Genomic DNA, 142851 nt, shown 5'->3' with positions numbered 1-142851 from the left:
ACAATGTAAAAGCCACAAGAACAAACTGTTTCTGTCAAGATTTTTATTTGTCATATACAATTTGTAGTGAAATGTTAGTCTGGTACATTCCAAGACTGTGCAAAAGAGAAAGAAATGTATTTAAAATGTAGAAATGTAGAATAAATACAACAAAAATATACATCAAATAAAAATAATATGACAATAAAATAAAATGTAAAATATATGTATGTACAATGTAAACAGGTAAAAATGTAAATTTAAATTGTAAATTTTTAAATAAAAAAGTTTTAAAAACAACCCAAAAACCAAAAACTAACAAAATGATAGGAAGCAAACCAGCAACAACCACACAACAAAGCCAAAGCTTATATTTCTTAAGAAAGCTAGGAAAATTTGTCACGACAACCAAAATCCTCAACAACTTTTACAGATGTACAATTAAAACTGTGGCATTTTAGCGGGCATAAATAGGTTACCTGATTTTTTTCATAGATAACTAACATGATACATTTTAGTAAGTGGTCTGCTTAGCATTCAACACTCCTTCTGATGTCCATTCATGCTGATTTCAGCTATGATCATCAGCTGTTTTAAACAATCATAGATAACTTCTTTTATCAGCTGATACCAATTATTGGATATTTTGGTGAATTCCTACATACAAATAGCCAGACTTGGACCCTCATATGAACCACATGCATCACAGGCTCGCCTTCTGTTTGTTGTTGAAAGACAAGTTGTGCAATAAGTAGATGTATCTCACCATTCAACCATGAGTGGTAACTTCTCTTCAACTGAGCGCGTGGAATCGATCTCTATAGGGTAGTAGTGATCCAGAAGACTCTTCAGCTGCAAAAAAAAAAATCCTTAATCCTTAAGAAGACTGTCCTGGTCATTAAATAGAAATCCATACAGTGCTAAGTTGAAGTAACACATGTCTCTAAAACAGTTTGGAACTGCATGGAATTTCTGCTTCAGAAAAGAAGTTTACACAAATAAAGCAAACAAAGTAACATTAGTATGATCTGTAGTTTTCATATGTTTGGTATGGCTAGCATAAAAAAAACACATTGTTAAGTTACTGTGAATATAACATCAAACACATTTGTTTAGTTTATAGTTGCACAGAGAGTTCTAAGCTTAAATATTAATTAGAGAAAACATTTGCTTTCTCACCTTGGCTTTGCAGTCTTCACTGATCAGTTTGCTATTGTCCAGAATATCTGAAAGCAAACAATTTATTACTCATTTTAACAAAATCCACACAAGATAAACTATTTTAGCACCAATTAATTTTCTGTTGGTTATTTACAGTTTTCAGTGTTTACAGCATTTTAGATTATGTTTACATATGTATGTTAACAGAGAAACTATTAATGTGGACCTTAAGGGTTAGTTCACCCCAAAATGAAAATTCTGTCATAATTACTAACCCTCACTGTCATTCCAAACCCATAAAACAATTCATCTAGCTCAAATCTAGTTTTTAGATGCTACTATATATATATATTTCTGCAAGTTATGCCCCCCACCCCCCCATTAGTGACTGTTGTACTTACTATGGGATGTTGGGCAGCGTTTGCCATTGTGGGAGAACCTGGTAAGAGTCATATCAAAATCTGAGATTACCTACAACATAAACAACAAAAATCGATCAAATAGGCCAACCCATTTCATGAGAAATCACGTGCCTGCTACATGCCATGTGTTTTTTTTACCCTCTCTGTTCTTCTGCACTTTCACTTCTTAGCTACTAGTCATTTGTTCCTGTCACCTGTGAATCTTCATCAGTGTTGACGTCACCCATTCTACAGTCTTCAATCGGTCAAGACCTCCACAGATAAAAGAGCACGCCAGACCACCTATAAGCCCCCCCATTTTGTTGCTGTTCGTGCTCGCTACTTGCTTTGCTATCCTTGTGTATTGTATTCATTTTGGTGTGTCACTTGCCCACTGTGTGTGTGGCCTTTTCGTTCCCTTTTCCCCTCACACTGTAAAACATCCGGGGAGAAGGTCACGTGACATACACTTCAACAGGTAGGATTCTGCCATTGTATAATACATTAGGTTAGGGGCAAGTGCCACCCCATGTATTCTTGTTTTGGCTAAGTGAATGTAGTTTAGTTAGGGTGTCTTTTCATATTTTTGTTTCTAGACGGCTTAGGGGAAGCTAAGTAGCTGGAGGCTGTTTTGATTTGTCATTTTCAGTTATAGTGGCTCACTCTCTAGGCATTGAATCAGTTCATTTGGCTTCAATCTTGCTAAAAAAATTAGACACACTGTGGAGGTTTTTCTTTGGTCTAAATAAAAATGTAAAACCAGAATGGAGAGCTTTGTATAAACCGCCTTTAGCAATAAAGGTGACAATTTACAATGGAGAATACTTCTTGGGATTTTGGCTGTCAATTAATTTGTCTCGGTTTTAAATGTGGAAAATCAAGGATGATTTCGTACCTTTGCACAGTGTTCAAGATTAGCAATTTTGTTTGATGTTGTAAAAATATTTTTGGATTGTTTTAATGAACCTTTCTCTGAAAAGATTATGCTGATGTCTGGAGAAAAATGACTAATTTGTGGCATGGCTCATGCACCCTTGAGCTGCAGGTGTGGCCGATCAGCCTGTGATGATTGCGTGCAGGTGTTCCTTGGTTGGTTCGCGATCGGACAAAAGACATACAAGAGCCAATTGTATTTCACAACCAAGGCTGATGTAAGGCTTCTTCTGGCGGCATTTTTTAAATTTGTGCACAGAGACTGCAAACAGGTAGAGCTTTACGGCGGACGGAGTAGACGATAGAGTCTATTCTTCTCACACATCAATCTTTTTGCATCTGAAAACTTTATTTATTCAAAAATGATTCATATTCAATGATTATAGATGTATCTGCCTGTTATATCTTGTGTTTTATTGACAAATGGTAGGTTTAGAGTGAGGGGTTGGGTTACGTGTTCATCAATGTGTAAATAATGTAATATAAATAAAACTTCTGTGACGGTTTACAATGAAAAGAAACAAAAAAAAAACAAACCCCAACACATACGCAATAATGACAATATCATTACACAATATATAATTTCATTTATCATATATATTGACAAAGGTAAGCATTTTTGCTTATATACTTAGTTTGTGTCGTTTGCCAGTCTGCCTTAAAATCTTAAAATCTGCTCCTCCAAATTTAGAGAATTAAAAAGAAGAAGGTTTTTAATTTCAAAAGAAATAACTGTGTGCACATCTGTTTTACCGTTATGGATAGCCTAAATTGAAACTGGATGGTGTAGGCAGAAATATTTTGCATGCAATGTAGTAGTGTAGTGTTGTTGTATGTGTCTGAAACTGTGTCTGTGTCCGAATACATGCTGGATGATGAATGTATGAGAAAGAAAGAAATTCTGTATTGTGTGGGTAAAAGCTACGCACACCTCTTGAAGCTGAGGTTCGACTATTGGATGAATTCTTCTCTCCAGTACCCTGGGAGGCTGAGGAGTGTGACCCCCCTATAGTTGGAGCACACCCTTCGGTCCCCCTTCTTAAAAAGAGGAACCACCACCCCCACCTGCCTGTTTAGAGGTACTGTCCCCTGCGTCCACGCAATGCTTCAGAGGTGTGTCAGCCCCTCCTAACATCGCCATCTTAACGTGGTGGAGGGGTTTGAGTTACTGAATGACCCTAGGAGCTAGGTTGTCTGGGGTTATATGCCCCTGGTAGGGTCTCCCAAGGCAAACAGGTCTTAGGTGACAAGCCAGACAAAGAGCAGTCCACCCCCATGTTCTATGGAAAAAAACAAAAAATAGAGCTGCGATGTCACCCGGTACGGCGCAGCTGGGGCCCCACCATGGAGACAGGCCTGGGGCCGGAATGTGAGCTTGGGCTCTGGAACCCATCTCCTCGAAAGGGGCTTTACTACAATGGTGTTGCCCGCAGTGAGAGGTGGCGGGCTGGTGTGGGCTTGCTCATAGCCCCCCAGCTTAGCCGTCAGGTGTTGGAGTTTACCCTGGTGAACGAGAGGGTCGCCTCCCTGCGCCTTCAGGTTGGGCCTATGGGCCGAATGGCAGTGTAGAGTACCCAGCGTTCTTGGAGTCCTTGGGAGGGGTGCTGGAAAGTGCTCAGACTCGTTCTGCTCAGGGACTTCAACGCTCACGTTGCTAGCGACACCTGGAGGGGTGTGATTGGGAGGATTCATCAGAGACCAGAACACCTAGATGCGCCCCGTGGACAGATCACCGGATCCTGATGCACCTCCACAGACACACTAAGTCATTTACACTATCTGACACAGCTGCGGTTAAAACTGAACTGGAGGTTAAGTGCTGGGCGTCCCGTCAGAGGAGAACTGGACCCAACTGAGTCTGGTTTCTCCCAAGGTATTTTTTTTCTCCATTCTGTATGCATGGGGTTTTGGTTCCTTGCCGCTTTTGCCTCTGGCTTGCTTTGTTGGGGACACTTAACTTCTAGCAATTATTGTCAAATTGATTAAAGAGACCGTCTCTGCATTTAATAACAAATTGTTCAATCTCATCACAAGCATTAGTTTCTCACACAGCACCACGAAGTGTGGAGGAGTTTATTCTGGCCTTCGGCAATGTCGTTGGCCATGAATGTATTTTAACAGCATCTAGAATGAATAACGCAATTGTTTTGTTCTTGTATGCAGTTAAGAAAGCGAACTAGGTTGTGGAGATATGAATGGTAATTAGTGGGTTATTGACTCCAGTTCTTCCCCTTTCTACATCTGCAAAGAAAGTCAAGTTGCCTAATGTTCCACCACTCAAAAAATCTAATCAAAGAATTGTCAAGTTTTGGAAAGGTAGTCAGTCCAATGAAAAAAATTGCTTTCGGAAGTAAGTCAGACTTGATTAAACATGTAGTATCTTTCAGAAAATTTGTTTATATGATCCTGAGAGATAACTGAACTCAGGCCTCTTGCTTTTAAGCCATAAATCTTCATTTATTTGCTAATAGTTTTACTCCCTGTTCTATTGAGGTGGAAGAGGTTGTAAAAGGCCAACCCTACAGTTAAAAAGAATGGTGTTTTTACATGTTTTTGCTGAAACTTTAGAAAAATGTGATGGTGAAGAGCATTTATTTTTAGGTAGAGATTTTTACTGTGTGAAAAATAATATATGTGGAATCACGTTCAACCACGTATGCCTTCCCTTAAAAAAAAAAACTTAGATGATTGAAGCAAATACAAGAAGGTATGGAAGACAGTAAACAAAAAGGGCATTCATTGCTATCATTAGGATTTAAAACAGAAATAAAAGCATTAACAGCAACAATACCATGCAGAATTATCAAGTTTATTTGTACAGCCTATTCCATACACAGTACTAATTCAAAGTGCACTGTAAAAAAAATCTAGTCCTTCCAAGTCAGAAATCTAGTGACTCGTTGCATTTACATTTTCCATTGGCACAACTGAATTTATTGTTGTTGTTTTTTAATTGTGGCAACAGTTGTCCCCATAGAACATTGTGCAGGGCAGTGCAGAAATTCAATTGGGCCAATGAAAAAATTGTGATGCAATGAGTCAATACAAAATATTGACTTGGGAGGTTAGAATATTTTTTGTGAAAGGAAGTAAAAAGTCATTATAATAATAAATCACAACAATACTAAAATGATAATATATATATATATATATATATATATATATATATATATATATATATATATATATATATATATATATATATATATATATATATATATATATATATATATATATACATACATTATACACACCACTTTGCACTTTCCAGAAAAAAAGATGTGTTCACCACTCAGACCAGTTAAAATTATTGAAAAAAAAGTGGGAAGTTTCAATTTAAGGTGCTGTACATTCTTAACTTTTAAGCTAAAAGAATCAATAAGAAGAACTGCAGAGTTTGCAAAAATGCTTGGCGTTAAAGATATAGCCTCCACAGACCTAGATTCAGTGATCAATATATCAAAGAAAATACAGAAGTGATCAGATGCGAGATGTGCTAATCCTCAACAATAAGTCAGGCTGACTGAAATAAACTTGGCTTATCTGATAAACTTGTTAAAACAGGCCCCTGTTTGGCAAGTGTGTGTGTTTTAGTTGTTTAAAACGACAATTAACTGTCTGGTTCTCCCAACTTGCAAAAAAACCTGCCTTTATCTTGAAAGAAAAAAAACTGCAGAAGATAAAGTAAAAATGTATTAGCATCATTTCGATAATATTTATCATTATTACTGGTTTATAATTTTGATGAATGTGACAACTGGATATTTCATTTGTCATACTGCCATCTAGTGGTTAATCAGTTCATCTATGGTCCATCATATCCGTATTTTTCTTTTTTTCCCCAATTCCTTTTTTCCCCCTGAGATACTGTTTCTCTGTAAGCAATATACTTTTCACTTAAAGTACACTTTTATTCATAAATGCATGCCTTCAAATGATATCTTATTTATGATCACAGTTATGTAAATTGCATTTATGTATGCTTTTATATATTTTTGCAAAATGAACAAAAAAGAAAAGAAAAAAAACCTTCCTTTAAATTAAAAGAAATAAAATCGATGCATTTAATTAGAGACCCGTATCCAGTTATGTTTGCAGATAATCACATTAAGAAAACCCAGCAAAACTTTCAGAGGTGGGCAGTATGGATTGGATTTGTCCAAGGCCAGATTTCCAGTCCAGCTCTGATATTCACATTTTAATATACAACACTGCATAACGACTATCGCAGGTTTGTGTTTTGCTGGTTGATGTCTTCCCACCCTCATCTCATCAAATTTTCTGCTACTTTAAATACCTAAGATTTGAAAAAGTCTCAAATGGGTGTGAATGACCAGTGCTAAAACAGGCTTACCTGTAGTGTGCTAGGTCCAGCATTTCTCATGGATGTTAATATCTCCTCCACCCTCTTGGGGTCCCTCATGTACACTGAACTTTTTGATAACACGGGAATCTGAGAAAACCAAACCAAAAAAACCCCAGCTGTGTTAAACAAGTGTTTTATAAGTGCATAGTTGAGCCGTTTTATTGTTGTTAATAAAAAATAAAATAAAAAATTATTTATATATATATATATATATATATATATATATATATATATATATATATATATATATATATATATATATATAATCTGACATATCACACTAATGCCATATTAAAGTATAAACATATTAAAGTAGGCCTATATCCAATTCACTAATTTTATGATATGTTAAAATGTAAACATTTTAAAACAAATAACAGCACCGCCTCTTTTGTACGTGGTCTAGTTGATATTCTGTATTGCATGGTGCTGTGAGAATTGAAATACAGACTGAACGGCAGCTCCAAACATCTGAGCGCTGCATGAGCATATGATACGCAAACTACAGCTGTCGGCTGGATAAAGCAAGCCAAGGTGGTAAGGTTTTGATAGATGACCATTGTAATCAAGGAAAAGACGATTACAGTGACATACAAGAGTCGCATATCCGTTGTTGTTTGATGCGCAACCGAACAGAGTACCGTGTAGTGCATATGCGCTCTCGGTCACTAAAACACAGCGGTCAAAATTAATGTACAGCGAGTGTTTTATAATGAATGCCACAGTAATAACAGAATCAATGAAACACTTCAGGTGGTCAGTCACATAATAAACTTTCAGATATTCTTTTCAGAAGGCTTTAGTGAATACAGGCAAACAGCAAAGCAGCACGACTGCTGTAAACGAAGTTACTAATGCAGTTAATGACCGAGCAGGTTATGACTTACACCGTTTCTCCAGTAAATAGTGACTTAAGTCATTTAGCAGACACTTAGAGTGTCAAATATTTGTGGTTGATAAAACAGTGTAAACTGTAGCGTCAGTAATGACGTAATAACTTACCATGTTGCGACAAGTCATCTTGATTGTAAATATAAAAAGATCATATAAAATGTAATCTCTTAAAATTACTAAAACAGCATTCGTTATTGTACGTGCCCCGTCTTCCTCTTCTTCTTCTTCTGTGGATTTATTGGCATTCGCATACCAGCTTTTTAGGTGCATATCGCCATCTCTTGTGCTGGAGTCTGAAGTGTATATTGTGAGGTCTACAGGTGCATCTCAGTAAATTAGAATGTCGTGGAAAAGTGGATTTATTTCAGTAATTCAAATCAAATTATGAAACTTGTGTATTGAACAAATTCAATGCACACAGAATGAAGTAGTTTAAGTCTTTGGTTCTTTTAATTGTGATGATTTTGGCTCACATTTAACAAAAACCCACCAACTCACTATCTCACAAATTAGAATATGGTGACATGACAGTCAGAATCAAGATCCAGTCCTGAATTTTAGATACAGTGTATTTAACATTTTCCCTCTCTTTCACATTGCTCCATCATCAGCATGTAATGCTGTAGAAATTCGTTCAAACACATCATTAAACATTATTTTAAATAATATAGGACTTATAGCGCTTCCCTGAGGAGTTCTGTTTTCTACTTTCACCACCTTGACTTAAATTGTTCAAACAAATAGATTATAAAATCTTTCTACTAATCAGATTCTTTGAAAAATTATCAAATTTGTTTGGCAGATCTGCCAGGTTCTACCACCACCCAATCACAGCAACCTGTGGTGGGTGCTCCTAGGAACTCCTTTGTCTTCTCTGTGCACCTAACTCCTGCGAAAGAAAAGAACTGTGCTCTGTATTGTTGTGATTCCAATCAAGGACTTTCTAAATACAATATACTGACCCGGTTCCTCTGCAATAGACTGTCCTTGTTCATCTGTGCAAATAAACCATGTCATAATTTTACCTACTTCCTGTGTGAGTCTGCTTCGGTTACAAGTTGTAGATATTAATATTGTCCTGAGCTCCCTATATGCTTTATTTCTATCTTCGAGCTTTTGTGCACTCTTCATTCCACCAAGAAACACTCCTTAGCCACACTTTACCTTCTTGATTTAGGAAAGGATTCTTCTGCTGCATCTATAATAATTGAAGTTGAATGTCTGGTAAAACTGTCAGTTGATATACAAATCTTTTAAACTCTTGGCCATTTGCAATCAAACTTCGAGCATTCCATTGTAGTATTTTCATTTCATGTTATTACTTCTTTGACTTTCCTGAAGGATCGCATCATTGTGGTTCCCTCAGTTTGTCCAAGTAGTGTCTAAATCTGTTTAACTGAGATATCCACAGCAGTTCAACACTTGAGGATTACTGATATTAGGATGTAACTTTTCAGTTCTTTTCATTGTTTCAGTGAAGCAATTAATATGTAATAATGCTACAAAATGTTTTGTTCACTACAAGATTGTCTATTGCATGAAAACATTTATGACTGCATGTGTTTTTAAACTGAGATGTATTGTTTTCCTTCAGATTTCCATTAACATCTTGCACCTGCTTAACTGTTTGAGCATACAAATATGTTGTACTGCTTTTTATTTCAATGCTTCTCTAGCTAGTTTTTTGACTTTACAACCTAGAAATGATGCATTGTGAGGACCTGCACAATTACAACATTTAGGCTTAGTACCCTCACCACATGCCCATATTCATGATCTCCGCCACATTTGCAACATCTTCTCCCTTTGCAAACTGCTACCACATGTCCCAGTCCTTGACATTTAAAACATCTCAGTGCTGGTTTTACAAATGGGCATGCTACATACCAATTTTTATTTTTTTTAATATTTGTTCCGGCAGGTTTTTGCATTCGAACATTAATACCACAGTGGTACTATCTCCTTTCCTACCATTTTTACTCGACTGAAAACGCTTTACTTCTGTCACCATTTCATTCTTTATCTGTCTCTTTAATTCTTCTACAGTTAAGGACACCGGCACCCCTAAGATTATCATGTTCCCCCGAAACATGGAATTTGAGTGCTACACCAGCCAGTTTAAGATGCAAATCAGGAAGAACAACTAGATGGTTGACTGGATGGTTAAAATGCTTCCTTTCACTGAAAATGTGAGCCGCTCTTAATTCTCCCATCAATTACAGAACAAAGTCAGAGCCTGTTAGATGCTTAAGACCGAAGGGAAGTACACCTAAGATTTAATAACAAGTGTAAATGTAGAAAGAAACGGAGTACGACAAATAAAATGTGAACATCGTCATCAGCTATTTTGAACAAGGGGACTAAATCTAGTGACAAGAGGCAGGAAGTAATTCATAATTCAAAGGTTACAAAAATATACCCTAATCATCACAAGTGGGTTTTGTTTGTATTTCGCAGTGGTTTGGTGTCTTGAGATACATAGGGTTTTTGTTCTTACACAGAAAAAAATTATTAAAAAAAACTTTGCTTCAACCGTTTGTCATATTTATATGGAGATGAATAATTTCCCAAAAAGTCATTCCAATTTAATCAAACACTAGAGACTGGTGAGCAATTTTCTGACCTTTATTTGATTTCTATAAACACTGAATGGCTCTCAGAAAGGAGGCATCACCTAAAGACCTATAGGTAAGCATTGACAATAAGGTTTATCCCATAATTTTTCTATATGCCAGTCAAAAATAACAATAACCTAAGAAACTGTACTAAACAGTTGAGTCAAGCTCAGCCGATACAACTCTTGAACACTGTGTTGGATGGTGAAAAATCCTCATTCTGTAGCATTACAGAAGCCCTTAAAGGTCAGGAAACCACAATACTTAAATTAAACATGATGAATACGTGTTCTCTTTGTTCAGTTAAGACGTTTCTCCTAGACCCCTACATTGGAAATCAAAAATAAGAGCAAATAATTAAGAACTTTAAACATTACTATTGTAGGTTTAACTGCAATCAGAAAGAACTCATCCCATGACAATTATGCAGAAACAAAACAAACTTGATTACTTCTAGTGGAAAAATGGCATTTACTAATCAGCATGAGCACGCGTGCGCTGGGAACGGGGTTGACCATCCCCAGCTGTCAAGCAGTTCACACAGACTCACCTATTGCAGTAGTTTCATTCATATATATATATAAACAAACCTTCATGTAAAAAAGGCCTTACAAATCCATCCAAAACATTTTACTATAAAATGCAATTAAGTGTTTTAGCAGGGTATAAAAGTGTACTTCACCTTATTTATTCTTTTTTGCAGCAACCATGCATTTTCCAATGTACACAAATTTACAATGCCAAAAGGTTTTAGAAGATATTGGGTTATATTCTGCTTCTGTAACTTCCTAAAAGTAATCGTAAACTTATTTAATTGTAATATCAAATCTAAGACTCCCATTATTCACATTTCCTTTAAAGAGACGATATAGCATCAAACAATATTCTTTAGAAATTATACTTTAAAGAAATTCTACATTGGTATACAGGTGCCCATTTTCAATGTTTAAATGTTATATACACCTATTATTCCAAATTAGACATTTGTTTGGAGAAAATTGTTTATAGATGAACAACCAAGATAGTGTAACAGATGTAGACTCACACAGGAGGTAAAACTTGCACAGATGAGCATGGGAAGTCTATGGCAGAGGAATCAGGTCAGTGTATAGTCCTTCAAAGCCTTTAGCTGGAATCACAACAATACTAAGCAGTTCTTATTCTTTCCAGGAACCAGGGGTACAGAAGAGACAAAGGAGACCCTTTGAACACACCACAAAAAATGCTGACAGAGACACTGGAACTTAAAAGAGACCCACAAGAAGTAAACCAATACTTCACACACATGCACACAAGTCCAGACACTGACTGCACTGTGGTGTGTGCTTATGTAGTGCTCTTGGTGACTGTGCTGATGAGGTGCAGGTGTGGCTGGTTAGTGCTCAGGCGAGAGGTGTAGTGGCACAACCTGACAGATCCGTGACAGATAAAAGCACCTGCCTATGAAAATTACTTAATCTAACTGGAATCTGACTAATTTCAAAATTACATTGCAAAAGATGAGGAAGCCCATCTATTTTTTCAAAGATCAGACTAGGAATTAAATACCAACTGAAAGTAATGCTTAATCCATATATACTTTCAAATAGTTTTTGAAGTGCTGAAAGCAAGCACATTTAAGCCTCCATTACTAACTGAATTAGTTAGGGTACATTCATTAATGTAAATAAATCTGTTTCTCCAAATAAAGTGATTGCAGCGACCGATGAAACTACTACGAGAGCGTTTAATAGCGGATGGTTCCGTAAACTCTCCATATGATCTTGTGGTACTTTGATATCACACACCAATCAAAGACACCAAGGCTCTGTATTGTTGCAACATCGGTCCCTTCAAAGAATAAGACAAATAATTAAGATTAGTTGGGTTAAAAGTGGGTTACACATAGCCACACTATATGCACATGCTGATATTGCTGAGTTCTATGTGTTTCTATGTCAACATATTTTCTTGACCCTGGAACAACATTTTAATACAAACATTTTATTTTGACCATTTTTCTACACCTAAACCTAACCTTACCCATTAGTAATGCCTAAAATCAGAGGAAATGATAGATGAATGACCTCTAGCCTAAACTTACTATAAAATGGTTAATCACAATGTTATCCCAGGGTCAAAGTCAGGTTCTGGCAGACTATATTGGGTCTATAGGGGGCATTCAACCAATCACAGTCTTCAAAAGACGGTCATATCTAGCAACGGGGTCAACCCCTTCTTCGCTAAAAATAAAAGGGCCCGGATCTAATGCAATCTTTATTCAGACCTCTTTGTTCTTAACACGTCTGTGTTCTCATTACATTTAATAATCTATCTTTATCCTATTACCAAACATCATTAGCGCAATCATCTGCAGGTGACCGGAGTGTATATAATTCAAAAAGAGAAAATCTTTTATTTTATTAATGTGAATTGAACGAAGCAAAGTCATAATAATCAGATAGAAACTGTAACGATATAGTTACGTAAGCGTTTGAAAATGATGAACGCCCGGGTAGTTAAGAAAGAGGACGCTGTGCCGCGACAGCAGCTGTTTAACTGCGGTTACATTGATTGCGGCGCTACATTCACTCGTCAGTGGCGTCTGCTGGAGCACGAGACCGTGCATACCGGTGCAGTAAGTATTATTATTATTATTATTATTATTATTATTATTATTATTATTATTAACGCTCTTATGCTCTTTTTTTGCGTTTGGTCAGCCTATTTATTTATTTATTTTTCAGCGGCCTCACAAGTGTGTTGTAGGAGGATGTGGACGCAGTTTCACCCGTAAATCGCACCTGAGCCGACATGTTTTGATACACAGCGGAGTGAAAAACTTTAAGTAATGTCATTCGAAACGGCTAGTTTTTTTTTCTAATAGTGAGGTTTGCATATGCTTTTTAGATACATGTGACCAACTTGGCTTAACACAATATACTTAAGTTTAGTTATGGGGTAGCATTAATTGAGGTGGCGCGCGAACTGGCATGGTGGCAAAGGTAAAAGTGGCCCGTTTAGAAAATGTTCTACACTTGTGAATGGATGCTTTTCCTCCTCTCTGTGCGTCTGAGCATGTGCTTGTCGTTGAGCAGGTGCAGTGCCGCTGCTTGTGGCAAAAGCTTCTTCACCGCTGATAAACTTAAAAGGCACATGCGCTACGCTCACAGCGAAAAACGCGAACATTTCAAGGTTGGACTGCTATTTTCCTCCCCCCACCACACAATTATTGCCCACATTTTGCTGCTCGCTTAAACGCACTTTATGCTAATAATCAACATGGAGTCCGCTTTTCTCAGTGTAAAGATCCACAGTGCGCAAAGACGTTTAGGAAACGTCGAGCGTTAAAACTGCATCTGGCGACTCACGGTACACCCAGTTTCAGGTGGGTCTTTACATTGCGTTTTAATAACCAATGCTGTGTAACCCCTAAACGTAAAATCCCTTTTTTTTCGTTTTAAGATGCTTGAAAGGCGGATGTGGAATGAGGTTTAAATCTCACATTGCGCGAAAAGCGCATGATCGGAGACATTCAGGTGAGGATTCATTGCTTTCACCTGAACTTTAACCCATCAATTGATCACTATGTTTAAGCACATTAACTGTTATCTGTTCGCATGTTAAGGTTAATCCCAAGTCTCTTTACTGGTTCAGATTCTGCTGAATGACAGTGTGGATACTGCCTTGTTTTTTTGGTTTTTTTCTTTTCTTCAGGTTACCGCTGTCTTCATGCTGAATGCCCTGTCAGTGCGCTCACCTGGAGGAATTTGCAAAGACACATGGCAAGTCACCCAGGTAAACCAGGGAAAGTTTGTTTGCTTAGATGTACAGTGCTCGTTTGGTAAGTGGTTTGGTTTTTGTGTCTGTGTTGTGGGGTTTTGTCACAACAGATCTAAAGACAATTTTTTCCTTTCAACAGTATCATTTACCTGTGTGGTATGTAAAAAAGCCTTCAGGAAGCGTGATGCTTTAAGGAGACACAAGCGAACGCATGCATTACAGAAGCCGGTTTTGCTCTGTCCTAGTCAGGGCTGCCAGGCTTACTTCTCCACCACCTTCAACCTGCAGCATCATATTCGAAAGATCCATCTACAGCTGCTTTCACACCGCTGTTCCTTTCCTGGCTGCTGCAAGAGTTTTGCTATGCGTGTGAGTACATTTTGTGGAACATGGATCAGATGGTTGAGTGGTGTGTGTGTGTGTGTGTGGGTTTTTTTTTTTTTTTTTTTTTAACTGAAGTACTGTTTGTAACCCCTGCCTCTCCTGTGACGTTTCAACAGGAAAGCCTCATCCGCCACATGTTACGCCATGAACCTGATGTTGCCAAACTCAAGGTAGTTCTGTCCCTCACAGTACACTAGTCGACATCAAAAGAGGCTCAATTTTTTTTTTTAAAGTTAAGAATGTTGGTTTCTTGCTTTAACTGCATTGTGTGCTTTATTACACTTTAAGTGAAGTTGTTTATTGAATCATAAGTGTAATTAATACTGTGGTTATTTGTACCAAGCGCCCACATAAGCGGAGCAGCAAGAGTTGGCAGAAACGCTTGGAAGGGCAAAACCGCCATCCTCTGGTTGAAGACCTTCGCTCTCTATTTTCATTACGCATGAAGATCTCTCCAAGGGCCAAACTAGAAGCTGATCTGACAGGCCTCTTTAATGAGCGTAAAATTCCACACCATGTTGATCCTGAAGTAAACCTCCGAGACCTGTTCAGTATCCGTCCAGCTAAGGTGGCTGTTAAGTAGTGTGGGTTTTTTTTTTTCTTTTTCCTTTTTGCATATACATGAGTGTCATGCTGACATGCATTTAGTTTGAAAGATTTCAAGTGTTTGTACTTGAGGTACAGAAGTTTGTATTGCTATTTTGTTTTGAGAAACAACTGAGATTTAAGTTGTGTATATTTGAAAAAATAAAGTATTTAGTTTTGTCAGTCGGCCTTCTATCCATTTCTATAGTAACTGGGGCTGAGAGCTGGATATTTTGGTTCAAAACAATGTACATTGTACAGCAAGACCCGAAACCACTACCTCAAGTGTTACACTGAAAGTTCAGATTGCGTGGCTATGGTTTACAGAAACCCTTCCAGTGACGTGAAGAGTGTTGCTAGGTATAGCTAATAACTACTAACTGGCCTAGTTTAATGCTCAATTTCGTTTAAAACATTTACACCGATCGGGCTTAGACAATTCTCCTCTTGCCAATAAAATGCAAAATGGAACAAAGGAGAGGCGCAGCCCCCCCCAAATTTAATTTTTTTCTAATTTTGGTGAATGCAAACCCCAGTTTATCTAAGAATAAATTTCTAAATTGTGAAACTGCTTTACCAGGACAATATATTAGTGTCATAAATTCTCTGTACCAATTCGGTGTAAAGTGCATTTATTATGAAGAGTTGATTTGAGAAATTGCTCTACAGAAAACTGTGGCCTACAGGATGAAGAAGGGCCTCTGGTGATTGCTCAAGCTTTGTAGTAGGCTGGGCTTTCTCCAGTCAGATAGTGATCAGCACCCGCTCCACACAGCTGCCTTAAAGACCATCCATGGGGAGTTATTAACATCTTGTTTATTTTTTTTTTTTTTACACATGAAATATCAGTAACCTATTTAATCTTGTTTCATGTGAATATCAGCATTTGTGAAATTTAGTCACTCTAAACCGTTTTATGAGGTTAATTGTCTTATTGTATGAACCCTTGGTTTCATAGATGAGGCTTCAGCTAGTCTTAGGCTAAAGTGTATGTTTGAGCTGTCTCAACTGAAAATATCTTGCTCTGATGTATCTTTAAGCAAAAATGTCGTAGAAAACATTACAGGTGTGCACCTTGACACAGAACAATAATACTTGCATATTTTAAATATATTATTTAAACCAATGCCTAGTCCTGGCCTAATCTAAGCCGCATTTGTGAAACAGCCTATAAATTTTCTTTTAATTTAATTAAATGGTGATCTTTTAACTGGGAGTTTTGATTGACTTGTTTTGAAACCCCCAACAACAGGAAAGAGGACAGGATGACATCTTCTGTTTCAAGTTTTTTTTAATTTTTTTTTTAACCTTTTTAAGGTCCTCGGGAACGTTTACACCTGCACCTGGATTAGAAATTGAAATCGCATATACAACATCCATTATAAACTTATAAGTGAATGTTCTTTAAACATTTAAAATGTGCATATTTTCCACGTTGAATACATTCTATCATCTTGAAAATGTTATGTTTCTATAACGCTCACATAAACCAAGTAAAAACGTTCCTAATACATAGGGAAAATCAAATTTGAATCAATCATTCAATATTAACATTTTTAAATGTTCTTCTCGAACGAAGAGACCACTGACATGTCAGCTGCTTGTACTGACATCAGTTGTGGGTCCAACATCAAGCTTTTTAATAAGTAAAAGTGTAAAAGTACTGGTTTCAAAACTACTATAAAAAGTTGTATATTAGTAAAAGTAATGTAAGAGAAAAAATGCCATTAAGAACAAAAGCTTAGGCCACATTACAGGGGCGTATTGTGATAACAAAAAAGTTAGTATAGCCTACTTGACACAATCAGTTGCGTTGTCGATCACAAATGCTAATTAATTCAAATGTCTCTGAACTACCTACTGTAGCTTCATTTGCAGAGGATGAAGAGAAAGCACCCATGTGATAAATGAGCAAGAATTATTAAAATATTACAATTTTAAGAAATCTTTTTTGAGTAATGAATGACGCCAACACTGGCTATGCCCTTGCTGGAGTGTGACATGATTTCTGTCATGGACAGGTATGATGAACTCAGTACAAACCGATAGGGTGTTGGAATGGTATATGTTTATACTATGATTAATTCATGATTAATTAGTAATGTTAATTTCAAAATAAGAAGATTGCATTTTACAGACGTGGACAAAATTGTTGGTACCCTTTGGTCAATGAAAGAAAAACTCACAATGGTCACAGAAATAACTTTAATCTGACAAAAGTAATAATAAATAAAATTCTATAAATGTTAACCAATGAAAGTCAGACATTGTTTTTCAACCATGCTTCAACAGAATTATTTAAAAAAAATAAACTCATGAAACAGACCTGGACAAAAATGATGGTACCCTAACTTAATATTTTGTTGCGCAACCTTTTGAGGCAATCACTGCAATCAAACGCTTCCTGTAACTGTCAATGAGACTTCTGCACCTCTCAGCAGGTATTTTGGCCCACTCTCATGAGCAAACTGCTCCAGTTGTGTCCGGTTTGAAGGGTGCCTTTTCCAGACTGCATGTTTCAGCTCCTTCCAAAGATGCTCAATAGGATTGAGGTCAGGGCTCATAGAAAGCCACTTTACAATAGTCCAATTTTTTTCCTCTTAGCCATTCTTGGGTGTTTTTAGCGGTGTGTTTTGGGTCATTGTCCTGTTGCAAGACCCATGACCTGCGACTGAGACCAAGCTTTCTGACACTGGCTAGTACATTTCTCTCTAGAATTCCTTGATAGTCTTGAGATTTCATTGTACCCTGCACAGATTCAAGACACCCTGTGCCAGACGCAGCAAAGCAGCCCCAGAACATAACAGAGCCTCCTCCATGTTTCACAGTAGGGACAGTGTTCTTTTCTTGATATGCTTCATTTTTTCGTCTGTGAACATACAGCTGATGTGCCTTGGCAAAAACTTCGATTTTTGTCTCATCTGTCCACAGGACATTCTCCCAGAAGCTTTGTGGCTTGTCAACATGTAGTTTGGCATATTCCAGTCTTGCTTTTTATGATTCGTTTTCAACAATGGTGTCCTCCTTGGTCGTCTCCCATGTAGTCCACTTTGGCTCAAACAACGACGGATGGTGCGATCTGACACTGATGTTCCTTGAGCATGAAGTTCACCTTAAATCTCTTTAGAAGTCTTTCTAGGCTCTTTTGTTACCATTCGGATTATCCGTCTCTTAGATTTGTCATCAATTTTCCTCCTGCGGCCACGTCCAGGAGGTTGGCTACAGTCCCATGGATCTTAAACTTCTGAATAATATGTGCAACTGTAGTCACAGGAACATCTAGTTGCTTGGAGATGGTCTTATAGCCTTTACCTTTAACATGCTTGTCTATAATTTTCTTTCTGATCTCTTGAGACAACTCTTTCCTTTGCTTCCTCTGGTCCATGTCGAGTGTGGTACACACCATATCACCAAACAACACAGTGATTACCTGGAGCCATATATATAGGCCCAATGGCTGATTACAAGGTTGTAGACACCTGTGATGCTAATTAGTGGACACACCTTGAATTAACATGTCCCTTTGGTCACATTATTTTCAGTGTTTTCTAGGGGTACCATCATTTTTGTCCATGCCTGTTTCGTGAGTTTATTTTTTTAAATAATTCTGTTGAAGCATGGTTGAAAAACAATGTCTGACTTTCATTGGTTAACATTTATAGAATTTTTATTTATTATTACTTTTGTCAGATAACAGTTATTTCTGTGACCATTGTGACTTTTTCTTTCATTGACCAAAGGGTACCAACAATTTTGTCCACGTCTGTAGGTGTTCATGCTCCATCCACATCTTTGAATGGACGCTGTAGAGGAGAGCATTTTTCAGAAATAAAATAATAAAATAAATATAATGTTTTGGACAAAGATACATTTTTTTCTGTTGACTCACAAGTGTGGTCAATCAGAACCAGGTGGTATTTTGCACAAATGTAGAACAACATAAATTGTACACTGTAATTGTGACGGGGTCAACAATAGAAACAGTTTTTCTTTTTTTTTGGTTACTCTTGATTAAATACATCTGACTATGACCTTGTTAATATGTAAGAGCATATTTTGTTCTTTATCTTTGCAAAAAAAATAACATTTTAAATGATATTTTAAAATATCATTTATTTTTTTATCAAATGTTTCAAAAGCAACCCAACAGTACAAATTTAAATTGACATTGCAAATAAAAATACATATTCTAAACAATCAATCTTTATAAAACATTATTTTAACAGTAGGCTATGGGTTGCAGAATGTGCTGTCATAGCTTGGAATGCAAATATAATCAAATATAATAAATACTTTCGCCTCGGCTCCCTTCTACCGTATTCTTCAACTTTAGGTATATGTCTATGTTGACGGGCTTCTAAAATTACATTTCAAAACTAGTTAGGGCTAGAAATGTGTCTTAATATTTAGAAGTAAATGTGCTAAAATTGTAATGAGTATATATTACAAAAATGTTATTGATGATGCCTTATATTACTGCGTTAAAGCAAAAAGGAATATATTGCTGTAATTACGTTACTTTTGTAATGCGTTCCTCTCAACACACCATTTACTTTTGAGTCACCATTGAAAGTAAACTTTCTACAAAATATCTTTATTTGTGTGTGGCCGAACAAAGAATTTCATACAGATTCAGAACAACTGGAAAATGTTCATTTTAGAGTGAACTATTAATTTAAACATTGTATCTACAAAGAACCTAATATGTCTTCTAAATAATGAGTAATACCTCAATTTGTTACGTTTTAAGGACTAGTTTGTTTCAGGTAAAACATCTGCTGTATGACAGAGATAATAACTAAAATAAAATGTCAATAAATAATGTTCTCATGAGGACATCTTACTGCACTCTACCGTTTCGTCATCTCTGAAATCTGCCCTACTTTAGTGTACTGATTACTAAATACACACACATACACGCATGATGTCTGCCAGAATGAGGGCAGGCAAAAATAGATGTACAGCAGCGATAGTGTAAAATAGGTTGTAGTCTATTTTCATTGGTTTATATGAAATTAAGGCCACTTTTGAAATCAAAGTCACACTTTTATGTAAGGCAAGTAGGTGCATGATCTGAAAAAAATGTCAGTGTGGGGTTCCATTAATATTTATTTGTTTTGCTAAGCAAGTCATGTTTTATAATCATATCTTATAAAATAGCAACTCATAAAACTGAATCTTCCACCATTAAAAGATTTTAAATCGTGTACAGTATATTGCTTGGAACATAGTTTTCTTTCCTAAGTGTGTGAACACATACCCCTTTTAAAAAAATCTCATTTTATGCTCGTATATTCTTTCATAGCTTTCTTACAGGAAAGTAACTGTACTTATTGTACAGACACACAAACAAGATTACAGTATCAAGCACAAAAAGAGTGTGTGTTTTATAGAATTTTTATTTCTTACTTTACTTTTCTTTAGAAGGTGTATGTGTTCATTATAAATTCCTAAAATATAGATATTGTGAAAGTTTGTGTTTAATGGATAAGAACAAAACTGTTACTTGCCCAGTTCATAATATTCATTTCTTATCATTTCCATTCATTAAAAACATCATTAATGTATTCATTGTTAGAATTTAATGGAAATTGTATAGTTTTTGAAACAGCAGAGTATTTTTTTTGAGATTAACCCCCTAATGTTCTCCAGGAGTTGTTAAATTTCTATTCTACTGCACTAGGAATTATACATGACAACAACATAACACATTGCCTGAATAACAGGAAAAAACACTTTTTTTTCCCAAAAAACAAATAAAAGCATCAATCATGAGGATCCAATCAGATTGAAAAAAAGTTCTTCAAGGGTCTCATGGCATTAAAAAATATGAGTTTCCCCTAGTAACTGTACACTCACATGGATTGATGGATGATCTGACAGGATCTATGAGGTGAGATCTCACGTGCATAGTAGGTACAAAACCATGTCTATCTAGTCGTGATGAAGATGTATGCATTTCAGTGTCATCAGGCAACAAATTTTACAGCTATGTTATTATTCCAGCTAACATCACTGGTCACTAACAACTAGTCACTAGTCATGAGATGCAATTAAACTTTAAGCGTGCACATAACAACAAAAGACAATACTTTATTGAACCTATTCTGATAGGAATAGCAAACTCAAGTATTTTTGACAATCATTTCTGTCCAGTCCACTCGTTTTATAGTGTTTTACCACAGCTTTTTTGTCAGGCAGTAAAATCGGGCATACAATCTATTTCTAATTTGAGGCTGTATTACGTAGATTCTGGCACCCAACATCACAAGAAGGTGATATTTTAGTTTCCTTATATATCCAAATATGTGTTTTTTTGAAAGAGCCACATTAGTCTACCTTTTCATTTGTATTTGGTGACATATTTGTGATGTTGTTACATTTGATTGGCCTGGTCGTGCATCACTCAAAAAAAAGCCAATCAGAAGAGAGGCTAATAAATACTTAATAAATACTCTTGTTACTTATACCACAAATATATATTCTTAATCTCCTAAAATAAAACTCCAAAAATATGTATGACATGGGACCTTTAATGCAGCTAATATTATGCATTTGACATAATACAAAAGGTTTCTGTGATAAATTATATTTCCTCCAGTGAATCAGTCGGGACCAGACCTCTCTTCTTACCACTGCTTAGCTTTAGAAAGCCATCAGCTTCTTCATTTTTACCGACACAAATCTATGACAAAAAGAAATGTGGTTTCAAGGTGAAAGAGAACAAGAGTAAAATAAACTGAAGCCTTTACCTTAGATATATGCTCACATGTTTCATTTTCCTACTATTTATTTCACTAAAAACAAAGTCATTGAATCATATAATCTTTTCATCTCTGAGATGCATTTCATCTGATCAGTAATAAAAATAAAAGGTGCCATAGAATAGAAAACTGTATTCATCTTGGTGTAGTTGAACAAAAACATGGAAATGACATACCCTGGGCCTCAAACAACATTGTTTCATCCTTCTTATGTAAATCTTGTGACTAAAAAAAGACCACTGAAAAATGTGAATATAACACAGACTGTGACGTAACTGTGCCCCCAGCTGCGGCATAAAGTATACCCGCCCATGTTCTAGGCCAGCCAACAACCATGTTGGTTTTTCATGTTGCAACAAATAAATTAGCAAATATTTCCATATTCACTTCCCTCACTGAAACAGTGATGCAGTTATTTTTGCTGTAGACTGAAAACATTTGGTTTTGATGAATATCAGACAAGAGATTAAAATGACAGCTTTTATTTCCAGGTATTTGCATCTGGATCTGACAAACAACGTTTGTTTGAACCCACACATTTTTCATGTGAGCAAATGTATTGGAGCATGGGAGTGATAAGTGTACTTTGTTGCCCAGGTGTGTCCTATCACAATGATTATTCAAACAATAATTAGCACTGAATGTCTATGCTCAGTTTCAGATTTGGGTTTTGCCGGTTGAAACTGCATTTATAGTTAACAGGTGTAACCAACATGAAAACCAGAGAGTGATGTATGGTTGAAAAAAGCATTTGTGCATCTGAGAGAAGAAGGAAAATTAATCATAGTCAATGAACAATCATTTAGACCCATTTTTAACCATTTGAAACATCCTGAAGAAGAAAGAAGCCACTGGTGTACTAAGTAACAGACCTTAAACAGGTAGACCAAAGAAAGACCTCATGATCACAAGCACAGAGGCTATACCAAAAGATGCAATCCACTCATTAGCAAGAAGAATAGGAAGAACAGGCTGGAATTTGCCAAAAAGTACAGAGATGAGCCTCAAAAATTCTAGGACAAAGTTTTATGGATGGAGGAGACAAAGATAAACCTTTACCAAAGTCACGAAAAGGCTAAAGTATGGAGAAAGAAAGAATCTGTTCATGATCCCAATACATACAAGCCCATCTGTGAAACACAGTGGAGGTAATGTCACGGCTAGGGCTTCTTCTTGCATGAGCTCATTAATTTTCACTAATGATGTAACATCTGATGGCAGCAGCAAAATGAACTAAGAATTTAAAGAAAGATGCTAAACGTATTGGGAGATCCTTCATCATGCAGATCTCCAGACTTAAACCCTATAGAGCAGGGGTCTTCAACTAAAATGGCTTGAAGTCCAGTAATGAACCCTCTCACTGTCACACGTGGACTCCTTTGTGTTATTGTTTTTGTCGTGTGCCATGTGTTCTGTGTGACCTACTTTATTATTAGTTAATTGTCTTAGCGTTTTTACCTGTGTCTTATTTATTAAGTATTTACGTTGTGTATTTAAGTCCTGTGGTTTCAGTTCTGTTTATCTCGTCTATGTTTTATGTGGGTTTAGTTTATCTGGCCGTTTGGTACCTGCCCAAGGTACTTATCCTGTATATGTGTATGATTAAACTCATTTATTTCACGCTAAACCACACTGTGATACTCACCAGTCAAATTATATATATAAAAAATTATTTTTGTAAAAAGCATGATTTACAGATGCAGGTTTTCACAAAAACTATCAAGTATTATATTCATTAAATAAAATAGAAGTATACTTTACTGCCTTAATTGTTTACATTTTTATAACATATTATCTTTACATTTTAATAATAAGAATTAATAAAATCAGCATGAAACAAGCTCCTGTCGCTATGAATGGTTTATGAATATATTTTCTGGGTCATTGAATCTGAAAATGATTGATTCAGTGTTGCTTTGAAATGCGCGACTGCTGTGATCTTTGTTTGGAACTAGTTTTTATGTGCTAACCAAAATAGAGCAGAAATGGTAGAACGTGTTCAGCTACTTTCAGTAATTTCAAATTTTCTCAGTGTTTTGTTTTTTGAACTTACTGTTTTAAAATATTTACCTTGACTGAAAAGTTTAGAGTAGATAGTTTAATAAATTTTATAAAAAAAAAAAAACAGCTTTTAATTTTAAGATATTATTTTTCTTATACTGTACTGATTCAAATTAGTAATCAGTAAATATATTATTTTACCGCTTTGCTCTCGCGCATGAACAGGTTGTAGCATTTCTGTCTCTGTCAGCATCCTCTCATACGCAATCGTACTTCGAAGAAAACTGGCACCACGGTCCTGACCGTCTTTACCTGGTGTTTTTATGGAATATTTGCATTTATTCACATGCGATTGAATTAGCTATTCATATGGTGGACTGTCATGATTTTGACTAATGCAGGATCTGATTGAGTGACTCATGCCTTTTACATGCTAAAGTAGAGACTGAAGGGAGTAATTCCCCAAAACAAACAACAACTGAAATTGGCTGCACTGAAAGCCTAGAAAAGCATCACAAAAGAAGAATGCAAAAGTTTGATGATGTCAGTGGGTCACAGGCTTGATGCAGTTATAGAAAGCAAAGGATTTGCAACTAATTAATAAGTATTATTCACTGTAATCTGTTAATTATCCAGAAAAATAACCTAAAAATAAAAGCTAGCATGGAAATCTCTTCTCTGATATTCATCTTTTAATGTCGAACCCAAATGTTTTCAGTCTACAGCTAAAATAAAGGATTTAGCCTCACTGTCTCAATACATTTGCAGGGGAGTGTACATTATATGTATATTATTTGTGGGCCATAAATGGAAAGATGCCATAACACTGCCTGGTAAAATTTGATCACAAAGGCCATTAATCGGCTGCCAGTTAATATATCAAACCAGTGATCGAAGACTATAGATTTAGCCTGGGACTATATGATTTTTTTAGGATCTATATTTTCAAATCATGGCCAAAACATAAAGTGTGAGCTAGGCTTTAGTCTGTCAGTTTGTTCTGTTTCTTCATGTCGTCCCAGACAGACTGGATGATAATCAGATCAGATCTCTATGTGGAGCACTCACTGTTGTCAGACTCCTTGTGCAAGCAAAAATCTCACAGAATTATTACAATTAATGGCAATTAAATGGCTGTTTACCAGTGGTTATAAATACAAACGAATGCCTTCTTCTGCATCATCATATTTTAGATCCTTTAATTACACTCCATACCTCAGCTTAAGAACTTACTAACTATCTTACTAACTATTAATAAGCAGTATGTGTGTGTTACCTGAGCCTCTTTAACAGTCAGGTGGCCCAGGTCTTTGCTGCCATGGACACTTTGTGTCACCTTCCAGACACGTTCACCTGGACGCACTCGCTGAACAAAGTTAGATGGAAATAATCCAACTCTATCACCACATTTTCCCTGTACGCAAACACAGACACAAACACAATGATTACATAACGTGGATGGAACAGAGACAGAGAAATCTTGCTTTATACAGTATTCAGACATTAACAATAGTTTTAATTTTGCAGATATTGTACAATTAATGTAATGTAATTGCATGTAATCTTGCAAAGTTAGCAGGAGGCATGGCATAATTTGTTAATAGATAGGTGCCGTAAAAGTCAAAGTATACTTCAGCCATCCGCATCTGTGCACCATCCACATTATTTTTGTCATCAGGAGGGTTTGAGGACAGCCGCGCACCTCGTTCTCGTGCAGGCAAGAAGAATGCTGAAAGAGCACAAGTCAAGTAAAGCCTGATGTATACTCGATGCGGGTTTGTGCGCCAAATACTAGGCCATCGCGGTGTTAGCGGAAGTTTGGTTTGGGTGAACGCAACTTCATTTCGCGTAACGATGTGCACAACATTTTTTGTGACTCGAGTAAACTGTTTGCACGGCAACGCTTCCAAAGATGCACGAATACAAGATGACTCTCGCCAAACAGGCACATGCCGGCATCAGTCCCTGATTAATGAAATTCTAAAATATTATTTAATTGTTGTTTAATTTAGCATTATTAGTTATAAATATCATCATTATCTATTCTCAGAGCAGCTGGAATAATTAAATGTCAAATTATTTTGATTGTGGATTGTAATCCAGAAAACATTAAACACAACCAGTTTGAAGGAAGCATAGTTGCTTTTTGGGTTAAAATAATTTCTTAATATGAAGTTTGAATGTTATGACAATTAGAGATAAGACTGTACAGAAATTGAAATTTACATGCTAATACACACTGTACTCATAGTCATGCAATGCTGATGTTGTCAAAATTAATCATTTAAGAATAAAGCATTATAATAATAATTTGCAGGGTCTGATATGCACACCTGTACCTCATTATCATGCAACAGTATAAAAGCGCACACAACGGATCCCCCAGTGTCTATTCTCCTTAAAAGCGAAGTGGACCTATGCTTAGACATATTGAGTTAAAGCCTGAATATACCTACCTTGTACTTACCTCTTGTGTTCTCCTTCAGATCCTGTTGTCTCCTGTGCTTCCTCAGTCAAGGTCTGTCCAAGTGCTCCTACACCCTCCAGCTTCCACACTACTGACATCAGAATCACCTGTCAACAATCCACCAAACACTTCTTCAGCGACATCGCTTTCCAGTTCCATTGCCCGACCGGCACCCTACTCTGGCAAGGCAAATGAGTGCAATGGATTTCTCTTGCAATGTTCTTTAGAATTTGAAATGCAGCCTCAACTGTATCTAGCCGATCAAACTAAAATTGTTTTTATCACTTATCATTATCATTATCATTATTGTTTTTATCATACTTATCATTATTATCAGGCGCAGAATTACAGTGGGCTGAAATGATCTGGGCTCAAGCTGGACTTGCAACTTTCATTACTCTTTTCAAGGAAGTTTTTTGATGAACACATTGGAATGCATCTGCAGGAGAAAAGCTTTATCACCTCACTCAAGGTACCATGACAATTCAAGAATATTCACTTAAGTTTCGCACTTTGGCAGTGGATGAAAGTGGATGAAATAAACAGTCACTGATTACCAACAACTGGTAAGGGTTAGAGGCCAGACTCCAACTACAGCTTGCTTCCTACAGTGATTCCTATGGATTGGAGAGATTCATTCAGTTATTGATCTGCTGTTCTGCACAAATACATTCTTTCTATAAGAATGACAAAACCTGCATCTTTGTACTCTTCTACCGGCCAGAGATTACCAGCCCTCTAGAACTAGAACCCATGTTGATCGACTTCTTAAGACAGCTGAAACTGTCTTCAGCTGAGTTGCAAAGAAAGGCTGACCTGGGTTCTGTGCCTCTATTGCAGAGCTTGTGGCCTTTACGTATTACATGTCCCCCTTCGTCCTCCACACATCCTGGTGAGTGTCATCAAACCAGTCCCTGAAAAGATGCATCTACTTACCACTTGTGTTATGCTTACTGCCTCAGCAAACTTCTGCTGCCAGCACAACTTACAAAACTCTGCCTCTGAGACAATCTACCAGATCCACTCCATAACGAGGGAGGCCCTTTGCAAGAAACACATAACATATCTAGTTTGTCCCAGTCGTCTACAGATAGGTCAACTACATGTGGAGGACATTGAATTGCTGGTTCTGGAGGGTTCCACCCTGGTTCCACAACCAGCTTTTCAAGCATCTCTGCTCAAACGTTTCTATGCACTTGAATATACCTACCTTGTACTTTGTTTGTTAGAGAACATTAGTGAACAACCAGCATCATAAAGTCCAAGGAACACACCATACATCTCAGGGATAAAGTTGTGGAGAAATTTAAAACAGGTTTAGGTTATGAAAAAATATCCTAAGCTTCTCATGGAGCACTGTCAAATCCATCATTCAAAAATGGAAAGAATATGGCACAACTGCAAACCTTACAAGACATAGCCGACAACCAAAATTGAGGCAAGAAGAGCATTAATCAGAGAAGCGGCAAAGAGGCCCATGGTAACTCTGGAGGAGCTGCAGAGATCAACAGCTCAGGTGGAAAAATCTGTCCACAGTACAACTATTAGTCGTGCACTCCACAAGTCTTTTATGGAAGAGTGCCAAGAAGAAAGCCATTATTGAAAGAAAGCCAAAAGAAGTCCCATTTGTAGTTTGCCACACATCATGTGGCGAACACAGTAAACATTTGTAGAATGTGTAGAGGAACACTACCCCCACTGTAAAACATGGCGGTGAGAGCATTGTGAGGATGCTTTTCTTCAATAAGGACAGGGAAGCTGGTCAGAGTTGATGGGAAGATGGATGTAGCCAAATACAGGACAATCTTAGAGGAAAACCTGTTAGAGTGTGCAAAAGACTTGAAACTGGGACAGAGGTTCACCCTCCAGCAGTACAACAACCCTAAACATACTGCCAGAGCTACAATGGAATGGATTAGGTCAAAGCATACTCATACCCATACTCCATTGCACAGATTAGTTTCACCTGCCTTTAATTACACAGATGCATCCACTGAAACACATGCTACATAAACCTTGGACTTTCTCTCAGTCACCGCCGAGGATAGTACAGTACTTATCACTGTTCTCTGTATAGCTACTCTACGCAGCCAATCCGTTTCCTAGCTTTATCCTAGTCTAGTTTTGCCTAGTCTGTTTATTGTGTTCTGACCCAGCCTGTGTACTTTGGATTTACCCCATTGTCTTGCCTCTCTGGTATTGTTTGCCCATTGGATTACTTGTTTGCCTGGATTACCCCTTTCTTTCTTTGCCTCATTGGAGTATTTTTTCCATCAACTGACACTCCCTTGTTCCCTTTACTATTCTTGTGTTTTTTGCCTGTGCCATACCTGTTTGCTGTTGCTCAACCCTGCCAGTACTACTGACCATGTCTTGAGATAAAAGCATTGCTGATGGATCCGCACGCCTCTTGTTCCTTCACTCACGTTACAGCATGCTCAGCCACTCAAGGATCCAGCAGCTTTTTGGACAAACATTGGCCAGGTAAGGAGATTGCTAGAGACTGCTCTTAGCCCTCGAGGACTATGTTCAGAAGTTTTTGAGCATTGCTCCCTACTCAGATGTACCGGACTGTTTATTAATTGAATTTTTCTGTGAAGGAATTCAGCACCCACTGAAGACTAAAATTAGACACGTGGGTCTACGTTCATCACTAGCTGAATTTATAGACTATGCTTTGTTGTGCATGGGCTCCTCATTCACGGATTGGTGTTGCAGATAAGGAACACAATATCATGTCTGTGCAAGTAATGGCAGCTGCTGCATTTAGTCAACCACATCTCTGGGACATATAAGTATATTGATTGCAATGTATACATTGTATACATTGATTGGCTTCCAGCTTCACTACTGTTCAGCTGAAGTGTGTTTATCAAGCGTGTAGAACAACCACCCAATAAAGCATTACAATAATCTAAACTCTGGGTCATAAACGCATTAATTAACATTTCTACATTTGACATTGAGAGCATAGATCGTAATTTGGGTATATTTTTGAGATGGAAAAACGCATGGTTTTCAAAAACATGGTTTTTAGGTCCAATAATTAGCACCTCCATTTTTTCGAATTTAGCATTAAGAAGTTCCTTTTCCAGTTTTTTATATCGACTGCATTCTGTTAGTTTCTCAGTTTTGTGTGTATCCCCGAGCTGCAACAGAATAAAAAAGCAGAGACGTTATCCTGTGGCCACCAAACCAGACCCCCTCTGTCCCACGGCTGTGCCTAGAAATCCTGTACATAAAAATAATGAACAGGACAGGTGATAAAGGGCAGCCCTGCCAGAGTCCAACATGCACTGGGAACAAGTCTGACTTACTGCCGGCAATGCAAAAGAAGAACCACCACCCCAGTCTGCCAGTCCAGAGGTACTTTCTCTTGCCTCCATGCGATGCTGCAGAGGGGTGTCAGCCAAGACAGCCCCACAACATCCAGAGACCTGAGGTACTTGGGGTGGATCTCATCCACCCCTGGTGCTCTGCCACAGAGGAGCTGCTTAAAAATTTATATGTCCTTGAGCACCACAATACAAAATAGTTAGCCTTTTCTGCCGCTCAGCAGGAGTAAGTCAATTCGTATCCACACACATTGGTTCTGGTCGGTGGAGGATAGGTGTTGCTGAAGAAGAGATCTCTACTAGACAGTACTGCATTCAGGTAGAGCAACGAATAGACAGTTGAATGAATTTCTCCAGACTGATAGAGTTCCTGAAAGAGTTCCTCGATTTGTTCCTGGAAGGAATCCAGTTGGCTAATTGGTGTCATCTGTATAGTTCCTGTCTTCTGCAACAGAAAGGCTTAGCAACAGGTAAGTAAAATGTCTTTAGTTTAGTTAGCTTTAGCAGTGCAACTGTAGAGAGTCTTCGTACATATGAATCTGGACAAAGACTGAGGTTGAGGTGTGTGTGCTTAAGTACAGTTGGCTGATGGATGATTGGATGAGCTCAAAACTCAAGTGATTATGATGGTGGAGCCTGGCCGATCCATAACAATGCCATTTTCTTTTCATAATACTTCCATAAAATGACTAATAAAATAATGTTTATGAGTAAAGAACTGCTTTGTATTGCTGTATAACGTTTATTAAATAACAAAAATATTTAAAGTACCTGAAGTATGCTTGCAATAGTATCACTTTAGGACAATAAAATACACTTCATTATATATTTAGTTGCACCTCAGTATTACTTCCGCACATTAAGCAGTACAGTTTAGTATATACCAAATATACAAATGCAATGTATTTTTATTAAAAACATAAATTTATTTCAAATACATTTTTGCTTTTTTTTTACTAAAATAGACTAAATATATAGTATGTTTTTCACTAGTTGATCTCCCCCACTTTTTTACCTGTCTGTAGTTTTCAGGTATGATCTATTGAAAATGTATGTTGTGAGAATATAAAGCTCTTTAAAAATAAAAACCCACCTTCCACCATTCTTCATTAGAGTCATCAATCACCATAACTCTGTCACCAGGACTGAGATTAAAACAGAGAGAAAGGTCAAATGTGATGTTTCTAAATCATCTGTGTACTAAATATGTGAATTTGTAAATACATTTTAACACAGAGACACATATTCTCTTACACCAACACTGTTACTTACTGTAATTCTAAGTCATTTTGCTCCTGAGGGAGGAACTTGTAAAGTGCCACGTAGGTGTGAATTGGGTGAACTTTAGGAACCTTAAGTGAAAACACAAATCAATATCTAATCAGTTTATTGCTCTATATTTTTTTTCATTATAGGTAGTACTTTATTTTACAGTATGTGTACCTGCCTAATAGATACATAGTAAATATATTGTACATACAGGCTAATTAGTGATAATACAAGGTACATACAAGTTTATTGGAACAAATAAGTAACACTGCTGTAGTAGATACATAGCAGTTTACAAAAAAATAGACTACAGCCAGTAAAGGCCCCGATATACTTTAAACAAATTTGAAGAATATGATCGAAGTTTAAACTAAATGAATGAACAAGATGTTATTTTAATAAAATAAAGCAACAGGTGTGTCTTTAAATGACTCCAATTCTTTTATTGTTTGTGAGCTGCTGCTAAACATTATTCTTTTGCCTATATTATTCTGACTATCGCTACCCATCTCACACCTAGATACACCACTGTTGTTGTGTTTAGGGGATATGCATGAGTGCTGCAACATTTTTATGTGTTTATATTCATCTACACCGCGGTTCCAGCAACGCGGGTGTATCAGAACGTTCAAAAACAGCCTTTTTCAACTTCTTTTTGTCCCTAAACAACAAACTTCATTTGATCTATATCACGGCCTTAATTCTACTCTGAAATGTGCATTTCGGGGAGATTCCTGGCCGGAATTGCAGTACCAATCTCAACCACTATCTGACAATATTACATACTGCATCTTTAATCTGCATGATCCTGCCCACTGCTGTCAGAAAACACAACATATTGCTGTCAAGGAATCATTTTATGTTTATATAGCTTTTTCTAAAATGAAAAAATATTTCCGTTTCATTGTCCAACTCCTATACATGCATGGTAAATAGTTTGCACATTTAGACAAGTGTGGATAAGAATGGTCACTAACAGGTAGTACCCATACAGTAAATAGTGACTAATTAGATACTTTATTAAATAGTATAAGCTCACTACCAGTTACAGAAGACACTAACAGTCTTGTCATAATTACAGTTTCATTTTTCAGCAGTTAATTTCTTAAATTATCCTTTGACTATGTTTTGGCCCACCATGTAGTGGTGAAAATTTTTTTAACCCGATGCCAAACTTACTTGCTGACCCCTAGTACCTAATTAGATACCATGTACGAACACTACCTGTAAGTGACCGTTCTTATCCACACATGTCTGTATGTACAAACTAATTACCATGCATGTACGACTCTTAAGTCCATAATTTTTTTCCTATTTGTTACCATGTACATACACTCTTGATAAGTACCTTGAGTTACCACTCATTTGTCTGTAGGTACAATATATTTACCATGCATGTCCCAGGGAAGCACACTTACTGCAAAATAAAGTACTACACAAATATTAGCTGTGGTACATTGCTGTTCTACTAACAGCAGTTTTTAAAATAACCAAGTAATTTCAACAAAAACCTTTTTTTGTTTGTTTGTTGAAAACACAGTGATAAAAATTAGAGAACAATGACAATTTTTGGAGGGTTATAGCCGTCAAAACCTCTGAGAAAATTCACACAGCCTGACATTGTGCTGTTGTAGCCTAAAGCAGCCTGACTTCTTATAAAACAAAGTGAAAATTAGAGCAATGCTGCCAGTTGAACTGGGTTGTCATGTCATATAATTAAGAATATTAGGACTAGGTAGCAGATTAACATCAATAATTCGAAGGTATATGTAAGTGTTTTTACAAACCTGATTCCAAAAAATTTGGGACACTGTAAAAATTGTGAATAAAACCAGAATGCAATGATGTGGAAGTTTCAAATTTAAATATTTTATTCAGAATACAACACAGATGACATATCAAATGTTTAAACTGAGAAAATGTATCATGTATCATTTTTAAAGGAAAAATAAGTTAAAAATTTCACGGCATCAACACATCTCAAAAAAGTTGGGACAAGGCAATGTTTATCACTGTGTGGAATCCCCTCTTCTTTTTATATCGGTCCTCAAATGTCTGGGGACTGAGGAGACAAGTTGCACAAGTTTAGGAATAGGAATGTTGTCCCATTCTTGTATAATACAGACTTCTAGTTGTTCAACTGTCTTAGGTCTTCTTTGTCATATCTTGCTCTTTAAGACGAATCTAATGTTTTCTATGGGTGAAAGATCTGAAATGCAGGCTGGCCATTTCAGTACCCGGATCCCTCTTCTATGCAGCCATTATGTTCTAATGCAGTTCTAATGCAGTATGTGGTCTGGCATTGTCATGTTGGAAATTGCAAGGTTTTCCCTGAAAGTTTCCCTGTGTTCACGACAATGTTTTGTGGAAACATTCTTGAGCCCATGTTGTGATTTCCATAGAATTCCTGTATGTGATGCAGTGCTGTCTAAGGGCCCGAAGATCATGGGCATCCAGTATGGTTTTCCGGCCTTGACCCTTACACACAGAGATTGTTCCAGATTCTTTAAATCTTTGGATGATATTATGCATTGTAGATGATGATAACTTCAAAATCTTTGTAATTTTTCTCTGAGAAACTCCTTTCTTATATTGCTCCACAATTTTGCCACAACATTGGGGGAATTGGTGATCCTCTGCCCATCTTGACTTCTGGAGAGACACTGCCACTCTGAAAGGCTCTTTTTATATACAATAATGTTAACAATTGACCTGATAGGTTGAAAATTGGTCCCCCAGCTGTTCCTTATATGTACATTTAACTTTTCTGGTCTCCTATTGCTACCTGTCCCAACTTTCTAGCAATGTGTAGCCCCCATGAAATCCAAAATGAGCCAATATTTGGCATGACATTTCAAAATTTCACACTTTCAGCATTTGATATGTTATCTATGTTCTATTGTGAATAAAATATAAGTTTATGAGATTTGTAAATTATTGCATTCCTTTTTTATTCACAATTTGTACAGTGTCCCAACTTTTTTGTAATCGGATTTTTTTTTTTTTTTAAGAATATTTCATTTAAAGTGTTTTTTTTTATTTTCCTTTAGAATACAATTACTTTATGAAATATATTTTAAAAACTGTCCTTCTACTCCTGTTAGGACAAGTTCTAAGCAGTGAAATGTCGGAGTTTGAGTTTTATGAAATTGATCTCTTTTTTGATCTCTGCAAAACAAAAACCGTCACAAATATACAGAAATGTCACTATACCTTGGAGATCTCATCCATTTCAGAGTTATTGTTCTCAGAAAGTGAAACATCTGTATCTGTAACAGAAAGTAGTGGAATGATGTATAACTATGTTGTTATCAGTCAACAGTGAACATTGTAAGTTTAATAATGCCTAATCAGTTTCTCTACAACACTAAGAATCTGTCAGGATTTAAGTAAAAATATTAGAACTATTTGTATTGTTTAGAGGCAGTGGTTCTCATCTGGCAGTTGCAACCCAACATTTTGGGTTCTATTTACTGACAACAGGGTAGGTAACGTATTTCAGCAACATTACATCACCAAAACATATATTAGACGGCAATCAGAAGTTATTACAAACACTCAATGGTGGTAAAAGTGAGTTTTGAGAAAAGGTGGAATATAAATTGTATTTATGTTGCATGACTGGTCAGAATACCATTTTTTAACTTTGAAGCTTTGGTAGTAATCAACACCGAATATTCAAAACTTCAGAGAAAGGACTGAGCATATTTTTCTCTCTAATAAAAAGAAGAGTCTCTGTGTGTCTGTCTGTTTGCATTTTATTATGTGAAGAAATGTTTGTCCAATCGATATCATGCATTGGCGGGAATGTTGCTGTAGTCCCACACATCTGTTACGACATTGGCTCCAGCTTTTGTTTACACTGAGCTCATTCCGGGACTGAACCTGGCAATGTTACTAGGTTCCCAACCCGGGATTGATGTCGGAATCAATCCTGGGATGTTTAAATTTGCACAAAAAGCAATTTTCAACTAAACTGTAAACTGTAAAAATCCCTTAACAAAGTGGAGTAAGGGACCCAGCATGTGATTTGAGAAGGGAGAGGACCAGTCAGTGATTGAAAGCATGCATCAGTTGCTTTTAAAGGGTTTGTATGGTCATGAAAAACCTGGAAGAGCTATGACATTTTAAAACAACACGTTTTGCAAAAGTAATGGATCTCTGTATTATTTAATCAGTTCCTGAATGTGCATGTATAGGCTATCACGCTCATTACCGCAGCTTTTAAGTTTATAATTCAGGAAATTTCTGCAAACATTTATTAAATATAGCATGTAGGTTAGATAAGTAAATAAATCCACACAATTATCAGATTAAATCAGTCATTTGAAATCAGCATAAGTGATTGAGCTGTACTGCTTGTTTTCTCTCAGTTCACATTGGCACATCTCGTCTGCACAACAAGAGCTACTGCGCGCTGATCCGAGACTTTTGCTCATGTCTCGAGACATTTAAAAGTAGACCGACGTTCCTGAATACATGTTGGAAAAGGGTTTCAGCTATTTCCAGGGCAGTAGGTAATCCCCGTAGTGGGATAAATTTGCAGGAATTAGAGAACTGGTGAAAAACTAGTATAGTCGTAAATCCATTCAAAAAAGGAAGATCGGTGGCAAAGTCTACTCCCACGTGGGACTAGTCGCGGAGATAGCACAGACCAAACATCCCTTGACGTCGTGAGCGAAATTCAAAGAGAGGATTTAATCGTCAAGTTTCCAATGGATAGGAGCAATGAAGACTGAAGGTGGTAGGATGGGCTCTGGTTCTTCTGGGGTTGGATCAGGCTGATGTAGGCGGATGATTGCTCCTGCCTGCTGAGAGGTTGTATGTTTGTAGCTCCATGTAGCTTTGCTCTTCTGATTATCTCTCCCTGTTGTCTAAAGTGATCAAATATAACAAAATTTCCTTTATATTTCTAATATCTATTAAATTAATCTGATTAATTCAACTGTTGATCGTTTACTTTTAATCTAGCACTGTGTAACGCAGCTGTAGTGCATTCAGCATTTATTAGCCAGTCCGCTTATCACTCTCATTCCTGCTCGTGTTTATATTTCGCACCTATAGTTGTTTTCCTTTTCAACTCCATTTAATTTCTCCTTGCACTCGTTTACTTGGTTTTCATCAAACAGCGGTAAGTAAATCATCTGTCACATGGTGAATAAATGGCTTCTTCCTGCATTGTCACATACACACCCTTCCACATGTATAGATCACTCTCTGTCGGCGACCAGGTATTTGCACGTGATAAATGCAGGGAAATAGAGACATGCATTCAAACTTTAATTGAAGACAGTAAGAATATGGGGGCCTTAGATACTGCTTTGAATGCGACTAGTTCAGTAAATGATGTACATTGTTCGGTTCTGGCATTAGAGCCAGTGCAGCAGGGCAACTGGGTGACTGTGAGGCACACTAGTCGTGGGTCAAAACACCGTTCCTACCCAATCAGAAAAACTGGACACTCCTGTCATAGACAATTGAATCAATTTTCGGGGACAGACCTGACCTGTTGAAAAGAGATGGTCCTCATCTCTCCTGGGCTGGTGCCGCTCTTCTCTGTACAAATATGGCACATAGTCAAGTTTGAGCTCTAAGACTAACTAGGGCCCAGGTCAGGAAGCAGACAGACTAACAAAACCAACCGTCTGCTAGCTGCCTCACATCACAGAAGGCAATTAATTCTCAGCACACAGATACTCTTTCACCTATACTCTTTACTATAGAGACTGTGTCTGTTCCCTCAAATTAGATAACACAGAAAATGTCCAAACCAAATTAAAAGCAACAATTTAATTGATGTTCAACAAATAAACACTGTTTATAATGTAGAGGAGCTTGGCGTACTGAATATCAGATCCCTTTCTCTGAAAGCAGTTCATATAAATAATTTGATTAATGATCAGAATCTAGATTTGCTTTGTTTGACAGAAACCTGTCTAAAACCAGACATATACTTTACTTTAAATTAGTCAACACCCAAAAATTGCTGTTATATACAATAGTACTTCTCAGAGGCCAGGCTTTACGTATAACTCATTTGAAGTTATGGTGCTGCATATAACATTATCTAGAGAAACATGCTAGTGATAAATCAGTAATGTTTGTACTGGTTACTGTATACAGGCCACCAGGGCACAGCACAGACTTAATTAAAAATGTGTTGATTTTCTAACTAAATTAGTACTGGCCGCAGATAAAGTCTTAATTGTTGCATTCCTATCAGCATTCCTAGCCATTCTGAACTCTTTTGGGGTTAAACAACACATATCAGGATCTACTCATTGTTGAAATCATACTCTAGATTTAATACTGTCAAATGGAATTAATGTCAATGGTGTTGAAATTCTGCAGCAAAGTGATGATATTTCAGATCTTTGTCTAATCTTGTGGTAATGCCATTCAGCTAAAACTAACTGTAAATTCTGCACATCATTACAACTATGGTAGAACCACTACTTCCATTAAAAAAATAATGCTTTGTAAGTACCAGATTTTTCTCAATTTATTAGCGTATCCAACACTGCAGGAAAACTTGATGATGTAACAAACTATGTACTCTCTTTTTTCTAGCACTTTAGATACTTTACACTTAAGGAAGTTGAAAGAAAACAATCTGATTGTGTGGTATAATGAGCATCCTAAAGAGAGCACCCCGGACAATGGAGCACAGATGGAGAAAAACAAAATTAGAAGTATTTCTTATAGCCTGGTGGGGAAAGTACTCCATCATACAGAAAAGCATTAAAAACTGCTAGATTTTACTATTTTTCGCTTCTTTTAGAAGAAAACAAAAATAACCCCCAGTATTTATTTAATACACTGAAAGAAACTAAAAAAAAATAAAGTGTCAATAGCTGCTGATATTCTCCAAGATTACAGCAGTAATGATTTTATGAACTACTTTACTTCCAAAGATTGATACTATCAAAGATAAAATTGTAACCATGCAGTTGTCAGCTACGGTATCACATCAGATAGTGCACTATAGATCCCCTGAGGAGATTCTACTCATTCTCTATCATAGGAGAGGAACAATTGTACAAATAAACCAACAACATGCATGCTAGACCCTATTCCATCTAAACTATTAAAAGAGCTCTTTCCGAAGTCATAGATCCTATTTTGACGATTATTAATTCATCATTGTCATTAGGATATGTCCTCAAAAACTTAAAATTGGCTGTTGTTAAGCCTTTTATTAAAAGAAAAACACATCTTAACCCAAAGACCGATCTTGAATCTCCTTTTTCTGTCAAAAACACTAGAAAAGGTAGAAAAATGGTATCTGTGAGAACTTCCAATCAGGATATAAACCACATCATAGAATTGAGTTTGCTCTCATTTGTATCTCGTATTAGTACTATTGGTTCGACATGATCGACCACAACATTAGACTAGAAAACTATGTATTTCTTAATGCTAAATTTAGAAAAAACCGAAGTGCTAATTATTGGACCTAAAAACCCCACATTTAATAACCTAGAACACTAAACAACTGAGATAGTCACGGCTGCGCTTTCGCGAGACTGAGTGCACGAGACGTAAAATAAACTTAAACTGATTTAATTCCAAAATGGCAAAATAAAAAGATACAAAGGCAGGCAGGTAGGACAAACACAGGTATGGACATCGGGTATGGACCTTGACAATCGGACAAACGGAACTGAAAACACCGGGCTTAAATACACAGGGTAATTGACGAGACACAGCTGCAGACAATAATACAATTAACACAGAGGGAAGGCAGGGCACAGGGAGCACATGGCATGAGACGAAAACAAACAAAGAGTGTCCAGAGATGTGACATTACACCCCCCTCCCGGAAGGTGCGTCCTCGCACCTAAAGAGGAACAACAAAAACAAAACGACTGGGAACTGGGGGTACAGGATCTTGGGAGGAGGTTCCGATGGAGGACGGCCCCCAGCAGGGGGCAGACAGACAGGAGTCCAGGGAAGAACAGACGGAGGGAGGAGCCAGGGAGGAGACAGGAGGAGTCCGGAGCAGGAGGAGATCCAGAGCCCAGCTATGGTGGTTCACGGTGGAGCGGACGGAGGGAGGAGCCATGGAGGAGGAACAGCAATCGACTCCATGACGCCGACCGGCGGCGGCGGAGCAGGTGGCGGAGGAGACTGAAGCGGAGGCGGAGAGCCGAAGAGCCAAGGTGACGTCGAGGCGCTGGAGGTCCTAGGGACGATGGAGCCTGGTGGAGCTGGTGGACTGATGGACCACAGTGGAGAGGAGGGAGCTAGGAGCCCAGGGGGAGCCGACGGGTCTACGAGGAGGAGTCCGGGACTCGGAGGCGGGACGGTGAGGCGAGGGATCGTCCACCCTTGACGGCAATGGGGACTGGCAGACCCGTGGCGAGCTCGTGATGGAAAGCTGAGGATGAGCGCAGGGGCTGCTGGGATCCATCGTCGTTGTGTGACAAGGGTGGGAGGGTGGGAAAACTTGAGGCGGCACTGGAGGGAGCGCACGGGGCGTGGGCACTGGAGGGAGCGCACTGGGCGCGGGCACTGGAGGGAGCACACGGGGCGCGGGCACTGGAGGGAGCGCACGGGGCGCGGGCACTGGAGGGAGCGCACGGGGCGCGGGCACTGGAGGGAGCGCACGGGGAACAGTCTCTTGGGTGCGCCCTAGAGGCAGGCATACGGGACGGCTGGGCGGAACCAGCGGGCTAACGGGACGGCTGGGCGGAACCAGCGGGCTAACGGGACGGCTGGGCGGAACCAGCGGGCTAACGGGACGGCTGGGCGGAACCAGCGGGCTAACGGGACGGCCGAACGGGAACAGGAACTCAGGATACAGGGGAGGTGCCCAGTCTAAGTCCAAGTCCACATCATCCAGCTTCTCTTGTAGATCCAGCAGCCCTAGGTGGATGATCAGCTCATCTTCAGCCGATGTGCAGTGGGTGGAGCTCCAATCCGCGCTCTCATTGCTGTCGGCTGTCTTCCACGCGGCGAGCTCGGTTGCCGGCTCACGCACCTGGTCTGTCGTAGTCTGCTCGGGTCCAGTGGCGCTCCACGGCTCTGTCGCTCTTCTCGGCGAGGGTTCCTTTGGTAGTCCCAGACTCAGCGACATCGGTGGGCTCAGACGTGAACTCCGCAACGCGGGGAGATGATGGGCTGGGTTCTGGATCTGCAGTGGGGCTGGTGTCGTTATCCTCCAGCGCAACCGTCATTGGCGAGTTGCAGGACACCAGCACCCACTAGATGTAAGCGGCGATGCTCTCTCGAGGGCCGTCTCCGGACAGCTTCGCTCGCGGGGAGTAATCGAGTCCTCGGTAATAAAGCGAGCAGAGGAAGCTGTCCGGGTAGTGCGAGTCGTTCGCGAGGGCGAGGAAGTCCATTGTGTAACCCTCGAGAGAGCGTTCCTCCTGCTCCAGCAGGAGGATGAGGAAGTTGGGGTCGTCGTAAGGGGAATCCATGGTAAACAAAAAAAAGGAAAATACGCTGCTATTTACTTTTGTGGTCCGATCGTACTGTCACGGCTGCGCTTTCGCGAGACTGAGTACACGAGACGTAAAATAAACTTAAACTGATTTAATTCCAAAATGGCAAAATAAAGATACAAAGGCAGGCAGGTAGAACGGGCAGGCAGGACAAACACAGGTATGGACATCGGGTATGGACCTTGACAATCGGACAAACGGAACTGAAAACACTGGGCTTAAATACACAGGGTAATTGACGAGACACAGCTGCAGACAATAATACAATTAACACAGAGGGAAGGCAGGGCACAGGGAGCACATGGCATGAGACGAAAACAAACAAAGAGTGTCCAGAGATGTGACAGATATACAGTGGTATGCGAGTTTGTGCACCCCTGTAAATTTTCATGATTTTCCTTTATAAATCATTAGTTGTCTGGATAAGAAATTTCAGTTAAATATATCATATAGGAGATAAACACAGTGATTTTTGAGAAGTGAAATAAACTTGATATGATTTATGGAAAGTGTGTGAGAATTATTTAAACCAAATTAGCCATGTGCATATATTTAGGCACTTATTAAATGCTTCCAATTAGAGTCTGGGTTCTAACAGAAGGTATTTTGGACCATTCGTCTTTACAAAACATGTCCAGTTCAGTCAGGTTTGATGGTTTCCATGCATGGACAGCCCACTTTAAAATCACACCACAAATTTTCAATAATATTTAGGTCTGGGGACTGAGATGGCCATTCCAGAACGTTGTACTTGTTCCTCTGCATGAATGCCTTAGTAGATTTTGAGCAGTGTTTAGGGTTGTTGTCTTGTTGAAAGATCCAGCCTCTGCGCAACCTCAACTTTGTCACTGATTCCTGGACATTGTTCTGCAGAATCTGCTGATATTGAGTGGAATCTATGCGACCCTCAACGTTAACAAGATTCCCAGTCCCTGCACTGGCCACACAGCCCCACAGCATGATGGAACTGCCACCAAATTTTACTGTAGGTAGCAAGTGTTCTTCTTGGAATGCTGTGTTGTTTTTCCGCCATGCATAACGCCCCTTGTTTTGCCCAAATAAGTTTCATCAGTCCACAGCACCTTATTCTAAAGCTGGCTTGTCCAAATGTGCTTTAGCATACCTCAAGCCACACTGTTTGTGGCGTGTGCAGAGAAAAGGCTTTTTCCGCATTACTTGCATTACCACATCCAGCATCTCCTTGTGTAAAGTGCGCTGAATAGTTGAACGATGCACATTGACACCATCTGCAGCAAGATGATGTTGTAGGTCTTTGGAGCTGGTCTATTGTTTGACTGTGACTGTTCTCACCATCCTGCGCCTCTGCTTATCTGAGATTTTCCTTGGTCTGCCACTTTGGGCCTTAACTAGAACTGTGCCTCTGGTCTTCCAATTAATCACAGTTGAAACTGAGAGCACAGTTGAAGCTGTCTGAGGTATTGAAATCAATAAAATGACAAGGGAGCCTAAATTTATGCACATGGCTAATTTGGTTAAATAATTCTTGCACACTTTCCATAAATCATATCAAGTTTATTTCACTTCTCAAATATCACTGTGTTTGTCTCTTATATGATATATTTAACTGAAATTTCTTAAATCATGAAAATTTACAGGGGTGCCCAAATTTTTATATATATACACACACATACCAATGTTCTCAACATATGCAAAAATGTTATTTCATGCATTTATGACATTGAGGTCAGACTATTGTAATTCTTGGGTGGTAATTGGGTGGTTGTTCTGCATGCTTGATAAACAAACTTCAGCTTGGTGCAAAACGCAGCAGCTAGAGTCCTTACGAGAGCCAGGAAGTATGGCCATATTATTATTATGGCCCGGTTCTATCAACACTGCACTGGCTCCCTATCAAACATCAGATAGATTTTAAAATCTTGTTAATTACTTATAAAGCCGTGAATGGTTTAGCTCCTCAATACTTTTCCTATTTAGCACCCAAACTTTGGAACACACACACCCAATGAGTTCTTTGCACAATCTGACATTAAAAATTGAACTGGAAATTAAATGCTGGGCGTCTGACAAGAGGACAACTAGCCCCAACTGAGCCTGTTTTTTTAATCTCCATTCTGCCACGGATGGGGTTTTGCTTCCTTGCCACTGTCACCTCTGGCATGTTTAGTTGGGGACACTTAATTTCTAGTGGCTATCGTCAATTTCATTACAGAGATATCTCTGCATTTAATTTTTTTTAAAAAAGTGATAATCTCATCATTAATCTCATCTCTATTCTTCTATTTGATACTGTTCAGTGCTTTGATACAATCTGTATTGTTAAAAGTGCTATATAAATAAAGTGATTTATAGCATATCCACTTTGACATTCTTTCTCCCAGGACAGTAATTAACCCCAAAGTGAAAGCGGGAAAAGAATAGAGCCTAGCGGGCCTGCCTAGGGTTAAGCTGCTTGGCTTCTCTAAGGTACTGCAAGTTTTGTGGTCTGTGATCCCCTCAAATGGATGTTGAGCACCCAATGTTGCAACCAAAGCCACCCCTCTTCCAATGCGAGCTTGATGGCATTGTAGTTTTGCTCTGTCTGGGACAGTTTCCGTGAGATAATGCACATGGATGGAGTACTGGGAGTTCACCCTTCCATTGGGACAGAACCCCAGGAAACACAGGAAGTGGATTTCGGATTTGTGGAAGTCACATTTCTCAGCTTGTAAATACAGGTGGTATTGGCGGAGGCATTGGATGTCACAAAAGCAGTCTTTTAGTCTGTCCATGACAGCCTTTTCCAGCACCAGAAGTGAGAACCATTTGACCTGGAAACATCCAACATGCAGAACAACCTTGGGCCAGCAGCATTCCCTGGACAGTGGTGATCCTGTAGGCAGTGTCATTTTTGCAGTGGGGAATTTTGAACCCAGCAAGACCATGAGAGGAGATGAAATTCACTGAAGCTCATGAGTCCACAAGGATTTTAACAGGGAAGGATCAGTATTAATACATTACAAGTGCATCTATATAAAGGCATGCAAGATATATCAGGAGTAATTTGAATGGTACTCACTGCTGGGCATGGTGGACGAACAGCGCAGGTGGGGAATTGGTGCTCACTGGATCCACTGTAGAGATTTTTCAAAACCCACGGTATCCTTGTAGATGGACATCTGTTGATGTCAAGTGGGATTTAATCCTCGGCAGAAGGCAGAGAGCAGTGCAGCCTCGTTCTAGCCCCTGCTGGCATCCAGGGTACAGAAGTTAAATGTGTACTCGTGGATTGATAAGTCTGTTTGCCGCAGTTGGAAACGTTATCTCTGTGGTCGACTGGCTGAATACATCGCAGAAGTGTTTCACAAAGGGCTCTGTGCATTCCACAGGGGCATCAGCCCACTGCAAAGCTTGTCCAGATGATGAACAAATGAGGTTGCAATTCAAAATAGAGGGAGCATTGCAAAAAAAAAAACCTTCTGCAGGTGGCTGCCTCACTGGAGAATTTGTTGATAAAGTTTTGGTGTGGCGGTGACAGACAGAGAGGGCAGTGATTTATGTAGGGCATGTACTACATTGGTGAAGGGCTCAGGGAAAGATAATTGTGTGACAGAAATATAGTTTGTCATGATTAAATTAGGATTTATTTCAATATAGAAAAGTCAACTTAGGGGGCCCACAGAGGGGATGGAGATGACAGTAAACAGGTCAAAAACGTAAAGAAACTAAATATTTAGGACACTTTAGATTTTTATCTAGTAAAGAATTGGGAATATTTTGTATATATGAACATAAATAACAAATCTAGGGCCAGATTTACTAACATCTTAAACTCATCAAAGACGCTTTAAATAATCTATGTTGGCTGTACCTGACTTTCGGAGTTTTTGCTGGTGCCATCCAACTCAATGGTGTTTCCATGAGCTTTCAAGCTATCAACTCTGCATTAGCCTTTAGATCACTTATTTTGTAGTCTCCAATGAATATAATAGTCAGAACATTTTCAGATTGCTTTAGATATCTTCTCTCCAAAACTCTCCACAGTGGTTTAATGAAATTGAAATCAGGTAATTTGATTTGCCATGACAGTTTGCAGTTTGATAGAAACTGACAGTTTTTTTTTGTAGTTTGCCATTAGTGTCACAGCACCTGACAAACTACAAACAAACGGTGGCTGGGACACACTGGTTTACAGAATATTTGGTGGACATCTTGGCGGTCAACTGCACTCATATGTGCCTGTTACATGTATACAAAATAATCAAAAAAGCAATTTTTTGCCTGAAACTTATGCTAATTGAGCACTGTATACAAGAAATACCACTCTTGTTGCAGCATGAAATATTAAGTCAGTTGATGTTCAGTGTAAAATCTTGTTCTAAAGCAAAGCCAGTTGAGAACCACTGATCTATAACTGTACAATGTCCTGCCTTAACTTATTATTTTACCCTTTCTCTGGTTTTCAGTCAGTTTCTCCTGCTCAGTGGACACATACTCATCCTTCAGCTGACCATCCTCTTCATCCTCAAAAGCACATAAAGAGTTAAAAATATTTGTTAGAAATGTAAACTTTCATGGTCCCACTTTATATTAGGTGGCCTAAACTACTATGTATTTACAGTTACATTAACCATTGTGTACATACATGTTTTTACATTGTGCATATACTTTTTTTAAAAACCTGTATGTAGTTACATCTGTAATTAATTTCTGTATTTATATTCATAACTACACTGTTGACCCATCCTTACACCTACCCATAGCACCAAGCCTGTCCCTAAACCTATCTATATCCACCTCAATAGCAGCAAAAATATTTTGTCATACAGTATGACCACAATAAGTGCATTGTACTTTTTATACATACATACAGGTGCACCTGAATAAATTAGAACGTCATGGAAAAGCTAATTTCAGTAATTCAACTCAAATTTTGAATCTTGTGTATTAAATAAATTCACTGCACACGGACTAAAGTAGTTTAAGTCTTTTGTTCTTTTAATTGTGATGATTTTGGCTCACATTTAACAAAAACCCACCATATCAATAAATTAGAATTCTTCATAAGAGAAAAATTAAATGAATTGTTGGCTTTCGGGACATTATGTTTTTTACTGTGTATGTACTCAATACTTGATTGGGGCTCATTTTGCTTTAATTACTGCTTCAATTCGTTGTGGCATGGAAGTGGACTTTAGACCAATGGGTAACATTTTTTAACGATTTTGCTTCACCATCCTCAGTTGGTTGTGCATCTTTTCTTCCATAATTTTTCCTTCCACTCAACTTTGCTTGGATACAGCACTCTGTGAACAGCCAGCTTATTTGGCAATGTTTGTGGCTTACCCTCCTTGTGAAGAGTGTCAACTGTCAGATGAGCAGTCTTCCCCACGATTGTGTAGCCTAGTGAACCCAACTGAGAGACCATTTTGAAAGCTCAGGAAACCTTTGCAGGTGTTTTGAGTTGATTAGCTGATTGGCATGTCACCATATTCTAATTTGCTGAGATAGTGAATTGGTGGGTTTTTGTTAAATGTGAGCCAAAATCATCACAAAATCATGACAAATTTTTTTTGCAGTTTTAAAGATGACATTTATTAAACCTAAATCTGCTTGTGGTATATATGATACACACCAGGCTTTGGCTCGGAGATTCACATAAACTCCCAACACTAGATCGGCTGGCCAGAGAAGTTCCAAAGCGGAGTGTAGCATACACAGGGTCCAGCTGAGCCTTTGACTCTATAAGATCACAAACACATATACCCAAAAATGAGCTCTATACACATACTCATGCTTAAAAAAATTAACTAAGTTTACAGTTGTAGGCAAAATTGTTAGAACAGTACATATTTAAGACATTTCAGCTGTTTTTGTAGAATTGGCTGTTGAATTCAATAGTTGAATTAAACTATTGCTGGATCCTAAACCCAATGAGCAAATTTGGGGCAAGTTAGAGAGTAAGTTGTTCAGTATGTTGTTCAATATGTTGTTCAGTCAAGCCTTTGACTTGAGTTGCAGGAGCCATGGGATAAGATTAGTGTTGTAGTTGTCAGGAAATATATTGACACTATGCCAGAGAGATGCTGACCAATCAGAACGCACACATTAGATGTTAAAATGGGGTAAAAAAAAGATTGACTAAATTGAAACTTTCTCAATATAAGTAACGTTAAAAATATGCGGAGGGTCAGGCTGTGCTATTCCTGGTTGCCACAGTAACTGTAACAAGCTAAGGAATTCCTTTTAAAGCATTTGTATTGCATACCAGAAAACCTGTCATGTCATGCTGAGGTTAAGCGTTAAATAATATTCTGTTATTTGTGTGCTCTTATCATGTGGACAACTTATGGCAACAGTAACTAAGAAGAGTGGCTCTTTGCAAACTGTCAATTGCTGCAAAAGGTGGACATATCAAATATTAAAGTTAAAATATTTATTTTCAGGTGTTCTAAAAATTTTGGCCACCACAGTAAATTCAATACATCTTCCAAGTATACTTCATGCAGTAAGTATGCTAAAATCAACTAGTGCTAACAATTGAAAAGGCTTAGAGAGTGTTTTTTAGGACCCTATTTGCTTATGTAGTTGCTTATGCAAAATTTACGTGGAGAGAATATTCAGATAAATTATACAATGCAATTTACTGAGCTTATTCAACTCCTAAAAATAGCATGTCTTAAAGCAGATGCTAAGTTGACCTGCTATTGTTTGCGTTGGTCATTATAGAAATCATCCAACTGCATCTGTGTTAAAGAATAAAACTGTCAGTAGATCACACACAGAACTTCCACTCCCATCAGCACTTGCATAGCATTGCTCTCTTACTAATTTGCCCTGTTTAGTAAATCTGTGTAAAAGTAGTCAACTTTAGTTGTCAAGTCAACTTGGCATCTAACTTTTTTGTGTATGGTAACTATACTGTTAAATATGCTACTTACAGGTATACTGAATTAGCATCTATACTAGCCTGCTTTTTAGTTGTGAATATTATAGTCTCAGTAAACTAATTTAACAGTTTTTCTATTGCAATTATATTTGTAAGTTTAGTAAAAGTGTCATATTTATAGTTTATAATGTATATTATCTCTGCACTTTAAATAAACATTTTCTGTAGAGTAAGATAAGGCATTAATTTTTTATACTTAAAATCACTGTACAGTAATTGAAATACATTTGCAGTGGACCCCTATGTATATATGATTTTTATGACCATGTTTAATTTATTAAATAAAGATTTCTACTTTTGCTATTTGACTTGATGTTTTGTATTGAGATTTAAAATGATTTATTCTTGTACATAGCAATACTCATATACTTTTTGAGTGAGAATAAGAAATGTCAATAAAATATCTGAATGTAAGTTAGAACCGCTGTGTTCAAAAGATCATGTTCATTTCCACCCATATACTAAGGGGGTTGGACAAATAATGTGAAAACCTGGAAAACAGGCAATATTTCATTAAGATTTTCAAAAGCTCTTTCACCACCATTTGCCTTTAAAGTAAACGAATTTTGAAGAATGTTACAACTAAACAGTCGACAGCAATTACTGAGTTACATATTACGAAAAAAATTATTAAAAATAAATAAAAAAGTCAGTGGCTACTATGACATGCCCGGCTACCAAAACATCTTCTTTTATGATCAATATAAGAAAGAAACTCATATTTGAACTAACTTACATTAGTTTGAAACAACTTGATGTAAGTAAAAGATGGCAGAATTTACATTTTTAGATGAGATATCCCTTTTATACAGCTTTAGTATCTTAGAATAGATTTGTACAACTTTTGAATGGTCGCTAATGGAATATCATCTATTGGAACATCTGCTTTACAAATGCTGAAATTGCTTTACAGATGTTGAAAAAGGGAAACAGCCAACTTACTCTTCTCTCCAAACGTGCCCACAGCGGTGTGATAATAGTCAATTAGATGAAATGTTTGGCCAAAACAGATGATGAAATTAATTTTTGTGCAGGCTTTGTGCAATTTTTCAGGCTTTAAGATCATGACACTATTTTTTTTTATTTTGTCATTGGATATTTGTGAGTAAAGTTTTAGCAGTTGCAGTTCTTGGTAGTTAGTTTGGACACAGCTCTTCTTACCGTCCTTGACCAGGCATAATAGTAACAATAGAACACCCAACTACTAGACGCTATTTTACATAAGAATAACAAAGTGTGGTAAATGGAAGAAAAAAAACTATTTAAGCTGCAAACGAGTGTGCTTATGATTACAATAATAGCTAAAAATAATATCATAACAAATACCAGCAGCACAGTGGACAGTTTATGTACAGCTAAAATAAGATAACTTATGCATCTGCCAAAATTATACTTTTTTTGTATACTTGTCAGTATATAAGCCAAGTATAATAGCCATTTAAATACATACATACATATATATATATATATATATATATATATATATATATATATAAAACTTTGTTACTTATATATCTCTGAAGCACACTAAGAAAATTCTTCCTTAATTTTAGCGCCAAGAAGTGTACTAATAACACATTTGACTAAATCATTTTTGTAAAAGCTTCAAATAACATCTCTCACACCTAAACCTAAATCCCGATTAAATTCTTGATTCTTAGTAGAACATATAATAAACACAATTGATCAGTGCATTAATATTTATGCTATTTCATTACTTTACACATTAAATCAGGTTTTCACTCAAACACACATACCCGGTGTCTTCACAGCATATAACTGATCATTGGTCAGTACAGGTGTGCTTAAGTTCCTCTTGAACATGCCAGACTTGAGGAAAGAAAGAGAAATACACAAAAGAGAAAGAATCATACTCCGTCTCAGTTATTAAATATCTCAGTCGATATTATTACTAATAATATTTGAGTATTATGAATAATGTGCACAATTGCTGAAAGATTTACCAGGATGGGCAGATGTAAAATTTGCCTATATATAAGTACAGCATATATAAAGTATGGGTTAGTGCGTGTAATACTGTGTGTTTGTGATGGTTTTATTGGTTTCTTTAGTTTTCTTCATTGTTTTCTGTACTGTTGTTTTTATCGTAACTGCTCTCCAATATGTGAGCAAACCTATCTCCGAAGTACTTCACATCTTCAAGTAACCTTTGGGTTTTTCTCTCTCTGGCTTACTTTAATCGCTACTGTAATTCTGTAACTTTGAGTTGTGCCATTTAATCAGGAGCTTCTTTAGGTCCATCATTAGGTGTTCAATTTTGAAGGCTGCTATTGCAACTGAACTAAATGAGCTCAAGCTTATGTTTTAGCTGGGGCTAGACAAATCCATAAGGAAGACGTTCACACTAGTGAGCTATGCCAGACGGATTTCATTCTGTGGAGTTCAGTGGTCAAGGCCCTTCTCTAGAACCTTCTCTATCCCTTGAGTCGCCTTAGCCATCTGCTCACCCTGTCATGGCTAGAAGTTTCTCTGTGCTCCATGTTCTTTGTCACAAACCAGGACCAACCAAGAAAATTATATTAATTAAATTATTTGATATTTATTTGTAGTACCACACAACTGACAATAGCACAGTAGAAAAGAGAAACTTTACCGCAGATATAAACAAGTCAAACATACCTTTCCTTGGCATGGTTTCTCTGAGACTTCAGAGAGACACCAAAGATGAGCTCCCATCTTACACGTTCTACAACGCAGTCCCTGTTTAGAGTTGCCTAAAAAGACATGCAAAACGAGACTCAAGTGCTTTAGAATTTAGAAGGTTATTGCGCACCTTTTTCCTGTTAAGTAAAATGTTAGTAAAGTTTGTGTCTGCAAATAATTTTCATCACAATGTGGAAGAAGCTAAAAAATGTTTTGGCTGCTTGGTTTTAACAAATGCTTTTTCCCCCCTGGAACGTTCAACCCTATATTACCTACACTACTAGAAAAGCACAGAACTCTTGTTTACATTGAAAATACTTAAGACAAATGGTTTTTAATTTGATCCAGGTCATTCATTGCATTAGACAGGTCTGAAGCCTTCAGAAGATCCCCATATCTACTATGGGTATTGTCAACATGAGAATGAATTTTACTTCAATGTTAGATACTTCAGAATTACTTGGAGAGGATAAGTGTCCAGGCTGGAAGTGCTTCAGGGCTCAGGTGTTGGACCATTACTCTTTTAATATAAAGAATATTACTGGGACCTATCATACAGGCACATGGATATTCCTGCTATACTAAATGTGCACAGTTCTGCTTTCTCATGCCAGCATGAAAATTATATACATATATCTTACAATGTTTGCATAGAACTCTCAGCCAGGATAAAAGCTATTCAATTCACCCACTGAATTTAGCCATTCCAAACAGCCCAGATATTCAGTACATCATAGTCCCTCACTAAAACTGAATCTCCTACTATTGTCTGATGGTGTCTTACTTTATACGCTCCTACTGTGGCTCATACTTTTGAACTGTGAACTTCTCTTGTTACTGTTTCTAGTATAAATTCTTTATGTTCGTTCTATCATTTCTTATTTTTAAACTGCTTGGAATACAAATGTAAATGAGAGTCTCATAGAGAATGCAAAAGGAAAGAAGGGAAGAAATGCCTCGCAAGAAAGGTCTGGCAAGAGTTGCTAAAATGAGGACAGAAGTGCAAAAATAGAAAGACTTCTTGTTCTTTGCTTACCTGCAATAATGAGCTTGCACAGACTGCAGCTGGTGGGTCGACGGAACACATGCTCAAGGAAGGAGTGTGTTTGTGCTGGTCGTGGCTGCACACCGAATGGAGCAGGTCTAGAGCTGATGCTGGGGGAGGGCAAAACATTACTGCTGTTACCAGAGGCAGGGGAAGAAGGCAGGGCACCAGAGAAGAGCTCTGTCGGTCGGTAAGCATCGCTCTGTGAACGCTGGAAGAAGTTCTCCACACTTTTACTCCGCATAAATGTGAGCGAGCGTTTCAGACGCAGCAGCTACATATTAGAAAGAAAGAGAGACAGATCAAAAGATAGGATTATTAAACTAATACATTTAAAGAGAAGTAATGTCTTGATAAACAAATGTGTTACATAGTCCACTGAATAATTTTTGGTCTCTTTTTTCTCGTTTTCTTCTTGTCAGTAACCCATAGATTCTCTATATGGTTCAGGTCTGGTGAATATGTTAGCCAGCCAAGCACCCCAACACCATGGTCATTTAACCAACTTTTGGTGCTTTTGGCAGTGTGGGCAGGTGCTGGAAAATCCTGCTGGAAAATGAAATCTGCATTTTCAAAAATATTGTCAGCAGAAGAAACTTTCTTGGTAAAAAGGGTGCAGTGACGTTGGTTTTGAAAAAACACAATGGACCAGCAGATGACACTGCACTCCAACTCATCACAGACCATGGAAACTTAACACTGGACTTTAAGCAATTATGAGCTTCTCCACCCTTCCTCCAGACTCTAGGACCTTGGTTTGCAAATGAAATACAAAATACAAAAAGAGGACTTGGACCAGTAAGTAACAGTCCAGTTCTTCTTCTCCCAGGTAAGACGCCTCTAACGTTGTCTGTGGTTCAGGAGTGGCTTAAGAAGAGGAATACGACAACTGTAGCCAAATTCCTTGACACGTCTGTGTATGGTAGCTCTTGATGCCTTGATCCCAGTCTCAGTCCATTCCTTGTGAAGCTCACTCAAATTCTTGAATCGGTTTTGCTTCACAATCCTCATAAGACTGCGGTTGTCTTGGTTGGTTGTGCCTCTTTTTCTTTCACACTTTTTCCTTCCACTCAACTTTCTCTTAACATGCACACTGTGCAGCACTCTGTGAACAGCCAGCTTCTTTGGCAATGAATGTTTGTGGCTTACCCTCCTTGTGAAGCGTGTCAACTGTCAGATGAGCAGTCTTCCCCACGATTGAGTAGCTTAATGAACCAAACTGAGAGACCATTTTGAAAGCTCAGGAAACCTTTGCAGGTGTTTTGAGTTGATTAACTATTGGCATGTCTCCGTATTCTTATTTGTTGAGATAGATTTAGTGAGGTAGTTTTTTGTTGAATATGAGTCAAAATCATCACCATTAAAACAACCAAAGACTTAAACTACTTCAGTCTGTGTGCATTGATTTTATTTAATACACATTTGAGTTTAATTACTGAAATAAACTTTTCCACAACTAATTTATTGAGATGTATACACTGTTCTACTAAATGTTTAGGGCAGGGGTCTTCAACTAAAATGACTTGAGGTCCAGTAATCAACCCTCCCTACCAGCCGAGGTCTGGACAATTATATATATATATATAAAAATGTTTTTTTAAAAACATTGTAAAAAGCATAATTTACAGATGTAGGTTTTCACAAAAACAATCAATTATTATATTCATTAAATAACATATAAGTATACTTTACTGCCTTAATTGTTTACATTTTATAACACATTATCTTTACATTTTTACATTTTAATAATATGACACTATGAATTAATGAAATCAGCCTAAACAAAAATTGATCTTTACACCACAAAAGAAATGCAAGCAACAGAGATCAGTGACATTTATTTTCATTTACATAGACGTTTTAATGATACTGAACTCTAACATGCATTCACGTCCACAGCTGCATAAATAATGCTACATGTTTTAAATTTTGTTTAATACACAAATATAAACAAGCTCCTGTCGTTATGAATGGAGTTATCTGAATGGTAATCTGAATCTGAAAATGATTGATTCAGTGTGTTGCTCTGAGATGCATGACTGCTGTGATCTTTGTTTGGAACTTGTTTTTATATGCTAACCAAAATAGAGCAGAAATTGTCAATATTGAAAATATTTTCAGAATTGTAGAGCGCTTAACGTCGTTTGAACTCTTGATTAAAACCTAACTAGGCTTCATGCCTCTTCCCACAGTATGTTTCTACTTTGTGCAGTTATGTTATTTATTATTATTATTATTATTGTTATTATTATTTGATTCTCTCATGCATAGACCAGCTGGTGTTTTTATGGAATATTTGCATTTATTCACATGCGATTGATATATTTGATCTATTTATCTATTCATATGGTGGACTGTCATGATTTTGACTAATGCAGAACACTGAATGTTGCGCGGATTTAGAAGTGGGTATACGCAAAGTCATCTGAAAAGGAAGTGGATACACGACGTGTACCTGCGTATAACCTCCACTGTTTCTTAAATGAATAGCCTTTTTAAAAACCATAATAAAGCCTTTTTTGTACCATTTAAGAATCGTCAACTTTCCTAATGTTTCAAAACGCCATCGTTTTTCACTCACTGAAAGTTTCTCTGCTCTTATCACTGCACCCAAACAGCTCTAGAGCTGACCTTGCAGTGCTTGATATAAACTTGATTTATTAGAAATGAGCGTTTGATATTATTTATTATGTCAAACGCCTTCGTGGATTCCGCCAGTTGGCGAGCCCACTATAACTACCGTAGAGACCACAAACGCTGCGCATCAAAATAAAATCAAAAGCGTAAATGTGTTCGTTTGTATAATTTTTGCGATTCCCCATTCATATATACTCTTTAGTATTCTCAGAACCACAGTGATTCACAAATGGTTCGCCTATAATAGGGTCTGGGAAGTTAATTTAGCATTTAATGTTCCCAAATGCGTAGCTTATTATTAATAATTCATGACCTGAATAGTTTGACTAGTGAAAATGTCAGGCCTACATATCTGTAATTCAGTTTTCACTACGCCTATCTTTGACTTTAGATATCTACAGTTTATTTATTTAGAATGAGTATCAGGTCTAATCATAGAACTAGCAACATTTAATAAAACTTAATAAAAGTATATTAATCATAGTGCATCGCAAGGCTATGCTGACAATTTATTTTAACATATCTCCATGATAGTGAAATCACGACTAGTCATATATATATATATATATATATATATATATATATATATATATATATATATATATATATATATATATATATATATATATCATCAAACTAGCCATTGCTTTCAAATACACAGTAGGTGAGCTACTTTAGTGATCTGAGCTGTATACGCACAGCATCGTTTAAATAAAAACAGTCTAAACAGAGCATAAGAATCGGTGTCTTGACTTACTTGAGAGGCAGTCGCTTCACTATGACTAATGCGATTCGGAGCGAAAGCGGTTTACCTTCTCCGCGGGAGTTCCGGAGTCTGCGGTCCGCTGCTCGCGGTCTGTGCCGCTGCAACTCATCCACGATCCGCGTTCAACACCTCTGCCGAGAGAGAAGCAGGCAGCTGAACCCTCAGCTCAGCGTGGGTCTCACCTCAAACTCAGAAAGCGCCGATGGAGGACATTCATTTAAAATACGGAGCATGTGTGTTCTGGGCGCATCGCTGCGCTGAATGCAATGCAAACTACAGACTAAAGTAAACTTACAGTCGCCTTTAAGCAAATGATCCAGTTTTCTTCAGACCACTCCTACCAGCTATTCTTATACTTTCGGCTGAAGCCATGGCCACTCTTTATGTGATGAGAAATAATTTAGTAAGACGCTGGTGCGTTAAACTTTCTGTGGGCTAAATGGATAAAACTGGGGCTAAATTGTAAAACCCCCCAAATGCTTTTGCAATGCAGAAGTCTACCCAGTAGCATCTTGAATTTAAGTGGGACATATTCTGGGTCATATCATCACAGGATACTTATGACTAATGTACACATTTAGACGACTGGACACGTCCCTGCGTGATTCAGCCAGAGGGGGCGCTCTGATGCTGCAGGCTCAACAGTTTCAGTTTTCAGGCTCATTTATTAGTATTAAATAATTAATACTTTGTTATTAAAACTGCAGGTGTTTATTTGTCTCTTGAGAGTTGTCAACAGTGCTCAGAATATAACTTTAATGACGATTTTCTGTTTATTATTATTATTATTATTATTATTGGATAATTGTAATCCAAAGTGTCATATTCTAATATACTATACATCAGTGATGACATTTTTGTTAACCTTGGAAGCACTTCTCTTCAGGCACTGAACAGATTTCCTTGTCCTCGTCTAATGCTCATGCGCACATACACGAAATAATACGGCAGTACACACTAAACACTGCACACGTGTTGTAGCGTCCACACCCGAAGTGCGTGCTGGAGCTCACGAACTTAAGCCGAACTTTAACGACTGGGGAACGGACAGAACACTTCAACTGTCACAATAGTTTACTGCATTCTTGTTTCGTTCCTTAGAATAACGCGTTATCCTACCGTAATATATCATTAATGAAGATTCCGAGTCTCCGTGACGCTCATGCTTGCGCAAGCTTAAGTACTAGTTTGCTACTTCACCGTGAGCAACAAACAGCGTAGAACAATGATTTTAGAGAGAATACCTCCAAGAATAGGCTCTTTATTCATGCTCAGGGTAAGTTGCGTAGTGTGATGCACATATTGTACGCGTGCTTTTATGCACATATTCCTATTCAAAAAGTATGATTATTAGAAAAAATGCATTTATTTGCTAACATACCGAAGTTCGTCTTTGCGTTGAGAGGTCTTGCACGAGCACGTGAGGGAAGTGACTTTGATGTAATTGAAGCTATTAAGTAGCTGAGTTCGTCCCTGTGTCCGTCCAGGCCGCGCTGAGGCAGGCCCACTCCTCGGTTCCGCCGCAGCCGGTGCCTCCGCTTCTCCAGACGCTGCAGCGCTACCTGACGGCTCTGGAGCCGCTCCTGCCGCCAGACGAGCTAGAGCACACCCGTCGGATCGTGCAGAAGTTCGGCTGCCCTGGAGGTCTGGGCGAAAAACTGCAAAGAGAGCTGATCAAGAGAGCGAAGCACTCGCACAACTGGGTGAGAACAACATTAACAGTGTAACGTGTCAATACCTTTATTTATGTGGATAGTCTGTAGTGCCGTGGTACTTTTTTGTTTCAAATAGAAATGAAATAATAGGCCTAATGGGTGCCTTGCAGTTCGTAAAGGGCTCATGGCTCGAGATATAAATTTGCCTTTATTTTATGGCACATTCTACAAGCTTCATCCTAAATCCTCCACAAGCAAAGCATTTTGTCAAGGGTTTTACGATTCATTATCATGTCAACAATTCGATTTAATTTGATGCAGCACTATTGTATCAAATACATTTTTTGTATTTTATTAAAAAAAAATTAACCAGGCTACTCTTGAAGATGTACAGCTTCAAAACATTTATTTTGAACAGACAGTAAATAACATTTTAGGAGGATGCAAGAATGATGGAATTATCAGAAGAGTGTTTTATCTTTCAAAACTTTACAAACAGCCTCAGTTTTGGCATCAAAGTTATGTGCAGCAGTTTTCATTCTGATGGTGCGTGTCTTAGCATGGTGGAGTGTTAGTATTGATCTGGTGTATTTTGTGAGTGAGCGTGTTTCTTAACCTTCTGCAGATTTCAGATTGGTGGGTCCAGTGGGCCTACCTGGAGTGCAGGCAGCCCTTGGCAGTGCATTCGAACCCCGCCATCTCTTTGCCCAAGCGTGACTTCACTGACTGGAGGGGCCAACTAGTGTATGTGACCGCCAGGATCTACACACTCTCAAAATCCCTTATAGAACTGTTTATACAAATGTCATCTTCTATGATAGATAATTGATTGCACACTAAAATCAAAGCATTAATAGACCAGTCGGTTCTTGGACAAATTCCAGTTAGAAGTGATCATTCCTATCCCCTTGGAGTGAGTACTTTGGAGTGAGCAGAGCATGTGTGTGTCATAATGTAATAATATGGAATGCGCTTAGTGAAGGGAGTGATGCAATTTCCTCATTGTCTTCATCTGGTATGTTCTCGTGACACCAAAAAAAAGTTGTATATTAGTTTTTATATATTAGCATATTTAAAAAAAAATTACATACAAATGTATTTTTATTTGCAACAGTAATGCTAACAATAAAAAGACATTCATGACATTAAAACAGCGACATCTTTTAAGAGACCGTGCTGCTTTGACACGGGAACATCCCATCTGAGAATAAGGAAACTGCATCGCTCCCTTCTCCGAGTGCATTCCAAATGGCTATATTTTGACACGCTCGTGCCCCAAGTACCCCATCCAAGGGGATAGGGATGATCCCTTCCATTTGGAATTTGTCCGAGAACCGTAGTATACGGATACGCATACTGATCCATCCCTATGTGTGAGTAATGTCTGTGTGCCTACGTTGTTTCTTGCACAGGTTTGCATCGAAGCTAATTGCAGGAGTGTTGGACTTTAAAGCTCAGGTGGACAGGTCTGGATGATATCAACATACAATGGCAGATAACCGCTAACCTTTAACTCGCACTGGTCTGCATGTTTCAGTCAAGCATTGCCAAACACTGGAACTTAATATCATGATATTATTTCTAATTATATCCCACTGTTGCTGTCTGTAGCTCAGCGTGATTCCCTATCTCTTTTTTTTTTCCCTTGATATCTGTCTTGATCATCTAGTGGGAGACTGGCGATAGAGTACATGCGCGGACAGCCATTATGTATGGAGTTGTTTCCTCAGCTGTTCTCCTCCTGCCGAATCCCAGGACCCAAACATGACCATGTGATTCACTATGGACGTCCACGCCGTGGCCCGGCTCACATTACTGTAGTCAGGAACTACCAGGTAACCTTGATTACCTAGTAAGATGATAGGAACAAAATAGATATTGTATACAATTCAACAAAAATCCTTCAGCACCTTGTGTTACTTCTCATTTGCCTGTAGCACAAGATATTTACCAAGATGTATGTACCAAGAAAATTATATTATTATCATCATCAGTAGCTCATATTTAGGAAATCGCATGGATTTTTATGTGGAAGTTGCCTAGGCTTAAAGTCATAAAAATGACTGGGCTATTTGTTCATTTTGAAAATCGATGCAAATGGCTCTTTATATAGAGTTTATATACACACAATTATATGTGGTTGTGTGCAGTTTTTTCAGCTGGATGTTTACAACAGCGACGGAACACCATTGACCGAAAGTCAGATCCATGCTCAGCTGTTGCGGATCCGTTCTCAGTCATGGAAAACCGATAAGGAACCGATGGGGATTTTGACCAGCGAGCATCGTCACACCTGGGGTCAGGCTTACACACGCTTGCTCAGAGGTAAACCTGACCTACACACTCAACAACACAGGAAAGATCCATTAGCAAGAGTGATGCACATTATAGTCTTTATATACTGGGCCGTGCGCAGGTACTGAGGTCTGAAAATTGTAGATTTTCATGTCTTACATGTGCGCATTCTAAGATGTTTGAAGGTTCATAAATTGAATATTAATATAGGTTTAAAACATCAGTGGGCACTAGTAGCATAAATTATTTAGCAAGATAACAGATGCTTAAACATGAGATTTAGATTAATTGTTGTAATGAATGCCTTGAGTGCTTTGATGCAACCTTTGTTGTTAAAAGCGCTATATAAATAAAAATGATTGATTGATTGATTGATTGATGAATGATCCACGCTACAAACTGGAAATAGAGAAGATAGTATGTCTATGAATTTAATGAATGACGCTATAATTATCCAGGTAGCCTTTTGTAAAATCGAGTGTCTAAAATGATTAAACATTAATTATTTTTTATATTTTTAATGAACGCTGACATCAATTCATCTTTTCTGATAAGTTTAAATGGATTTTTACATATTGTGGGCAGTTTTACTGGTATAAAGTATTTTTTTTGTCCATTACCTTTTGAGTCAAATTCTTACAAATTCTTAGAAAAAAAAAGACCTTTGACCTGTTACCAAGCAAATGAAATCAATTAAGAAGCTGCATCAGAAGCGGCATTTAGATGTGTCACACACTGTTTACTGTAAGACATGAATGCATTTAACTGCAATTGCATATTGCATAACGTTAAATTATATTTAAAATGATTTAAAATAAACAAACCAAAAAATTGTTGATTCGGTTGATTCGTTCAGATTCAAAGCTGGAATTTATTTCTTGTCTCTGTGAAACTAAGCGCTCTAAATATACATTTTCTGCCCCATTTGTCTTGACTTTGTGATTGTTCTAAATGCACTTTAATATATTGAATCATGCCGTGAGAGAACACACTAAATGCACACTCACTAGTCTAGACTTCATGTAATGTGCTCTGTTGCGTTTTGAATATTGTTTGCAAAATACTTGATCATGTCAAAATATCACAGTGTTAAAACAGCTTTGAGAAGATCTGTTATCCTGGCTTTTTATCCTTGTAGCACCAAATTACGATTAATGTAAGGTAATTATTTTACAATGTCTGTTGCTGGAAAAATAGGTGGGTATTGCCCTGATTTCATGGGGCCTGTCTTTGGCTTCACCGAGTTTTATGCTTGATTTAAGTTGAACATTTTTTTTTCTCTCTTCAGATAAAATCAATAAAGAATCTGTGAGGCTGATAGAGAAATCAATCTTTACGTTGTGTTTGGACTCTCCAGTTATGAGGATTTCTGATGAGAAGTAAGAATTGTTTATACATTGATTGAATGTTACTAGAGCTAAGCAGAGTGCTCAGATCTTTACCAGTGATGTTTGATGCGGTGCTAAGGATGTTGGTTGTTCTGCAGGTATTCTAGTCGAATGGCAGCACAGATTTTGCATGGTGGCGGGACTTTCTCAAACAGCGGCAATCGCTGGTTTGACAAGACGCTACAGGTGAGCTGCATGACCAAGGGCCAGCTCCAATGTTCTGGCATTTAATCTAACAAGCACAGGCTCTTGTTAATAAATAAGTATGATGAATGACCCTTTATTCAGGAAATGTATTTATAAAGCAAACCCTGATCATTAGCAAAGTAATGTGTGTATGGAGAATGTAATGATCAATACTCAGCTTGTGTAAAACTGTCATTTATAGCTGTATGACAAGGTTTGTTTTTAACTATATCCGTTTATTTGTTTTTTTGTATTCATTGATAATCCCCCCTGCTCTGTGTTCAGTTTGTTGTTGGTGAGGATGGCTCTTGGGGTCTCTTGTATGAACATGCGACAGCTGAAGGTCCACCGATAGCCACATTGTTGGATCATGTACTAGAATACTGGTATTTACAATCCTAATAATCCACATCCAGGTGCACACTGCACAAACTCTCAGCTAGTAAGATGCCAGCGTATAAAGAGATCAGGGTGGTAACAGTAATTGACTATGTTTTCCTCTCTTAGTAAGAAACCGGACCGAATGCGAGCTCCTTTGATTCCTCTGCCCATGCCCAAGAAACTCTACTTCTACATCAATTCTGAGATCAAATGGGATCTAGAGATGGCCAAGCAGAACCTGGATATGTGAGTTCAATTGTCCATTACCGTTTTGGGCACTTTTTTTTTATTATCCATTTTTTTATGATCAGACACACACCAGCAATCTGGTTTAGTTGTGATAGCTGGGAGGTAGCTGTAGCATTGTAGTAGTCCAGTCTTAGGCCCAAAGGGGCTTGGACCAGTCTAAATTCAGTAAAGTTATAATATGATTATCACAATACTGTACTAACTCCTATCGTTAGTGCAGGGCTATTCTGTTGCATTTACGGCAGTGTTGCCAACTTCACCTTTTTTCTAGTTTGCGAGACTTGCCAGTACATGAGCACAAGGTCTTCCTTTTGTAGTCCCGTTTACATTTTCTGTATTTTTTTGTCATTAATATGTGCTAATATTTTTTTTTTTTTACTTTGTGTACATATGCATTTAGATAAATGTTTCTGGACATTAAATTAACAGTTAATGTTTGAAAAACACACAGCACTGTGTTAGATGTTGGATCCAGATTTCTTTACCAGATCCCATCAGAACACATCTGCTTTTTCTGTTATCCCAATGAAGTCAAGTCACATTTATATCTATAGTTCTTTATACAGTATAGATTGTGTCAAAGCCACGTTACAGTGTCAAACAGGACAGTTGTTACCCGTCTCTTGTATTTTCTAGTTCTGGGAACAGACAAAGTCTCTGTAGTGTGATATCTAGGTGAAAGAGTCTACAACTGTTCTCAGTTGTCTATTTCAGTGTTGAACGTGGTCTGACAAGCACACATTCAACATGCTGTTATAATAAAAAGATAATTCAATAATAATTACTGTTACATTTTTTTTTTTACATTTAAAACCATTCTCTTTTTCTCTAATTTAGATGTGAAGACAGCACAGATGAAACAGTAATAGAAAATAGAATAGAAATGTAATAGAAAATGACTGAAATTGAGTATACAGTATATTATTTAATGTAATATGAAGTAATTTATATAGTAATAGATTTTCATATTGTGTAATAAGAAATCGAGTAGTATGAAAACAGATATTAAATGGCATAATTTAAGCATAGCACAGACGTAGCCTATGTTTGGTCTATGTTTTATGGTGCGCGCACACACACACACACACACACACACACACACACAGACACACAAGCCTGGTACTATGAATTCTACATCCGTCACTTATGTTTGAATAATAAAACCCAAGCCAAGACAAACATAAGTGTAAATATTTGCAGTTTAAAGAATGATGGCATCAACAGTATTCTGAGGCATGGATGCGTTTGAGGCTATAATGTGAAGAAATGTTCAGTTCAGGACGGTGCGGCACTACTACAACCAAGCTTTACCATAATGGATTGAGTATTGGGTTTTCTTTGCAAATTAGGGAATGCCATTGTCTCTTGTGTTTATTAATATGTGGAGTAATTCAAGAACTCTCTGCTGATAATAATATGCTAATTTTTCAAATGAAATTCTCCTCTTAGTCTCATCAACGATTTGGACATCAAATGTTTTAACTTCCAGCGCTTTGGAAAAGAGTTTGTCAAACAACTTAAGCTGAGTCCAAATTCCTTCATCCAGGTGGCGATTCAGCTGGCCTACTACCGGTGAGGCTTTTAGCAGAAGTTCTGGCATCATCCAGTAAAGAAAGAAGATAAAAGTGAATAAATAAAGTGTGCGTTTGGCTCCTGTTCTCTGCTAGAGTCCACAGTGAAGTGTGTGCCGCCTGTGACATCGCTTCTCTGAGGATGTTCCGGGGAGGAAGAACAGACTACATCCGCTCCCCGACCAATCAGATGCTGAGCTTCATACAGGCCTTTGACGATGATGCCGTTTCTGTGAGTAATGGAGCCGTTTGGAGTACATGGTACAGTTAACACCAGTAACTGTAGCACTTTTTAAACTACATAATAATAAACTACATTTATATTTCTTATATGTACTAAACTACTGAGCTATGCTTTGATTCAACCTTCCAACTTTTTTTTATTTTTAAACAAAATGTGCTTTTTACCTTGAACTATGTAATATAATTTCAACTTTATCTTTAACAGCATTCAAAATAGTTTTTAACCTTTCAAAACATGTTGTCATGTTAGCCGACAGGTTACACTCTCATATGTGACTATCAAATATAAAATATCACAATGAAATATCAAAATATTAATCTATTGGTGGTGACGAAAACCTGAATTTGTAGTTATTTAACTATGAATTAAAACAAACTCAACAAAAAGTATGTTATTATTTATAAAGCTTTTGTTCAAGAGTCACATTTAAGTTTTTTTATACATCTTTGGAAAACAAAATCTTATGGTGTTGACATCTGACCATTTTTTTCTGTTGGAAACTGCTTCAGAAGAATGTGAACATATCATGGTTATGACATGGAAAAAATTACATATAGGATTTAAAATATTCTCTGAACTATAAATCTCAGCAGAGCCTGTACTCAGAGCTGAACTGTGGCAAGGGGGTCCTTTAGAAGGACAGCTGCCCCTGATACTACCTGATTTTATTATATTTTAATGAATGTCTATTGGTGTTGACAAAAAGCAGGAACACAATTTTGAAACCTTATGAAACAAGCATGTCACTGAAAAACAACATTGCTTTGATATTAGATATTATTAAGTGTCGCTTTTCATAAAACAACAACTTGTATCATCATTAAAAAGCATTTTTATTCATTTTAAAGCATATGAATGATTGAATGGCTCTGGACACTGTTTTAGATGTAGGACAATAGGGGTCATAGATTTGGTAAAATAATGGGAAATTGAATGGGATCATTGTGTTATATATATATATATAAAGTCTATTATTAAAACCTCATAACATTTAAAGTCTTTGTATTTTTCACATCTAATAGCAGTTACACTTGCTGTACCTTGTTTTGTCTCATGTCTCAAGAATGACTCAAGAAGACTTTAAATAACATTACCTGTTTTATCACACAATTGTGTTTTTGTTAGAATTTTGCAAGTTTTTATCTCAAGACTTTATAACTCCATTTAAAAGAAGTTGCACAATTCTGAGGAAAAAAACAAGAAGTAAGGGACATAAACTCATGATTCTGACTGATTTTTCTTATAAGAATTTTGAGAGAACCTTGGAATTGTGAGGGGAAAAGATTTGCGAATTTTGAAATATAAGCTCAAAATGATCTCTATTCTTTTATTCCATAGACTGCTACATTAAAGCTGTCATATCTTTCCACCCGAGGGAGATGACGTGAGATGTAACGCTGCTCATTAAATGTGTGTGTGTTGTAGAGAGAAGCTAAGGTGCAGCTGCTGAGACAGGCTGTCGATGCGTTCAGCATCCTCACGGAGCAGGTGAATAAAACGGAAACCTCTGACTCTCTGCCCAGATCCTAATTTTTCTTGACTGCGTAATGAGTGTATTTTTTTTTTTTTTTTTTTGATCAGTCGCTGATGGGCCAGGGCATAGATCGCCACTTGCTGGGTCTTAAACTTCAAGCCATCGAGGAGGGACTGAGTGTCCCCCGAATCTTCATGGACACGGCCTATGGACTCGCCACTCACTGGAAACTCCGAACAGGACAGGTAACTTTATAATATATATAAGACATCCTGTAAGTTTGAGAATTCAGAACTTTTTCACATTAGTCTAAAAAAAGTTTCTGCCAGCTTGTGCCACTCTGATGTAATCATCGGATTTGGCTACAAATGAGGCACAGTTCAGTGCTGTTTTTTTTAGAAAGATTAAAACTAAAAGAGAATGTTGTGTGTTTTAATTTTTTTTTTTTTGTAATGTAAAAATCTTATATTAAATTGCCCCTATTATGGGTAAAGAAAGGTTGATATTTTGGTTTTGGGAGTCCCCAACAACAGCTTGACATGCATGTCAACATAAAACGGCTTGAGATTCGTTTTTGAATGCACTGCATATTACCAGTGTTTAGTTTCATGCCCAAATTGAGCGATACTACAGCCAACTATTGTTTTGGCTTCACTCTTCAGCATATATGCTTCCCAACCCTTGGTCTTTCCAAAGCGTTCCACACAAATTGTTGGGTTTACACAGCAGGCCTTAATATTGAGAATACGGTAAGGTTAATAGCACTTGCATGTCGCATCTTCCTCACAGGTGCCCACCAACACAGACAGTGTGATGTGTTTCGGACCCCTGGTTCCAGATGGATATGCAGTCTGTTACAATCCACAGCACGATCACGTCCACTTCTCCGTAACTGCCTTCAACTGCTGTGAGGAAACCAACGCAGAGAAGCTGGCTCTCACGTTAGAAAGATCGCTTTGTGATCTCCAGGAGTTATTTCAGTCCACCATTTAGCACCGTCTAGACGTTCAGAGATGGTTTTAACACTCTAATCCAGCTTCAGGAACACAGCCTTTAATATGTGGTGAACAGAATGAGCTCCTGAAAGTGCCAGGCTTTGTTAAACGACGTTTGCATTGCATTTGAGCACTTGAGATGCAGGTGTACATGTAAGATGGACTGTTTGCTAATAAGAAATACATCGCTATTTTTTATATTTTCAGAACAGTCATTAAAATTTAAACCAGCAATCTAATGTAATACCAAATTTAAAGGCATATGAAATGATCTCATTTTGTGTATTTGTGTCCCTCTACAGCATGGAGTTTCTGATTTTGTGTGACATACCAGCAGTTCAATTAGATGTACACTTCTTCTTTGAATGTTATTTTTCAGGAAGTGACCAAATATTTAACTTGCACATTTATATTTGTGTGAAATCATTAACTGTGTTACAAAATCGGATATTGTTACTATTTAAACATACAGGAGATGTCTGTTGCTCATTATGTCCTGAAAAAAAAAGTTTGTTGTCTGGTAATAAACAGAGTACAGTGGTAACAAATGAGTGTTTTTTTCCCCATGAGCTCTATATATTCTACCTTAGCTCTAACTGAATTTTGGATAAGAGTTAACACTGTGGTACCTAACTTTAGCTCGCTCACTGCTGGTTGGAAGTGCTCAAATATATTTTTGCACCAGTTCTGCATGTACAAAATCAGGAAGGACGAGGAGGAAGTGCTGCTTCTTGCACCAATATGGTTTGCTATAAGGTCCCTCTTGGCTGGTTGCAAAGAGCTTAGTCTGGTATCCCATCCCAGCTCAAGAGAGTTTGGAAGATGGCTACACACAAGATGTGTTTTCAAGTTGAGCTCGATAAACAGGAAAAATGATTTGATTGGGTGATTACATTAGTATCTACAGGGCATGAGGTTCTTCATTTCTGTCTAACATTCCCACTTGGGATCTCCATCTAGTTTTGAGTGTGTTGACATGCAGAGTTGGGAAGATTACTTGTAATTTTTTACTTCAAATTGTAATCTGCAAATGATATGACAAAGATTGCAGTTCAGGTAATATAATCAACTACATTCTTGTTTGTCGTTTTGACATACATGGGACAGTCATATTGATATAAAATACAATTAGTAAGAAAATATTAAATGTAATTAACAATATTCAGTTAATTATACATTATGTGCAGGTTTCCCAAAGGTTTGTAAAAGTACTGCAGGGTTCATGAGTTTAAGAAAAAATCATTTTAAAACTACAAATTATTTTGTTTGCCTGCTTTCGTGTGACCATTAAACAACATCAGAGAACTATGAACATGCAAATATGACAATTATTAGTATGCATTTTAAAGCTTTCTTTAAGTGTATTTAAAATTTAGGCTTAATTTAATCAAATTACAAGTACTTCAAGATCCAGATCACATGTTATACCCAAATCTTTTTCTCCATTAGATCTATTTTAAGGCCCTTAAAAGTGTTCTGGCTTAAGATGACACTTTTGCTCACTTGCTTCTGTTAAGGGAGTGCAACTCCAATTGCAGAAAAGTTGGGATGTTTTGTAAAATGTAAATCTAGAATGTGTCATTTGTTAATTCTCTTTAACATATTAGAATTGACAAAAGTATCCTCATGCTTCACAAATAAACTGTGAGCTGTGCTGGCTACTTACAAAGTAGTGCATGTTATAGTTAGTATTGCAGATATAATACATTTGGAAAATTTCTTCTTCACAAAATTGATGAAGCATACGTCTCTTAGGCTCCACGGTACCTACACCACGTCTGGGAGCACAGATACACGTCTATGTCTGGGAGGGCTGAGGGCAACTAAGCGCGGATATGACGTAGCGAACGCTTGTTGATGTTCTAACCGGAAGCAACAAAAACAGCAACATATCGGTCTAAATATGATAAACGGAGCCGAGCGCACAGCAAAACTCACACAAAAGCTCCATATGGATCACTTATAACGTTATGATTTCGGTTTTTATTGTAACTTTTTCAACGGTTATCTGAATAAGACGCAGTTTTATTTTATTGCTGTCTTTATTGTTATTGTTATGATGAAGAGTGCGTGTGTGTGGTCGCTGCTCGCGGTGTGTGTGTTGTGTGTGTGTGTCGCGTATAAACCGGTGATCATCATTCACGGGCTCTTCGACAGCTCCGCGGATTTTATCAACCTTCACCGATTCATCAACCTGGTAAACCATTCATCTGATAATATTATTATGTGTTTGCTATCCTTGCTCTGTGCCACCAATAGTATCAAATCTCCACATTTGCACAGGGTCAATATACGGACAATAACTCCACAATAGAGGCTCGAATTAACGACAAAAACACGAGACACTGGGAGTATAAAATGATCTAACCTAGTCTTAATTTTTTTAAGGTTGTTAATAGGTAACTATTGTATTTGTTAAGTAATTCCTTTATTTTTGTATCATTACTTTTTAGTTTTCTACCTCTTTTTATTTAAGAAAGTGCATTACAAATATTGTTTAAAATAATAATTGGCATGTTAAATGTACAATACAAACATATTCCAAAGCCTGTGTGGTTTATCAATTGTCAAAATAAATAGGCCTAGGAGTATTTTTATTTTTAAGTTCAATTATTAAATTATTATTTACTGAAATAATAGGCCTACAATTAATTGCTATGGAAAGATGTTTTGTAGTAGTTCCTCTTGACTAAGGATGGGAATAACATGACATTTCTCAAGCAAATACACCACACTGCATGTGTTTGTTGCAGAGCACAGTTTGTTGTGTGTTGATACGTAACAGATGTGTGTGTTTTGTTGTCTGTTGTCTGGTCACAGTCTCACCCCGGCACTAATGTGACTGTCCTGGACCTGTTTGACCGCAGCGCTAGCCTGCAGCCGCTCTGGAAGCAGGTGGAGGGCTTCACAGAGGCCATATATCCCATCATGCAGAATGCAGCCGATGGCGTCCACTTCATCTGTTACTCACAGGGTTTGTAGCCCACACCATAGTGTTAAGCTGTGTTCTATATTGTGGATATACGCATGCCTAGAGGGCGTTGTTGTTAGGCACAATGGGCACCACATGCAGCTGTGGTTGGCTGAGCAGTAATAAAAAAATAACTATTTTTTTTGAGCTGTATTAAACACTAGACAGGACCAGGACTAACTAAAATAAGCCCTGTCTTCAAATGTCTGAAGAAAGAGTACAGTTAGTGGAAAACCAAATTATTACAGTATATTTACTGAGTACAGAGGACCCAAATGAACCATTTTGATTTGAGATATGGAGATGAGGGGATAAAAAACATCTTAACAGTGTCATGCTATTTTAAGTCTATTGGTAAAATATGTTGACATGACTCCACCCCAAAAATGAAACTTTTGTCATTGATTACTTTCCCTCATGTTGTTCCAAGCATATAATAGAAATGCAATGGAAAGATATGCTGTTTGTACAAATCAAAGCTTAAATACTTGTACAGGATGTATCTTTCCATTGCTTCTTAACACAGAACTGCATTTGTTGTGTGTGTCCACCAGAAACTGTCCTAAATGGTGCCATGCTGCAGAATTTTTGAATAAAGTCGTTTTTTGTTTTCTTTCCATACGAAAAGTAATATTATAGTTGAGGTATTCTTCCGCATTATGAAGTATGTCTTAACAATGTACATACTTAATTCATTTTTTTATTTATTTGTCAGAATGGATTCAAGGTGCAAAATGCAGGTTATAAGCCCACAATATTTTTAGCACCTATTACATAGCCTCAAGGACTTTTGCAAAAATAGACTTTTATGTGTGCACGAGAAATTCAGCAGCATAGAGGACGATGCACACTGAGCTACCTATTGTGTAATCAGCCCATTTTGTGCTGGGATTTCTTGGCCTCCGCAAAATGTGCAAAAGAGAGCCAAGACCTTAGACCTTGCAATATCCCAGACTGCCATAGTGAAATCCAGATTTTAAATCCTTTTTTTTTTTTTTTACAGTACCAGTCTTTTTATAAACCCTTGAACTTCCTTCAGCCAGTTTCGTTTCTTGGTTTCTGAGCTCTGTATGTATGTTATTGTCATTTTAAATAAATAACAAAAAAAAAAAAAAAAACCTGAGATAATAAAAATATAGATGATTATACTATATACCAAATACAATGATGAAAATAATGTTCCATGAACCATTTATGTTCAATGTGGTCTGAAAATCTAATGAGAGAATTGTACATTTGAGCATGTAGAAGTATTTTAGAATGTAAAATGTATAGAAACCCTGTTTGTAAGAAACCTCTTCATTTTTCAGGCCCTTTATGCTTGATTTGCAGAGATACAGGGATGTTAGTGTGTCCCCTTGAGTTAATTGTTCAGTTGTACACATTTTCAGTGGTCAAAAGATAAACGTGGGTCACTTTGCATACAGATGGTACTTTTTTCTTTTAAAGAGAAATGTATCAAAAACAAATGCTGATTAAATATCTTTTTGTCCATCTATCAAAACAATTGCATACAATATAACTAAGTGCCACAAATCTTTTTTGCCAAGATTTGTACCTCTAGTATAATCTTTATTCATGAATTATTTGTGGTATAATGCAGCAAGGATTGCAATAGATTTACTAATAGACCTATCAGTCTCTGTGTAATATAATCATTGTGCTGGCTCTGAATCCCAGGTGAAGATGCTCATTTTGACAAAATAGTGCATTACACTGTTCATTTACTTTCATCATATACCTGGAGTTATGTTCTTTTTTGTGCTTTTCATTCTGTTTATCCGTCTTCAGTATAAACAAATAAGATTAAATAAAAATAAATGCATTTCTGCTTTAAATGAATGAGAATCTGTGCTTAATTGTCAGGAAAGTAAAATCACAATCCAAAAAATAATGGTCGTAAAATAGTTTCCTTGTCCACTCTTGACTAAAAAAATTTTACATTTAGATTTTTTTCTTGTATTTATATATGAATGGACTGGTATGAAACTGACTGTTGTGCTACTTGCTATGTGAACACTGATGTGGTGAAATGCTGCCCTGTATGTACATATGTATTTATATAGAGTTTTGCAGGCCTCTAATGGTCACACTATGGTATATGGTCCAGATCTTTACACTCAATAAAATTATTTTTTTTTTAATGTTTCAGTCATAAAAACAATTAAATAAATTGTGCATAATTATGACGCAAAACCCCCTTCAAATACAAAATCTCACATAAAAGAAATTATATTATGTTCGAATTCAACCTGGTCAAAGTTTGCTTAGTATACAAATATTTTACTGCTGTTACTTAAGTTTGTTGTAAAGTTTTACAATTTTTTTTAAGATAGCAGCCGTCCTCATTTAGCTCATACTCTTTGGGGATTTTTCTGATGTGTCACCTTGGCTAATATAAATATTATTTCTATAAGCGAGTACGTGTCTGAATGTGTTTCAGGTGGCCTGGTGTGTCGAGGAATCCTGTCCACTCTTCCAGACCATAATGTGCACTCTTTCATATCTCTGTCTTCTCCGCAGGCGGGGCAGTATGGAGGTAACACACTTTAAAGCATTAAAGCAGTAACACACTGGTTAAGCATTGAATTGAATGCACTCATTGAGGGTTTCTGGTTTTGATTCACATTTGCTCTTCTTTTGTAGACACAGACTATCTGAAATACCTCTTCCCTCAGTTTGTCAAATCCAACCTGTATCATGTGTGCTATACCGCAGTGGGCCAGAAAATATCAATCTGTAACTACTGGAACGGTGAGTGGGTGAATCCATCAGAAAACAGACACGTCAGCGTGCTGCTACCCAAACCATTCGTGGGGCTCCCGAATTGGTGATACAGGGACAAAAAAATGTTGTCATGATTAGCACTGATGGAAAGTGACGATTACAGCGTTACGTTTAAATCTGCTCAGATTATTTAAACAGTTGTTTGCAGTCCTAAGCATTAAAACACGATGCACGTAAATTATCGTAAAATTGTCTTTTTTATGTCTAGAAACCAGACTTTCAGAGCTGGGCCATACGGCTAATACAAATGCACTGTTTGTTGCTTTCATAACGCTAGTGTTTACACTGCCGTACGAGATGTAAGCAGCGGCCACGTTTGGGAGGATGATCAGATATTTGTTTACTTTGCTCAAGTGGAGCATGAAACTAGCAGCCAGACAAGAAACAAGTGACCAAACCTGAGTGACGTGGTTCAGCATACTGTGTGAAATCCACCTTACTTTACCTTACTTAGACGTAATTAGTTATCTTAGTTTACTTACTGACACTAGCCTCAAAGGAACCAATGACGTTAATGCAGCAGTGAGAGGCAGCAGTGCGCTAATGTTGCTAATGCGCAACAAAACAACAGAAGAAGAAAACAAATTCCTCCCTTTTCTGCAGTGGCTTTCACTCGTTTCCCAGTCATCTTAAATGTTCAATTTTCAAAACTGAAATATTTGAGAACATCACACAAACTGACTTCATAAATTTATGGGGGTTTTTTTCACATAAACTCACCATTATAGTGATTAGCATTACTTTTGGTTGGGCAGGAAGACAATTATAATAACTTAAGCAAAGTTCCAAAATTTTCTTTGTTGAAAGTGAATAACCCAAGAACAACCAGCTTAAACACTGCGATGCTTATATTTTTGTTACAATAATGCTGATATTAAGAGGTCTAGTGTTTGTATATGGTATCATGAGATATGCGGTGATGTGTCAGTGTTATTTTTTTTCTTCAGACCCTCATCACAGAGACATGTACATCAACAGCAGCGACTATCTGGCCTTACTGAACGATGAGAGAACAAATCCCAACTCGACCGGTGAGGAAACCCATCACCAGCTTTTATCTTTTAGCTGTCTTTTCTGTAAGAGGATGCTGATTGTGATTTGTCTGGGAAGTGTTTATTACTGGTTTGTGATGTAGAGTTGTCTTTGCACAGCATGGAAACAAAACTTTCTGCGCATTAAAAAGCTGGTGCTGATCGGCGGAGCCGATGATGGAGTCATCACTCCGTGGCAGTCAAGGTTGGATAAATCACTTTCAGTTTTGTCATCTTCAACACAGATTCATAGAAGCTTGAAATGTAATGGTTATTTTCCGCTATTTTATATTATGCATCAATTTCTTGCTTTTCAGTCAGTTTGGTTTCTACGATGAGAATGAAACAGTCGTTGAGATGAAAAACCAGAAAGTAAGCTTCATTTAATTACTTTTTTTAATTCCAGAGCAAAAGCAAATACGATGTGTATGTGTATATGTAACTCACTAATTTTAATGGCACACACTTATATACCGACGTATCATCTGCTGACATTTATTGGCCAATTTTTTATTTTAAAGCCATAACATGAAAAGGGCAAATACAAATAGTTCATTGATTGGAGACAAGAAGTTACACGTCTCTTACATAATCCAAGTTTTTTTTTTTTCTTGGCAAGATAATTAAATTCACAGCGAAAATAAAATCTGCACAGCATATAGTTTGTCAGACAGCATAGTTCAGCCTATGCAAGTGTAAAATCTACACTTTTTAAGCCCTGCTTTATGCAAGAAATCAGCCAAGAAAAAAAACTCCTGTTGATGTATCCTTATTTCTTTAGACGTTAAGACGTTCTTGATGACTCTGGCTTGTTTTCCAGGGGTTTTTGATGGACTTCTTTGGACTGAAGACGCTGTATGCTCGAGGAGATCTGGTTCTGTGTTCGATGGCAGGTGTCGCTCATGTCTTCTGGCACTCCAATGAAACCGTTTACAAAACCTGCATTGAGAAATGGCTTACGTAGATGCACTTGACTACAGATCTTTCTCTATTTTCTACTTGTTGATACAGTCTTGCACATCTCGTTACAGTATACTAATGCATTGCACCAGAGCGTACATTTCCATTGTCTGCTGAATGCCTCTACGACAGGGAGACACATTCAGTTAAATATATAGGTGTAGAAAGTTGAATGCTAAACAAAAGGAATAACCATCAGTGCCTGAGGGATGCATTTCTCATTTTGCAGAATGATCTTAACCACTATTTTTCAATGTGTGTATAGATATTGTTTGTAATTCCTCTTTTAATTTATGTGATGTGTTTGATGTGAACTGTGCTGCTGCAGTAACATTTATGCCTTACATATGATATGTTTGGACATGACTCCAAGTGCTAACAGTGCAATGAGAAAGCAGAGAATGAGGGGGAAAGGAGAAAAAGGGATGGCGTGAAAGGAATAGGAAAGGGAATTGCATTTATTGTATATAACATTACCTCTCCCTTCACATCCTTCAAGCCTCAGCCCAGCATTACATGTTCAGCTCTAAAGGGACTCTGAACACCTCATTCATTTGAAAGACTTGTGTTAAGGTTTTTTTTACTGTTATTTTACGCTTCTAGCAACCTGTTTTTTTATGCTTGAAGATCGTCTTGCTCTAACAAGGTGTCCAAGTCACATAGTGTTAAAAAGGGATTCATAGAAGCACAACCTGAAAGATTACGTTTAGAAATCTATTTCTGCTCTCTGAGGCAAATGTATGCTATGTACAAAACATATTTTGCCATATTTATTGTTCTCATAGCAGTGTTGTGTCTTTTGTCTTATGTTTTAGCTTGCTATTTTAACTGTTTTTAATAAAATGCTTAACAATAGGGATTAACGGATAGTTAACCATGAAGTAGAAGTATAGTGTCTAAAGTAGAAAATTCTTTAATACCGAAGTACACTTTTCAACTAAATGCGGTTTTGTTCGATATTTTAACACCGTGAAACATCTCCAGATGTAGATTTTTTTAAAGGACTTGAGCTGCATACCAGTGTGCTTAACTGTTGTTACTCAAGCCGGCTTTCAGAATAAAATGTACATTTTATGTTGTTAATGGTGTTGTCTATTGTTAAATGACTTTAAAGAAATTGAAGTGGAGCTGTCTAAACCAGGGTTCCTTGAGTCTTTCCTTTGAGGGCCATAGAGTGCTGCAGAGTTTAGTTCTCACCCTGGACAAACTCAACTTCCTTTGATTTTTTTAATGATCCTGAAGATATTGGTGCTCAGATGGGTTTGATCGGGGTTAGTAAAGTGTTGGAGATAACACATTATGTAATCAGATTAGAAGAAATGATCAAAATTACTTTTTTTTTTATAAATACGTAACATTACTCTTTGTTTCCCATGTATTGACTGACAGCTCTGGTGTTGCCATGTTAAGAGAAAAACGGTAGTAAGTGAAGAGCATTGGCTGAAGATGATCTTCCTGTAGTTTTAGGCTAAATAGTAACGTGTTTACTCATCTATTGAGTATTGCACAACTTTTTTTGTTATTATTATTATTATTATTACAAATATAAATATATTTAATCCATTGTTTTAACCAAAGTCTTTGCTGCTGACCTTCAGTCACCCAATTAAAATTTTTAAGTAAGCACTGCTCAGATTTAAAAAGAAACTCAAAAGGAACTTAATGCATTACGTTCCATAAAAAGTAACCAACTATGAACTGTGGCATGGCCTGTTAAGCCAGTCTGGTTGCTGATATACCAGAAGTAAGTCAACAGTTATGTTGATTGTAATGGAGTAAACTCTAAGGGTATACATGAAGGTTACATGAAGTAAACTCTAAGGGTATAAGAGGTTTCAGCTTAGGATGCTCTGGGTTCATTTTGAACCGTTGAAGATACCACATAGATTGTCACTGCTATGCTGCAATACACATCTTCATCAAGATCTTCAACGTCCTTATCATCACTTTTCTTACATCAGAGATAGGTATTCTGGGAAATGAGAACACAGACAAATGACAAAGGAAGCGGTAAGCAAACACAAGAAAAAGTAAAAAAAAAAAAAAAGCGAAGTACACTCAAAAAAGTCGATTTTTTATGAGATAAGCGAGCTAACAACAAGTAATAATATGCAGGTTGAGAATGGACAATAGTAGACAGGACAATGTGATCAATGTTTTTAAGTTATGTGAACTGATGACTAATTTACTGTTAATACACAGAATAAAGGACGATATGAAAAACCATATCAGATGCCAGCTGTTGTAAAACAAGATATTCGAAGAATTCATACAGTGATAAATAACTCTCTGAAAGAACACTGCTTTCCAAGGCCAACAGAATATAAAGAGACTGTTTCCTCCAGCCTCGGAGCAGATTCAGTGTTTAGTTCAAGCCAGTCAGAAAAATCCTGACACCAGGGACACATCTGTGTCCTTCTGCCAGAATACATCCGCCGCTGACTGTGATTTCCTTCCAGCCTGAAAGCATTTTAATTGATTTTGTGCCTAAGTGCTATTTCTTATCTTATAATTTTATTAAATTAGTAACATAATTCTGGTGGACGTGATTATAAATGATAGACCTGTCAATCTGAGTGTACAAATTCAATCCAATTGTAAAACAGTGGCCAATTTTTTTACATATCATCCCTATCCGCTATGTCCTAAAGCAATTTCCCCTTGGTTCGACTGATGTTTAAATGGCATTTTCAACACTGCATTATCATTGTGACACAACAGGATCACCTTAATCCTATAGCCTTAGCTGAGCAGACTGTCATTGCAATTAAAATATTATTTTAAGATCTGTGTATTGTGTAATATTGTGTATGGGCACATTTGAATTAGGATTAACTGCTTTAAAATCTATTGTTTTAGTAACATTTCAATCTCAATAAATCAGAGAGCAAAAAAAAAAGTGTGTGAATCTCAACAATGGTTATAATCAAAAGCTGCAGTGCATGCTGGGTATCTAGTCTTTTGCAGTGGCAGGTGGGTGGTTGGTTTTGGGTGGATGAGTTGGGCTTGGGGGGCAGAACCAGGGCAGTTTGATCACTTGCAGGGGGAAAAAAAGGAGAGGAGGAATCTGCTGAGATGTACACACTGAATTTTGCTCTCTGATTTATTCCCTTATGCTTTTATTTAAAGCGTACTTTTTCCTCTCATCATCTTTAAAAACGAATGCATTGAGAGACTGGTGAGTTTGCACATCACCTGTGTGTTTAAAGCGTCAAGTTGCTCTTGTTGTGGACTGAGCTTCATCATTGTGGGAAAAATGGACAATTAACCAGCGATTAAGGCTCTGGGACAATGCTAGATTTCCTCATCTAGTATTTAAAGGCATTGGAGAATGCATTTGGCTCCCCTGAGTCTGGGGGGAAATGTATTTTCATTTCAGGTCTATGCACCAACAAACCAGTGAAAAACTTTCAGACTTCTTGCACAGGTTAGAAAGAGCTCTCAAAAAGGTCTCGCAAAAGAGGCATCTCTCCTCAACGTGCTGACTTTTTTAATCTCATTTAGCAACTTTTTGCATGGTGTGTCAGTGTTGAAAGAAGAAGGGGAAAAGACATTCGAGTCAAAACCGTAAGCGTCAGCCTTCAAATAGTCCTTCTGAGTTCTTTTCTTACGAGTTCTTATGTGGTGAGGACGGTCACTTTGCAAATAAGTGCACCTCTTCTGAAAATTCAACTGTTATTCAGAAACTGCATTTTGCAAGAAAGGTGACAAAGAACAAGAAGGAAAATCTTCTGCTTCTGTGGAAATGTTTCTGTTAGGTGAGCAGTAAACTCAACTAAGATCAACTCCAGAAGGGTTCGTTGGCCCGTCTCCGTTTGCTGAAGTGACTATCAAAAAGCAGCAATGTAAAGCCATTTTTGATAGCAGCTCTCCTGTCACAATTGTGTTCAAGAGTTGGTATAAGCAGCACATTCCTCATAATAAATCAAATTAATACACCTCAGATGAGGTTTGTGAAACTAAAACTTTGTGAAAACTAAACAAAAAAACGTGCATCATGGTTTGTCTTTTCCATTTATTTGGTCATCAGATGCCTTCATCCTGCTACTTTGAAGTATTAATCAGTGACTCCACCAGCTCAATTTCTCAGCAATAACAGATTTTCAGCCTCTGTGGGCATTTGTGTAAATGGTTGGTGTGTGTGTGTGTGTGTGTGTGTGCGCGCACCTGCTATTTATTTTATTTTACGTTATGGGGACCAAATGTCCCAATAAGGGTAGGAACACCAGTAAATTTTGACCTTTTGGGGAAATTTTTTTAGGTTTTAATGAGGAAACAAACATATAAAACACAGGATGTTAGTACATACAGTATGTGCAGTATAAAAACCATTACGCCTATGAAGAGTCCCCATAAAACATGGAAACACAACGTGTTCGTGTGTATGGCTGATGTGTTGTTCACTTAATTTGCTTAATTTTAACAAATAAAATGCAAAATAAGTTATCATTTGGAATACATATTATGTAAATATGTAATAAACAGAAGAGTCATTTTCTTATTACATTTCCAATGTATCACTACGTCAAGAAACAGTAATGAGAATGAGGTGCAGTTTCACAGAACATCATTGAAGAGCAGAACTGCACGGCTAAATCAAAGCGGAATGATGTAGTGCTTCACGAATATCAGTGTCTGCAATAAAACACTTTTGGTTTAATTTAATGGTTTTATATCTCAAATGTAATGGTTTCATGTACATTAAGCATTCATTATGTGTAATGCATCTCTGATTATCTGACAGAATCCATCCCCATTTCACTACTATTTCCTGGAGTGAATTCAGGCTATAAAAGAGTGGCCATCAGCTCACAAACACCATCATCTCCAAGCCACCTTCTGATCCAGGTACGATCGTGCGTTTCCTCATTTCGTCTTGTATATTGTTTAATGTAGCCAGGGGTTTTCCCTTCAGGTTATATTGTTATATTTGTATTTCAGCCTCTGGTATTAATGATTGTTTTACCTAAATTGAAAGTGTGCACAGTTTTACTATCAGCACTAAATGAAAAAAAAACACGCATTAACATTCAATATATTACATTTTAACAGTAATTACAAATAGCTTACGTGGCATTAGGGTTGTACTTAAACTCTCATCTCATCATCTTGTTCACTCTTTGGATTCCTGGAAGAAAATTCTATATATTGTATTTATTATTGGTGTTATTATTGTGTTCTGTTCACCCCTCTCGTCTTATTTCAGCATATGTTGCTCAATAAACTCCAGCTTCCCCAGTCGACTTGTTCCTTGCGTGACAGTAAGATCTATTTAGGTTTGAAATGTTACAGATAAACTGGCCTACTTAATGAACTAAACGTTTATTCACATATGTTTGTATCTCAACCAGATCATCAGACCAACAACACAATATGGCGCTGAAAGATCTTCTTTGACTTCTCTTTGGAAAAAAAAGAAACATACAAAGTTCTGACAAGTTCTGCCATAAATGTAAGTTCTTCAGTATTTATTGCTTGTTTATAGAACTTTAATTTTATTAAGGCAATATCACACTAGGAGTTGTGTTGTGACTGAATAAAGTTAACAGTTTTTAATATATTTTACTGTATACCCTATACTGTATAAGGATTTTACAGTGATAGTTCAGTTAAAGATGACAACTTTTAATTCCACTTCGTGTCATAAGACTTTGGTTCGCATTCAAAATACAAATGAAGATATTTTTTTCCCTCCAGTGACAGTCAACACACTTTAAACACTTTAAAAATTGTCCGGTTTAGACCAAATTTTCTGAAAAGACTTAATCGCTTTATTTGATGGACAGATTTAATTTAGATTTTAATTTACAAGTAAACATGAAGTAGTGCACATGTTAACCATAACAACTGAAAACACAAGCATGCTTGCTTGTCGTATGAGAATCAGTGAGGTTCATTCGGGTGTTATGAAGAACTAAAGTTTTTGAGGTATCAAAATGTTAGTTGAGGAACAAATTTCAATAAAAATATTCTCATTTCTGCTCTGCAAAGACATTAGAGTAAGGTTACCATACATGCCATTTGTCTATTTAATTTCTATATTGACTAAAATATCTGGCTTTTGGATTTATTTGCTTGTGTATTTACTACCACCTGAATGTATATAGGTTAGTTTTACCGCACAGTTCTTATGGATCTGATTTACTGAGCTTTAAAATAATGGCCGCTATCCACCAGCATCACCAAGCTTGAAAGAGCCAGGATACATTTTTTAAACTATGTGTAAAAAAAACTGAAAGAACAAAGTCATATACAACTGGGATGGCTTCAGGGGTGAGTGAAATATAGGGACATTTTTGGGTGAACCATTCCTTTAAAATGTACGCATATTTGCATCACTTTAACCCTTGATTTCACCTTCTCACACACCATGACTGGTCCATCATGTACAATGCCTGCAAGTTATTGGTCAAACAAATTTTTAGTCATTAACTTTAAGGTAGTGAAAACAGGAAAACAAAGCCAAAACAAATCCGGGCAAAGACATGTCCAGGGAAAATGGCACATATGGTCACCATACATGAAACTGAATGAATGACGACACAATGCAAATTTTTGAGTGAACTATTACACATAATTATTTACATGGCAACAATGAGATTTGAGAAACATATTATGCCATCTATTTTTTAAATAAGAATTTTTTACCTTGAGAAATTGAAGCATATTAAAACTAATGACTGGTTATGCTTCCTCTCAGGAATTTGTGAAACAATGGCACAACACAACATCAATGACACAACTGGATCAGATAACAGTGCATTCAAAACAGAGCGGGTTGCCTTTCTAATGAAACAAGATTATGCAGAACAGGTATTTATCTGGGTCCTTTCAATCATTGAGATTCCAGTCATGATCCTAACTCTGATCGCCTTGTGTTTCCTCGTCAAATCTCGGCCTGCTGCTTCATTTTTTGTTGGTCATTTGATACTTTCAGATCTCATACAGGTCATATGTATGTTAATATCTGCAGCGACCTCGTGGACGCGTGAAGTGAACGGTGCATATTGCTATTCTTTGATTGTGGGTCTGTATTTTATGGCATGTGTAGCTTTTGAGCGATATCTTCTGGTTTCTCATCCTATCTGGTACAAATCTCACCACTCACTCAAACTCTCCTGTTTTATTTCTGTGTTCATCTGGATGATGCCTCTGATGTTCGCAAGAATTGAACCCCCTCATTTGTATTTTAAAACTCTACCTCTGTGTATAGTGTCTTTAATTCCCTACCCCGTAGTCATTCTCTGTTTTGCTGGCACTTGTCGAGGACTTTCTCACTCGGTATCACTGACTTTTCTTCAGCGCAAATTAATTTTGGGCAGTTTGTTCCTGGTGCTGTTAACTTACACGTTTCTCATTCTCCCTGCTGTGATTTTTGATTTTTTTTTTTTTTATTATATTCGTGATTACAGTTTTTATCTTAACAATGGGTTATTACTTGCAAAATTGTACCACTATCTACATTTGCTCCTGTTTGTGAATCCTCTAGCTGACTGCTTGTTGTACTTGTTTATAAGACCCGATGTTGGTGAAATGATAAAGTCTGTTCATTGCTGTTGTTGATACAACCACAAAACAGTTACAATACTGTAGTGTGCTGTATTTCAACTCAAAAGTCTGCATGGCATTCATTAAACACCTGCAGCTCAGTTTAACCCACTGCTAAATGAGCTGAAAAGCACTTCATCACAATTAGTGCTGTCAGTCAATAAAAAATTGTAATCTTAATTACATGTTTCAATGTATTCATTTAATTAATTGCGAAATAGGTTTGACTGTTAAAATAACCACATATTTTAAACTATTTAAAACTATTTTAAACAAGAAAGTATAGATATTACAAATTGTAGCTTTAGAAATATTCTGATTCAGTATAAAATGTTTTGCACATAAACATTTCGTCTACAATGGCCTAACGTAAACTATGGAACATAAAAGATTTTATGATAATTTAAAATTTTTAAATATTTTTCTTACAAACACAAATCAAACTGCTTTAGAGGGTATGTGATAACTTCCTGGAGGCATATAAGCTTAGTTTTGCATCATTGTACTTGCAGTACTTGTATATATCCGATTTACGGAGCTTCAAAATAATGGCCACTATCCACCAGCTTTACCAAGCTTGGAAGAGCCAGGATAAATAAAAAAACCTCTGACTGTGTTCATCTGAAAGAAGAAAGTCTTATACATCAGGATAGCTTGGGCGTGAGTAAAATATCATGTATATATATATATATGATAGTGTTAGCTTTCACTGTTAAGCCGATGATATTCAGTTCTATATTTCTTTGAGGCCCAATGATACAGACCAAACTGAGAAACTAGAATGTATAAAAACTGGATTACAAGCAATTTCATACTGCTAAATTCTGAAAAAACAGGTGTTAATTATTGGACCTAAAAACCCCACATGTAACAATACTGTCTAACACTTTAGGGCTGCTCTGTTAATTCTTCTTCATCAGTTAGGAACCTAGGTGTGCTGTTTGATAGCAAAACCATGCTTCTAGCATCTGTAAAACTGCATCTCAAAACATATCTAATTTATGCGTTTATCACCTCGAGGTCAGATATTGTATTGCTTTACTACATTGGTCTCAAACTCAATTGCTGGAGGGCCACAGCTCTGCACAGTTTAGCTCCAAGCCTAATCAAACACACCTTATCCAGCTAATTGAGGTCTTTAGGACCACTAGAAACTTACAAGCAGGTGTGATTTAGAGCTGGTTGAAACTAAACTGTGCAGAGCTGTGGCCAATGCTTTATTGGGGGGTTCTGCACGCTTGATAAACGAACTACAGTTGGTCTAAAATGCAAAGTCCTTACTAGAATCAAGAAATCAACCATATAAAATCTGCACTGGATCCCTATTAATACAGTCACATTAACACATTTAAATTCTTGTTAATTACTTAAAAAAGCCCTGAATGGTTTAGCTCCTCAATACTCGAGTCAAGTCAAGTCAAGTCTGCCTTATTGTCAATTCTACCACGTACAGTACATACATACAGAGAATTGAAATTGCGTTTCTCTCGGACCCTATGTGCACAGTAAAGTAAAATATAAAATGTACAAAAGCTATATATAAACTATATATAACAAACAACTACAATTATATACGAGCTATTCAGATATTGACTATACAGATCTTGAGCAAGCTCTTATCTCCTATACAGGGCTTTATAAGTATTTAACAAGATTTTAAAATCTATCTGATGTTTGATAAAGGAGCCAGTGCGGTGTTAACAGAACCGGCTAATATGGTCATACTTCTTAGTTCTAATAAGGACTCTAGCTGCTGCGTTTTGGACTAGATGAATTTTGTTTATCCAGCAGTCATTTAAGTGACATACATGTTGCACCTACTGTGGCTAGGTCAGCAGTTCATTAAATCATTCACACATAGAACGCTGAAGTAGCATTATGTAAAACTGAAATTAAAGCTTTAATAGCGAAAGAAATACAGAAGAAGTGTCAGAAAGAAGGAACAAAAGGCATATTGGGTGCGTATTGGTCATTGTTTATTAAATCAGTGCTTACACAGAATAAGAAAACATGCAAATGGACAATGTGACAAATGTGGGTTAACAAAAATTTAGAATGTGTATTTATAAAATGTGAGGCTTATGAAAGAGAACGTTTCCAACTAAGTCATGCTCTAAGATATTTGGAAATAAATGATCTGTCACTCCAGGTTTTATTAGGTGATGGGCCTAAACAATGAAAAAAAATTGTGAATTAGTTATTTACTTGGAAACGAGATTGATATGATTTAGGGTTTTTTTCTAGTTCCAAACATCCTATATATTGAGCTCTTCTCACTCCTTTCCAGTAAGTAGTGGAAATGCACTTATTAAGTTTTAAGTTTGCCAACCGCCATTAAATCCTTAAAGAATAACCAAGAAAAGAAGAAAGAGGAGGAGCAGGAGGAACAGGAACAGGAACCGGAACACATGTTAAAAAGGTCGTCACTACTACAAAACTATACACAGAACTATAAAGACAAGCAAAATAATACATAATTGAATTTGGAAAGAACATGTTATTTTCACACATCTTCGAACAGGACATAGAAATCTAAATCATATGTTACACATTATAGGAATGCATAATACAGGCTTATGTGATATTTGTTTAACAGAGAGCAGTTATGCAGACATACATGTTTTGGGAACAGGAAAATGGTAAAAATAAATGCTGTTGTGGAATATCTGAAAAAATACATGGGTTTATCGTAAAACATCCCTATCCTTAGTAATGGTTAAAAACTATCCCTAATTATATATTTTTATTATATAATATATTATATAATAATAATATTATATAATTAGATTTATATTTGTATATTTATTTCTTTTTTGAGACTGTAACGTAGATTCATAGTCCATGCTGCATACTCGGATACAGTAGGTGGCGATATGCACCTAGTAAGCTATGCTTGAGATTCGCCATAAAACTACGACGGAGGAAACGAGACGGTCTTTTCCGGTTTGGACAGAGAAGGAGTGCGGCAGCTCAGACATGTGAGTGAGAGATAACTGTTGGGTTTTTACTGAAAATGTTGATGTTAGATATTATTCTATATATCACATGATTCTCTAACAATATCTGGTGCACGTTAATCAAACACCGATGTCTGTTCGGGGTTAGGAAATGCTTTTACTGTACGTGACCACGTGTATTAAGGCCATAAAGCCTTAAGAATCATTTAAAGTATAATTTCAGAGGTTTTGGGGACTGAAAAAGTATAACTCGTAATACAATACAAAAAATGTGCTCATTAAACTTTAAAATGCTGCTCGTTGTTTTAAAGTAGTTGGCTATCCATAAATATTTGCAGGGTTATGCCAAGGAAATGATTTACAATTGTGACGATATGCACATGTATTTTGTAGTACGTTGGAGTTCGTGTGGAAGTAAAGCATGAACTACGAGTGCCCGTGTTTCTGGTGGTGCTCTTATTTTTGCCACACAAAAGCTCACAAAGTAAGCCGTTTTCCGTGAAAGTGTGAAGCTTCTGATTCGTTAACCGCTACAGATAACTACGATCTATCACAGTACAGAAAACTGCATCTAAAATGATTGATTTCGATAACTAAAAATGTGATAAATGCCAGTTTCAACGTTAAGTAACGCAACGAAGTGTTGTACCACTGGTCTACCAGTCATTAATACCTACTTTAGTTCAAGTAACTGAAAACTAATGAAACTACAAGTCAGTCAGTTACAAAACCTTCATGCCTGTTTATAAGGTGAATAAATTGAACTCTGTGGAGTAGATTCTGTAAAAAATAACACCGCTCTTGTTTCAACAGCATGGCCCCAGAGACCAGGCTCCTGAGAAGATGGATGATCACTCGCAGGTTCATGAGATGTTTGCCAGGTATCTACTGATTGCTCCTCTTTAGCACCTGTAATATTTCTAATCAGTTCACAAGCGAGGCTAGAGTTGCTAAACGTTGTGGCCTATTATCTCAACCAGTTGCAACACTACAATTTAATGGTAGATCTTTTGCTGCTTGTTGTAAAGTCTTTTAGATTACTAGAAGTTGTTGTGCTTTGTTTTGCTCCTGGTTAGGACAATTTCTCTATTTTGTCCTGATGTCTAATTTCTTAGGTTCAGTTAGCTTTCTTGGATGGTGGTGTAATCCTGAGTGAGAAGTGCGCTGGCTCCATTTTCCCTTCTCCTGATGAGCCTGATAACAGCAGCTGATGACCACAGGAGACTTCACTCGCTGAAGGTACTTCCGATTGAAATTATTCCTGCTCTTAGAAAGTAACACGAAGAGCGAGGCTAGAGTCACATCCTGATGCAATTTTTCTTTGTCTTGGTGTGCTCAAAGTGCTCGCAGAGTAAGTCTCTGCTTATTCGTTGGCTGATGCTTTTCATTGCCCAGCCAATCACATGCTCAGAAACAGACCCATCTTCATCAGTCTATATTGTTGCTCAGCAGTGTTTGAAGTGTAATGTGTGGTTTCTCTCAGCTCCTGCAGATGCTGATGAATGCTGTCATTGACGGCACTGTATGGAGCGGTGAACACTCCTGACTGAAGCGCCATTGGAGTAAGGGTTTTCTTCTTTGTGTGTGTGTGTGTATATTTCTCTACTGAATCAAGTCAAGCGAGGCTAGAGTCACATCCTGATGCAATTTTTCTTTGTCTTGGTGTGCTCAAAGTGCTCATGAGAGTAAGTCTCTGCTTATTCGTTGGCTGATGCTTTTCGTTGCCCAGCCAATCACATGCTCAGAAACAAGTCTATTTCATGGTGTATAATCTTAAACAAACGCAAGGTGATGTCTAACAGCTGTTTTTATTGTCTTAGGTATCATCAGCCTCCACAGCACCACTGAAGATGAGCGGGAAAGTGTGAAGCCCAACTGTTAAACGTGTTTCTGTTTCTTCAGAAATGTGCAGTTGTGGTCTAAGCTGTACTCCTTTGTGTAATATACTGCCATCGCATGATGACTGGCCTGTTATGCTTTTAAGCTGGCCTGTTATTCCTTTTTTAAGGACTGCTGAATAAGTGTATTGCATCTAAACCTCATGTAAGTGTTGTCACGGATCTGCCAGGTTCTGATCCACCTCTCCTGAATATTAATCAGTCACACCTGCACTTATTCAACCACCATCACTACTTAAACGTACACCAGTTCACCCAGCGTCTGAGCTTATACTCATAAAGAGGACTTTGCTCCTGCAAAAAGACCCCATTGTCTCCTCTGGTCCTGTCGTTATGGTGTGCAACATCATTCTCTGGAAAAGATGAGGACTGTGTTCAGCTTAGATGCATCTCCTGCTTCTGACTGTCTGCCATTATCATACTGACCTGTTCCATCTGCAGTTCTCTTTATGCTCTTGTGTAAATAAACCTTGTGAACGTCTTACCTACATCCTGTGAGCCTGCTTCCATTACACATTGCGTGTTTTCAGCATACAGGTATTCTAGGTTTAGCAGAATAAGTCTGTGTACTTGCAAAGTTACTTGGTCAATTGAATCATGTCCATCATAACGTGCTGTCAGCACACAAGCACATTTAAAAAAATTTAAAAAAAAAAAAAAATCAAAATCAACTTAAATCTTAACTTTATTAATTTTGTATTTTTTATACATAAGGTATAAAGAGGGTGAAAAACCTCATATTCAGGTGTGAGTTATGAGGTTCCGAGACCAATGGGGAGTTTGGCCATGTCACTAAACTGAGCAGTAAGGACCCACACTAATACCTCTGGCCTCTTTAATACCTCTTCCGGCAGAAACCTAGTTTTCACAGGAGGTCTGCTATCCAGGTACTGACCAGGCTCAACCCTGCTAAGCTTCAGTGGTCAACCACTGTTTAATGGTACTTCTGAATAAGAATGTATTATGGTTTCCACTAAGAAGATGAAGAAGCACAACTCAGTATTGTGCAAAGTTACACTAAAATCAAAATGTTTTTTCGCCGATGACAAAATCCCATCTTGACATGAATGCTCTCTGTATTATTGCACATGCTCTGTTACTCCCAGGTACACTGCCGGGACACTCCTCAGCTGTGGGATGTAGGAGGAAGTCCAGTTTAGCAGGACCTCTGATGTAAATGCAGTTAGCAGCAACGTCCTCGGACACAGACAAGATCTCGCAGTGACGGCCAGTCAGCTGCATGTCTAACTGACTGAAATCATGAAGTTAACATTGATTTATTACATACAACAATCTTTTTTTTTTTTTTTTTTGTAAATCCAATTTAAATGTTAACAAATTCTGTACTTATTATATTTCAATGCTTTCATTAAACTGTAATAATAATAATATAATAAACTTTTATTTATTTACAATAATAGGGCATTTGCACCATTTATTCATACATATTTTATGGTTCAGTTTTCACAGACACTAGTAAAAATCGCTATTTGATTTAACTTTATCAGTTAATTCATTCAAACTTGGACAAATTCTGTGGGGTCCCATGGAAATTTCAGGGCCCTAACTGAATTCTCATAGCAGTGAAAACTAACACCATGTCTCCTGATATTATCTCCCAGATACCTCCTCATTTACTCCTACAAACTGATAGCAGTCAGATAAATATGATTTGAAAGCGCTAACATAGTTTTGTAGCCTATTCAAGAATGTTGTGGTTGATCGTGTCAAAGGCTGCACTAAGATCTAATGGCACTAATAACAAGATACTCCTAATCCTTTTGGACAGCTTTCACAGAAGTGTTAACGGGTGGACAGAGGTCATATTGAATCCTGTGGGTTAGGAATGGGATGTCACTTAAGTTCATATGCAAGTCAAGGCAGCTCTGGCCATTTGATAATACCTAGAATATCAACTGCAGATCCTTTTCCTATTTAGCACCCAAACTGTCATGAGCAGGGTTTGTCTTGAGCTGTCACTTTTCTTTACCTTGTCTTTCCTCATTTCTATTCTGATTACTGCCGCAGCTGATAGTTATTATGTTTGGTATTTGCGCTAAGTGGTGTGGGCACCTGTTTCTCTTTCTCTTTGATTGACTTCTTCTTTGACCGGCCGAAAACCCTATTCGTTTGGCAGTTAAGTGCTCCTTCCTCACTCAGTGCCCTCCACCTATGTCAATGATCACTCTTAGGTGGTTTATATTTTGTCCCTCCTTACGGGCAGAGCTCGAGACTGGAGAGTGGCATTATGGGAATCAGAGGCTGTGCTGGATTTGCGTACTTTAAGGAGTTGTTCAAGATGTTCAAGGTTTTCAAACGCTCCTTGTTCGGCCAGGAAGCCTCTCACAGACTCATTACCCTGCGTCAGGGCAGAGGATTGGCAGCTGATTTTGCCATCGAGTTCTGCACCCTCACCGAGTGGAATGAACTGTTGTTAACTGTGCACCGGATCGACTCTATCAACTCATTGCTCTGGCCATCCGCTTAGAGCGCTTTTGAGGTTCATCATGGTTCATATGACTACTTTTTCACACACTTCCTTAGAGGTCCATAGCCTTTGAGCTCCTGCAGGCAGCAATGGTTTTTACTAAAGAGGGGGACGAATAAAAGACAAAATTTGTGAGCTTCAGTAGGGTTTTCAGTATACTTCAGAGCAACAGTCAGCAGTCAGCACTGTAGATTCAGCAGTACAGGTCACAGAACAGAAAAAGCTACAAAAATAAATTGAAAAAACTAATGGAACAAAAATAAAAACAGAATAATATTACAAGCACACAGCAGACCACCTGCAAGGAAATGGGCAGGTAGAATGTGAGACGCTGCTCCAGATATTAAAATCCTTGACAGAAAAACAGAAGTCCAATTGGAATGAATCGTTGATTAAACTTACCTTTGCATACCCTTTACCCTCACTTGATGTGAGGTGACTGGACTTTCACCATTCTATCTTTTGTTCAGGCGTTAGCCAAGACTACCTGTAGACTGGCTCTTTGGGTTGACCACAAGGAATATGTAAAGAGATGAAGTCAAGGGATGAAGGAAGCCTATGAAATTGAGAGAGAGAGAACAGCAAGAAGCTAGCAGAGAGGAACAAAAGAAACAGTGAAGGGAAAGTCAGGAGCTCAGTGTTGCACCCTGGGCACTGTGTTCTAGTCAGAAACCTCATACCCAGAGGAGGCACAGGGAAACACACAGTGGTTCGCCAAGTGGATAAGATAGTCCTGTCTATGAGGTAAAACTGGAAATAGGAAAAGGAAGGTCAAGGGTTCTACACCAAACCCTTTGTTACCATGTGATTACCTACCATTGGAATTGGAGCACCAACCAGAGCCAAGAGCAAAGAGGAAAACATGTGGGCCATCCTTCAAGGAAAAGCATGATTGTAACTCAAAAGAAGAAAATGAAGAATGTGGCAATTAATACCTGCCTTCCAGCTTCAGCAACCTGTGAGAGAAAACAGTGAATACTTACCTGTGGTCCACCATCAGCTACCTGTGGGACAAAATCGAGAATTAGAAAACGCAAACTTGTCTGCATTCAAACAACCTGCAATCTATTGATAGAAATTAGTTAGAGGAAACCAATGTACTGTTTGTCCAGTCCAGTGAACCTGAAAGGGAAGGAGATGAAGGAGAAGATGTGGAGATGGATGGATCTGCAGCACAGAGCAAAGGAACGATGAAGAACAGCAGGGGTGCCAAAGGCTTAGAAGAGAGAGGAGACCACCAAAACCTTCACCTATGATTACCTTGGTACTCCGGGCGTGCTATGGGATAGAGTATCTACATTTTGGAACGTTTCTGCCTATTGCCAGCGCGCCTCTCCCACTCGACTCCGCCGAACAAGTCAAAAAGTCAAATGGGAAGTCAAACGGGAAATTCCATTTGGGTTTCTCCCTCATCTGTGCGGCTCTGCATTTTCACGAGTGGGAGTACAAGCCCCACCAACCTGCCCAGGCACAGGCAGATGTCTGGCAAAGCACTGGCTCCTGGAGGGTCCCCATCAGTCAGCCAGGTAGTGGAGCGCCTGGTGGTGGATCGCTTCCTGCAGGCCCTTCTCCGAATTCATCAATAGGCCGTTCGAATAAGAAATCTCACCAGGAATGATCAGCGTTGCCCTGGCAGCCAACACCGTGCACCTGGCTGCACTCATCACAAGCCGATCGGTCACACCTGCAGCTCATCCAGCATGGGCTATAAAGCCACACGTGACAGATCGGCAGTTGAGCGATGAATCCATGCAAGAAGACACTAACTCTCTTTCTCTTTCACTCTCCCAGATAGCAGCGTGTGACCAATTGGCCCACAGAGCACTCACGGACCCACTGCTTGTTATTATGCGTTTTGGGTGTGAGTATCACGTTGTTTCATTAGCTATGCTAACAAAGGCGATCATGCTGTTACAATGATAGGTTGCGCTAAATGAGTTTAATTGTTACCATTGAGTCAGTGTAACAAGAAACGCTATGGTGACGCTTTATATTTGTTTCAGAGCTATATATAAACTGTGTAAAACAGCCACTGAAAGACACAGAAACTGTATTTTATTTTATTTTATTTTATTTTCCTTTCCATTTTCATTTTCATACCTCACGCCCTCATTCATAAAATGTAACAGGATGAGTTAATGTTTTATTATTATGTATGTGCATTTCATTATATACATGAGAGAATATAAGAGAATATTTCTATTGACTTCTATTCTTTTGACTTACTGCTCACTTAATACACGACTGCAGGAAAGATCTCAGCAGCTCCGTATCCTGTAGTTTTTCTGTTTAATGTGTATTATTAGGCGGTAAGGGTGCTACATGTCCACTTTTGCATTTTCACCTAAATCTCTTTTTGTCTTAGAAATCATAAGTTCCAACAATCTCCCTAACACTGTTCAGGAAGCACACTCTCTCAGTTTAAATCTAGATTAAAGACGTCTTTTTAACCTAGCCTACACATAACACACTAATACACTTTTATTATTCAAATCCATTAAAGGATTGTTAGGCTGCATTAATTAGATCAGCCGGAACTGGGAACACCCTCACAAAACACAATGTACTTGTTTACATCTTAAAAAGAATAGCATCTATGCTAATATTAGTCTGTTTCTTTCTTATTCTGTTTCTCTGTTCGTATCCAGATTAGATGGTGATATCCAGATCACCTAGTGAATATGTTCATCAGAGACCAGAACACCTAGATGAGCCCGTGTGGACGGATATGTTGGGTTTCCATGTTTTATGGGGACTTTTCATAGGCGAAATGGTTTTAATACTGTACAGACTGTATGTGTTACTGTCCTACACAAACCCTACACCTAAACCTACCCCTTCCAGGAAACTATTGGCAATATTATATTTAAAAAAAAATTATTCTGTATGTTCTATAAGCATGATTACTCATAGGAACCTAAAAAGTGTCCCCACAAGGTCAAAATGTACTGGTTTTCCTCTCCGTGTGGGGACATTTGGTCCCAACAACGTGATAGATTCCAGGTGTACACACAAACACACACACACACACACACACACACACAAAATAAGTCCTTTACACAATCTGACATAGCTGCGTTAAAAATTGAAAAGGAAATTAATTGCTGGGCATCTGGCCAGAGGAGAACTGGCCCCAACTGAGCCTGGTTTCTCCCAAGATCATTGCCGATTTGATTACAGTCCGTCGATGCATTTAATGACACATTGTTTAATCTCGTCATTTTACATCCCTATGTTAACAGCGCTACATATATAAAAGTGATTGAAGTGACTGACAGAGCACTCTATCAGCCAATGCTAAGAGACCCAATTTGAAGCCAATCACAAAGCTCACCTTGAAGGTGTCGGCCAAAACTTCTGCCCCTGGTGACTGGTGTGTTTTTCAAATGCCCACAGAGAACTCTTTTCCAGTGAAGAGAACATCACTTCCTTCCAGAGTGGCTCCAGCAGCTCCTCCTCATCACCCATCTCCATCACCGTCAGCTTCAACCCGCTCAGCCTGGAGAAAACACAGTGCTGAGTCGCTGTCACGCCCAGTGCCAGAGAGCAGGTTATGCAGACCAGACATATAAACCATTATATATATATATATATATATATATATATATATATATATATATATATATATATATATATATATATATATATATATATATATATATATGAAACCAGAATTTCACTTTAACTAATGTATTATGACAGTTTTAACTCAAACAAATACACACAGTCATGAGATTTATTAAGAGTAGTGGATTGTACAATATGATTTATTACTGCCTAGTTCATTTTCTTCACACTCCATCACAGTAGGTGAAGTTGGTTCATAATCTGCCATAAAGCCAAAAGGAGGAGGAGGCTGGACATTAGGTAAAACATTGTTTGTTTGTTTTTTTGGTAAAAGTAATAATGTATGGAGTGTAAAATCTCAGAAAATATATACTGTTGTATTGTATGGAATACAGGGAAGAGATGATTTGATTGAAGGAAGAAATAAGGCAGACTGGAAGAAAATTTAATTGAAGTGAGGGTGTTTTGAGAAAAAGAAAAAGGGTAAAGAATGTTGTTGTGGAATATTTGAAGAATACAGGTGTATACATTACAAAGACATATCCATGATTGTATGTTTTATGTTTTTATTTATTTATTTCTTTTTTGAGACTGTAACGTAGATTCATAATCCATGCTGCATACTCGGATACAGTAGGTGGCGATATGCACCTAGTAAGCTATGCTTGAGATTCGCCATAAAACTACGACGGAGGAAACGAGACGGTCTTTTCCGGTTTGGACAGAGAAGGAGTGCGGCAGCTCAGACATGTGAGTGAGAGATAACTTTTGGGTTTTTACTGAAAATGTTGATGTTAGATATTATTCTGTAAGTCACATGATTCTCTAACAATATATTGTGCACAGTAATCAAACACCGATGTCTGTTCGGGGTTAGGAAATGCTTTTACTGTACGTGACCACGTGTATTAAGGCCATAAAGCCTTAGGTATCATTTAAAGTATAATTTCAGAGGTTTTGGGGACTGAAAAAGTATGACTCGCAATACAAAAAAAAGTAGCAATCCATAAATATTTGCATTACAATTGTGACGATATGCACATGTATTTTGTAGTACGTTGGAGTTCGTGTGGAAGTAAAGCATGAACTACGAGTGCCCGTGTTTCTGGTGGTGCTCTTATTTTTGCGACACAAAAGCTCACAAAGTAAGCCGTTTTCCGTGAAAGTGTGAAGCTTCTGATTCGTTAGCCGCTACAGATAACTACGATCTATCACAGTACAGAAAACTGCATCTAAAATGATTGATTTCGATAACTAAAAATGTGATAAATGCCAGTTTCAACGTTAAGTAACGCAACGAAGTGTTGTACCACTGGTCTACCAGTCATTAATACCTACTTTAGTTCAAGTAACTGAAAACTAATGAAACTAGAAGTCAGTCAGTTACAAACCTGTCATGCCTGTTTATAAGGTGAATAAATTGAACTCTGTGGAGTAGATTCTGTAAAAAATAACACCGCTCTTGTTTCAACAGCATGGCCCCAGAGACCAGGCTCCTGAGAAGATGGATGATCACTCGCAGGTTCATGAGATGTTTGCCAGGTATCTACTGATTGCTCATCTTTTAGCACCTGTAATATTTCTAATCGGTTCACAAGCGAGGCTAGAGTTGCCAAACGTTGTGGCCTATTATCTCAACCAGTTGCAACACTACAATTTAATGGTAGATCTTTTGCTGCTTGTTGTTTAAAGTCTTTTAGATTACTAGAAGTTGTTGTGCTTTGTTTTGCTCCTGGTTAGGACAATTTCTCTATTTTGTCCTGATGTGTCATTTTGTCCTGATGTCTAATTTCTTAGGTTCAGTTAGCTTTCTTGGATGGTGGTGTAATCCTGAGTGAGAAGTGCGCTGGCTCCATTTTCCCTTCTCCTGATGAGCCTGATAACAGCAGCTGATGACTACAGGAGAGTTCACTCGCTGAAGGTACTTCCGATTGAAATTATTCCTGCTCTTAGAAAGTATCACGAAGAGCGAGGCTAGAGTCACATCCTGATGCAATTTTTCTTTGTCTTGGTGTGCTTAAAGTGCTCGCAGAGTAAGTCTCTGCTTATTCGTTGGCTGATGCTTTTCATTGCCCAGCCAATCACATGCTCAGAAACAGACCCATCTTCATCAGTCTATATTGTTGCTCAGCAGTGTTTGAAGTGTAATGTGTGGTTTCTCTCAGCTCCTGCAGATGCTGATGAATGCTGTCATTGACGGCACTGTATGGAGCGGTGAACACTCCTGACTGAAGCGCCATTGGAGTAAGGGTTTTCTTTGTGTGTATATTTCTCTACTGAATCAAGTCAAGCGAGGCTAGAGTCACATCCTGATGCAATTTTTCTTTGTCTTGGTGTGCTCAAAGTGCTCAGAGTAAGTCTCTGCTTATTAGTTTGGCTGATGCTTTTCGTTGCCCAGCCAATCACATGCTCAGAAACAAGTCTATTTCATGGTGTATAATCTTAGACAAACGCAAGGTGATGTCTAACAGCTGTTTTTATTGTCTTAGGTATCATCAGCCTCCACAGCACCACTGAAGATGAGCGGGAAAGTGTGAAGCCCAACTGTTAAACGTGTTTCTGTTTCTTCAGAAATGTGCAGTTGTGGTCTAAGCTGCACTCCTTTGTGTAATATACTGCCATCGCATGATGACTGGCCTGTTATGCTTTTAAAAGGACTGCTGAATAAGTGTATTGCATCTAAACCTCATGTAAGTGTTGTCACAGATCTGCCAGGTTCAGTCTCCACCCAATCCCAGCAATCCAGCTCTCCTGAATATTAATCAGTCACACCTGCACTTAATCAGCCACTCAGCACCGTCACTACTTTAATGCACACCACAGTTCACCCAGCGTCTGAGCTTATACTCATAAAGAGGACTTTGCTCCTGCAAAAAGACCCCATTGTCTCCTCTGGTCCTGTCGTTGTTATGGTGTGCAACATCATTCTCTGGAAAAGATGAGGACTGTGTTCAGCTTAGATGCATCTCCTGCTTCTGACTGTCTGCCATTATCATACTGACCTGTTCCATCTGCAGTTCTCTTTATGCTCTTGTGTAAATAAACCTTGTGAACGTCTTACCTACATCCTGTGAGCCTGCTTCCATTACACATTGCGTGCTTAGTTTGGTTTTTGGTTTGATCCTATAAGGTTTGTGAAATTGTCCCACGACACATTTAATTCTCTTCTTGACAGGCTGTCAAAAGCATTATTATTCGGACTAGAGCTTCTTCATCTGTTCAAAACAGATGGCTTCATTAGTTTACTACTGCATCACTTTTGTGCCTTTTGAGAACTTTTTTTTTTTTTTTTTTTTTTTTTTTTATATAAATGCTGACACGGCACCCACTCATTAATCAGAAACTTAAGGTTCGTATTACTAGAATTAACCACATTTTCAAAATGCTTGTCCTTTACGTGGCCTGTCCATCACAGGCCTCAAACACACCTGTGGCTAATTTAAAAATAATTAATGGTGTAAAATTCTTGCTGAATGTTAATTCTGATCATACTAAAATATTCATGAAAATGCAATCTTTTATTGACGTCCATAAAGGGCTGTAGACCTGTGTCTCCTGGAGGAAAATAACTAAATGTGACATCCTGCTTGCCCATGTTAAAAAACAAAATTGCAAATGATAGCTTTTGCTCGACTAATACGTATCAAATCGGAAGCCTTTTTTGGAGATGAATGCATTTATGTTCTTTTCTTGTAAATGAAGTATGTAAAGTTACATTTTGGTTAGGGTTAGATAAGCACAGTAAAAATCTACCAAACCCATATCTCTTCCTAGTCACCTCAATGAAAATATGAATATACTTACAGAAGCCATAAAACTACATGTCTTATAAGACGTTTGAGCCAGGTTCTCCGCTCTGGACCTTGAGGACCTTCAAGGTAAGTAAGGAGATAACCTCAGCTTTTGGCTCCAAAAAACAAGTTAATTTCAGAGTAGTAACTTGAAGATAACCGTACTAGGTTCTGCTACCCTGGAGCACAAAGGCAGTCATCAGCAGCACGGATATATTCGTAGCAATAGACAACAATACATTGTATGGGTCAAAATGATCCATTTTTCTTTTTTGCCAAAAATCATTAGGATGTTAAGTAAAGATCATATTCTCAGAAAATATTCAGTAATTTCGTACATATTCATTACATTTTACAATATAATCTCACACATCATAGACTGACTTTTTTATTCCTGTAATAAAAATACATATCTGATATGACTAATTATGAAATTAGCATCAAACAAACAATATAATCCCTATATTAAGGGATTAAACAGAAAAACAAAAATAGATTGCACAACTGCCAGTTAGGTGCCGATATGATTTTTTAAAAAAAATTTTACATACCTTAAGCTGAGTGAATTAACTCCTGAATTCGGTTTGGAACTAGCATACCTTGAGTAAATTTGGGTTAATCCACCCTCAGTTCAGAGGTAAATTAACCTTTCTTTATGGAATACACCCCTGGACTGCTAAAAAGGCCGGTGTGTGGTGTCAAGGACCTCAGGTCAAGGCCTGAGGTCCAGAATAAAACACCCCTAAACTGGGATAGAAGTAAATAACAAATTTTTTTTTCAAGGCTGTTTGTATTATAATACTATCATAACATGTGTCCATTCTAAACAAACCTAAGAAATGAAAGCATAAGAGGAACATGGACAGTTGCAGCATTGTCAGCTGAAGCCAAGGTGACAATGAACAATAAGATTTGCATTTATTGACATATTTATTAGCATCTAGTTTGACAGGAAATACAAGTTATCTCCGAAGTTAACTCTTCGGTTAACTCTCATTCAGTGTCAGCATACAGGTATTCTAGGTTTAGCAGAATAAGTTTGTGTACTTGCAAAGTCAATTGAATCATGTCCTTCATAACGTGCTGTCAGCACACAGTGTACTACAGTGCATGCATAATTATTAGGCAAGTTGAATTATTAGGTTATGAGGTTCCGAGGCCAACGGGAGAGTTTGGCCATGTCACTAAACTGGGGAGTAAGGACGCACACTAATACCTCTGGCCTCTTTAATACCTCTTCCGGCAGCAACGAGGTCTACGAGGTTTTCACAGGAGGTCTCCTATCCAGGTACTGACCAGGCTCAACCACTGTTTAATGGTACTTCTGAATAAGAATTTATTTCCACTAAGAAGATGAAGAAGCACAACTCAATATTGTGCAAAGTTACACTAAAATCAAAATGTTTTTCAGTCGATGACAATATTTACTGCACACGCTCCATTACTCACAGGAACACTGCCGGGACACTCCTCAGCTGTGGGATGTAGGAGGAAGTCCAGTTTAGCAGGACCTCTGATGTAAATGCAGTTAGCAGCAACGTCCTCGGACACAGACAAGATCTCGTAGTGATGGCCAGTCAGCTGCATGTCTAACTGACTGAAATCATGAAGTTAAAACTAATTCTGTACTTATTATATTTCAATGCTTTCATTAAACTGTAATAATAATAGACTTTTATTTATTTATATACAATAATAGGGCATCTGTATCAGTTAATTCAGTATCAGTTAATTAATTCAAACTTGGACAAGTTCTGTGGGGTCCCATGGAAATTTAAGGGTCCTAACTGAATTCTCAAAGGAGTGAAAACTAACACCATGTCTCCTGATATTATCTCCCAGATACCTCCTCATTTACTCCTACAAACTGATAGCAGTCAGATAAATATGATTTGAACCATGCTAAGGCGCTTCCACTGACATAGTTTTCTAACCTATTCAAGAGAATGTTGTGGTTGATCGTGTCGAAGGCTGCACTAATCTAATGGCACTAATAACAAGATACTCCTATATAAATAAAAATGATTGATTGATAGATAGGAAAAAGATCTGCCACTTACAGTTGATTTAGATATTCTAGGTATTATCAAATGGCCAGAGTTTTGAGAACGCAGCGGACGTGCAGGACTATAATGTGATAAGAGCTCGCTCAAGTATTGAGGAGCTAAACCATTCAGGGCTTTATAGGTAATTAATAAGATTTTAAAATCTATCCGATGTTTGATAGGGAGCCAGTGCAGTGTTGACAGAACCGGGCTAATATGATCATACTTCCTAGTTCTAGTGAGGACTCGGGCTGCTGCGTTTTGGACTAGCTGAAGTTTGTTTATTAAGCGTGCAGAACAACCACCCAATAAAGCATTACAATAATCTAACCTAGAGGTCATAAACGCATTAATTAATATTTCTGCATTAGAGGTTGAAAGCATAGGTCGTAATTTAGATATATAGATATAGTTTTACAGATGCTAGAAATGGTTTTCGAAGGAAAGATTGCTGTCAAACAGCACACCTAGGTTCCTAACTGATGATGAAGAATTAACAGAGCAGCCATCAAGTGTCAGACAGTGTTCTAGATTATTATATGTGGGGTTTTTAGGTCCAATTATTTTTTCAGACTTTAGCATTAAGAAGTTACTCATCCTCCAGTTTTTTACATTGACTATGCATTCAGATTATTTTTGATTTGATTACAGTCCGTCTATGCATTTAATGACACATTGTTTATTCTTGTCATTATACATCCCTATGTTAATAGCGCTACATTTCTAAAAGTGATTGAAGCACTCTATCAGCCAATGCTAAGAAACCCCATTCGAGCCAATCACAAAGCTCACCTTGAAGGTGTCGGCCACAACTTCTGCCCCTGGTGACTGGTGTGTTTTCGAAATGCCCACGAAGAACTCTTTTCCAGTGAAGAGGACATCGCTTCCTTCCAGAGTGGCTCCAGCAGAGCCGCCCTCCTCATCACCCATCTCCATCACCGTCAGCTTCAGCTCGCTCAGGACGCGCCACGGCCTCTCTGCCTGAAGAAAAAACACAGTGCTGAGCCCCAGTCACGCCCCAGTGTCCCGCAGCCCGCCAGCGGCCCTTACCTCAGCGCGCCTCTGCTGTTTGACAGAGGAAATATATATAGGATTTATTACTGCCTAGTTCATTTTCTTCACACTCCATCACAGTAGGTGAAGTTGGTTCGCAATCTGCCATAAAACCAAAAGGAGGAGGAGGAGGCTGGACATTAGGTAAAACATTGTTTGTTTGTTTTTTTGGTAAAAGTAATAATGTATGGAGTGTAAAATCTCAGAAAATATATACTGTTGTATTGTATGGAATACAGGGAAGAGATGATTTGATTGAAGGAAGAAATAAGGCAGACTGGAAGAAAATTTAATTGAAGTGAGGGTGTTTTGAGAAAAAGAAAAAGGGTAAAGAATGTTGTTGTGGAATATTTGAAGAATACAGGTGTATACATTACAAAGACATATCCATGATTGTATGTTTTATGTTTTTATTTATTTATTTCTTTTTTGAGACTGTAACGTAGATTCATAATCCATGCTGCATACTCGGATACAGTAGGTGGCGATATGCACCTAGTAAGCTATGCTTGAGATTCGCCATAAAACTACGACGGAGGAAACGAGACGGTCTTTTCCGGTTTGGACAGAGAAGGAGTGCGGCAGCTCAGACATGTGAGTGAGAGATAACTTTTGGGTTTTTACTGAAAATGTTGATGTTAGATATTATTCTGTAAGTCACATGATTCTCTAACAATATCTGGTGCACGTTAATCAAACACCGATGTCTGTTCGGGGTTAGGAAATGCTTTTACTGTACGTGACCACGTGTATTAAGGCCATAAAGCCTTAGGTATCATTTAAAGTATAATTTCAGAGGTTTTGGGGACTGAAAAAGTATGACTCGTAATACAATACAATACAAAAAAATGTGCTCATTAAACTTTAAAATGCTGCTCGCCGTTTTAAAGTAGTTGGCTATCCATAAATATTTGCAGGGTTATGCCAAGCAAATGATTTACAATTTTGACGATATGCACATGTATTTTGTAGTACGTTGGAGTTCGTGTGGAAGTAAAGCATGAACTACGAGTGCCCGTGTTTCTGGTGGTGCTCTTATTTTTGCGACACAAAAGCTCACAAAGTAAGCCGTTTTCCGTGAAAGTGTGAAGCTTCTGATTCGTTAGCCGCTACAGATAACTACGATCAATCACATTTTTAGATATCGAAATCAAACACTTTAGATGCAGTTTCAACGTTAAGTAACGCAACGAAGTGTTTTACCACTGGTCTACCAGTCATTAATACCTACTTTAGTTCAAGTAACTGAAAACTAATGAAACTACAAGTCAGTCAGTTACAAAACCTTCATGCCTGTTTATAAGGTGAATAAATTGAACTCTGTGGAGTAGATACTGTAAAAAAATAACACCGCTCTTGTTTCAACAGCATGGCCCCAGAGACCAGGCTCCTCAGAAGATGGATGATCACTCGCAGGTTCATGAGATGTTTGCCAGGTATCTACTGATTGCTCATCTTTTAGCACCTGTAATATTTGTAATCGGTTCACAAGTGAGGCTAGAGTTGCCAAACGTTGTGGCCTATTATCTCAACCAGTTGCAACACTACAATTTAATGGTAGATCTTTAGCTGCTTGTTGTTTAGAGTCTTTTAGATTATTAGTTGTTGTGCTTTGTTTTGCTCCTGGTTAGGACAATTTTTTTGTCCTGATGTGTCATTTTGTCCTGATGTCTAATTTCTTAGGTTCAGTTAGCTTTCTTGGACGGTGGTGTAATCCTGAGTGAGAAGTGCGCTGGCTCCATTTTCCTTTCTCCTTGTGAGCCTGATAACAGCAGCTGATGACTACAGGAGAGTTCACTCGCTGAAGGTACTTCCGATTGAAATTATTCCTGCTCTTAGAAAGTAACACGAAGAGCGAGGCTAGAGTCACATCCTGATGCAATTTTTCTTTGTCTTGGTGTGCTCAAAGTGCTCGCAGAGAAAGTCTCTGCTTATTCGTTGGCTGATGCTTTTCATTGCCCAGCCAATCACATGCTCAGAAACAGACCCATCTTCATCAGTCTATATTGTTGCTCAGCAGTGTTTGAAGTGTAATGTGTGGTTTCTCTCAGCTCCTGCAGATGCTGATGAATGCTGTCATTGACGGCACTGTATGGAGCGGTGAACACTCCTGACTGAAGCGCCATTGGAGTAAGGGTTTTCTTCTTTGTGTGTGTGTGTATATTTCTCTACTGAATCAAGTCAAGCGAGGCTAGAGTCACATCCTGATGCCATTTTTCTTTGTCTTGGTGTGCTCAAAGTGCTCGCAGAGTAAGTCTCTGCTTATTCGTTGGCTGATGCTTTTCGTTGCCCAGCCAATCACATGCTCAGAAACAAGTCTATTTCATGGTGTATAATCTTAGACAAACGCAAGGTGATGTCTAACAGCTGTTTTTATTGTCTTAGGTATCATCAGCCTCCACAGCACCACTGAAGATGAGCGGGAAAGTGTGAAGCCCAACTGTTAAACGTGTTTCTGTTTCTTCAGAAATGTGCAGTTGTGGTCTAAGCTGCACTCCTTTGTGTAATATACTGCCATCACATGATGACTGGCCTGTTATGCTTTTAAAGGACTGCTGAATAAGTGTATTGCATCTAAACCTCATGTAAGTGTTGTCACAGATCTGCCAGGTTCAGTCTCCACCCAATCCCAGCAATCCAGCTCTCCTGAATATTAATCAGTCACACCTGCACTTAATCAGCCACTCAGCACCGTCACTACTTTAATGCACACCACAGTTCACCCAGCGTCCGAGCTTATACTCATAAAGAGGACTTTGCTCCTGCAAAAAGACCCCATCGTCTCCTCTGGTCCTGTCGTTGTTATGGTGTGTAACATCATTCTCTGGAAAAGATGAGGACTGTGTTCAGCTTAGATGCATCTCCTGCTTCTGACTGTCTGCCATTTATCATACTGACCTGTTCCATCTGCAAAGTTCTCTTTATGCTCTTGTGTAAATAAACCTTGTCAACATTTTACCTACATCCTGTGAGTCTGCTTCCATTACACATTGCGTGCTTAGTTTGGTTTTTGGTTTGATCCTATAACATTTGTGAAATTGTCCCACGACACATTCTCCTTCAACATCTGTTTAAAACAAAAGTAATGCAGTAGTAAACTAATGAAGCAATCTGTTTTAAGCCCTTGAGCACTTCTATTTTTTTTTGGAAATATTAACACCGCACCCACTCATTAATCAGAAACTTGAGGTTATTATTACTAGAATTACCTACATTTTCCAAAATGCTTAACCTTTGTGGGGTGGCAAGTAAACACACTGTGGACTGTCACATGGCCTGTCCATCACAGGCCTCAAACACACCTGTGGCTAATTTATAAATAATTAGTGGTGTAAAATTCTTGCTGAATGTTAATTCTGATCATACTAAAATATTCATGAAAATGCAATCTTTTATTGATGTCCATAAACAAGGGCTGTAGACCTGTCACCTGGAGGAAAATAACTAAATGTCATTCTGCTTGCCCATGTTAAAAAAGAAATCCGCAAATGATAACTTTTACAGGATTAATACATATCAAAACAGCCTTTTTGTAGATGAAGGCATTCGTATTGTTTTCTTTTGTTGTAATTGAACCATGTAACACTAAATTGCTCATGAGATAAACCACTGGGAGAGCAAATGAGGATTGTTTTAATAGTGTCAATGCAATTGAGGGGAAAACATTTTTGCATTATGACATGGAACTACTAAAAAGCACATACAGTAAGATGCTGCTACCTTGAAAAAACTGGCCTCTACGTGCTATGACCTTCTGACAGGTTAATATGTGGGTTTTGGTTTGGGTTAGATAAGTACTGTAAAAATCCACCAAACCCATATACCTTCCCAATCACTTCAATGAAGATAGCGGAATATACTTACAGAAGCAATGGAACTACACGTCTTCATAAGACGTTTGAGCCGGGTTCTCAGCTCTGGACCTCGAGGATCACAATCGCACATGAACAAGCTGTTCTTTAAATTCAGGGAAGCAGGTTATGTGTCATACCTGGGTATGTTCAAGGTAAGTAAGCAGATAACCTCAGCTTTTGGCTACAAAAACAAGTTAATTTCAGAGTAGTAACTTGAAGATAACCGTACTAGGTTCTGCTACCCTGGAGCACAAAGGCAGTCATCAGCAGCACGGATATATTCGTAGCAATAGACAACAATACATTGTATGGGTCAAAATGATCCATTTTTCTTTCTTGCCAAAAATCCTTAGGATGTTAAGTAAAGATCATATTCTCAGAAAATATTCAGTAATTTCCTACATAATCATTACATTTTACAATATCATCTTACACATAATAGATTGACTTTTTTATTCCTGTAATAAAAATACATATCTGATATGACTAATTATAAAATTAGCATCAAACAAACAATATAATCCCTATTCTCAAGGATTAAACGGAAAAACAAAAAAAGATTGCACAACGGCCAGTTAGTTGGCGATATGATTTTTTCTTTCTTACATAGTCTGGGTTGAGTGAACTAATTCCTAGACTCGTTTTGGAACTAGCATACCTTGAGTAAGAAGAGTTTGGGTTAATCCACCCTGAGTTCAGAGGTAAGTTAACCTTGCTTTATGGAATACACCCCTGGACTGCTAAAAAGGCCGGAGTGTTTGGTCAAGGTTGAATCTTGAGGTCCAGAATAAAACACCCCTAAACTGGGATAGGAGTAAATAACAAAATTTATTTTTTGGGTGAATCATCACTTTTGGGGTGAACCTTTCCGTCACTGTGAGCAAACAGTTAATCTCCTGTTTATTTCAAGGCTGTTTAGTATAATACTATCATAACATGTGTCCATTCTACAAATCTAAACAAACCTAAGAAATGAAAGCATAAGAGAAACATGGACAGTTGCAGCCCCTAAAACCTCAGGCTGAAGTAAACACATGGTAAGAGATGTAAAGAAAGTAAATATTATTGTGCTGTGATTGTCTCAATAGTAGGGTTTCTTGTTGATAAGCAGGCAAAGGGAGGACAGCGCCGCCCCAAGTTTGGAGGCTTCGCTGCAGGCGGTGGGCAGCAGGGTGTAGTCTGTCAAGCGCTGGAAAGCCTGAAACAGAGAGGAAAATATATATAAGAAACACAGCTCCTGACGTGCTATCATACTATTAGCTGCAAGGAAAGCATCTTTTTTCACTTCCAGAAAACACAACTGTCACCTGAAGCCGAGATTTGCAATTGCAATAAGATTTGCATTCATTCACATATTTATTAGCATCTAACAACTGGTTTGACAGGAAAGACTAGTCATAACTCTTCGGTTAACTCTCATTCAGTGTCATACAGGTATTCTAGGTTTAGCAGAATAAGTTTGTGTACTTGCAAAGTCAATTGAATCATGTCCTATATAACGTGCTGTCAGCACACAGTGTACTACAGTGCATGCATAATTATTAGACAAGTTGATATTCTGACCATATTTTTTCCAAGCACATTTAAAAAAATCCAAATCAACATTAATCTTAATAACTTTGTATTTTTGTGTTTTTATACATAAGGTATAAAGAGGGTGAAAAACCTCATATTCAGGTGTGAATTATTAGGTTATGAGGTTCCGAGGCCAACGGGGGAGTTTGGCCATGTCACTAAACTGAGCAGTAAGGACCCACACTAATACCTCTGGGCTCTTTAATACCTCTTCCAACAGGAGGTCTCCTATCCAGGTACTGACCAGGCTCAACCCTGCTAAGCTTCAGTGGTCAACCACTGTTTAATGGTACTTCTTAGTGGAAACCATAATACATTCTTATTCAGAAGATGAAGAAGCACAACTCAATATTGTGCAAAGTTACACTAAAATCATGTTTTTCCGTCGCTGACAAAAGTTGTAATCACACTTGTGTTGCTGAATGCTCTCCGTTTTGCTGCACACGCTCCATTACTCACAGGAACACTGCCGGGACACTCCTCAGCTGTGGGATGTAGGAGGAAGTCCAGTTTAGCAGGACCTCTGATGTAAATGCAGTTAGCAGCAACGTCCTCGGACACAGACAAGATCTCGTAGTGATGGTCAGTTAGCTGCTCCATCACCTGAATGAAAAGCACTCTTAGATAACTTCATCTTCTTGTAGGAGCTGTAGGTTGAAGCGATGATGTCACATATCTGATTTGACTCACTCTGAGTGTTTTCTTGGCCCCATCGCTGCTGCTGAAGATGATGGTATCAGGGCCGCCCATGGAGCAGATGTTCTTCAGACGAGAGCCTCCACACACAGGCACGGTGGATACTGCAAAGTCCTGGTCACACAGCCACACAGAACAGGACCACTGTTACTTGCCTTGCGCTGGTATTCCTGTTATTAGCAGTGCTTCTTAAAGCAAACCATAAGTATTAACTCTTAGCATCCCATTCTAATGATGTGAATGATACCTTCAGTTCTGCCGCTTGCTAAGGAAAGGGTTGCTGTTAGCTTTCTAAGGAGACTTTCAATTACCTACACCGTGAGTCTTGCAAACAAACAAAGGTTAGACTGGGATTTGTTATGTTGGGGGTACGCATAGCCCACAAAATTTTAAATATAAAATATAATACTTAAATTGCAAATATAATACGAGTTGAAAGCGCTTTAATAAATAAAAAAAAGGATTAAAAAAAGTTTATTTATTGATTAGGGACCTATAAAATTTTGGGGCCCCATGTCATCATAAAACAGGGCCCTAACTGAATTCGGCCCCGGCCTAATGTAAGCCCTGCATATAGAGCACTCTATCAGCCAATGCTAAGAGACCCCATTTGAGCCAATCACAAAGCTCACCTTGAAGGTGTCGGCCAAAACTTCTGCCCCACGGTGATTGGTGTGTTTCGAAATGCCCACGAAGAACTCTTTTCCAGTGAAGAGGACATCACTTCCTTCCAGAGTGGCTCCAGCAGAGCCGCCCTCCTCATCACCCATCTCCATCACCGTCAGCTTCAGCTCGCTCAGGACGCGCCTCACGGCCTCTGCCTGGAGAAAACACAGTGCTGAGCCCCAGTCACGCCCCAGTGTCCCGCAGCCCGCCAGCGGCCCTTACCTCAGCGCGCCTCTGCTGTTTGAGAGGTCGAGTGACCAGTGCCGTGTCGCCCTGAACCACAGCCACATCCTCGATCCGCCAGCTCTCGGGCAGCTCCGGGGCGGCTGGGATCTCTATCAGCTGCAGCCCCACCTTCTGCCTCAGAGCACCTGTCAGCACCCCCATCTGACGCTGTGCCTTGGCCAGGTCTGTCTCGAGCCCTTCCCCACCCTCCGCCAACTTCCCAAAGGATTCTGGGATACCTCTGACTACAGCATGAGTGAAGCAGCCGTATGGATATATGTTGGCCATGATGGCGTGTATATGAATGGTATTTGTTTATGACAAAATATGTGTGTGTGTGTGAGTGAGTTTAAAGTCTATGAAAGTTTTGGCGTAGAACTGATTGGAAGCCTCTGGCAACAGCAACTGGATCAGCATATCATTCTTTGATGTCCTTGAAACCCATGGACAGAAGTGTGTTTGTCCCTTTAATGCTGCCTGAGACAGAGAAAAAAGTGAGAAAAAAAATTAAAAACCTTCCAGTGGAATAAATAATGAATGCATCATGTCTTTGCACCTTGACTTTACAGTGATCTTGTTATTCTTCAGTTGTCACAGTGTCTCGTTCCACATTCACTTCCCGATGTTGTTTAACACGTAAGCAATTTGAAACTATTCAAAGTGCATAATTATTTTTTTGCAAAATGTTCAGCTCTGTCATTCGCTGTTTTCAAATGAATCATATTTTAGCATGTGTGTATATCCCTACAACAAAAAAATAAAAATGCAGCAAAATTTACTTTGGTTAGCATACCCCGAGCAGTACGCCACTCTTTCAAATCATTCATACCTTAAGAAATGTCTATATTACAACAAACATTTTTGGACATAATGTGTATTTTTAAAAAGTTGCTGCAGATAAGGCATTGTTCCGGTAAAACAACCGATAAAACTGCTGAATCTGGACGTGAAGTCCACTACAGCCAATCAAAATATCCTTCTGGTAAGCTTCCAAACACTCAACGAACAAAATGTAACAACATCTAACAAAGTCTGCTGCCTATATTAGTCTTCACAAAGCAGCAACACGCAAACCTAATCGTCTAAACATCAATAAAACACGAATTCGTTGCACTTTCGCCGAGATTCGAAGATATGAAATGTTTCTAAAAAGTCGCCGCTGATACACAAAAGCGGTTCAACAGTTGTCCAAAGTGTCTCGGCAGCCAAAGCTGACGCCCTGAAACTAAATTCCTACCTTATGATACGACGAAAAGCGTTAACTCTGTTTGTGTGAACGCGGAGAGCTGTTTTGATCGTCTCGCCTCGCACAAACACCACACCGTTAGTTATTCTCCTCTTTCCCTTCCCCCTCAGTCCATCCATCCTGACCAGTCCCTTTCCTTTCATTTCCTCCTGCCTGGCCCTGGCCAGAAGCGACCAGACCCGATAACCAGGGGGACGCACGCGAGTCTTTCTACATTGTCGTGTAACTTTAGCCTACCTCCTACCTCCGAGACGAAGTGAGACTGCTCTTCTTGGAATCCGCATTAAACACATTCCCGACCATCTTTCAGGATTTTCCACTCACCAGTCCTGTTGTTCACAGTGCCACACCCCCATCGCTGCCTGGACTGGAAACTCAAACTGTTCTTCAAGATAGAAGGAAAAGTATGGAGGGATACTCATTCGTGCTAAATGATGAGAGTTCAGTGAATTCTGAGGGATGACATAGTTCCCCAGCCCTAGTCTGCGTTCTGTTATCTGCAGCTGTTCTCTAATCCCCTCTTTTAATATGTAGGTCAGGTTTAGCTGTGTCCTCTGTCTCATCAAAATGCAGATTATTTGTGAAATGCATCTGCCATAGATGTGTTGTTTTACAGGTATGGGGTGGTGGGTTGACCTCAGACCTTCAGGAGGAGGATTTGGGGAAATGCCTTCGATGAAAACTTTTTTGTTTACATTTATTTATTTATTAGTTAAATACATGTTTTTGTTGCACTTTATCAGCAAAATTAAGAAATATCTTTCACTGATAAACCTGAACAGAATAAAAATGTTTCTGGATTCGTTTTTCTTTGTATGTGATGATGTCATACTTGTACAAATCACTGACTTAAACGCACCTTTAAGATCATTGCTCACCAAAAACCCAATGTTGTATGCCATCTTAAGTTTTATTTTGATTTGTACTTATGCTACTTACTTTTACTTTTACATTTTGTTCATTCAAACTGTTCAAGAAGAATGGATTTATCAAATGAACCGATCACACTTAATAATACCTAATCATAACCAATCATTTTCATAACAAGATGGAGGCATGCCCTCCTCTCACATGACCTTCCCCCATTTATTCTCCATTGCACCAGCAAACCCAACTCATGCTTTAGGGCAGTGGTCACCAACCTGTCGATCTCCATCAGAAAATTTCTTTGTACTGTATTTTTTGTACTTGTTGTTCTTTGGGATAGTTTTACCCTCTGTTTTATTTTGTTGCTATCTATTTGTTTTGTAGAATTGTTTTGTAGTCCAGATCTTTAAGGAGGTATTGCCTCCTATGGCTTCTGGGAGAAATCACCCCTGCTGAACTTAAACATATTTTTAGTTGTGATAGTCTCAGTCCACGTTTATTAAATTTACTGTACTGTGTCTTATGACGGTGGAGTCTTATGCTGCACAAACTGCCATGAAGTGAAAATGAATTAGTACTCTCATATTTTCTTATTATGTAAAAAACGTAGTCTGTTGAAGGAAACAAGTATATCAGAGCGAGCAAGATGGTGATGGTGCGTTCAGGAAAGTACTCATCAGATGTACAGAGGTTAAAGTGAATGGAGCATCGTTAATGTCCCAGTAGTAAGTGTCTAACAATGCCCTTGGAAAGACTATTTGTTACATTCATTACATTAAAATGAGTAACAACAATCACATCAACCAGTGTTACAAGTTGCAATACACTTTTGTATTTAGAAGAGTAAAATCTAACTCTAAAAAGTAGGCCTACATGGTTTTTCATTGTTTATAGACCACATGAAATTCATTTGTGGGTTCTGTGGCTTTTAGTTAGTGGATTTAAGTTTATTTAGCGATAATGGAACAGAAGTAACAATATCATTATGTTTCATATATTTCTCCTGAGCTAATGAATGAAAACAAGCACTGACAGCTATTTAGAATCCATTCTACTTGAATGAGTTTGAGAACTCATGAAGCACTTGCTGTTTGTGGTGTTTCAAGCGCTTCAAAAAACTGAAACACTTTGCAAAGCTTTGTTTCTCACTACGCTAACTTGTTTGCTGGATTGCTACAGCTATAACATCAATATACGAGCAAGTCATGCTGTGGGTCTGAATCTGCTTCAGTAGTGAGGTATCACACACGATGCTATCTCAAAAGCCGTTCACGAGTGTTATTTTCTGCTGATCATTTAAAAACACCAGCACTGTAACGAATCTTTAAAAAAGGCTGTGATTTTACCACAGGGGTAAGGGCTAAGAGAACTGTGTCAGTAACTGTATAGCACTGTATGAGGCCACTGATACACTGCCACAGCCATGACTCCAGGGCAATGGAGCAACAGATCGAGACAAAGAGAGAGAGAGACAGAGACTAACAGAGGATAGACGGGATTAAAGAACAGACCATCTGTCTATCCCTCGTTTCTCAGTCAGCCTCATGTAAACAGTCTCAGCCTCTTTGGCTCCATTTGTATGTGCATGATTCCGTTAGACGCGAGCAGTGTCAGTCCAGTCCAGTCCAAATATCTTCATGCTGTGTCTGAGATCTGCAGCGGTGTGTGTTTGTGTGTGCCTTTGGCATAATCAGCAGTAAAGCGTTTATCGTGACTGCGCGTCACGCTTGTGTCACAAGGTTGCTGTCATTTGATTTCCTTGCTGCTCTGCATGCCTGTAATTTGGAACAAACAGGCTATGCATCTTTTTGTTGTTGTGCTCACAAACTCACATACACACTTCTTTTTAAGCTGTAGTAGTGGATAGTAGATTATAACAATTATAAAAGTGTATTATTTGGTAGTCGTAAAAAAAAAAAATAGCCAATTCACACTGCACCAACAGATGCAGATGTCCGCTGGGCTTTGATTGATCACGTTGAATCTGTGTTTGTGGGATCGTGTTGGATCTGTGTCTGTTGATGTAATGAGAATTGGCCTTCAGTTTAGGCCCTGACTCCAGTTTAATTCTTAAGTGATCGCCACTAAATCAAATTAGACCTCCAGGGTGGAGTCCAAGCCAGTCAAAGCCCAGCACAATCCTTATTGTGATTTCAGCAACAGCAAACCAAAAACTGTGGGAGTTTCATACCGCCATCCATTTAGATTCAGACTTTATTATACTCGATATTACATGCCTGGAATTAGGAAAGGCAAACGGCTCGGTTTGATCTGGAGGAATAGGAAAGTGCTTTTTGGTGATCAGAGGGAGACGCACCATCATGATGAAATCTAGAGCATCCCTCCTCATCCTCATCGGCTTTCTGCCTTTAGCAGGTAGGATGCATCCAAAAATGGAGATTATTATTCATTCAACCAAGGAAACTTGTGATACTTGTCATTTTTATGTCGCCCCGCTGAAGGTGATGCGGTGTAGTGTTGAGTGTAGCTAAGATCTCAACACTCATTTGCTTCAAGCAGGAACTGTTTTCTAAAAATAAAAAGGATCACTTTGACTTTTTGCCATTCAAGGCTTAATGACTGAGAGTATAGTCTAATATTCAGATATATTCCTAACTTCTTTAGTATCTTCTTAGTTTACATGTTAAACTTGAAAAAATTTCAGCACTTAATTGCATGTGTCTTTTCGTATCTAGTCCTCAAGAAGAATTAAGACTTTTTTAAACCACAAGTCTACTTTGGCTCTCAAATCTGTGTCAGGAGAACCTTTGATTTTAACTAAAAGGTGTAGACGCAAAAGCATGGGCGGGGACTGCTTTGACATCAGGAGCCAGTTCTTCTAAAATCTTGTAACACTCTTTTGCCGTTAAAAATCTAGTCAGGATTCAACATGGACCTGCAGTGAAAAATGATCAATGCAAAGGTCTGTGCATATCTGTGCGGCTGACCAATGCATTTGTACAAGTGCCCCATTCAGACGCCCTTTCAAGAGAGTATTTACAAGAGTCACGCAAAATGTTTTACCAAGGTTTGCAGGAGTCTATTCAATGGTATTCGCTCCATTTTGTGCTTGACATGGCTGGGATTGTTGATGGCACCACAGAGGACAGAGAGTGAGGTAGAAGGGAGAGAATGAATTTATTTGGAATGCCAAAGATTATCTGAACATAACATACTGTATGCTAAATTTGCACTGCTCTTGGTTTTGCATTAGTCATTATGGAAATAACATTTGTGTGCTCAGTAAATAAGCCACAGAGCTTTCCCCTCCTGTCAGCGCTTTTATGAGACTGTGCTCTCATGCCAATTCTCCTTTTTGTTTTTAGTAAATCCAGTCTTTAGTCTCTATGTTAAGACTGGCTTTGAAGTAGATTGTTCAACTAACAGTTCACCAAGGAGCAGCGAGTCTTATTATTCAGATTAGCCCAGTGTAAGTTTTCAGTTAACCAACGTAAATTGACCAGTTTTAAGGAGGACAAAAACTGAGAAAACTAAATTCGACAATTCAATGTAATGATAATATAATATAATGACACAATTCAAAGATTGAAACTGATCAATGATGCTGTGCGATTACATTGGATCTCACAGTAATGCCACACAAGTGTGAGTAATTGTTTCTATTACATGATCCTTATTGCTTTGTCTGACAATTATTATAATTGTTATAATTATTATAATTATGTGTTTTTGATCTAAATGATTTTTTTAAATGTAAAAACTTTATAACTGTTACAAGTGGACCTCAGAGAACAGTAGAAAATCAAAACCAGAGGCCGTTTTAAAGAAAGAACATTAGAGGACTAACATACAGGACTAGCCTAAGCATTTTACGTATCAGATGTTGATTCTGAGACGTTCACTGACTGTCCTCCTTTCTATTGCAGTGCTGTCCTTGAGATGCTACACGTGCATGTTTCCAGCCATCTCTCCTCTGGACTGTCTGAAGTTCCCCCAGGAATGTCCCACTGGACAGCGATGTCTTGCCAGCACAGCTGTAGGAGTTAAAGGTCAACTGAACCGAACACTGCACAGACAGTCACTGCACTAGTGTACAGACCGATTAAAAAATGGAGCCAAAGAACGAACTACCTGAATATTAATCAGCGCCGTCTGTGATCCTGATTTAGTTTATTTTCCCACACCATCTCGGACACACACACACACAAAATACTTGCATGTTATGTGTGTGTGTGTGATGAAAGGTGTGGGAAAGTAGTAGTGAAGGTTTGTTCAGAGTATTAAAGAGGACTTTGATGTTTTTAAGGCGAGTGAGTAACGGGGTGCTCCCTAATAAGCCGTCTGGATCGGATTTTGCAGAACCTGATTTAACAATTCATAACATGTTACGTTTTGCAAGCGGGGTGTTTTTTTTGCAAGTTGGGTACATATTGTCAGTTTCTAGCCATATGAAATAGATGTTCTGAAAAATAAGCCAAATGATAAGCAACAGGTTTTTTGTTTCACATCGGGTGTGTATGGCTGTCGATGGCACAATAATAGTCCAGAACGCAGCATGTTGTAGCTTGTTCAAATAATTATACAGCAGGTCTTTTCCCATGTTTCCTAGAATGTGAATATGTCTTGTTTACTAGAAGATAACTGCTTCAAATTTTTAAGATCAGTGCCACAAAACTCACAACAGCACACATTGTTTTCCAGTGGACTGACAAAAGATGCGTCATTTTGAAACTTCTGGACATTGTATCTGTTCGCGCTTATGCCTTTCTTACCAAAATTCACAGAGACTTGCATGATGCTATATAGATCAAATGACTGAAAATGATTGATGCTCAGGGGAAAAAGTAAATTATAAAAAAATATATTATCTGTATGTCAATATCTATCAGTTTAGATTCCGCTATCAAAACAAACAGGATCTGAAATTAGGTAATAAGTACTGTCATAAAAATGTACTGTTATAGAATTTAACTCAACTGCATTTATGAAGAAAATGATACTGGTGGAAAGAATTTTGATCTGGTCTGATTATAACATCCTAAGATTGAGCTGTGTCTCAGTCTCATACTGTCTGAAGAGACACAGTAGGTTTGTGAAGTCAACGAAGCATTTGTAAATTCCCATTGAGCTTCATGTTTGCAGAAATATTTTTGTGTGACCTTTTTTTTAAAAAAATACTATCAAGGTGCAGAAAGTGTATCGAATGGCACACTGACGTGATGTTTGTGTGTGTCCAGGGTCAGTGTCCATTGTCCTGTACGAGCGGAGCTGTGCCCTGCCATCACAGTGTGACCTGAACGGAGAGAAACACGCGGCAGGAATAAGCTTCAACTACACCAACGAGTGCTGTGACACGGATCTCTGCAACACTGCTGCGCCCGTCATCGCCCCCTGCTGGACCGGAGCCGCGCTGGGCCTCTGTGGGCTGACCCTCCTGCTCCAGCTGGGATGAGAAGCTCTCTCTCTCTCTCTCTCTGTCTGCTACACCATCGGCAAACACCAGCACTCTATGGTCGAAACCTGTGCATCCGCTCGAATTTGACATGCACACAAGACTGAAACTGACGTCCATCTACGTAATTTCTTGCAAACACTGTGCTTGAACGGAAGTGCCTACAACCACACACACACACACACACACACACACAGTGAGTTAAGACTGAGTGAGTCATGTAAGCTCAAAATACTGAAACCCTCATTCTAATTATAAAAGATTAAACCCACGCATCTACTAAATCTAACAGTTAATTTCCTTTATATGTGCTGTAAATACTAATGAAGTAACTAGTCATTTGTATGAATTATTGAAACATAAATGCATATTTTCATACATTCATGTAGAACACACAATATTATCTGTCCTGTTTTACTTATTTTTCACATTTTTAAATTGTTTTAATTAATTTCCTTACACAATAATACATTCAACATGAAATGGGTCAAGAAAAAATTGTTTTTATGTTAACTTTATTATAAACTGTATTGCTGAATAACAACTTTAGAAATGCAGGAAGACAATGACCTTGATGTAACATTCCTCTAATGAATAAAATCCTCACTAATCAATACGTGCACTGACGTTGTGTTGTCCATTTGGTCGCAGGGTAAGATTTGGAAATGACCAGTGATTAAGAGGAAGTGAAAACAGAAGCACGCGGGGAGAGGGCTGGGGGTCAAGCATGACACTATATATAAAAATATCTTGGTGTGGTCATCTCCGAAACAGGCTGAATCGACTTAAAAAGGCAGCAGTCGTTACTGTCACTGGTGTCCTTTTTCAGAAAACTACAAATGTATTTAATAACTCTCCTCAGACAATAAATAAGAGTGGATGTTGACAGTCATATTTAGAGATGACAGACTCTAATTTGCACATACTTCATATCGTACAGATGAGGCTGTCGTTTGGGGCCAGTAATTGATTGAACATCAGTGATTAACAACTGTTATTTTAGTTTTTAATTCTCACATAACGTATGAAACCTCCACGAATTAGTGAAGCAGCGTTTCGTTACAGACTCTATACGACACAGCGAGAGGGAGGGACAGTAACAGAAGGAATGAGGCAACAACATCCTGTTTGTAACTGCTAGGCAATGCACTCATAAACCAGAGAAAAATACTGAAACAACCACTATTGCTGGCTGTAATACATTTGATGGTATTTTATTAAAAGCAATAAGCCGTGTTTTACAGTGAATTTAGAACAAATGGGGCCTAACACCCCTTAGATGTTATAAGTTCACTTAGACCAGGGCTTCTTGAAAAATGATAGCTTTTTTCTATTCTATTCTGGTGACTATTGGCGAAAGCCATGCTATTTTTGCTGTGTATAAAAACATACAATATGCTATTCTTCTATTTAAATAACTCAGCGAGGCAATGAAGCTGTTATGGGAAAAACTCCTATTAGAGCACACGCAGCAGACATCCTTCTCCCACTCGCCATGGTTAAAGTTTGAGGACCGTCCATTTCAAGTTATTTGGATATACAAATATTTACTCACCACTAGTAAACACAACATCAAATGGCATTCACAAACACATTTTCGTAGGAAAGTCATATTTGCGATAATTCTGAGAGTATGTGAAGGCAGCGTAAGACCACGTTTAATTGAAAAGTGAGATCTCAGCCAGTGCAAACAACCTCAGGAACACTAGGACAACATGGAAATAGAATTGGTAAAAATGCACAAAAGCGTGTGACTGTGTATGTGTGTGCGTTTCCTTCTTCTTTCTATTTGAGTGCCTTCACGACGGAAGAGTAGGCCACGTGTATCTCCTCATCGCTGGGACAGGTGGAGGAGAACTCCTCTCTGGCGTATGCCGCATCCAGGTACCGCCACAGAGACGTCAGCGAGCGAGGGATGGAGAAACCGCGAAACTTCTGACAGACCACCTAAGAGCCAGAACACAGAAGCTGAGCATTGCATTCATCAGCGCCGGTTTAAGCGCCGGTCCGATGGCTCTCTGACTCACTTTGACGATGTGGAGCTTGGGCAGCAGGTTGCAGTCAGCCAGAGTGAGCTCCTGACCATCCAGGTAGGGTCGGGTGGAGGAAGCGTCATCATCAGCGCTGTTCTCGTCGATCTCGTCTGGCAGAGGAGAGCTCAGGTAGTCATCCAGCTTCTTCAGGGCTTTTAGCAAACCCTTCTCCAGATCTGGACAAGCAAACACAAAAAGACCTGACGGGGGCACAATTTCCTTTTTCCTGGTATGATGTATTTCCTGTTTGAGTAAGGTTGTCCTAACATGAATCTGATATTCACGTTTGATGTCTGTTCAGACAATGTGAAGCACAACCTCCATTTATATGCATGCAAATTTGGGAGACGAAAGCTCCCAAAGCTCCCAAGATTTAGTTTCAACTCTGTATTAGTATTTTGCGGACTCTAAATAGTGTTTTTGTATCACTTTTTGTATCAAAAGTGACAAATAGAATATTAATATGTCATGTCAAGGGCACAGAGCCCCAAAAAATGGAAAGCATTTAGCAGCACTCTTGAACTCACTGTCGTTCATCTGCGGGTTGGAATTCTTAATGTATGCGGAGAACTTTGAGAACACATCTAGACCTGCGGTGTTAGATTCAGGATTGCGAGCGGCCAGCCGTGGGTATCTGTGGTGGATGGAGGAATGAAGACAGATGGATATGGTAAACGTTACGTCGTGAAATGAAGGAATGGAATACAAACACAAACAATGGAAAATATAGCATGTATTAATGAAGAGAGTTACTTAGGAGGGCAGAGGACTTCCTCCAGGAACTCTTCTATCTTGTTGGTGTCCGTCTTCACTTCTGTACCATACAGCAGGAAGGGAGGCTGAGCCCCAGGAGCCAGATCTTTAAGAATGTCTGGCTTCCTACTCACAAAAAAGAGAAAAGAGGAATAGCAAACCACTAGTTTTACAGATGCTACATGATATGCAAAAGACTACACGCATACTGTGCAGAGTTTGCATGTGCTGAAAGCACACTGTTGGAAATCCCACAATGTACTGCGGATAACTTCCATCAACCTTCCATTTTTCAGCTTGAATGAAAATGTCTTTTTTTGACTGAATCACCAGTTTATTTCATTTTTGGAATAGTGTCCACAATGTTGCATACTACTGGTCTGAAACAGTAACATTCTAGGTTGTACTTATGTGAATGTACTGTATCAGATTACACCCACCTCTTCATGTCCACAGTGGTCACATTAAAGGTCACACCTTTCAGCCACAGGACCATGAAGAGCCGCTGAGAGAACGGGCAGTTCCCAATGCTCTGACCATCGCTTCCGGCCTACACACACACACACACACACACACACACACAGAGAGAGAGAAGATCACTGCAGCTTTCTGAAAGATTGTGCACAAAAAGTCAGTTTTGTTTTCATGTTGAGAACAATTTTAGAAATCTGAGATGATCGTTCACATAACCAACCCAGGTTTACTGTAAATATGTGCCTCCCCATACGTTTATGCAAGCCTATAATGATATATCTTACTGCACATTTTGTGGCAGTTTCAAAGGGAAATGTATTTGTATTATGTTGGTGCAGGTACATACTGCAGCGTTTGCATTACGCTGCTAGAAGTATGTTTTCTAGCCATTTAGAATTCAAATATCCAGTGAGTGTCACTAAGGATTCACGCCAGCTACCGTGTGAAGCTACTGAATTGGTAAACTACATATTTTATATACATAATTATAAAAATATATATGAAGCTAATATATGAAAAGCTAAACACCGTCTCCAGAACATGGCGCCCACAGCAACACTACAGCCAGAATAATAGCTGTACCTTTTTTCTTTGCCTAAACATTTGGGTGATGTTCTGAAAATAAACCCATTCTGTGATGCAGAGAAATGGCGGGTGTTTAAACGAGCCATTTTAGGAAGGCATTAGGGTTGGGCGATTTGTTTCTTAGATGACCCAATGCTGTTTGTATGGGTCAATGTTCTTCAGGGGAGTATTGGCTTGCTTTGTTGAGGACATTTAATTTCTAGCGAATCAATTTAAACTCAGCTGATCTAGACAACAACGTCTCTGCCTTCAATTCAAATTCTATTTTTCAGTTTCATTTGCTTTATCGGCATGACAAAAACTATACATTTGTATTACCAAAGCAATTGCAGCTGCAGAGTGCACATATTTATCAACAGAATAACATGGAATAACAATTCTATAATGAATTCAATAATAAAATGCCTTCAACTGAAAATTTGTGTTTAATTTTGTCATTATACATTACTGACACTCTATTCTACACATTCAGTGCTTTAAAACAATATGTATTGCCATAAGCACTACATAAATATAAGTGATGGATTGGTTGGCTTTCCTCCAGGTCCTGCACACTATGAAGTTTTTTGTATAAACAAAATGTTTGTAGTGTAATCAAATCAAAAACTTTTTGTGTTACATTGTAAACACATGATAGCAATTTAAGTAATATGTATTTTTTTTTTTGTTTCTGGCCATTTTTTTCTAGCCAAATTGTCCTGCAGTAAACCTAACACACGTTTCGTTTCTCCATCTTCCTGTGGTGGAAATACGATACGATACGGGTGCTGTAGATCATTCAGTTTGTGGATTTGTATTGCTTTTCATTTGTTGCCTTTGAAATTGGTTGTTGTTATTTTTTTATTTCTTTTTTAAATGGTTAAATTATTATTTAACTTTTTTCTTTAGTTTTTATTTGTAGCATTGTGCTACTCTATAACAATTCATTATACTGCATATGCAAGTTTTACACATGCGTATGTTTTAAAAACAGTTTCCATATAACGAGACATTTCTGTCCCGATAGGAGTGGTCTCTTTCAGAATGATAAAGCTCCCATTCACAGATATGAGGGGTCACCGGATGCTTTAAATATCAAATTAATCTTTGCAGTGACCAGATCTCAACACAGCTGAATGTATATATATATCCACTACCCTCATTAAACAAAATTTTTTTTTTAGGGTGACAATTTTACCATCAGTCCAGGGAGGCAAAATAGCCTTCTGGCTATTTTTTTGCACATTGTACGAGTAAAAGTAATATTGAAGTGCATTTTCCCTGTCAAATAAACCTGGAATAACAGAATAAATAATAATAACACCACTACAAATACTAGTAAATAAATGAATGAGTATTTAAATCTGGTGCATTTAATAGGTAGATTAGGGAAAATTAACAAAATATGATTTCATATTCTAATTAAAAACGTCATTACGTTACACTTTCAAGATTCGATCGCGTTTGAGCCAGTTAATACGTTACTATCATTTTATTACATTAGTAATGCAGCGTTTCTTCTAGCGTGAAGAGACTGGCCTGACTGAGCAGCAGCAGCCTGCGGGGAACGCACCTTCACGAAGAGCTCCACCTCAGGTCTCTCTTCACTCATGCTGGACTGTCTTCGAACAAACCGCTGTCTTCGGTTCCTGTCGCCTTGTCTACCGAGCTCACTTCCGCTGTGGATTCAACAGTTTCAAATTGTGGGCAACTTTTCCCCTTCGAGCTATGAATATGGCAGTGGGAGGGCAATTTGGAGAGAGTCCAAACAAACGCCGCCAAAAATGTCTGATTTCCGTGTAAGTTATAAACGTGTACTGTTCGAGTTTAGTATCGAAATCAATAACGCCTACAGCAAGATCAGCCTTACTTCCTCTCTCTCTCTCTCTCTCTCTCTCTCTCTCTCTCTCTCTCTCTCTCTCTCTCTCTCTCTCTCTCTCTCATTCTCTCATTTCCTGATTTGAACTTCCTCTAACTTGTAACCATATTATAACTGTTAACTGTTGGAGGGGATGCTACAATATACGCGTCAAGTTCTTTTGTTCAGTCTGCGTTATATTTAACCTTCTGTAAGACATTGCAAACAGATTAGTCAGCTGATCAATATGCATTAAGATTCTTGTGTATTACGTTTTTTATAAGCACTGCATATTTTAATTACTACCGAGTAGTTTGAAATATGTTTTTGTTAGTATTATTCACTTGTATAAACAATAATGAATTAATCTCGTTTTAAGGATCAGTAGAGCAAATGTTCTGTGTAAATGGGTACTAATGGGTAGAAATAAGACTTCTGCTTAGGTAATTTTATATAGGTTACATATACAATATAAACATTCCTTTAAATCTTTCTGTCTTATAGAGAAGGTATTATTTTTTTTTTTTTTTACATCCAACATAATTCTGACACCTAGTGGTAGACAACTGAAAAGTGAGTTAAATCAGGGGTTATCAAATCTGGAGCACCCTAGCCCTGCACATTATATATAGACAGACTCAATTTAAGTCTTGCAGTCTCTACTAACAAGACAGTGAGTTGAATCAGGTGTGTTAGGTAAGGGAGACACAATATCAGTCTAACCCTAACTAGGCATTACTAAGCCGAGCAGAAACTAAACTAAACCTTAAAAAAATGACTTTCCATGAGACTTTCCATGAGAACCACTTTTTTGGAATATAAAAGTTACTAGTATATTTTTAATCTGAATACTGTTTTATAGTTTTCTTTTAGCTGAAGGTAAATCCTCAGGTAATTCAAGAGGTGATAAAGGGCTAAATTCTGTTTTCACCTGTATAGAACTATTGCTACAAAAGACAAATTATAAGCAACAGTTCTTGTGTCTTTGAATCTGACACAAAAATTCAAAAAAACAAAACAAAACAAAACAAAAAAACCCAATATGTCCTTTACACAATCTGACATAGCTGCTTTTAAAATTGAACTGTGAATGAAGGTCTGGTTTCGTCCAGCCAAAGGGAACTGGTCCCAGTTTCTCCCAAGTTTTTTTTTTCTCCATTCTGTCACAGAAGGAGTTTTGGTTCTTTTCATATAGGTATGGCCAGAGTGAGACCTTTAAAGGCAAACAGGGGACCAAAATATGTTGCTCGAAATGATTAAGAAGCCTGTTGTCACTAAATTAAATTGTGCAAAGAATCATGGGAGCAGTGTGTTCATTTTACAATTCTAATCTAAACCAGACTGGAGCACCTCAGGTATATGTCCTCTCCCCACTGCTCTTCCCCCTCTACACGAACGACTAAAGACCCCAGCTTCTGGAGCTTGCGGATGACACTACAGTGTCCAGAACGGCTGCTTCAGACAGGAAGTTAAAGAAATGGCTGTCTGGTGCAGTCACAACATGGAGCTCAACACTCTCAAAATGATGGATATGATTGTGGACTTCAGGAAAAACCCCACTGCACTATCATGGACAGCACTGTGGCAGCAAGAGAGTTATTCAGGTTCCTGGAAACCACCATCTCACAAGACTTGAAGTGGGACTTCAATAACTATCTGGTTTGGCTCAGCAAAAAATCAGACATCAGAAGACTACAGAGGACAATCCGGTCTAATGAAAGGATTATTGGTGCTCCCTGCCCCTTCCGAGAACTGTATACATCCAGAATGAAACAAAGGGCTCTGAAAATCAATCTGGATCCCTCACATCTAAGCCATATCCCTTGTGATCTTTTGACATCTGGTCGGTGGTACAGAGCATTGAATACCAGGGCAGCCAGACACAAGAACAGTTTCTTTCCCCAGGCAATCTACCTCATGAATAGAATGTTCTTCCATATACATACAATTCCCTAACTCCCTCTCTGATTTAACACAGGAGAAAATGTGGTTCTAAAAAGGCTCCCTACAAGTATTCTCAAATATATTATTTAGAATAGTGAGAAGATTAAAAGGTTATCAAATGAAAATTGAAACACTGAGTGATATAAAGGCTCAGGTATGCAACAGTTAGCTGAAACACAGTTGTTTACTCTGACACACAGGTGTCAAACTCAATTCTTGGAAGACCAGAGCTCTGCAGAGTTTAGATGCAACTCTAATTATACACACTCTCTCAGACTTAATTGAAAACCGCATGGTATTTGTTTTGGAACAGGGTTGGAAGTAAACTCTGCAGGGCTCAAGAACTGAGTTTAACACTACAGGCAACATAGAACAAACCGTCGCATGAGACCAGAAGATGGTAGTGTTTCTTAATATGAGAAAAAAGCTTCAGTCTCTCTCTCTCTCTCTCTGGACTGGAATTCTCTAGGTTCCTTCGTACTTATGAGCCTGTCAACAGACTACAGGAGGAGCCAGAACAACGCAGAAAAACAGGCCCCACATTACTCACAAATCATTATAAATAAAGAAAACACGTTCTTACATTCCTATGGATGTATAAATGTACTTCAAAAAACATGGATTTATTTATTTACTAAGAAAACAGCAAGTCAAGTCGAGCTTTATTGTCATTCTGCTACATGTGTGGACACAAAATGGAAATCTGACTATACATATACTTTAAATAGTTGACTATACGTACATAAACTGAGACTGTACAAAAACTTTAAATTGTGCAAAACTTTCTGTAAGAGAGTGTTTATAAAAAGTGTCTAGTGTACATTCAGAGAAAAGAGTGTGTTTTTACAAGTGGTATGTGTATCCCAGAGCTTTACTGGGATACATTCTGTTTGATGGAGCTGGAAAGGATTGGGTGGGGTCCTTCACGATACTGTTGGCTTTGCTGGTGCAAGGAAAATGTCCAGGTTGGAGGACAGAGGGGGCAGCATTGCAGTTCCCATACCAGACAGTGAAGCACAACTTGGTGAGGATGAGTGGAGGGAGCTCTTTTTAGCTGGTGGAGGAAGTTAGAGGCGCTATTGGACCTTCTTGTTGAGTGACATGATGTTGGTGGTCCAGGTGAGATCCTCTGTGATGTGCACTCCCACAAATTTAGTGCTGCTGACTCTCTCCATGGCTGAGCCGTCAATGGTCAGTGAGGGCACACAGCCCTGTGGGACACCTATGTACAGCCAACATGGACCCACTGAGATCTTCCAGTTAAAAAATACAGGATCCAGTTATAGAAGGATTATTTGAGGCCCAGTAGGTTTAGTTTGTTGATAAACTGCTGTGGGATTATTGTGTTGAATGCTAAACTGATGCTGATGAACAGCACTCTAACACAATCTTTGTTACAGATGAGTAAGAGCCAGGTGGGAGTGAAGGATACTCTAAAGTTTGTGGAATAATTTAAAAAGTTATGCAAACTGGAATGAGTCCATCGTATTTGGGAGACTGGACTTGATGTGTTTCATGATTAACTTCTCAAAGCACTTCATCGTGATTGCGGTCGGTGGTATGGGATGGTAGTCATTCAAGCAGGTCACAGGTGATTTCTTTTGGTACCGGAATTATTATGGGGGTGAATTTGAGACAAGTGAGGACAACTGCCTGGCTCAGCGAGGTGTTGAAGGTATCTATTAGGACATTTATTAGCTGTACTGCAGTCTCTATCAAAACATGGCCTTTTGTGGGTTCATCCTGGACACTGTCTTTCTTATGTCGGCTGGAGAGACGAGCTGCTGGTGGTTTGGAGATATGTGTAGTTTTTGTACAAGTGTGTCATTCTGCATCTCAGATTGTCTGTAGAAATGGTTGAGTGCTTCTGGCAGGGATGTGTCATCATCAGCGGCCTATGCCAGCGGTTTGTAGCCAGTGACGCTCTGGCTACAAGCCTCTATTAAAGAGGTATGTGAACTTGCAAGGTCCCCTCCCTGCCTAACGGGGCGACAAGACGCATAGCATTTGTAAATTCTATGGGTATAGCTTCTAGTCTCATTGGCATCCAGCTATTTTTAGCTGTAGTTTGTTTTGTGGCTTGTATTAAAAATTGGCGTGCCTATCTAGTTATTATACATATATATATACTATCTTAATTATCACACTGGTTTGTAGTGCAAATAGTTTTACCGTTTACTGTATTTTTTTTATCAAGATTTTAGTGATTAGCATTCTCTTTGGTTGGGCCCTTTTAACTTTTTTATATTATAACAATTTTCGTCCTTTTGATGCAGCAGAAAAGCAATAAATAGGATGCTTTTAGAAGTTGACTTATCTTCTAATTAAATCAGTAGTGTATTTCTTTTAAAATTTTATAGATTTTCATGAACACCTTGAAAAGTTGGTTGATCTAAATCTTAAATAATTGCGACAATATGCTGAAGTCACATGCAACATTCAGCATACAAATCATAATAATGGTTACAATTACATTTTATTTTTAGTAATTGCAACAATAACAATTTTATTAGCTCTTTTTGTTACTGACACAAGACATCAAATAAAATATTTTTTTAAATATAAATAAATAAAAACAATAACTGTTAAACAAAGATATTGCATAATTTATTCTGCCCCAATGCACTCTGGGGGTCAGTGAGTATCTATACTGTGTCTGCATCCGAAACCGCATACATTATCATGTGATCTATGATGTTATAACAGGCGCAAAAGCAAACAAAATATATGAGCGAAAGGCTTGTAAGGCTGTAAATATGTTAATGAAATTTGTTTAGCTGCCTTTATGACTGTATTTTTTTTTTAGATTAATTAAAGTTTTTAGATTTTCAACTCTTCTAATATAACCCCCAGTTGTATTATTCTTATTATTATGCTATCAAAGTCCATTGTTAAAAATACCATCTTTCCCTGAGCTTGTATGTTGTGCAGTAATAATAATAAAATAATACTAAAAAAGATAAAAGAGTGACAAACACCTCTTAGCATCAATAAATCCACAGCTCTACCTAGTAAGAAGACATCGAACAGCTGCTCAAAGACCTCGACTGTTGACTGATGATTTTACACTCAAGTATTGCTACTTAGAAATGAAGATGGCCTCACAAAGGATTGATAGTCAAACACATATGAACAAAAAATAACGATAAATGCTGACCAATAATTAATTATCTTTTGAGTAAAACAAGTAAAATGTAATTTGTTATGCATGATCGCACACAACTGGACAAATCCGGCCAAGGTGAACACATCTCAATTTTCATTCAAGTAATGAATTAACGCATATGTTAATAAAACATTTATATTTTATTTACTGACAGGAAACATGAATAAATGAGTAAACTAAATAAAAGTAAGCATGACATTATTAAAGCACACATGCCAACGACACATGAAACAAAGCTTTATTCAAACATATTGTTTTAACAATAATGTATTTCAGGCAGTGAAGCCACATCTACTGCATCCCAGCACAGCTGACCACCGTGTCCACCTTCACCCTCACTGCTGCAGTCAGACTCAACGTGATCATGGATGGGAATAGAGTGCACAGAGAGGAGGATTTGTTGAGCTATATTACCTACATTCATCTAAAGCTGTGTTGACAACAGTCAATACGTACATTGTAGCACTGTAAGAGTTCACCACTGGACTGTAATACACCTCCTAGTCAGCAGGTGGCGCCTCTCTCCAGGCTTCTGCTGAACAGCACCTTTCGTTTGCCCTGATAGGTGACACCTGTGTTTAGCACTATTTAATGAGTTTGTGCCATGCTTGTTTGTTCAGTCTTGAGCCTTGGTTTCCAGTGTCTACTGTGAGATAAGTCTGTCTTGAGTTTATGTTTTTGACTATCACGTCTACTTTGTTTTTCCCTGTTTATTGGAGTCACTGATTCCTGTTTTGTTGGACTTTTCCTCAAGTAAAGTTTGATTTATTTTTGAAGACTTTTTGACTCTGCCTTTTGCTACCTCTGCACCTGAATTCATTTGTTGGGAAGTTAGCTCAGCCTGTCTACACAGAGCACTGAGTCTAGTAGACCTGGGTTCGATCCCCACTCAAAGCAGAACCGTAACAGCAAGACTGAAACAGAAATATGAATACAGCAGAGGAGACTTCACCACCTTCCAATGTGGATCGGATATTGGCTGCCATAGCAGGACAAGCTGCAGCCATTCAGCAACATGAGCAGGTTCTTACAGAGATTCTTCAGCGCCTAAGTGCTCAAGACACAGCTACTGCAGGTCAAGAACCCCAGCAGCCTCCGGCTAATCCTGCTGCAGCGCTAGCAGTTTCCCTGGCAGAACCCAAACTGCCAGCACCAGAACGATTTGATGGCAATCCAGAAAAGTGCCGTGGATTCCTCACACAGTGCACACTGATATTTCAACTACAACCTAGTAGCTTCCTTATGGAGGGTAGCAAGGTGGCCTACATCATTACCCTTCTCACTGGAAAGGCATTAGACTGGGCCTCAGCTTTGTGGGGCCAAGGATCACCACTCACTACAGATTGTGAAAGCTTTATTGCGGAGATGAAGAGGGTTTTCACCATCCAGCCAGTACAGGAGATGTGGATTATCGTTTGCTTCAGCTCTCTCAGGGCACTAGGAGTGTGGCAGAGTTTGCAATTGAGTTTCGCACACTAGCTTCAGAGAGTGGATGGAATCAGCAAGCTTTGAAGGCCACGTTCTACCAAGCATTGTCTCCCGAGCTTAAGGACGAGTTAGCATTTAGAGATCCTGCTCCAGATTTAGAATCTCTCATTGATATGTCTATCCGGGTAGATCATCGGCTCCGGGAGCGAAAGGAATGAAAGACGTCGGGGACCAGTGTGTATCGCCCTCAAGAACCCTTCAATGCTGTTGAACCACCCTGGAAATCCAATGAGTTGGAGGAACCCATGCAGCTAGGTACAACCAGATTAACTCAGACTGAAAGGGATCGGCGGATGAAAGAACGACGCTGTCTGTACTGCGGCAAAGCTGGCCATTTCTGATCCAACTGCCCAGAATTGTCGGGAAAAGCCAGTTCTCGTCCAGGAAAGGGGGGACTGGAACGAGAGTAAAAATCTTCTCCCATCCTGCGACCTCGGGAGCTACAATCCAAGCCACCATCTTTCACAATAACCAGCATCACCAGCTTGGTGCTTTCATCGACTCTGGGGCAGCTGGAAATTTTTTGGACTTAGACGTTGCCAGACGCTTGGGCCTTCCATCCATGCTTCTTCAAAACCCTCTAATGATCACAGCTCTAGATGGCAGACCTCTGGGGTCAGGACAGGTTAGTCACTGCACATCATTACTTCAGTTTGAGATTGGCAGTCATAAAGAATTAATGAGATTCTATCTGATACAGTCACCAGGGCTCCCCTTAATTCTTGGATTTCCGTGGCTAACTTCTCATAACCCAGACATTGACTGGTCTAAAGGTGCTATTAAAAGTTGGGGAACTAACTGTTGTGTTTCTACCCCCTCTTTTTGCCATTCTCCCGAGATGCCTGAGGCACACCCAGAGCCTTTGTCTACACACTCCACGCGGCCTGAGATCCTCAAACAAGACTTACCCAACCTTCAAGGACTCCCTTACCTGTAATTTTAAGATCCTTGGATTCTCGTCCTGAGTTACCTCAAGTTAGCATTGAGTCATCTGAGCTATCCCGAGTTCCTTTAGAGTATGCTGATCTGAGGGAGGTTTTCAGTAAGTCCCGAGCCACCTCCCTTCCTCCACACAGACCATATGATTGTGCCATTGACCTGGTAACTGGAGCATGCCCACCACGAGGTAGACTCTACTCCCTCTCTGCCCCTGAGAGGACTGCCATGGACAAGTACCTCAAGGAAGCCTTGGACAATGGTTTCATTTGTCCTTCAACCTCACCTGCTGGAGCGGGGTTTTTTTTTGTTGAAAAGAAAGATGGTGACCTCAGGCCCTGCATCGACTACAGGGGCCTTAACCGCATCACTATTAAGAATCGCTACCCCTTGCCCCTGATGACGACTGCTTTTGAGATCCTGCAGGGTGCCACCATTTTTACTAAATTAGATCTGCGAAATGCTGCTTACCATCTTGTCAGGATTCGAAGGGGTGATGAGTGGAAGACGGCATTTAACACCCCAACGGGCCACTATGAGTACAGGGTGATGCCCTTTGGCCTAGTAAATGCACCTGCTGTGTTCCAGGCATTCATTAATGATGTCCTACGGGATATGCTGAACAAGTTTGTTTTTGTCTACCTAGACGATATCCTCATCTTTTCATGTAATTATCAAGAACATGTACAACATGTTAGACAGGTCCTTTCTCAGTTACTGAAACCCAGCCTCTTTGTCAAGCTAGAAAAGAGCGACTTTCACGTGTCCTCAGTCCCATTCCTCGGCTTTATCGTATCTAAGGGCAGTTTCCAGATGGATCCTGGCAAGGTGCGTGCAGTGCAAGACTGGCCCCAGCCGTGTTCTGTTAAGCAAGTACAGCGCTTTCTTGGATTTTCCAACTTTTATAGAAGGTTTATTAGGAACTTCAGCTCAGTCGCTGAACCTCTTTCAGCCCTCACCAAGAAATCTGCCCAACCATTCTTATGGACAGGGAAAGCCAACCAAGCTTTCAATAAGCTGAAACGGCTCTTCACGTCTGCTCCCATCTTAACTCTCCCAGATCCCGAGTTGCCCTTTGTAGTGGAGGTTGATGCTTCAGATGTGGGGGTTGGGGCAGTGTTGTCCCAAAGAGCCAGGGTTGACAACAGGCTTCATCCTTGTGCTTATCTATCCCGTCGACTTACTGCGGCAGAAAGGAATTACGATATTGGAAACCGGGAGCTGTTGGCAGTAAAGGTGGCATTAGAGGAGTGGAGGCATTGGCTGGAGGGGGCCAAGCATACATTCCTTATCTGGACAGACCACAGAAACCTGACCTATATTAGGGAAGCCAAGAGGTTAAACTCCCGCCAAGCCGCTGGGCTCTGTTTTTTAACCGGTTTGATTTTGTTCTTTCCTATCGACCAGGATCCAAGAATTCTAAACCAGATGCACTTTCGAGACAATTTGACCTGCCAGAGGAGGAGTCCAAGCCAGAGCCCATCTTACCCACCACCAGAATAGTAGCAGCTATCCAGTGGGGCATGGAGGCAGCCATTAAGAAAGCCCAAAACCAGCAGCCAGATCCAGGTAATGGTCCACCAGGACGCCTCTTTGTACCTAATCAACTACGTTCTGATGTGTTGCAGTGGGCACATGCTTCCCCCTTCTGGCCATCCTGGGGCTACTAGAACATGCAAACTTATCCGAAGGAGGTTTTGGTGGCCAAAGCTGCAGGAGGATGTCAAGACTTTTGTTGCTGCATGTACTGTGTGTGCCCAGAATAAGGATCCCAGAACCCACCCTCAGGGACTACTGCATCCCCTCCCTATCCCTAAACATCCATGGTCACACATATCTCTGGACTTTGTCACAGGTCTACCTAAATCTCAAGGTAATACAGCCATTCTGGTGGTAGTGGATAGATTTTCTAAGGCTTGTCATCTATTGCCTTTACCTAAACTTCCCACTGCAAGCCAGACTGCAGAGCTTCTAATGCAGCATGTGTTTAGGATTCATGGCTTCCCCCAGGACATGGTCTCTGATAGAGGTTCTCAGTTTACCTCCCGTTTCTGGAAGGCTTTTGGACGCATCATTGGGTCACACATTAGTCTATCATCTGGTTTCCATCCCCAGTCTAATGGGCAGACAGAGAGAGTGAATCAGGAAATAGAGAAGACTTTGAGATGCTTAGCAGCAGATAATCAGACCACTTGGAGCTCTCGATTAATTTGGGCAGAATTTGCACATAACACTCTCTACCATTCTTCCATAGGCATGTCCCCTTTGAGTGCCAGAATGGCTTCCCTCCTCTTTTGTTCCCTGGACAGGAGCCTGAAGTATGTGTTCCAGCTGCTGCTCAAATGGTTCGACGTTGTCGACAGACCTGGCAGAAGGCACGGGCAGCTCTACTGAAAGCTTCTCAACAACAGCGGAGACAATCAAACCGGAGGCGGAGGCTGGGACCAATGCTTCGTCAAGGTCAAAGGGTGTGGCTGTCCACCAGAGACCTTCCGCTGCGAGTGGAATCTCGCAAACTGGCTCCACGTTATATTGGCCCTTTTAAGATCCTCAGGAAGATAAATCCAGTGTCTTACCGCCTACTGCTTCCAAGATCCATGAGGATCCACCCAACGTTTCATGTCTCTCGATTAAAGCCTGTTGTTTCTTCTTCTCTGTCCCCAGCTCAAAAGCCTGCCCCAGCTGCCCGTATCATCAACGGACAACCAGCTTATACAGTGCGCAGGCTGGTGGATTCTCGTCTGGTCCGTGGAAAAGTGCAGTATTTGGTCGACTGGGAGGGTTATGGACCAGAAGAGCGCTCATGGGTTCCGGCTCGAGACATTTTGGACCCTGAGCTTATTTCAGTTTTTCACCGTTCTCAAAGAATCCATCAAGAGAACGTCAGGAGCCGTTCTTAGAAGAGGGACTCCTGTAAGAGTTCACCACTGGACTGTAATACACCTCCTAGTCAGCAGGTGGCGCCTCTCTCCAGGCTTCTGCTGAACAGCACCTTTCGTTTGCCCTGATAGGTGACACCTGTGTTTAGCACTATTTAATGAGTTTGTGCCATGCTTGTTTGTTCAGTCTTGAGCCTTGGTTTCCAGTGTCTACTGTGAGATAAGTCTGTCTTGAGTTTATGTTTTTGACTATCACGTCTACTTTGTTTTTCCCTGTTTATTGGAGTCACTGATTCCTGTTTTGTTGGACTTTTCCTCAAGTAAAGTTTGATTTATTTTTGAAGACTTTTTGACTCTGCCTTTTGCTACCTCTGCACCTGAATTCATTTGTTGGGAAGTTAGCTCAGCCTGTCTACACAGAGCACTGAGTCTAGTAGACCTGGGTTCGATCCCCACTCAAAGCAGAACCGTAACAAGCACACATACATCACTCACTCAGATATCCGTGCATGTTGTGATGTGCTCATATGCAATTCTTTTAGAAAATTTCCCTGTCTTATACTAAATAGACATTAAGAACTTAAGATGCAATGTGCGCTATATGTAACAAAGCATATTTTTACAGCGAAATCACATATGTACTGTAACGTTGCTGTCTAGAGTCTTTACACCTCAAGCAAATCAACAGTTTGCTATACAGTAGCTCAACAAATGCGATTTCAACACGGGTATCTGTGTTGTTTATTTATAATACTCACATTTGTAAACACCCTCATTGCTGTTCGTGTTTGATGATCTCTCGTGGCCTCCTGGGATAGAAATCGGATGAGCACTCAAAAATCTGAGCAGAAGCAGTAGGACATCCAGGATCTTCTCGACTACTCTTTTGAGGTTTCAGACATACTTATTGCCTCGCCTACTGCTTTTTCCATACTACACAGAAAGATGAGTAGGCGGTTTCGGACAAACTTTAAGTAGACACACCTAAAAGTAATCTTGAGAATCAGTACGTCACCCAATTAATGGCCATAACACCCCTACTCTTTATGAGAAATACCAAGCGATTTTTAATGACCACAAAGTGTCAGAACCTCAGTTTAACTTCTCATCTGAAAGATGGTGCTTTTGACAGTATAGTGTCCCCCGGGGGGAGCATTACGACCAACACAGACCACAGGGTGAGCACCCCCTGCTGCCCTCACTACAGGGTGATGTGTCTGTGGCATACCGCTTTGTTCACTGCTATAGATTGATGGCGTACAATCCCATAAAGTACAATTCCACTCATTCTTTACTATAACCATAAACATATTTTTTTTAACAGTAAGTAACTTTGCAACTACATGTCAACTAGCAGTCATTAGAGTATTAGTAGACTGTTTGCTTAATGTCTTCTGACACTTCATTTTGATGGTTCCACAATATACACATAGTTTTTCTTTAGTAAATGCAATATTATTTTGTTTCTGTAGATGTTAGTGCAGTAGAACTGTACTTCCGGCTCGTCTGCTTGCTCTTTCTCCATGATTTCAGTCAGTTGTGTCACAGCACAGGCATTTCTCTGAGGAGCTTCTGTAGATTGTAATTATCATTCTAAACTGAATACTATTTACAAAAACAATGACAATCCCACCGTGCTCATCTTGCAAAGACGTTTTTGTTGCTGGCCTCTGCCCCCCTTCGGCTTGTTACTTAGGAGCTTACATCTATTGAACTATCTGGTCAACTTAGTGAGGCTATAGTATCTTCTGTAGAGTTACTTTAGTTGGTAAACTATTTTTCTAGTCAAAGCAAGGCTATATTAAATATATAGCACTACATACATTGCTTTGTCTGATTTCAGAATAGCATTCTACTCTTACTATCTGCAAACCTATGCATTTGATGTGTTTTATTTCTTTATAGAGACACCAAGTTTGTAAATGAAAGGCGGGGTGATTTAAGAGTTTGGTCAGAGGGCTCAGACAGGGTGAAGTCATTAGTAGGAGTGGAAACTGTGAGTCAATATAGACGCGCCTTCTCTGTCCTTGCCAGTGTCTTTCTGTGGTTACCAAACACATGACTCCAACAAACTAAGTTAAAGCTAGGAGGAATTTCCCATTGTCTCTCTTGTACAACTTTTGTTTTTATATATTTTCTGGAAAAGTCCTTTCCTGTTCTTGAATGCTTCCAGTGGTGATCTCTTGATCTACCCCCTTCAGAGTGTTCGGTTACACCTTATTTTGTTAGTCCGCTTTAGACATTCTACTAACTACAGCATGTTTTTAACTGCGTCACCTAATTCTCACTAATTTAACACTACATGTCTGCTAACTCTCAAAAGTAGACTTAGGATAGGTTTAGGATTGGTAGAATAAATTGACATAATCTTGTAAAGTACTGGTTAAAATGTCTGTAACTTCTTTAATGGAAAGTGAGCACTTCAATCACATCTTGATTTTTTATTTCAAATCTAGTGTTGTATACAGGCAAAAGCACAAAAACAGTGTCTTGATACTTCTGGACCTGACTGTTAAGTTTACAAAAACAACTAAATAACAGTTTGTTTTAACCTAGGCTAATGCTAGAATATATATTGGGGTAAACTAGTGGATAATTCAGGGGATAGTTCAAAACTAATGACTAAAAGTTACAAATAATCTAAAGCGAGCACAATACTTAACCCAGAGTCACTGCTGTGAAATTGATTCAGCTCCACCTCTAATATATCATCACCTCATTCCACAGTGTTCATCCAAATGAAGGTTTTATTAAAAATAACATCAGCAAACGTTTTGACATTTTAAATATGTATTAAATTGTGTGTAAATGTTCATAAAAAGAAAACTTTATCACCGAGCATTTGCCAGGGACACAGTGGAGTAAACAAGTTAGGAGATCTATACATTCTTCGGTGTGGTTCAGGGAGTTCTACAGCATGGAGCAGCTCCAGACGGAGGCCAGCAGAGCGGCGCTGAGAGCCCCAGCCACAGACAGCTGCGCAGAACTCGCTCCGTTGCACAGATTCACAGCGCAGCAGGTTTTGGTCACGGTGTATCCTGCTCCCAAGATGCTTCCAGCGGTGTTGTTGCAATCAGAAGTGCAACCGCTTGAGGACAGACTCAGAAACCCGGTCACATTGAACTCTGCGAAGAGCGTTAGAGAGAAGCATGAGAAAATGTATTGGTCTACTAATAGAAATAATAGTGTTTGCTTGTAACGTTCAACAATTTGTAACAGTCTTGGCTTTTTCACTGATATCAAGAGGTTTGTGTGAGGCTAAGGCTTTAGCAAATATCATCATCTCCATATAAAAGCATCACAGATATCACTAAATGAAGTGTGTGTGTGTGTGTGTGTGTGTGTGTTGACTAACCTGCTTTGGCAGTATAGCAGCTGGTCTCGGAGGCAGCGCAGGACACTTGGGAACTGAATAAGCATTTGCCTAGAATGCCCACTTTACAGGAATTACACGTCAGGGCTTCACCTGGAGAAACACAGAACAACTTTCTTTTAAACAACTGATTAATTCAGCAGCTGCATATGATGGATAGAAACGATAAAGACAGTTTAAAGACATTTCAATATCTTTGAACAGAACAACAGAGCATGATCAGAGTCAAGCTGGTCCAAAGCCAATAGCCTACATATATTTCCAACCATCTATCACGATCAATTTTCCGATGCTTCAACAAAATCCACTTAATTTATTTTGTTTTAATTGTAATGAATTTAATGCTGTTAAAGTGATGTTTAAGTATGAGGTAGGGTTAATCTAACTAAAATATGGTCATGCGGAGTAATGCTTTTATTTTAAGTACTAATAACCGGCTAATATGCTAGTAATATGCATTTTATTAACCAGATACTTGAATGAATCTAATGTGTTACCAAAGCCTTGTTTAAAGAATGTTGTCACAGTAACAATCTTCCTTAATACCCTTAACAATGTTTCTTTCATATTATGTGACAGATCCTCTTTTTCTCTTGAAAATACGCTTAAAACACACTGAAAAATGAAACATGTCCTCAAATTAAACCCACCGTGAATACTGTACTATATTCACCTGAAACTTCAGCTTAGCCATCGCAGGAATACATTACATTATAAAATATATTAAGATTAAGTTATTTTAAATAATAGCAACAGTTTTCAGCGTTACAGATTTTATTGTTGTGAATCTGAATTATTCTCTCGCTTCTGATGATAAGACTTACCGAGAGTGAGGAATCCAACCGCAGCAATGACTCCTAGCACAATTCTGATCATCATGATGCCGACGACGTGTCCACCAAAACTGAATTCTGACAGCAGAGAAGCTCAGCACACTAGATGACTGCTCAGAATCTGTCCTGATATATGGCTGTGATAGGGAGGGTGGGGTTTTTTCACAGAGGGGAGACAATGAATATGTGCAGGTGTGAAAAGGCATTTGAATGTAAAGAATGAACAGAGAAATCAGGTTTGGGGGGATACCTAATTTCACACATTTACTTAGCTAAACTGAAATCGGGATTCTTTGTAGATGTTGTAAAAAAAAGATCACTTTTTTTGCTTTTATATGTACACATTCGTTTGAAATGACAGAAAAGAAGTCATGTCAAAATAACATTTTTAAAGATACATATTTCGCTTACATTTTCCCAAGATCGTCTAAAAAAAAAGTCAATTTGTAGCCTTTCTCAGCAAATGCTGACTGAATCTGTATATTTCCGTTAAAAAGGTCAATGTACTGTTGTATTGTAATATACTTTTTTCCATATATTTTTTTTGAATGAGGTGAATAGAGCAAGAGAGCAAATGAGCCACTCCCTGTATCTAGGAAACCATTAACTAAAGTAATCATGTGGTCATATACTGTATTAGCATGTATACGTCACAGTACTCCATCCATCTCCAGCTCACATGGAGCCCACAGAGTCGTAAACAAACCAAAGAATATTACCATTTATCATATGATTTAAGTTATCGGTTTTAATGTGTATGGACATTATCACATGTGAACATGCAGTTTAAGTGGACCTGACTGACTGTGTAAAAAGGTTTTGTCAGAAAGGTTGTGGGCTGAATAGTGCTTCATGAGTCAGCGGCTGACAATAATGACATAATGTCATCTCTGGCATGCTTAGGTGGGGACACTTCATATCTAGCGATTATCGCCGTTGATCACAGAGATGATTTAATAACAAATTGTTCAATCTCGTCATTATACATCCCTATCATTGTATTCTTCTACTTTATACTGTTCGGTGCTTTGACACAATCTGTATTGTTAAAAGCGCTATATAAATGAAAGTGATTGATTGATTGAGGTAATAAATACCTAATGGCTGACGAAGGCTGCTTCGCTGAAGTCTTACGTCTTAGAAAGCAAGTGATCACATTTGTCAATTCATGAATATATTCAAACTCGCAGGACTGGTTACTGTGAAACTCAAAAAGGACACACATCAGTAACAAACCACAAGAATGAAACAATTTTATTCCAGTTTTATTGCTCTATGTTTGCAATTTTTACACACATTGCGATGGCAACTAAAAAGGTCATGCTGACCGCAGACCTCCACTCATTCTTGCCCTTTACACACATTTTTTTCAATAAAGAATGTCATCTTTATCAAACAAATTAACAAAATGGAAAAACACAATGTTGACAGCTTTACGAATTTTACAAAAAATGGCTTTGATAAAGCTGTGTAAATGAACAGGCACGTACACTACTAACATTTGAACTAAATCAATTGTGCATTTATGTTTTTGACAGCCAAACCCTCTGCTCTTATTAGGAAACCATGTATTATAAGTGAAATGCAGATATCAGGAGAAATAAAATAATACAAAATAAACAGCAAACTGCTTAAAGAAAAAAATATCTGGGATATTATTATTATTATTATTATTATTATTAGGGTATAATTTCTCAAAGTGCCCCTAAAGAAATAGAAAACAATCTGGTTGATTGCATGCTGATATGTGTGTGTGTGTGTGTGTGTGTCTGTATTGTTGGTTTTAATGAATGTTAATTAGGTCAAAGTGCTTATCCGTGGCAGGAATGGTTTTCATTGCTGACATAAAATAAATTCCTGCTATGTTAAATTGATGGTGTGTTGAAATGATCACTATTTGGCAATCTGCTAAAAAAAATCTTTTCATATTCCAGCAACCATTCCAGAAATTGCTTTGCAACAAATTAATGTGCCATGTTTAGTATGCATGATTTGCCCTGTGATGTTGCGTGTGTATATTTTGTGTGTGTGTGTGTGTGTGCGAGCTGAAATAATCCTCCTCAGAAGACGAATTTGACCACGAAGAGGGAGCTGACGGTAGTGAAGGCCATGCTGAGGGCAGACACGTGAAAGTGTCCCGGAGCTGAGTTACACAGGTCAGTGGAGCAGCACGTCTTCGTCATCTCGTATAAGATGGTCGAGTTGCTCGGGAAGTTGAGCTGTTCGGTTTTGTTGCATGAGGCCACTTCAAGACATCCTTTCTTTATAATGTTAACAAATTTAGCTGAAATAGAAATGCAAGTAAAAGAGATTAAGCTTTAAAATCCTATAAAAAAGGTATTCGAGAGCTTTTGAAGAGCATAAACTCACCAGCTTTCCCTAGTCCGCTGAAGCATCGCTCACCAGTATTACATGTTATTTTGGACGTGATGCAAAGATTCCAAAAACCCACTTTACATTCATAGCACTGCAGCGCCTGGCCTGAGAGACACAAGATTCATGGGAAAAGCGTCAGTAATGTAGTACTCATCGTGACATGTATTTAAAAAAAAAAAAGGTATAGAGGTTTCTGCAGTTATTGAATGGCATGTTTCTCACACTGATCAAATAAGGAACATTAGTAACATTTTCAACATTTCTCAACAGCCCTTTCTCCTCTCTGTGTGTACTCTAGATTCTGGTGAGCGTGTCGGTCATGTGAAGCATCTGAAATATTCACGTACAAGAAGACGAACCACTATAAAACCTCGCTGTACTGGTCTGGTTTCTTTGGGACAATACTCAACTGTGCTACATGATGTCATTCACAGCAGCGGAGGGAGGAAGTCTACAATATTAGTTCAGTCCAAAATACATAAAAGTCATTTTTTTAATCAGTGAGTGAGAAAATGTATTTAACTTCAATTAAATTTAAGGTTACATACTTTAACATCTGGAACACGTGGCTTTTATGCTGTACAAACTCTAATTTCAATCCCCATACACCTAATTCTGTCCCTCGCAGAAAACGTCCTGCTATTTTAGACCAATGTAGTATGTTTATTAAGTCAAGTGTATGAAATAAACCCACACACACACAAAGTAATCTTCACATCATTATCGTGACTCTCCTTAGATGTAAAGATTTATATACTGAGCTAATCATATTTTCTATCCCCCTAACTGTACCGCTAGACGTAACACTTTTAGAAAAAACAAAACAAAACATAATTTAGGATAATTAATCAACTATTTGCCCTGTGCGTTCCATTTGGCGCACACACACGTGCGCACGCACACACACACACACACACACACACACACACACACACACACACACACACACACACACACACACACACACTCACTCACACGCAGAAACTGAATATAGCTTACAAAAGAAAACAAAATCTCCACAGACTGGTTTCGGTCACACCCAGGATGGAGAAACACAGCAGTGAGCCCTCCTCTCCACCCACGGCATTTCAATACATCAGGGATTCTTGTGCAGTACCTTTGAGGGTTTTTTTTAAATAAAAACTACAGAACGATCCCTAAATAGAGAAAGTATTATTTACCAATATTTTGTAACAGTTTGTTGTCTTATTCTTACCTAAGCTACACTAACCCCCTGTCCACACACACACACACACACACACACACACACATCATACAGCAAACGCTCCATACTGAATCCCAGTGTCAGTCCATGTCTGAGCCATTAAACTCTCTCATCCAGCACTTTATTACACAATGAGTTGCTACTAACACAAACACACAATTTCTCATTCTTCTACATGCCTGACGATTCAGGTGTGCTTCATGTTTATTTTTGGTTTTGTAAGACCCGGGCAAGCGCTAACCTGACTTTAATTATGATGTTCAGCCTTGTTTTCTGTGAAATGCCTTTCATCAGACCCTGCCGAACCTGTTTTCCACCAGATCATCTGATCTTCTTCAGGGCAGGCTGTAGGGTGGGTGGAGGTTACAGAGACACAGAAAGCTGCTTGATACTGTTCAGAACAAATAGTCCTTGGGTTACCAGTCTAGCGGTCGCGCCGTCTCTTGAGGATTCCAGGTTTTCCATGGAAAATGTTTTGTCAAACAGTTTTCCATAGTGACTCATAGTTTTGGGTAAAATGTTACCTGGTTGCTTTGTAAGAGTTCACAGATACGGCTAGAGAACACAGAGCCTCTTTGGAAAATTCTCACTGGAAATTGTGAAGATTACACTTTACTAAAACACTAAAACACAACGGTTCCACAGATCTGTGGACGAGTAAAGCATTGTACATTCATGAGGGTCGGTTTTTAGAAATTGAGAATTATTCACCATCCAAAAGCTGAATAATAAGACAATATTTGGCCAAGATGCAACTATACGAAAATCTGGAAAAAAAATCCTAAATGTTGAGAAAATTGCCTCTAAAGCTGTCCAAAAGTTCTTAGCTATGCATATTACTAATCAAACATAACATTTTATATACTGTATATATATATGGTAGGGAATTTACTAAATATCTTCATGAAACATGATCTTTACTTAATAGCCTAATGATTATTGGCATGAAAGAAAAGTCTAGCATTTTGACCCATGCTGCTAAAATATGCACACAATTTACATAAAACAAATATAACACATATGAAAATAACAGCATGAGCTTTAAAGAAAAAGAAGTGTGTGTTTTGTGATAACATATATACTGAGACATGGGAAAGTGTTTAGATAAGATCAGAATATACACCGACTGACAGCGCCCCAGGCTGCTGAATGTTAACAGAAGCATAAGACAATACATTTATTAGCATTTCTACATAGCAATGACAGATACGAAACTGGTTTATTAAATAGACAATATATATCAAACATAACGAAATGCTCATTACGTCATTTTATATTTTTTAGATAATATCTTTCGAGAAATCCATTCATGGGAACACGTTTTTTACTCTTTAATGACTGGATTGGGAGTTTTGTGGTGATATTATGTTATTGCCCAGTCCTGTTTCTGAAGATCTATCTACCTGAGCTCAGCTCCTGAAGATCTGAATGATCTGATCAAGTTGCGTTTGAACAGGGTTAGTGCTGAGCTCTCAAAAAATAGATCTTCAGGAACAGGACTAGATAATGAAAACAGTTTAAAACCTCTTTTTATGATCCTGTATGCTAATGCATGCGTAAATAGCTTGAAATGTAGATAATCTTTTTTTTTTATTTTAAAGGGTAACCTGTTTATATTTTTTCTTTGATAACTGAGCCAACAGCGCCCCCTCTTATAAACGCTCCCTGTAAAGTTCCATTGAACGTTATTTTGAACATATTTTTCCATAACGATGCCCTACGAATAATATTCCATCATGTCCCATTTTTATCTGTGAGGAAAATAACGCATCACTGCTTTCCCAAGAATATCTGTGGGCAAATAATGTTTTTCTTCTTTAAATCCTCACTTAAGTTTTGTTCATAAGGCACTTAATGTAAATGTCATTTTCTTCTGCTTTCCACTTCTAACCTACAAGACTAGTCCACTAGTCCATCCTTAACCAAATCGATCTGCGTGACAACCTGCAGTTAGGTAGATTTTTAATGACATTTTTTTCAGTTCTCATTTCAAAAACCAAAAAACAAAGTGAGATTGCGTTACATTATGTATGACAACTACGGAGCTGTGGTCTAAGTCAAACAGCCTGGTTCTTCTGTGGTTCTTTTGTGAACTGGGTGGGTCTTTCTGCTTCAAACTAACCTGCGTCTCTCTCAATAACAAGCACACATCCACAAGTGAGCAAGAAGAAGTTCTCAAAAGCAAATGATTCCTTTTCAGAAACTTGGTGTAGACCCAAATCACTAGACGCAATGCTTTAATAACCATAGGAGAATGACTCATAAACCACAGGCTTCTAAATTAAATATGTTTGTGACTCACAGATCCCTGCGGTTCCCTACTGGAACAATGTGGAATGAAAGTAGCCCATTCATCACACAAATAAGGCAACCAGAAATAAACGACAAACAATTCACATTTACAAATAATGCACCAGTTCAGCTGCTATTCACACTTATTAGAATATCGTTAAGTAGGCTTAGACACGAAGGGAAAATTTTTTAAAATACAACAACTGCATCTTACCCGCTGCGAAACAAAGGGCGACTGCAAAGACTCCGAGAAGGATTTTGTTCATGTTTCGTGATGTTCGTGAGCTGAGCTGAAGCAGAGGACCGTTAGACTCTCTTCAGTCCGCTGTGATCCGCTAGTTTTATAGATCCACGCCCAAAGCGCCGCCCGTTACGCGTCCGAACGAGGAAGCGATGGAGCGCAGCCCTGCAGGTACCCGAGTCTCCGGGGAGCTCTCCAAACACGCCCAAACATCCCGGCTCTGGCGAGGCGGCGTCGAAACGTGCTTAGAACGCCACCGACGTGCTTACATATTAATATTCGACCATGCTCTGCTTCTCTGTGGGGGCAGGTGGGTTAGCTCCCCACCCAAATGTTTTTCCACTTGAAAACGTACTAAATAGTTAACAAACAAATACATAATGAAACAAGCGATCTTGCAAGATTCTTCATTCAAGTGGGTTCCTAAAAGTTTCAATAAAACACTAAACATCGTCTGCCTGTTATGGCGAGGGCGAAAACGAACTCTCAAAATGCTGTTTGTTTTAAAATATATATTTAATTACGTTTTCAGGTGTAAGCATATCTGTATTTGTATCTGTTATATATCGCAGAGGTATTATGGGATGTGATTAATTTATTTGTTTGTCCTTGTTATATGAAATGTTACGTGTGAACACAATATAATATAATATAATATGTATTTTGTCTGTGTTGTGATAGGAAGAATTCTGTTGGGACTACTTTGTTTGTAAAAGTCCCTGCCAGTTTGATTAATCTGAGAGGTGCATGAGTTCTTTCTTATCCTGAGAGCTGTCAGCTCTGCTTTTAAAAACCATTCTCCTAGAATCTTTTGAAGCTATGCTGTCATCTTGTGCCTTTGATGAACTTTTCTGATCACAAATGTCTTTTCTTCTGCTGACGTTCTCCATGCACAGCTTTAACAGGTTTATATTTAAGCGAATTTCAGATCATCTGCATTCACACAAAACACTATGTATTGCGTTCATCAAATAACAGCCTTAAAAAATAAAAACTAAACTAGGGAGGAACTCTTAAACAAGACCACATGATTGTTTTGGTCAAGCCTTTCCCTGTATTGATTAAATGCATGGATGTTTTGTATTTTACATCATTCATCTCATTGTCTTGCTCCTCAGGTGGGGATAAACAATAAACAAATACAAACTCTGTATGTTAGACTACTGCATCCATGCAACCCTACCCATCAATACACAACAACCAGACGAGGCAAACATAAGGCTTAAACACAGGACAAAAGGAACTCATGATTATGATTATGAACAGTACACTTAAACAGGAGAAGAACGCAGTGATGGTGAAACAGAAGTGAAGCAGGGGAGGACTGAAAGGTGGAGGAGACCTGGGGCCGTGGAGAAGCAGGAGACCACAGCAGAGCTCACCGTTCCCCTGGAACGCTTCATTTCGAGATTTAACAAAGACAGTCTCTGCAATTAATAGAAATTAAGTGTTTAATCCTGTCTTTATGCATCACTCCTCATTCTCCTATTTGATACTGTTTAGTGCTTTGATACAACCAGCGCTACACACAAAAGTGATTGACTGATTGATTGATTGAATGATTCATTGATAACAGAGTCCATGGTTGGTTGTGCATTCTGGAAGCAGATGAAGACAATGGCCGCTTTCACAAAGCATTACCAGTAAATTATAAAAAAGTAAACTCCAAATCCATAAAAGCTTTGTTTGTCTTCGGAACACAATTTAAGATGTATGAAAAGCAAGAGGTTTGTGATTGTCCTATTGACGTGTCAGAAGAGTCCATTAAGTATGTCAGCTAAAATATCTTAAATTGCGTTTCGAAGACAAACAAAGCTTTTAAGGTTTGGAATGAGATAGGAGTTAGCGATTAATGCCAAATTTTCTTTTTGCGGTGGAGTAACCATTTAACAGTAATTTACTAGTTGTTTTACCATTTTATATGTCAATACACGGCGGTTACCACATAACGCATTCCTATGACAGCTAAAGAGAACATGGAACATGAACAGAAAGATCCCATGAGGGCGTGGGAAACACATGACAAACAAGACTGTGACTAAACCTCAAAATATAAGCAAAAGCAAAACCTTAAACAGACATGACAGATTAGCTCTGTTTAGTAAAGGTTGATACTAAGCTCTGCTGGAAGGTAGGAGTGAGACTGAACGCCGTGAAAGAAGTGATTTTTCCAAATTCAGAAGATGATTGCATCCAGTCAGGGATTCAGAACATGTTGTTTTCATGTGTCACACGTCTCCTAGCAATGAGCCACATGTTTGTACGTCAGTCAGTTGTGTTTGGAATGACTAATGTTGATCTAGAAGTCCATGTCTTTATTTTGTGGAACACAAAAGGACACAAATATTCTGTCTGTCTCATTATTTATTTAATAGGAAAACATATTGGAGGTAAATGAGAAGTAAACGTTGACTGAGTCCTAAACATGCTATATTACACCTGTTTTTGACTTCCACAGAAGGATCATTGTCACACACAGGTTTAGAACAAACATGTCTTATTCTTTGGTAAACAATATATATATATATATGTATATACTATAATAACCAAGTAGAACATGTCTAACATTGTAAAATAAGCAAATCAATCTGACTATTTTTATGCAACTTTAGTGAGAAAAAAGATATTGGATTGTTAAACGTTTCAATTTATGTCAGTTTGTTACCTGAGTAAGTCATTTAACTCATGAAAACAAAATTTAGTTGTCCAGGAATAACACGGAAATAACTTTTTTATGCAACATGCTTAGAAAGAGTTCAAGCTGTCATTGCATGAAAAGCACACAAGCTAAACTATGTAATCATTATGAAACTATTCCAGAAAGAGAAAACTAGTGAGGTGTTCTCCTGACAATGCCAAAAACCATGAGGATGATGTTATTGCTGTTCAAGGGGGTCACATCAGATACTTCAAATACCATATCCAGCAAAAAAAAAATGGCTTTAATTTGTTTTAAAAAAGTTTTATTTGTTTAATTTAATCCGTGTTGAATGATTGTCTAAAAATGTAACATTAGTCAGAAATAACAGTAGCAGGGTTGGAGACTTTGTAATTGAACATAATATGTATAATAATATGTAACAAATTCATAAAACTAAACAAAAAATCCTCAGCTAATAGTTTTCTGGAACAAATGATTATATTTTATAATATTTTGTCAAATTAAGCAGTTCATGCCAAATTAAGCTTATCGAACAAATAAATGTAGTAAATACAAATACATTTTAAGTAATAAGTATGAAATTAGATGTCACTGCAGGGAAGCCATTGCTCATTTCTCAATGATAACCAGAAAAACATAAACATAACAAAAACTCTTCAAAGTCAAACAGCAATACACATTAACAGGTCTTCCTCTTCACTTAAAAAGCACATTAAATACTTATTTTCAGCAGTTATTCACCTTTCCAGTCGTATGCAAAGATATTAAGATACAGCTTAATTTTAAGAGCATGAATTAATGCAGAAACTGGCACAACAATACCGGCGAAGAACTTAAATTTAGAATTTATCCAGATTGGCCCAGTTAGCACTACTGTTTATTGTTTACTTACTGTTTTTTGAGTCAAGTAGGTTAATAAACACACACATTCCACTTTAGAGTTTACTTAAATCTGCTCTACACTCATTTCTGGGTTTTGTCTTTACAGGATTGGCTGCACTATTATTTGATTGACCTGCTATTCAAATAAGCTCTGGTGTATTGCTGTGATGTCATGGTTTTCCTGCCCTGAATTTTACATGTTATTCCTGTCTACTTGGCCAGTTCTGGATCACAAAAGGGCTTGCGCACTTTAATTAACTAAAGCTAGATCATCTTAAACCTTGAGTAAGCAATCTAGGATTATCTTACTTCATATTTCAGACTGCTCATAACAATACATCCTGGTTTAGAAGCAGTGCTAATCCCAATACTGAATTACAAGAGTTGAAGTTGAAGAACAAAAAACCAGACT

The 142851-nt window shown here is 38.3% G+C and overlaps 10 protein-coding genes, 3 long non-coding RNA genes and 5 other non-coding genes across 24 annotated transcripts in view; 12 read left to right on the top strand and 6 right to left on the bottom strand.

The window, feature by feature from the left end:
* LOC122340545 (7-methylguanosine phosphate-specific 5'-nucleotidase-like) overlaps positions 1-7974 on the bottom strand; it is a 10008-nt gene extending 2034 nt beyond the window's left edge. The window contains exons 1-5 of one of the 2 annotated variants that reach the window (XM_043234106.1): positions 7843-7974; positions 6829-6927; positions 1542-1611; positions 1159-1205; positions 746-831 (exon numbers count right to left, since the gene is read on the bottom strand). In XM_043234106.1, coding sequence (XP_043090041.1) covers positions 746-831; positions 1159-1205; positions 1542-1611; positions 6829-6927; positions 7843-7860 — 320 coding nt within the window. In that variant the 5' untranslated portion in view covers positions 7861-7974. The remainder of the gene's footprint in view (positions 1-745; positions 832-1158; positions 1206-1541; positions 1612-6828; positions 6928-7842) is intronic. The other variant, XM_043234108.1, reaches the window with a different exon arrangement.
* A 4720-nt stretch (positions 7975-12694) lies between these two features.
* On the top strand, positions 12695-15267 carry si:dkey-208k4.2 (P43 5S RNA-binding protein-like). The gene is made up of 9 exons (XM_043234081.1): positions 12695-12966; positions 13076-13176; positions 13427-13523; positions 13631-13716; positions 13794-13867; positions 14046-14126; positions 14251-14480; positions 14612-14665; positions 14839-15267. The coding sequence occupies exons 1-9, from the start codon at positions 12829-12831 to the stop codon at positions 15076-15078; spliced, it is 1101 nt and encodes a 366-aa protein (XP_043090016.1). The 5' UTR covers positions 12695-12828; the 3' UTR covers positions 15079-15267.
* A 6326-nt stretch (positions 15268-21593) lies between these two features.
* Positions 21594-55893, bottom strand: LOC122340539 (SH3 and cysteine-rich domain-containing protein 2-like). 2 transcript variants are annotated; one of them, XM_043234097.1, is made up of 12 exons: positions 55766-55893; positions 54431-54515; positions 50973-51255; positions 49913-50007; positions 49030-49102; positions 45959-46065; positions 44772-44847; positions 34130-34185; positions 30920-30999; positions 30741-30792; positions 25122-25259; positions 21594-21765 (listed from the first exon to the last, which is right to left on the bottom strand). In XM_043234097.1, exons 2-12 carry the CDS (start codon positions 54491-54493, stop codon positions 21667-21669), a joined length of 1122 nt encoding a protein of 373 aa, XP_043090032.1. In that variant the 5' UTR covers positions 54494-54515; positions 55766-55893; the 3' UTR covers positions 21594-21666. The 2 variants fall into 2 exon arrangements, with proteins under 2 accessions (XP_043090032.1, XP_043090033.1); XM_043234098.1 differs by lacking the exon at positions 55766-55893 and adding an exon at positions 54680-54833.
* On the top strand, positions 55354-65370 carry cratb (carnitine O-acetyltransferase b). Its single transcript, XM_043234095.1, has 15 exons — positions 55354-55660; positions 55872-56087; positions 56665-56783; positions 57452-57505; positions 57709-57874; positions 58190-58364; positions 59623-59713; positions 59821-59908; positions 60194-60294; positions 60416-60535; positions 61988-62110; positions 62206-62341; positions 63779-63841; positions 63935-64072; positions 64617-65370. Exons 1-15 carry the CDS (start codon positions 55610-55612, stop codon positions 64818-64820), a joined length of 1845 nt encoding a protein of 614 aa, XP_043090030.1. The 5' UTR covers positions 55354-55609; the 3' UTR covers positions 64821-65370.
* A 1293-nt stretch (positions 65371-66663) lies between these two features.
* Positions 66664-73654, top strand: ppt2b (palmitoyl-protein thioesterase 2b). Its single transcript, XM_043234111.1, has 8 exons — positions 66664-67019; positions 67643-67796; positions 70237-70332; positions 70440-70547; positions 71528-71611; positions 71732-71816; positions 71929-71983; positions 72432-73654. The coding sequence occupies exons 1-8, from the start codon at positions 66879-66881 to the stop codon at positions 72573-72575; spliced, it is 867 nt and encodes a 288-aa protein (XP_043090046.1). The 5' UTR covers positions 66664-66878; the 3' UTR covers positions 72576-73654.
* Positions 73655-83019: 9365 nt separating this feature from the next.
* LOC122340535 lies at positions 83020-85044 on the top strand. The gene is made up of 5 exons (XR_006250258.1): positions 83020-83097; positions 83890-83957; positions 84192-84315; positions 84560-84638; positions 84897-85044. It is a non-coding gene; the product is annotated as an uncharacterized LOC122340535 (long non-coding RNA).
* On the top strand, positions 84362-84495 carry LOC122340657. The gene has a single exon (XR_006250352.1). It is a non-coding gene; the product is annotated as a small nucleolar RNA SNORA3/SNORA45 family (small nucleolar RNA).
* Positions 84696-84829, top strand: LOC122340659. The gene has a single exon (XR_006250353.1). It is a non-coding gene; the product is annotated as a small nucleolar RNA SNORA3/SNORA45 family (small nucleolar RNA).
* Positions 85045-91692: 6648 nt separating the features above from the next.
* Positions 91693-94095, top strand: LOC122340534. The gene is made up of 5 exons (XR_006250257.1): positions 91693-91779; positions 92504-92571; positions 92827-92950; positions 93195-93273; positions 93519-94095. It is a non-coding gene; the product is annotated as an uncharacterized LOC122340534 (long non-coding RNA).
* Positions 92997-93130, top strand: LOC122340654. The gene has a single exon (XR_006250349.1). It is a non-coding gene; the product is annotated as a small nucleolar RNA SNORA3/SNORA45 family (small nucleolar RNA).
* A 4324-nt stretch (positions 94096-98419) lies between the features above and the next one.
* On the top strand, positions 98420-100882 carry LOC122340533. Its single transcript, XR_006250256.1, has 5 exons — positions 98420-98512; positions 99287-99354; positions 99602-99725; positions 99970-100048; positions 100304-100882. It is a non-coding gene; the product is annotated as an uncharacterized LOC122340533 (long non-coding RNA).
* On the top strand, positions 99772-99905 carry LOC122340656. Its single transcript, XR_006250351.1, has one exon. It is a non-coding gene; the product is annotated as a small nucleolar RNA SNORA3/SNORA45 family (small nucleolar RNA).
* LOC122340655 lies at positions 100103-100236 on the top strand. Its single transcript, XR_006250350.1, has one exon. It is a non-coding gene; the product is annotated as a small nucleolar RNA SNORA3/SNORA45 family (small nucleolar RNA).
* Positions 100883-102581: 1699 nt separating the features above from the next.
* ddah2 (dimethylarginine dimethylaminohydrolase 2) lies at positions 102582-106643 on the bottom strand. Of its 5 annotated transcripts, XM_043234091.1 has the most exons (7): positions 106172-106411; positions 105491-105678; positions 104932-105411; positions 104676-104864; positions 104038-104157; positions 103807-103950; positions 102582-102970 (listed from the first exon to the last, which is right to left on the bottom strand). In XM_043234091.1, the coding sequence occupies exons 3-7, from the start codon at positions 105220-105222 to the stop codon at positions 102854-102856; spliced, it is 861 nt and encodes a 286-aa protein (XP_043090026.1). In that variant the 5' UTR covers positions 105223-105411; positions 105491-105678; positions 106172-106411; the 3' UTR covers positions 102582-102853. The 5 variants fall into 5 exon arrangements, with proteins under 5 accessions (XP_043090026.1, XP_043090024.1, XP_043090023.1 ...); XM_043234089.1 differs by lacking the exons at positions 105491-105678; positions 106172-106411 and adding an exon at positions 106505-106643; XM_043234088.1 differs by lacking the exons at positions 105491-105678; positions 106172-106411 and adding an exon at positions 106418-106549.
* A 6315-nt stretch (positions 106644-112958) lies between these two features.
* On the bottom strand, positions 112959-118175 carry clic1 (chloride intracellular channel 1). The gene is made up of 6 exons (XM_043234104.1): positions 117858-118175; positions 115687-115796; positions 115247-115372; positions 115021-115127; positions 114488-114669; positions 112959-114407 (listed from the first exon to the last, which is right to left on the bottom strand). The coding sequence occupies exons 1-6, from the start codon at positions 117894-117896 to the stop codon at positions 114246-114248; spliced, it is 726 nt and encodes a 241-aa protein (XP_043090039.1). The 5' UTR covers positions 117897-118175; the 3' UTR covers positions 112959-114245.
* A 9148-nt stretch (positions 118176-127323) lies between these two features.
* Positions 127324-129027, top strand: LOC122340524. Its single transcript, XM_043234079.1, has 2 exons — positions 127324-127549; positions 127986-129027. Exons 1-2 carry the CDS (start codon positions 127397-127399, stop codon positions 128574-128576), a joined length of 744 nt encoding a protein of 247 aa, XP_043090014.1. The 5' UTR covers positions 127324-127396; the 3' UTR covers positions 128577-129027.
* Positions 129028-130932: 1905 nt separating this feature from the next.
* lye (lymphocyte antigen-6, epidermis) lies at positions 130933-132904 on the bottom strand. Its single transcript, XM_043234082.1, has 3 exons — positions 132753-132904; positions 131911-132021; positions 130933-131680 (listed from the first exon to the last, which is right to left on the bottom strand). The coding sequence occupies exons 1-3, from the start codon at positions 132805-132807 to the stop codon at positions 131466-131468; spliced, it is 381 nt and encodes a 126-aa protein (XP_043090017.1). The 5' UTR covers positions 132808-132904; the 3' UTR covers positions 130933-131465.
* A 1106-nt stretch (positions 132905-134010) lies between these two features.
* spaca4l (sperm acrosome associated 4 like) lies at positions 134011-139084 on the bottom strand. Its single transcript, XM_043234129.1, has 3 exons — positions 138869-139084; positions 135132-135242; positions 134011-135045 (listed from the first exon to the last, which is right to left on the bottom strand). The coding sequence occupies exons 1-3, from the start codon at positions 138918-138920 to the stop codon at positions 134822-134824; spliced, it is 387 nt and encodes a 128-aa protein (XP_043090064.1). The 5' UTR covers positions 138921-139084; the 3' UTR covers positions 134011-134821.
* Between the last annotated feature and the right edge of the window lie 3767 nt (positions 139085-142851).

The sequence above is a fragment of the Puntigrus tetrazona genome, unplaced genomic scaffold, assembly GCF_018831695.1.
Source record: "Puntigrus tetrazona isolate hp1 unplaced genomic scaffold, ASM1883169v1 S000001062, whole genome shotgun sequence".
Taxonomy (NCBI): Eukaryota; Metazoa; Chordata; class Actinopteri; order Cypriniformes; family Cyprinidae; genus Puntigrus; species Puntigrus tetrazona.
This window is presented reverse-complemented; position numbering and strand designations above follow the sequence as displayed.

Coding starts and splice junctions, on each gene's coding strand:
- ppt2b (XM_043234111.1), top strand. CDS start 66,879: ATGATGAAGAGTGCGTGTGTGTGGTCGCTGCTCGCGGTGTGTGTGTTG. Junction 67,020..67,642: donor TTCACCGATTCATCAACCTG/GTAAACCATTCA, acceptor GTCTGGTCACAG/TCTCACCCCGGCACTAATGT. Junction 67,797..70,236: donor CTTCATCTGTTACTCACAGG/GTTTGTAGCCCA, acceptor AATGTGTTTCAG/GTGGCCTGGTGTGTCGAGGA.
- ddah2 (XM_043234089.1), bottom strand. CDS start 105,222: ATGGCCAACATATATCCATACGGCTGCTTCACTCATGCTGTAGTCAGA. Junction 104,158..104,675: donor TTTTGGCCGACACCTTCAAG/GTGAGCTTTGTG, acceptor CTGTGTGACCAG/GACTTTGCAGTATCCACCGT. Junction 103,951..104,037: donor GGGCCAAGAAAACACTCAGA/GTGAGTCAAATC, acceptor CTTTTCATTCAG/GTGATGGAGCAGCTAACTGA.
- spaca4l (XM_043234129.1), bottom strand. CDS start 138,920: ATGAACAAAATCCTTCTCGGAGTCTTTGCAGTCGCCCTTTGTTTCGCA. Junction 135,243..138,868: donor CGCCCTTTGTTTCGCAGCGG/GTAAGATGCAGT, acceptor TGTGTCTCTCAG/GCCAGGCGCTGCAGTGCTAT. Junction 135,046..135,131: donor CAGCGGACTAGGGAAAGCTG/GTGAGTTTATGC, acceptor TTTCTATTTCAG/CTAAATTTGTTAACATTATA.
- LOC122340524 (XM_043234079.1), top strand. CDS start 127,397: ATGTCAAGACTTTTGTTGCTGCATGTACTGTGTGTGCCCAGAATAAGG. Junction 127,550..127,985: donor AGGTCTACCTAAATCTCAAG/GTAATACAGCCA, acceptor TTCCCTGGACAG/GAGCCTGAAGTATGTGTTCC.
- cratb (XM_043234095.1), top strand. CDS start 55,610: ATGATTTTAGAGAGAATACCTCCAAGAATAGGCTCTTTATTCATGCTC. Junction 56,088..56,664: donor CGAAGCACTCGCACAACTGG/GTGAGAACAACA, acceptor AACCTTCTGCAG/ATTTCAGATTGGTGGGTCCA. Junction 60,536..61,987: donor GCCAAGCAGAACCTGGATAT/GTGAGTTCAATT, acceptor TTCTCCTCTTAG/TCTCATCAACGATTTGGACA.
- lye (XM_043234082.1), bottom strand. CDS start 132,807: ATGATGATCAGAATTGTGCTAGGAGTCATTGCTGCGGTTGGATTCCTC. Junction 132,022..132,752: donor GGTTGGATTCCTCACTCTCG/GTAAGTCTTATC, acceptor GTGTTTCTCCAG/GTGAAGCCCTGACGTGTAAT. Junction 131,681..131,910: donor CTGCTATACTGCCAAAGCAG/GTTAGTCAACAC, acceptor CGCTCTTCGCAG/AGTTCAATGTGACCGGGTTT.
- si:dkey-208k4.2 (XM_043234081.1), top strand. CDS start 12,829: ATGATGAACGCCCGGGTAGTTAAGAAAGAGGACGCTGTGCCGCGACAG. Junction 13,524..13,630: donor AAAAACGCGAACATTTCAAG/GTTGGACTGCTA, acceptor CGCTTTTCTCAG/TGTAAAGATCCACAGTGCGC. Junction 14,666..14,838: donor CTGATGTTGCCAAACTCAAG/GTAGTTCTGTCC, acceptor ATTTGTACCAAG/CGCCCACATAAGCGGAGCAG.
- LOC122340539 (XM_043234097.1), bottom strand. CDS start 54,493: ATGAGTTGCAGCGGCACAGACCGCGAGCAGCGGACCGCAGACTCCGGA. Junction 34,186..44,771: donor GACTGAAAACCAGAGAAAGG/GTAAAATAATAA, acceptor TTTCTGTTACAG/ATACAGATGTTTCACTTTCT. Junction 30,793..30,919: donor CAAAATGACTTAGAATTACA/GTAAGTAACAGT, acceptor TTTTAATCTCAG/TCCTGGTGACAGAGTTATGG.
- clic1 (XM_043234104.1), bottom strand. CDS start 117,896: ATGAGTGAAGAGAGACCTGAGGTGGAGCTCTTCGTGAAG. Junction 115,128..115,246: donor GAAGTCCTCTGCCCTCCTAA/GTAACTCTCTTC, acceptor CATCCACCACAG/ATACCCACGGCTGGCCGCTC. Junction 114,670..115,020: donor CAACCCGCAGATGAACGACA/GTGAGTTCAAGA, acceptor TTGCTTGTCCAG/ATCTGGAGAAGGGTTTGCTA.